The following is a 144,179-nucleotide window of genomic DNA, read 5'->3' as shown; positions in this document are numbered from 1 at the left end:
GGTGAAATTCACAGCCAGGGAAGGTAGGATAGAAAGGAAGTGAAGGAGTCTCACTTGCTGAACTTTAAAAAAAAAAATTTAACTCTTACTTTACACTGTTATGGACAAAGTACATTATAATCTCAAAAGTCATGGTTCCAACAGTACACTTGTTTAATGTTCTCAGATCTCCTGCCAGAAAACATGTTGCTGAATCAAAGAAAGGAGAAAATTAAATGTGTGGTAGGTAGCTTATGACGGAGTGTTTTCTTCTGAAAATTGGGACAGAGGATGAATCACAGATTGGGACTAAACAGAGATCCTGTGGGCCTTGAGGACATTTCTCTGGATAGCCCAGTGAGAACTGGGGAGGCCATTTCAACATTTTATGAATTCTTCATTAACATTTTTCTCATTAGAGAGGGACAGACTTAATCCTAGACTCACATAGTTGCATCACCAGAGATATTAATGTAATTTGAGGCATTGTATCATATTATAAAAATGCTGTGCTATAAAAGACTCTAATTTGCCAAGTTCTACTGGGCACAAGATGGTACACTTCCACAGAGAAATCTTCCCCTTGAACAGGAGAAAGGCTGTGATGTCATAGGAGAAATCGTGGATGTTCAGCATCTTGATGTGATACTGATGTTCTTTTGAGCCAGCAGAGGAAACAGCCCAGCAGACAGATACCCAGAGGGGAAGCATCAAGTTGTATGTGTCCTGGAATTAGCCCTCTGGTCCTGACGGAGAGACTCAGAAGGGGTGATTGGAAACTCCCAGCCTCTGACAAACCCTCTGATGACTTCACATGGATCTTATTTCCTCTGATCCCACCAGAAGCCCAAATAGGAAAACTTCCATCATTTCCATCAATTCGTCCTTCTCCCTCTTACTGTGCTCACATGAAGCGCCATCAGTCCCAACCCTGACTTTTCTGATCCCTGTGTTGGCTGCTGCCTGAGCTCCATCTTCTTTATTCCCTTGTCTGGATAAGCAGTGGACTCTGCCTTGGGTGTCTCCCTGCCCTCCCCATCCTTTCCCTTCTACTTCCTACATGCTGTTAGAGAGGTTTTCTTAAATGCAAATCCTATCATGTCCCTCTCTTGCTCAAAAATCACTGGTGGCACCTCACTGCCTGCCCCAGTAATTGGAAAAATTGGCCCTAGACTAAAGGTTGTTTTGGTTCCACTTAAAAAACTTGAAAGCAATTCTCAAAAGATCAAACTCCTTCCAAGTAACTTAACTGAGTCCCAGAATATAGCTCAAAAATATTTAAAGAAAAAACAAATCTGGGATTCAACAATGTAAAGTTCACATTATCTGGCATCCAATAAAAAATTTTCAGGCTTCCAAGAACCAGGACAATAAAATCCATAATGAGAAAAACCAATCAATAGAAACAGATACAGAAATGACACAGATGAACCTACACTTATATGGTCTATTAATCTACAACAAAGGTGGCAAGAATATACAACGGGGAAAAGACAGTCTCTTTAATAAATGATGTTGGGAAAACTGGACAGCTACATGACAAAGATTCAAACCAGAGCACCTTATCACACCATATACAAAAATAAACTCAAAATGGATTAAAGACTTAAATGCAAGACCTGAAAGAAACCATAAAACTCTTAGAAGAAAACATAGGCAGTATGCCCTTTGACATCGGTCTCGGCAAAATTTTTTTGGCTCTGTCTCCTCAGGCAAGGGGAACAAAAGCAAAAAAAAAACAAATGGAACTACATGAAACTAAAAAGCTTGTGCATAGCAAAGGAAACTATCAACAACAACAACAAAAAAGGCCGCCTACTGAATGGGAAAAGATACTTGCAAACAATCTATCCGTAAGGGGTTAAAATTCAAAATATACGAAGAACACCTACAACTCAATATCAAAAACACAAACAACCCAATTTTAAAAATGGGCAGAGGACCTGAATAGACATTTTTCCAAAAAAGACATACAGATGGCCAACAGACACATCAAAAGATGCTCAACATCACTAATCATCAGGGAAATGCAAATCAAAACCACAATGAGATATCACTGTACACCTGTCAGAATGGCAATTATCAAAACAACAACAAATAAATGTTGGTGAGAATGTGGAGAAAAGGGAACCCTCATGCACTGTCATTGAGATTGTAAATTGGCATAGCCACTATGGAAAACAGTATGGAGATTCCTCAAAAATTTAAAAATAGAACTACCATAGATTGCAGCAACTCTACTTCTGGGTATTTATCCAAAGAAAACAAAAATACTAATTTGAAAAGATATATGCACCCCTAAGTTCATTTCAGCTTTATTTACAATAGCCAAGATACAGAAACAACCTAAGTGTCTATCAACAGATGAATGGATAAAGAAGATGTCAGATACACACACACATGCATGCACACACACACATGTGAGCACACATAAACACACACATACACACTGGAATATTACTGAGCCACAAAAGAGAATGAAATCTTGCCATTTGTGACAACATGGATGGACCTAAAGGGTATTATGCTAAGTGAATTAAGTCAGATGGAGAAAGACAAATACTGTATGATTTTACTTATATATGGAATCTAAAAAACCAAAGCAAATGAACAAACATAACAAAACAGAAAGAGTCATAGATACAGAGAACAAACAGGTGGTTGCAAGAGGGGAGATGGATTGGGGGAGGAAAGGAATAGGTGAGGGAGGTTTAGAGGTACAAACTTCCAGGTACAAAATAAATAAGCCACAGGGATGAAATGTACAGCATGGGGAATATAGTCAATAATAATGCAATACCTTTGTATGGTGACAGATGGTAACTAGACTTACCATGATGAACATTTTGTAATGCATAGAAATATCAAATTATGTGTTGTGCACCTGCAACTAACATAGTGTTGTAGGTCAATTATACTTCAAAAACAAACAGACTCAGAGAAAAAGAGACCAGATTTTTGGTTACCAGAGTCCAAGAGTCAGGGGAGGGGGAATTGGATGAAGGTAGTCAAAAGGTACAAACTTCCAGTTATAAGATAAACAAGTGCTAGGGATATAATGTACAACATGATAAGTGTAATAAACACTGCTGTAGGCTATAAATGAAAGTTGATAGGAGAGTAAATCCTAAGACTTCTCATCGCAAGGAAAAAAATTTTTCTTTTTCTTTCATTTTGTATCTGTATGAGATGATGGATGTTCACTAAACTTATAGTGATAAACAATTCATGATGTAAGAAAGTTAAATCACTATGTTGTACACCTTAAACTTATACAGTGCTGTATACCAATTATATCTCAATAAAACTGAAAGAAAAAAAGAAATGACACAGATGGTAGAAATAATAGGAACATTTTTAAAGTTATTGTAAGTATCCTCCATATGTTCAAGAAGATAGATGAAAGCATAAGCATGTTAAGGAGAAACATGAAAGATTTTTTTAAGACCCAAGTCAAACTTCTAGAGACAAAACAAGATAAAACAAAACAAAATTACAATGTCTAAGACACAAGACATACTGAATAGGAATAACAATAAATTAGACACTGTGGCTAAAGAAAAAAATACAGTATCAGTGAGCCAAAGTAAAACTTTAAGCAGCCTAATATAGGAATAATTGTAGCCCCAAAAGGAAAGTAGAGAGTTAGAGGGAAGAAAGAGCTTAAAAACTTTTCCTAGTTTGATAAAAAGATCCAGGAAGCTCAATGGACACCAAGCACAAGAAACATGAAAAAAAAAAAAAAAAAGACACCAATGTATGTGATTATGTAATCAAATTGCTTAAAAATAGTGATAAAGAGAAAAATCTTAAAAGAAGCAGAGAACAGCCATGAAGAACAGAGAAGAATGACAGCAGACTTATTGTTGGAGACAATGCAATCCAGAGGACAGTTGAGCAACTTCTTTAAAGAACCAAAAGAAAGCACTGTGAACCTAGAATTCTTTACATAGTAAAAATATCTTGCAAAAATGAAGTAAAGATTTTTTAAAGACATACAAAAGCGGAAAGAATTGATCACCAATCTTCCCAAGAACATTAAAGAAGGCCCTTTGTGCCAAAGGAAAATAATCAAATAGAAATCTGGTTCCACACAAAGGAATGAAGAGATGGTAAGGGTAAAATACATGAATAAATACTTAAAAAAAACAGTTTAAACTCTAAATATCTTTTTTTTTTTTTTTTTTTGTGGACGCGGGGCCCACCCCCGCGGCGGCCTCTCCCGTTGCGGAGCACAGGCTCCGGACGCGCAGGCTCAGCGGCCATGGCTGACGGGCCCAGCCGCTCCGCGGCATGTGGGATCCTCCCAGACCGGGGCGCGAACCCGGTTCCCCTGCATCGGCAGGCGGACGCGCAACCACTGCGCCACCAGGGAAGCCCAAAACTCTAAATATCTTTAAAAGACACTTGATTGTTTAAAGTAAAAATAATAATGTATTATGGGGTTTATAGTATATGTACAAGTAAAATGTTTGACAAGAGTAGCACAAAAGGCTGGGGGGTGGGGCTAATGTAAATGAAAGTATACTATAATGTTCTTATGTTTTATGTGAATTGGCATAATATTATTTGAAGGTAGACTGTGATAAATTAAAGATATATATTATGAACCCTGAAGAAGCCATCAAAAACAAAATAAAGATATCAGTCATAAGCCAGTGTAAGAAATAAAACAGAAGTATAGAAAACAGTCTAACCTAAAAGAAGATGAAAATAGGATAAACAGGGGATAAGTGGCAAACAAAGGGAAAGATCTTAAATTTAAAACTAACCATAGCAATAATAACATTACATGTACATTGTATATACAGTCCCATTTCAAAAGCAGAGATTGTCAGACTGGATTTTGAAAAGACAAGCTGTAATTATATTCTGTCTATTGGAAACCAAATTGAAATATGAAGACACACATGGCTTAAAAGAAAAAGGATGGAAAAAAATATGTCATAGTCACACTACTGGGAGAAGCCTCTTCTACGACCATGGGAGTAGTAAGAAGGCAGGGGGTTGGGAAGGGATGAACAAAGAAAGACATCAGCAGTGTTCCTCCCACACTTTGCCTTGTTGGGAAGCTAGAATCTCCTCCCTCCATGAACTGCTGTAGAGTGAGGCATCTGCAGTCCCCAACACTCACTGTGACCCAGCCTGGTAAGGGCAGCCAATGGGGAAAGTGGAGAAGAGAAGGCATCTGGGTGAAAGACTGGTTTTGTCTTCATGTCAGGGCAGGACTGGCTTCTAGAAAAGTCCCCACAGGGAGTGACTGGAAGAGATGCCAGGTCAGGAACGCTCCCAAACCAGGGGGAGGCCTGAGAGCTTAGTATAGCTCAAGGCCCCCTTGAGGGACTATGGTGTTGGTATTATTTCCTATTAATCAAACCATTTTTTAAACCGTTGGGTGAAGAATGTTAGCAAGCTGAGAGTTCTGGGCCATCCAGAGGGTAGAGATTTTCCCAGGTCCTGAGTGTGAGCTCAGGCCTGGTAGAGAGCAATTCTGCCTACTTTGTTCAAACTGAATGAGCCCTTCCTCCACCAAAGCTTGGCCATGCAGGCAAAGCCAGAATCTAAGATTCTGGTACTTCCTGCCATGGCTATGGGTGATTACCTTTGTCGCAACAGGAAGCATTGCGATTGTGAGGGGAGCTTCCATGATGCCTGTTGGTGAGCACTGAGTAGAGTCAGACAGATGGGAAAGCAGGACAGCCAAACCCCTGAGGGATGAAGTCAAGGCCAATGGGGCAGGATTGGACCAAGGAAGCTCTATCAGGCCCAGGCTAACTGGCCGTCCTATCAGAGAATCCTTCTTTTTGCAGGGGGAGGGGGAGAACACAAGGGCTAAGATTACCCTGTTCTGGGGGGGCAAAGAGCTTTGGACTCAGAGTAGAACTTCTGAAATGTTTAGTCATTTTAGGCAATGTTTTACCAGAATTGGATTTCAAGGTCTCATACCAGAGATGCTCACCTATAACCCTCTACACTTGACAAGGCATGGAAATCTCCATGTAGGTGAATGGTTGTGGGGCCCAAGAGAGTAAGGGACACACTCTCAGATGTAACCAGATGGCAGGATATATAGGTCAAGGCTACGTGAGGCTCCACAGCCAGGGCCTCATTTCTTTCTCTCTCCCACTGTTTCTTCCAGAAATGAACAGTCACCCACAGGCCACCAGATGAGTAAGTACCCCAAAGTTGCCTGAGCAGCCCAGCTCTTCCCAGACTAGTGCCATGGCCACCAACCAGAATTTCTGTCTGAGCTGCTGTTTTCTCACTTCTACCCTCCACCGACCTAAGAGAGTTATCTTCCTGCACATCTCAGCTCCGTCTTATCACAGAACAAAACCCATGTTCTTCGGCCTGGAATTCTCCACCAATCTTTATTTTTTCCTTTCCTTTCCCCACTAGCCTGCCTGAGCCTGGGTACCTCAGAAAGCGGATCTCAAGGCACACGCTGATATGCTACTGCTTTATTAGGGATTGCAGTTCTTGTGAAGGAAGAGCAAGTGAAAAGTGGGGTGAGGAAGGAAGCCAGGACAGCCAACATGTGCTTGCTTCTGAGCTGGCCTCACTTAGACTGAATAGACCGATTGCTCGATATTGTGGGACCATCTTCCAAGAGTCTGTATGAAGCTCTGAGTCTCAGGACAGCCCATTCCGGGGAAGGAAGGGGGGAAATGTGTCCACTGTCTCCTGCATCCACTGGTCTAAGGTCTTACTCTTTGGGGTTGTGTGTTTGAGGCCCATTAGTGGCACCTCACACCTCAGAGGCAACACGGAAGCCCCATGATGGGAAAGAGGAGTATGAGGTGAGGGCCTTGCAAGACTGTGCCCACTGCAAGCTGGCCGAGCTGCTGCTGGGTTGGTCACCTCAGAAGCAGCTGGAACACAATCAATGGCCAAAGGCCCCAGAAATGGTGAGGCTCAGAAGGTCAAGGTGGTCCAAAGAGGCGCCTCACATACACTTTAGCCCTGCATCCACCACAGGTAGAGGGTTCTCAGAAGGCATGTGAGGAAGTGTAGGTTCTCAGGTAGGACAGTTGGGTCAAGTACTTAGCCTGGTACTTTGGAAATGCTCAATAAACATTAGCTCCTATTATTACTAATGTCATTCCCAATGTCAACCTTGCCCCACCTCTCTGACCTGGAAAAGGCGTTTCTTGACCACACCCAGCACTATTTTTAACACCTTACAGGTGGTCCTTTCCCAAAGGCATTGCCTGCCCGCACATCACCACTGTCATTCAAGCAGTGGAGCTGGTCAAAGGAAGAGAAAGAGGGCCTGAGGGCAGGCAGGGTGGGGCCGTGCTGGAAGGGGCCCTCAGCTGCCTTTCCCCAGATGGCTGCCCCAGCCCTGCCCGGCCCTGCTCTGCTTCTCTCTACTTGGTCAGCAGACGTGAACCAACACAGCGGGCCTCTCACCCAGCTGCCTGGGGCCAGGACTCACATACAGTACAGCAGCAGTTCTGAGGGTGCGGAGGCACTTGCTCAGGCTGAGTGCCTTGGAAAGGAGGGAGCAACTGCTGGAAAATACTAGAAACTCCCATTCTAGGGCAACTGGAGCCTGGTCATGAAGCATCTCTTCCTCATTTCCTCATCCTTGTGGCGGACCATCTCCTCACTTCATCCTGGACTTGGTCTCTACCTACAGCCTTAATCAGTCTGCTGGCTTTGAACAATTCAGTGTTCCAAGTCAGGGCCTAAAGCAGAGTCATGCTGCCCCAGGAAAACAGCTCACCAATAATGGGAGAAGGGGAGCGGGGCTGAGGCTGCATCTCCTCTTCCCAAGCCTCAGGGGCAGAGAGCCCTATGGCCTTCCCTACTCTAGAAGCCCACCTGGTAGCCTGCATCAAAGAACTGCTCCAGACCTGTCTGGAGAGGCCCAAAAGGAAAATCCCACAAGCTCTGGCCAGGGGAGCGCAGCACAAGAACTGCGCACAAGAACTTTAAGTCTGACCAGCACCAATGTTGTGCGGCATTTCACATGTGTGTTTATTAAAGTTACGATTAAGTAATGTGATCCCATTATATCATTGATTTGTTCATTCATCCAGCAAATGAATTATCGACACCAGAAGAAAGAGACATAATCATAAAGTCCAGCTACAGCAGGACGAAAGTCCATAAGCAAAAATACCACAAGAGAGAAAAGACCGTCGACTTAAAGAGAAGGAGGAAACTGTGGAGAAGGACTTTTTTCACTGGGTCATGAAGAATAAGTAGGAGCTTTCCAGGGAAAAAACTGAGGAGGCTGTGGACAGGATTGGTGCATACTATGCAGATGGAAAAATATACCAGACTAGGGGCCATGAAGGAACATGTGTTTCTTTGTTATCATTTTGTAAAATTTTATTAAAAACCTACTCGGTTCCAGGTAATTGGGTTAGGTGCCAGGAGTGAAGAAAATAACAAGGCAGGCAAGATCTTTTTCTCTTTCTAGTGGAAAAACAGAAATTAAACAAATGAAAATCACACAAATAACTATATTTACAATTGTGCCAAGTCTGTGAACGGGAAGGGAAAGGAGCTATGGGAACGTGAATGGGGTAAAAGAGAGAGGGGTCCCATGTGATCTGGGAATCAAGAAAGGTCTTTCTCGGAAAGAGACAGTTAAGCTGATTCCTGAAGGATGAGAGGGGATTAGTCAGGCAAGGCATTCGAGGAGGACGAAACAGCCTGGGTGACAGTTCTGAAGTAGAAAGAGCATGGGGTCCAGAATATCTGAAAGTATTCAGAATGGATAGGGCACCCAGGCTATCGGAGACAGGCCGAATGAGATGGTGCAGGACCAGAAGGCTTTGATCATTATCCTAAGAGCAAGGGGAGTGACGTGATAAGATTGGCATTATGGAAAAGACCCCTCCCTGGCTGCTGTGTGGAAAATGAAGTGGAGCCATAATGGTTGTGTGGGGACCAGTCAGATCAGTGATCTCAATCCTAGCTGTAAGTTAGATTTAACTGGACAGTTTTTAATAAGGATGATTAGAGCCCACTCCCAGATTTTTTTTACTTCTGGGATGAGGCTTGGGCAATAGTGATTTTTTTAAAGTTCTGCAGGTTACTTTAATGTATGTTTAGGGTTGAGAATACTTGAGCTATAAGGATATTGCTTTTAAAAGAGAAAAAGAAAGGAAAAGAAAAGGACATTGCTCTACTCTCGGTGATAGAAGATGGTGGTTGGCCTAATGGTGATGGAGATGCAGAGCAAACAATGGGTACTTTTAGGAGGCAGGATAGATAGTAGTAACCAAGAAGGACTGCCAGATTTTGGGTTTGGGCAATTCACTGAGAAATAAAACACTGGGGAGTACCAATTGCAAGGTTCATGACATGAATTCAAGTTTGGACATGTTGAGTGTAATGTACCTATGAGCCATCTACGTGGATGGCAAGCAGTTGAATACATAGATCTGGAGCTCAGAGAAGTCTGGGTTAGGAGTATGAATCTGAGTCATGGATGTAGAGACAGTAAATGAGATGTGTCTGGGATTTCCTGGCAAAAGGAAATAGTGTGGGATGGGAGGAAAGAAGAGGGCCCAGGACTGAGCTTGTGGTCCTCCAGCACCGGAGGATGAGGAGAAGAGAGAAATTAGCAACAGCACCTATAAATGAGAAGCTGGGGCAGCCTTGAAGCCTAAAGGAATCAATATTTCAATGTTCCTGAAGGTCAAAAGGACGGGGTCCTAAAAAATGTTTATTGGATTTAGCAACCTTTAGTTCCTTGATGACTTTAGAGAGAGGTGTTTTGGTGCGGTCGTTAGGGCAAAGGCCAGACTGGAGTGAATGGGAGAGAAGGAAAGATAGGGGACACACCAAGAGTTTGGTTGTAGAAAGAAGACAGAGAGGATGGTGATTGCTGGAGGGGGTTGTGGGATCAAGGAAATGTCTGTTAGGATGGGAGAGAACTGAGTGACTTGAAATGCTAGAAAGGAGAGGGAGGGGTTGCAGATACAGGAGAATGGTGGGACCCAGAGCCCTGGAAGAGGGATTGAGATCCGTTTTAGGGAGTCACAGGAGAGAAGGATGAGCGGTTGGGTGCTGAAGTGGATCACTCTATCTCTTTAGAGTGGGAAGGTAAGAGACTTCTCCTCTGATAGCTTTCATATTCTCGATGAAGTCATCTACTGGGAGTAAGGGGCAGGTGCATATTGGGAAGGAGCCTTTGAGGGTGCGTGAGAGTGTTGGAAATTTGAAGGGTTGGGATAATCAGCAGTATCTGTTGTGGAAAGATGAAGACTGAGGTGGCCAGAGAAACAGGAAAATGTGAGGCTGTATGCCAAGCCTGTAGAAAATGCTGATCAACAGTTCACAGTAGGGCTTCCCTGGTGGCGCAGTGGTTAAGAATCCACCTGCCGGGGCTTCCCTGGTGACGCAGTGGTTGAGAGTCCGCCTGCCGATGCAGGGGACACGGGTTCATGCCCCGGTCCGGGAGGATCCCACATGCCGCGGAGCGGCTGGGCCCGTGAGCCATGGCCGCTGAGCCTGTGTGTCCGGACCCTGTGCTCCACAACGGGGAAGGAGGCCACAACAGTGAGAGGCCCGCGTACCGAGAAAAAAAAAAAAAAAAAAGAATCCGCCTGCCAATGCAGGAGACACGGGTTCGAGCCCTGGTCCGGGAAGATCCCACATGCCACGGAGCAACTAAGCCCGTGCGCCACAACTACTGAGCCTGTGCTCTAGAGCCTGTGAGTCACAACTACTGAAGCCCAGGCACCTAGAGCCCGTGCTCCACAAGAAGAGAAGCCACTGCAATGAGAAGCCCACGCACCGCAACGAAGAGTAGCCCCAGCTCACCGCAACTAGAGAAAACCCCACGCGCAGCAACGAAGACCCAACACAGCCAAAAATAAATAAATAAATAAATAAAAACAAAAACAAAAACAGTAGTGTTAAATTCTAGAGTGACTTTCTGAGATGTAGTGAGACTTAGTGAGGCTGTATTACATTAATTATTTATTGCTGTATAACAAGTTATTCCCAAACTTGTTGAAACAACAAATATTTATTATCTCAGTCTGGGGTCAGGAATTCGAACAGAGCTTAGCTGAGTGCTTCTACTTCAAAATCTCTTACCAGACTGCAGTCGACATGATGGCCAGGGCTGGGGTCTCATCTGAGGGCTCAACTGGGAGAAGACTTGCTTCTAAGCTCATTCGTGTGGCTATTGGCAGGATTTGGATTCTCACAGGCTATTGGGCTGAGGGCCTCAGCTCCTCACTGGCTTTTGGCCTGTGGCCTCCTTCAGTTCCTTGCCATGAGGGCTTCTCCACAGACCAGCTCAAAGTCTGGAAGCTGGCCTCCCTCAGACCAAGTGAGAGTGAGGGAGGGTATGCAAGATGGAAGCCACAGTCTTTTTGTGACCTAGTCTCAGAACTCATACCCCATTGTTTTTGCCTTACTCATAGGGTAGAAGCAAATCACCAGGCCTAGCAACTCTCAAGAGGAGGGGATGATACCAGGTTGGGAGTACCTGGAGGTGGGGATGATTGGGACCATCTCAGAGGCTGTCTGCCCTATTACTTGGAGCATGCAGTATAGGAGAGAAGGCTAGGGAAGGGCTTTCACCAGGGCTAGGGATTCCAGACTAAGGAATTGGAGTTCATCCCGTAGACTATTTGGAGTCATGGGTGATTTTGAGGCAGGAGGAGGCTGGGTAGATCGGTTTTTCAAAGGCTTATTCTGGGGACAGGGTGGATGATGGCTCGGCTGGGGAGAGAGAAGAGATTTGGGTAGAAGAGCCAGGAGATTATGGCAATAGTCTCGAGAGAGGACGGTGGCTTAAATTGAAGAATGAGAATGGTTATAGGGAGAAAAACATGGGTTCAAGAGATAGCTGAGCAATTTTACAGAGTTCGCAGCCCTCCCTCCTGCTGGTGGCCCAAAGGGCTGTTCCTGACAATGAGTTGAGCTGGGGGTTTTGGTCTGAAATGCCGGGAAAAGGTGTCTTCTCTTTGTGACATGAGCGTGCCTAGGGGTGGATGAGCCTCCAAGAGGGTGGGTAGGGTGGTAGACAGGCCCAGTCATTCAGGGAGGGTGGGGACTTTCACAGAGCAAAAGGAGCTTTAGGAAAAAATGCAGATTGTTGAGAAGGCAACGGAGGGTGGCCTGATTCAGAGTAACCAAGTCAGTAGGAAAACTTCAAGGGTTAGAGAGGGAGGAAACAGGAAGGAGAGAGCGGCTGGGTGGAACCCAGGCTGAAGTGGAGGATCAGCCTCACAGCTGAGTGACAGGGCAGTGGGCCAGGGAAGCCGGCTAAGTCATGGCCATGGCTGGGGGGCAGGGCCACCACCACTCACATTGGACAAGTGGCAGAACCCTTCCACACAGGTTCTATTGTAATTTCACAGCAGTGAGGAGAGGCAGGCAGGCAGAGCACGGATTACAGCCTCCACGGTAGAGGTGAAGAAAGACACACAAGGAATTCAGCTGACTCGTCCAAGTTTATGGAGCTCGTCTGAGGCCCAGCTGGAGGGTGAACCCAGGGCAACTGGGTCCAGGCCGTGCTCTCCGCTTCACGACCGCCTAAAGTGAGCCAGCAGCCCACACGGTAGGTCCCACTCCTCCAGGGACACAGATGGCCAAAGGCAGAAAGACTTCTAGGTATGAAAAAGGAGCAGCTAGAAGGGGAAGAATCCCAGAAGGTAGGCTCTGGAGCTCACTTAGGAGGAAGGAAGTGGGGCAGGGGGGAGTCATCATGAAGATACAGGGATATCTGCTGGGTGGGAGCAGATAATCCAAGGGTGGGAGCCAGTGGGGCCCCTCTAGGGAGGGACGGGAATCAGGACCCTGAAGCTGTTAGGAATCCCAAAGGCGGCCTCTCTCCCAGCACCCGCCCCCCAGTCTCTCTGTGTCAGTATCTCTGCCTCAGGTCTTGCCCCTCTCCTGTCTCTGCACATCTGCTTCACCTTCTCTTCGCCAACTGTTTTCTCTGCTTCTGTAAGTGTTTGTGTGGCAGGTGGGGGGGGAGGGGTGCAAATGGGCCCACCATGTGGCTCTAGAGGCCCATCACAGCTGTACCTGAGAACAGACCAGACTGCTAACAGAATCTCCTGGAAGACAGGATCCAATAGGCCGAGGGACAGCAAACATAACTGCACCCTTGATGCTTAGAGAATGGGGACCCTGTGGGTTGACACCTGAGAACTGGAGTCCTCAGCAGGGATATTACAGACTGTTCGATGCTGAACAGAGGCGTCCACCCGCAGGGACACAGCAGTGACTCCCCTCTGCCAGGCACGCTCCAGCCTCAGGGCCTTTGCACCTGCCTGTTACTCTTTCCCAGAATGCACTTCCCAGATATCCATGTGGCTTTTTCCCTCCTGCTCGCAGGTCTTGGCTAAAATGTAACCTTCTCTGTGAGACCTTTCCCAACCACCCAGTCTAAAGCCTAAAACTGCACTCCCAGCCCCATTCGCGTTCCTTATCACTGGCTTCATTTTCCCCATTACATTTCACTGTCAGGCCCACCATATGCTTTGTTAGTTATTTATTTTTTACTGTCTATCTCCTCTCCTAGAATGTACGTTCCATGAAGGCAGGGATTTTTGACTGTTTTGTTCACTTTTGTATCCCCATTGCTTAAGCATACAGTAGGTGCTCAATGAAGATTTGCTGAATGAACTAATTCATAAGTAAAATATATCTTGTCTTCCCAAATGCTTCCTCCCTGCAGAAGTGAATGTGAAATGACTGTGTCTTACGAAGTGGGGGCCAGCGGGGTCCCTGAATGGATGAAAAAATAAGATTATGAACCCAGAACACAGTCCTTTAGAAAGGCAATTTTTCCTTCTCTGGCCCTTGTGGGTTGGCAGAGTTAGCTAATCGTCTGGGAATGAAGACAAAGAGAGACTTTCTAGGTAAAGTAAGAATAATTACAGATGTGACAAGCTCTCTGAAATGGAATAAGGGGTGAGGGCTTATTATTATTATTAGTGAGGGCTGCCATGCAGTGGGGTTCATTGTGGTCCCCCAGCGACCCCCCCATGGGCAAACACATAGCTTCTTATGACTGAAGTTGGCTTCCTTGGCCTGACTCCTCACTTTGGGAACATAAACTTAGCCCGAGATGTCGTTGCCCGGCAAACTAGGAGGAACCATCCAGCCTGGTCAAGACCCAGGCAGGCCCAGGCCCAGGTGAGGCAAACTGGGGTCTTAGGGCACAAAATTCAAGGAGGCGCCCACTCTGGGGCTCATGACGGAGCAGGGTTCTTCCTCATAGGAACCTGAAAATGAGAGGCTCCTTAAGTCCTTAATAGGATGCTCACTCTCAGGACAGGAACCATGACTTCCGGGGTCCTGGGCACTTGCACCTTTGTCATCCTTTCCCTCCACTAAGAAATATACAGGAAAAATTATATTTCAACTTGGTATAAAGACAAATTCAATCCAAGCTGGATTTTAATTTTTTCTTCTGACTTTAAAATAAATTAAAACATTTTCATGGCCTCTAAAAGGGTCCTAGGCAGTGTTCCTACCGTGTCTCATGTTTAAGATGGCCCTGGCAAGGTGGGGGACACACAAACCTGAGAGTCCTCCTAAATTTTGTACCCTAGATGCCTCACTTGTCTCGCCCTCGTCCCACCTCTGGGTGCAGGAATATTTACAGTCCCTAAGTTAGCAACCTCCATTGAGTGATTTCACTTCCTTCACTTCTCTGAGCTTCAGGATCCTCATGTTTAAAATGGTTATAATCAAGAATTGTATATCCAGTCTCAACAGGAGAATATAATAAAGTCACTATATGATCCAGCAATTCCACTCCTAGGTATATATCCCAAAGAATTGAAAGCAGAACTCAAACAGATGCCTATACACCCATGTTCACAGCATCATTATTCACACTAGCCAAAAGGTAGAGACAACCCAAATGTCCACTGACAGATGAAGAGACAAAACACAGTGTATACATACAATGGGATATTATTCAGCCATAAAAAGGAATGAAATTCTGATACAGGCTACAATATGGATGGATCTGAAAACATTATGCTCAGTGACCTAAACTGTATGCAAAAAGACAAATACTGTATGATTCAGTTTATATGAAGTACCTAGAATAGGCAAATTCAATAGCGACAGAAGTTCAGAGATTCGGTCAGGGATGATGAAAACCTTCTGGAAATAGATGGTGGTGATGGTTGCACAGTATTATGAATGTACTTAGTGCCACTGAATTGGACACTTAAAATGGTTTAAATGGTACATTTTACCACAATAAAAAAAAAAAAGAAGAATCTATACATAAGCACTCTGCATGGGGTAAAATGTCATACAACTATAAGAAATCATTATTTTCATTATTGATCTTTACTGTATTGCCGTGGTGGAGGAGCATTCCAAAGTTCACAGACAGATAGGCGGGCATAAAACTGCTTTGTAAACACAGCCTTTCTCCAGCCTGGACCTGTAGCTCCCTGCCCACGCAGCCCACAGATTTAATGACCAAGTGGAAGAATGAATGGCCAATGGCCAAGATTCTTGAAGCACCGGGTATGATCGAGCATACACTTTCATCCTGGAGACCTGTCATTCCGTGCCCTCCAACAGTGTTCCCTACCGGGGACGAGGGACATGGGCTTGGCCGAGAGAGCTAAGACAGTCCTGGTGTTGGTGGCTCGAGGAGGGACCTGTGAGGGGCCAGGTGACCCATCAGGCCCCGACAATGGGCACTTTGTGCTGAGGTCAGCCTGATTGATTTCCTGGTTTGGAAGGAATGTTCTGGTATCTGCATGAGCTGAAAGGGAGCTCTGGGATAGGGACCCACAGGCCTCAGCGGCAGAGCTACTTCTCTTTCCATGAACAGACACTACTTGCCAAGATGAAGTCTTATAAAACACACACAAGTAGTAAGGTGGGTTGTGGGATTCTCAGGACAGAGGACACTTCACAAACTAATTCCCCACAGAGAAGCCTGTCCAGAGCCATTTCAGTTCCAGAGACACCCCTCCTCTCAGGGGAGCCCGTGAACTCCCTGGAATTTGTCGGTGTTTGTGGAGAGAAAGTCTGTAGCTTCTATCAGATTCTCAAAGGAGTGCATGACCCCTACAAAATGCTTTTAAAACCACTGTTCCTGTGAATTTAAAATGTGATCTTAAAGATCAGTATTTAACTTATACCCAGTTTTCAGAAGGGGACGTCTGGGTTACTTCAAATGATGTGTGAGACCGCACACACCTGGCAGAAGGGGGCAATGCCTCAGTGGGGGTCACTGCTCAGTCCTCCCACCCTCTTCTCCCAAGTGAAGCCACTCGTTTTTAAACAAGCTTTACATCTGTGCACAAACGCTGGCACCAAGTGACACCAGGGCTCCTGTGGACAATGCCTCCTCCTCATTCCTCCCGGCTTTTGTACACGTGTGTAAATGACACACCCGTGTCACCAGTCAGCCCAGAGCCCGAGCCCCACTGATCTCTTTAATAACTCTTTGAGGTCTATTTTAAGCCCCCAAACAGAGTCTTAGGTGCTCCATGAGGACTCTTGGCCAGGCTGGTGCGTCAGGTAAATGCCAGCCCGCTGGCATTTAATGCACGTCCCTGCAAGGCGGGGGTGGGGGGCGGGGAAGCGGCGAGGAGAAGGGTCATAACGAATGGGTAATTTAAAGGCTCTGAAGAGTGACTCAGACATTCCAATGGGGCTTTTATTTTTCCTTTGGTTGATGTGTGAAATGTAATTGTAGTCATTTTTTCCAATGAGTTGATAACAGTGATTATCCATGGCAGCTTTTGAGCTGGGGCCATTGTGAACCGGTCCACATGCCAAAATTTTTCTCTCTCCCACCCCCAACACCTAAGATAACCACCCCCAAGCCTAAGGTCAGAGGTTCTTTGGTCTCAGGAATTTTAGCAAAGCTGCAGGTTGCGAATGGTCAGAGGCTGTCTGGGAAGGGTGACCCTAGTAGGGGGTTGGAAGCTTGTGAGCTCAGGCCTGATAGATGCAAAAATTCTCAACAAAATACTAGCAAATACAGGGAGATCACCTCTGTGCTTTGTGGCCACCTAGGGGGGTGGGATAGGGAGGGTGGGAGGGAGGGTGACGCAAGAGGGAAGAGATATGGGAACATATGTATATGTATAACTGATTCACTTTGTTGTAAAGGAGTAACTAACACACTATTGTAAAACAGTTATACTCCAATAAAGATGTTAAAAAAAAAAAAAAAAAGAAAGGGGCAGAAGACCTATAACATTTGGTGAGCCCCATCTGTGGGCCAGGAGCTGAGCTAACTAGCCCTTTCCACGTGGATCACTTCACGTAATCCTCACAACAGTAGAGAATTGCTTAAACCTAATGCATACTAAACGCCAGACGTTATACATACCCGATCTTTATGATCATTACTCCAATTAATTATTATTATCTCCCTTCAATTTATAGATGAGGACACTGAGGCACAGAGGATGAAGTCATGTGGCCAGTTAGGGAGCGGTGCGGCAATTGGGGTTTGAACCCAGGTCTGTCTAACTCTAAAATTCCATTCTCTCACCACTGCACAAGGTTGCCTCCCATCAGAGAGCTGGCCTTGCTGGCCCACGATGGCCCCTATGACATGCCCAGCTATGACAATGTAATAGAACCTCCCAGGTATTCCACAAAATGTAGCGGTTCATGGTTTTCTCCTCACCAACCACAGAGACACAGGCTTCCAAGGAGAACCTGCTTTATTCATTAACTGGTTGCTGGTTCACAGCCTGCTAGGGAGTCACCATGGACACAACCAGCTGGGGAGGTCTGCTGAGTATCACTGATGTGTGTTGTCATCCATCCTCCCCCAGGCAAGGGGACAGGAGGACAGCCCCTTAGACTGGCATCACGCTGCCAGGGCCACAGCCCTCATTTCTGTGGGGAAATTCTCTTTGGTGACAGGACTGTTGCAGGGATCCCCCAGGCCAGGATCCCATAACCCAGCCCTAGCTGGCAATGTTGGGTAAAGGATGGAAAAGCAAGCTGAGACTGGGGTGGTACTTTTGGCAGCTGTTTCAGGTCATTCTAGCTGGGCTGCTCTAGCTACCCTTCTTGGTGAGAAGCCCTGGGGTGTGGCAATGGGGACAGGCTGCGGTGGGGCAGAAACACTGGTGAGAGATGGAAGGGGTGTTTGGGAAGGAAGTTTCTGTGAAGGCTTGGCTGGCAGGGCAAGGAATCGGGGAACTGAAAGTGAACAAGAGATCTGAGGCAGAGATTAGAAAAATGGCAGGACCTTTTTCTAATTGTTTGCACTAAAGACTGGGTGAGGGTTGGATCCCAAGGTAAATTTTTATTTATGTATGAAAGTTTAATACTCACAATTTTAAAAAGGGGTGGGTAGGAAGGAGCAGGTTATTTATTCAAAAGAGCCTTGGTGCCTTAAGAGTTAAAACTACCTTTAATACTATGGGCTTCTGAGTTACTCATTATTAAAATGGGGGCTATCGTTCCTCAAAGTTAGTTTGTCGGGGGCATCGAGGAAGCGGGGGAGAGTTCAGGAGTCACTTTACTATTAATTCCACTGAAGTTAATCATCTTTTTACTTCTGGCTGCTTTTAAGATTTCCTTTTCATATTAGGTGTTCTAAATTTTAATTTGTTTTGTCTAGCTGTGTATTTCTCTTCATCTTTTTTAGGGGGATTCAGCAGCCTTCTAAAATTTATGGATTATTCTATTTAGTGATTTATGACAAATTCTCATCCATTCTCCTTTTTGTTTCTTTAAAATTTATTTTTTTCTTCCAGTTTTACTGAGATATAATTGACATACAGCCCTGTATAAGTTTTAGGTATGCAGCATAATGATTTGACTTATATACTCATGAAATGATTACCACAGTAAGTTTAGAAATGATTACCACAATGATTACCATCATCTCATATAAATACAAAATTAGAAATAGAAAACAATTTTTTTCCTGTGATGAGAACTCTTAGGATTTACTCTCTGAACTGTCCCATATAACCTACAGCAGTGGTAGTTGTATTTATCATGTTGTGCATTACATCATTAGTATTTATAACTTGAAGTTTATACATTTTGACTATCTTCATCCAATTCCCCGTCCTCTCACCCTCTGCTTCTGGTAACCACAAATCTGATCTCTTTTATTCTGAGTTTGTTTTTGAAGTATAACTGACCTACAACACTATGTGAATTCCTGGTACACAACAGTAATTTGATATTTCCATACACTTCAAAACGATCACTACAATAATGCTAGTTACCATCCGTCACCACACAAAGATATTACATTATTATTGACTATATTCCTCACACTATATACAATATTTCACACCCACAACTCACTTATTTTGTAACTGGATGTTTGTACCTCTTAATCTCCCTCGCCTATTTCTCTCCTCCCCCAGCCCCCATCTCCCTGGCAATCACCTGCTTGTCCTCCAGATCTATGACTCCATTTTTGTTTTTTTATGCTTGCCTTTTAGATTGCACACATAAGTGAACTCATAGTATTTGTCTTTCTCTGTTTGACAAATTTCACTTGGCATAATACCTTCTAGGTCTATTCATGTTGTTGCAAATGGCAAGATTTCATTCTTTTTTATGGCTGAGTAATATTCCATTGTATATATACAGCACATCTTCTTTATCCACTCATCTATTTATGGACACTTAGGTTGCTTACATATCGTGGCAATTGTAAATAATGCTGCAATGAACATAGGGGTGCATATATTTTTTCAAATTAGTGCTTTTTTTTCTTCAGCTAAATACATGTGGTCTATTTTTAATTTTTTGAGGAATCTCCATAGTGTTTTCCATAGTGGATGCACCAATTTACAATTCCACCAACAACGCATGAGGGTTCCCTTTTCTCCACACCCTCGTCAACACTTGTTCTTTGTTGTCTTTTGGATAATAGCCATTCTGACAGATGTGAGGCAATATCTAATTGTGGTTTTGATTTGCATTTCCCTGATGATTAGTGATGGTGAGCATCTTTTCATGTGCCTGTTGGCCATCTGCATGTCTTCTTTGGAGAAATGTCTATTCAGGTCCTCTGCTTATTTTTTAATCGGGTTTTTTTTTTTTTGAGGTTGATTTGTATGAGTCATTTGTGTACTTTGGATATTAATCCCTTATCAGACATATCATTTGCAAATATCTTCTCCCATTCAGTAGGCTGCCTTTTTTGTTTTGTTGATACTTTCCTTCACTGTGCAAAAGCTTTTTAGTTTGATGTGGTCCCATTAGTTTTTGTTTTTGTTTCCGTTCCCTGAAGAGACAGATGCAAAAAAATATTGCTAACACCAATGTCAAAGAGCATACTGCCTATGTTTTGTTCTAGGAGTTCTATGGTTTCAGGTCTTACATTTAAATATTTAATCCATCTTGAGTTTATTTTTGTTTATGATGTGAGAAAGTAGTCCAGTATGATTCTTTTGCATGTAGCCATTCAGTTTTCCCAACACTATTTATTAAAGAGGCTATCTTTTCCCCACTGTATATTCTTGCCTCCTTTGTCATAAATTAATTGCCCATATAAGTGTGGGTTTATTTCTGGGCTTTCTATTATGCTCCATTGATCTATGTGTCTCTTTTTGTGCCAGTACCATAATGTTTTCATAATGGTAGCTTTGTATTATAGTTTGAAATCAGGGCACATCATACCTCCAAATTTGTTCTTCTTTCTCAAGGTTGTGTCAGCTATTCAGGGTCTTTTGTGTTTCCATACAAATTTTAGAATTGTTTGTTTAGGATTTTTGTATCTATATTCATCAGTGACATTGGCCTGTAATTTCCTTTTTCTGTGATATCTTTGTCTGGTTTTTGGTATCAGGGTGATGTTGGCCTCATAGAATGGGTTCAGAAATGTACCTTCCTCTGCAATTTTTTGGAATAGGTTGAGAAGGATAGGTGGTAAATATTTAAATGTTTGGTAGAATTCACCTGTGAACCCATCTGGTCTTAGACTTTTGTTTGTTGGGAGATTTTTAAATTACTGGTTCAATTTCATTACTGGTAATTGATCTGTTCACATTTTCTTTTTCTTCCTGATTTGGTCTTGGGAGATTGTACATTTCTAGGGATTTGTCCATTTCTTCTAGGTTGTCCATTTCTTCTAAGTTGGCATATAATTGTTTGTAGTAATCTCTTACGATCCTCTGTGTAACTTCTTTTTCATTTTTGATTTTATTTATTTGGGCCCCTTTCTTTTTTTCTTGGTGCGTCTGGATAAACGTTTATCAATTTATCTTCTCAAAGGACCATATCTCTGTTTCATTGATCTTTTCTATTATTTTTTTAGTCTCTATTTCATTTATTTCTTCTCTTATCTTTATTATTTCTTTCCTTCTACCAACTTTGGGTTTTGTTTGTTCTTTTTCTAGCTCCTTTAAGTGTAAGCCTAGGTTGTTTGAGATTTTTCTTGTTTCCTGAGGCTTGTATCACTATAAACTCCTTTCTTAGAAGTGTTTTTGCTGTGTCTCATAGATTTTGGATAGTTGTGCTTTCATTTACATTTCTCTCTAGGTATTTTTTGATTTCCTCTTTGACTTTTTTCACTGACCCATTGGTTTTTAGTAGCACACTGTTTAGCCTCCATGTGTTTATATTTTTTTGCAGTATTTTTCTTGTAGTTGATCTCTAGTATCATAGCATTGTGGTCAGAAAAGACTCTTGATATGATTTCAATCTTCTTAAATTTATTAAGACTTGTTTTGTGGCCTACAATGTGATCTATCCTAGAGAATGTTCCATGTGCACTTGAAAGGAATGGTATTCTGCTGCTTTTGGATGGAATGTTCTATATATATAAATTAAATCCATCTGATCTAATGTGTCATTTAAGGCAGGGGTCCCCAACCCCCAGGCCTGTTAGGAATCGCACAGCACAAGGTGAGCGGCGGGCAAGCAAGTGAAGCTTCATCTGCCGCTCCCCATCACTCCTCATGGCTTGCATTACCGCCTGAACCATCCCCCCCACACCCCAGTCCGTGGAAAAATTGTCTTCCACAAAACCGGTCCCTGTGGTCAAAAAGGTTTGGGGCTGCTGATTTAAGGCCAGTGGTTCCTTATTGATTTTCTGTCTGGATGATCTATCCATTGATGTAAGTGGGTGTTGAAGTCCCCTACTATTGTTATGTTACTGTCAATTTTTCTTTTATATCTGTTATTATTTGCTTTATCTATTTAAGTGCTTCTATGTTGAATGCATATATATTAACAATAGTTATATCTTTTTGGATTGATGCCTTGATTGTTATGTAATGTCCTTCTTTGTCTCTTGTTCCAGTCTTTGTTTTAAAATCTATTTTTTTCTGATATAAGTATTGCTATCCCAGTTTTCTTTTCATTTGCATTTGCATGGAATACATTTTTTCATCCCCTCACTTTCAGTCTGTGTGTCTTTAGATTTGAAGTGAGTTTCTTATAGGCAGCATATATATGGGTCTTGTTTTTGTATCCATTCAGCCATTCTATGTCCTTTGGTTGGAGAATTTAGTCTATTTACATCTAAATTAATCATTCATAGGTATGTACTTATTGCCATTTTGTTCATTGTTTTGGTGTTGTTTGTAGTTCTTTTTCATTCCTTTCTTCTCTTGCTCTCTTCTCTTGTGATTTAATGACTACATTTAGTGTTATGTTCGGGTTCCTTTCTCTTTTTTATGTGTATATCTATTACAAATATTTGGTTTGTGGTTACCACAAGGTTTATATATAACCATATATATATATATGTATATGACTATTTTAAATTGCTGATCTCTTAAGTTCAAATGCATTTTAACAATCCTGCTTTTTCACTAAATCCCACCCCCACTGCCCATGTTTAATGTGAATCCCTTAACTACTTATTGTGGGTATAGATGATTTTACTACTTTTGTCTTTTAGCCTTTCTACTAGCTTTATAGGTGGTTGATCTACTATCTTTTTTATATATTTGCTTTTACCAGTGAGATGTATTTCCTTTCATAATTTTCATATAGGTAGTTGTGGCCTTTTCTTTTCTGCTCAGAGAAGTCCCTTTAACATTTCTTGTAAAACCAGTTTTGTGGTGCTGAACTCTTTTAGCTTTTCCTTGTCTATAAAACTCTTGGTCTCTCTTTCTAATCTGAATAATAGTCTTGTTGTGCAGAGTATTCTTGGCTATAGGGTTTTTTTTCTTTTAACGCTTTATTTTTTATAGGTTTTTAAAATTAATTAATTTGGCTGCACTGGGTCTTAGTTGTGGCATGCAGGATCTAGTTCCCTGACCAGGGATCGAACCTGGGACCCCTGCACTGGGAGCACAGAGACTTAACCACTGGATCACCAGGGAAGTCCCTATCACTTTAAATATATTGTGCCACCCTCTTCCGGCCTGCAGAGTTTCTGCTGAAAAGTCAGCTGACAGCATTATGGAGGTTCCTTTGTACATAAATTGTTGCTTTTCCCTTGCTGCTTTTAATATTCTCTTTAATTTTTGCCATTTTAGTTACAGTGTGTTTTGGTGTGGTCCTGTTTGGGTTGTTCTTGTTTGGGACTCTGTGCTTCCTGGACCTGGATGTCTGTTTCCTTTGCCAGGTTAGGGAAGTTTTCAGCTATTATTTCTTCAAATAAGTTCTCTGTCTCCTTTTCTCTCTCTTCTCTTTCTGAAACATCTACAATGTGAATGTTAGTATGCTTAACGTTGTCCCAGAGGTCTCTTAAACTATCCTCATTTTTTTTTTTTTTTTTTTTTTTTTGCCGAACGTGGGCCTTTCACTGTTGTGAGCCTCTCCCGTTGTGGACCACAGGCTCCGGACGCGCAGGCTCAGAGGCCATGGCTCACGGGCCCAGCCACTCCGTGGCATGTGGGATCTTCCTGGACCGGGGCACGAACCCGTGTCCCCTGCATCGGCAGGTGGACTCTCAACCACTGCGCCACCAGGGAAGCCCTATCCTCATTTTTAAAATTCTTTTTTCTGTTCAGCTTGGGTAATTTCCACTGCTCTGTCATCCAGTTTGCTGATTCATTCCTCTGTATCATCTAATTTACTGTTGATTCCTTCTAGTGTATTTATTTCAGTTATTGTATTCTTTACCTTTGGATCTTTATGTTTTCTAACTCTTTGTTAAACTTCTCACTGTGTTCATCCATTCTTCTGCTGAGCTTTTTGAGCATCTTTATGATCACTACCTTGAACTCTTTATTGGGTAGATTGCTTATCTCCACTTTGCTTAGTCCTTCTTCTGGGGTTTTATCTTGTTTTTTGAATGTATGTTGGAATATATTCCTTTGTCACCTCATTTTGCCTAATTTGCAGTTTTTATTTCTATGTATTAGGTAGGTCAGACATGTTCCCCAGTCTTGGAGAAGTGACCTTATGAAGGAGACATCCTCTGGGACCCAGCAACACACTCTCCTCTGGTCACCAGACCCATATGGTCTAGCAATGCCCTCTGTGTGGGCTGCATGGGCCCTTCTGTTGTGGTGGGCTGACTACCGTGGACGTGCTATTAGGTGTGACTGACCTCTGGTCTGGTTGGTTGCCAGGACCTGCCTGGTGTGGAAGTTGCCAGCCAATGATGGGTGGGGCCAGGTCCTGGCACAGCTGGCTGTACAGACTGTGGAGTTTCAGTCCTGGTGCCATCCCACTGGTGGGTGAATCCAGGTCCTGTGTTAACTGGCTGCAGGGCCCTGGCAGCCCTAGGGCTAGTGCTGGCCCACTGGTAGGTGAATCCAGGTCCTGGGTTAGCTGGCTGCAAGGTCCTGTCAGTCCTAGGGCTAGTGCCGGCCCACTGGTAGGTGGGGCTGTGTCCTTAGCCCTCTGGTGGGTGGGGCCAGACCCCAGGGTAGCTGGGGCCTCTGGTGGTCCTATGACAGCAGGTCTGCTTGTGGGCGGGGCTATGTTTCTGTCCATCTAGCTGCTTGGCCACGAGCTTCCCAGGACTGGTGCTGACCAGCTGGTGGGCAGGACCATGTCGCAGTGCTAATAAGCTATAGGGAGTATTCCACAATGGTGCCTCATGGTAGAATGAACTCCCCCAAATGGCTACTGCCAGCATCTATGTCCCAAGGGTGAGTTCCAGTTGCCTCCTGCCTCTCCAGGAGGCTCTCCAAAATCAGGAAGTGGGTTTGACCAAGGCTCCTTTCAAATTACTGCTTCTGCCCTGGGTCCCAGAGAATGTGAGATTTTGTGTGTGCCCTTGAGGAGTAGAGTCTCTATTTCCCACAGTCCTCTGGGTCTTTTGAAAGTAAGCTCCACTGGCTTTCAAAGCCAAATATTCTGAGGGCTAGTCTTCCTTGTGCAGGAGCCCTGGGCTGGAGAGCCTAATGTGGGGCTTGGACCCCTTGCTCCTTGGGGAGAACCTCTGCAATTGTAATTATCCTCCTGTTTGTGGATCACCTATCCAGAGGTGTGGGTCTTGACTATACCACACCTCCACCCTCCTACCCATCTCGTTGTGGTTTCCTCTTTATATCTTTAATTTTAGAAGATCTTTTCTGCTAGTGTTCAGGTCATTCTCATCAATAGTTGCTCTGTAAGCAGTTGTAATTTTGGTGTGTTCATGGGAGGAGGTGAGTTCAGGGTCTTCCTACTCTACCATCTTGGCCACTCCCTCCTTATCCATTTTCTTGTTGAATATTGTATCCCTTTTATTTTTCTTCTTATCACCTTCATAAGCCCCCATTGGATGTATATTAGATGTTTTATCTCTGTTCTCTGTTTCTACTCCATGTTTTTTTTTGTTTTGTTTTGCAGTACGTGGGCCTCTCACTGTTGTGGCCTCTCCCGTTGCGGAGCACAGGCTCCAGACGTGCAGGCTCAGCGGCCATGGCTCACGGGCCCAGCCGCTCCGCAGCATGCGGGATCTTCCCGGACCGGAGCACGAACCCGTGTCTCCTGCATTGGCAGGCAGACTCTCAACCACTGTGCCACCAGGGAAGCCCCTCTACTCCATGTTTTTAACCTCTTTATTTCTCTATCCTCAAAGTTGTTGAGGGACAAAGTTTGGCACATAGAAAGCACATGATAAATCACTGTACTCTTTCCTGGTAAAGGTGGGTAAATATATAATTACTGGGGGGCGTGGTTAGGTGAGCCTTATATTTAAAAGACAAACTGAAAAATGCATCACTGCAAAATATATTTGTATGAAGAAGAACTGGGATACAGAATGGTCCTCTAAATCTTTGCTACTCAGGCATGGTTCCTGGACTATGGCATCAGCCTCATGTGCAGAATCTCAGGCCTTACCCCAGACCTGCTGAATCAGAATCTGTATTTTAACAAAAGCCCCAGAAGATTCACATGCACTGTAAATTTTGAGAAGCGCCGTTGCTTTACAAATTTGCCTGAGAATATCGGAATCACCTGAGGTATTTTTAAAACTACTGGCTCCTGGGTCTTACCTCCAGAGACACTGATTTCATTGGTCTGGGCACTGAGTCTTTTTAAAGCTCCTCTGTAATTTTAATGTGCAGTAAGCATTGAGAACCACCACTCTGCAACCCTAGGCTTTCAGGTATTTGGGGGATCTGGGCAGGCGGTGAAGCAGAAGGAACAGGCTGCCTGCTCAGCTTTCCCAGGCAAAACCTCCTCGCCACAGCAGGAGTCGGCCCTGGCTTTTGCCCAAAGGAGGCTGCAGGGCTTAAAGGAAGGAGATTCTGTGTTCTAATGCCAACTCTGCCGCCCCAGTAGGCTGTGTCCCTGAGCCCAGTCACTGCTAGCCAAAAGAAGGACCAAGTAAGTGACTCGTCTCTCTGAGTCCTGGTGTCGTCACTTGAAATTGAGGCTCTTGATTCCCTCCAGCCATAAGGTGTAAAGTTTCCCCTACATTTTCTGTCCCTCCTGCTTTATGGTCCTGCTGAAGAGGGTTTCTCCCAGCTGGGCTGGCAACGCTGGGACTTGAAGCAGCTTCAGGTGGAGCAGGTGTGCTCCTGAGGGGTACAGAGCGCATGATTTCATTTACAGGAAGGTGGCGGGGGTCAGAACAGTGGTTACCCTTTGGAGGAGTAATTGGCAACAAATCGGCACTCGGAAGCCTTCTGGGGAGTGATGGTATTCTATATCTAGACCTGGGCGGTGGTTTTATGGGTGTATAAACCTTCACTGAGCTATTCACCTGGGAACTGAAGACTTTATGTAAATTATACCTCAATTAAAAACAAAGAGCAAGTAGTGCTCGGCAGGCCCCCAGGGGAATAAAACGTTCAAATCACTTTATAGCCAGGAGCTGGGAGACTTTGTCCGGTTTGGGAGCTAAAGCGGAAACTGGGTAGGTGGGGAGAGAATGAGAGTCAGAGAGAGACCCAGAGAGACAGGTACAGACAGAGATGGACAGAGAAGGTGCTTAAGGGAATAAGCTGACCCAAATTCCAGGTGGCTGAATTAGTCCTAGGTGAAAAGGGTGGGGTTTGGCTTCCAAGCAGGGTGAACAGCCATACTGGTTTGCCCAGGACTCCTGGTTTTAGCCCTGAAAGTTCTGCATTCTGGGAAACATCTCAGGCCAACGCAGTGAGGACAGTTCATCACCCTGTTCCCAGGCCTTGGGCTGAGGCTGGCAGGGAAATGGAGCAGGTCTAGGGAGAAGCCGCCCCACCCAGGGCCCCCAGGACGGTTAGGTAGATGGGCTCTCTCCTCTTCAGCCTCAGGTGGCTGTGACTCCCCAGAGCCTGAGATGCGGCAGCGCCACCTACTTCGTGGCCGTCCTAGATATGGCTTCTGTCCAGTCTCTGCCTTCATGGCACACGTCAGGCTAGTTTGCAATTGCTTATTTGCTTATGGGTATTTCTCTTGGCTTTGCGTCCCTGGGGGTTATGGATGAGGCTTCCTTGCCCTTGCATGCTGTACTCTAGCTCTGCTCGGGGGCCCCAGCACCAGGCCCTCAGGGGCTTCCTCGTCTTCTGGGGCCATAGATCCTTTTGGCAGCTTTTGGATCCTTTTGGAAAAAGTTTTAATCCTCTTCTTAGAGTAATGCTTTAAATGCATAAAATAAAATGCAAAGTGTTGCAAAGAAAATCAACTATGCTGAGCTACAGCTAAGCATTTGTGACAAAGTCATAAATGCCCTTTATTAATGCTTTAACAAAATGAAGCAGCAGGTGTGATATTCTGAGGTAGCCAGGACTACAAATGGTAATTCACGATACCTGCAACAAGTGTGCCGTGAAAATGAAAATACCTGTGATTTCCATGGGTGACAATCACAGGTGCTGCTGGCCTACAGTGGTTTGTTGCCTACATCCCTAATAGCAGGACATGCTAAATTTCACTTAGTAGTTAATGAAAATATAGATGTACTTTCTGTCCCAATCCAAATTCACATGAACCCCTGAATTCTACCCATGTGCCCAGGTTAAAAAAGTGCTGTGCAAGTGAATGAAAGATCAGAAGTGTGTACTGTAAACTGTAGGGTGCAGTGCCGTGTCATATTGCTGTCCTTGGGGGATGCGGGTGCTTCTGGGATGGGCAGGGGAGGATGAGAAGCAGGCTAAAGCCAGATTACTAGCCAGCAAACTGTGAGGCCAGAAGCAAACAGGGGCGCCTAGTCTCTGTGTTTCGGAGCTGGCTGCTGACGCTCAGCGGGCTTCGCTCTAGTAAAATAACCCTGGGCCTGGCCTCACCCCCTCCCCCCACTCCCCAGTGTGTGGGGAGACTGACCACTTGCAGAGCTCAAGCACTGAGGGGAACAGAGAGCCTCTCTCTTCAGCCTGGAGAGAGGACTCTGGGGGCACAGTGGGAGGTGCTTCGCGGTCAGGCCCCGCCCATAGCCAAGGGAGAGAGCTGCAGGGAAGGCCTCTGTCCTCACTCCACGCGTATCCCCCCAACCCCCATCGAGACAGGCTTCAGGTAAGCCCTCCTGGGCTGGGGCCCTCTTTTAAGATGAAAGTCCACCTGGGAGAGGTGGTGCATTCAGATCTCAAGATCTTGGCATGAATGATTTTGTACATCACCCTGTGTAAGAGTGCGGGGGAGCAGAGACCCTGGGGGCAAAGGGCCCCATTCCTGGCACCAGCACAAATGACCTCCAGCTGAAAAACTGCCCTCTAATTAGCAATCAGGAAATCAAGGCATAGCACGGCGCCAAGTAGCATGACCCCAGCTGTAGAGTGGTGTGAATCCAGCCCTCTAGACCGCATGCCCCTGCCCCGCACGGCAGAGCTGCAGAGCCCATGGGTTATTTTTATCTAACGGCGCTATTGTTGGTTGCCTGGTAGCTGCTGTGGTGGGTTCCAGCAGCACTGAACTTACAGCCAGGATTTCCTGTGCGGCTTCCTCCTCCTCCCTCATGCAAGGGTCCCTCCCTCTAGCACTCAGGAGGCAATCTGAGGGCTGCCTGGAGCTTAACCCTGGCCTTGGAGGAGGAGGCCAAGGGCATCGTGGCCTTCTTCTCTGGCTGGTCCCCTCAACACGGGCCACCCCGGCCCCGCCCTTGGGTTCCTCAGCCCCATTTCCTCTGCAGAGAAGGGTATAAAGGTACTTTTTCTAGTTGCCTCTCTCCCACCCTACAACGCTATAAGGTAAAAGCACTCACTGCTTTCTAGAAAGCCAGGTTCACTCAGTGACTCTCAAACTGTTTTGACAGCAGCACAATTTCTCATGACCCAGTACACACATCCATACATACGTAGGCATGAAACCAAGTTTTCAGGGAATAACACTTAATCTTCCCATGTCTGCTGCACTCTGATTTTTTTTTCCTGTTCTGTTCTAGTCTTTTCTATGTCATCTTTCTTTTTAAAAATTCTGGTTGCAAACCACAAATAAATCGATTTCACAACCCAATAATGATTCATGATTCAGTTGGAAAAATACTGTGCCAGATACATCTTTTGGAGCTATTTCTCTTTTCTGAATGAAGGGCACTTGAGTTTATAGAGGGCCTCTGAACTAGGTGCGGTCCTGGTTTTGGAGTTATATCCATTTTACAGAAAAGGAAGCTGAGACTCAGGCTGAGTAGCTTGTCCACGAAATCAGCCAGAGTGGGAGCATTTATGCCATGGAAATTGGCAAAAGCTTTAAATCAGGTTTTTTTGAGTTTTTTCCCTTGAGAGCCAGCTCTTACACATTTATCAGCACATCATTGATTCTAACCCTGCTTTCAGTATATTATAAAGCCCTCTGACCTCAGCTTCCTCATCTGTAAAATAACATGAAAAATGCCTACTTCATGGGAAAAACATATATTGAGTACATTCTGGTAAGTGTGAGGGACAACTGGAAGGAAACAAAAATGCAAATAATCCCATCACTTGCCACCGTAATGGGATTTGAAAGATGAGGTCCCCAAACTCCGTCTCGTATAATTTCCATCATTGCTAATTGTAGTTTGTACAGAAAAAAAAACTCTATATATAAAAACCCACACTTTGTAAAACTGTTGTGAGAGTTAGAAGAAATGATGGTAAACCTATAGCCCAGTGCTCTATAAATGGTAGCCGATATTAGAAAAGAGTGAATTCATATTTTTCTGATTGGAAATGGCAACAGAAGTAGTGCAAATTGAATTACATTGCAAAGCAGGACCTTCTATGCAGGTAAATGGGGAGAAGGGAGTGTTCTAATGAATATTCTGATACATAGGCTATAATGACAAACATATCACACATCAATCACTAATTTTCAAAATTCTAGAATAAGCTCTTTACAGCCTCGAATTTACCCAGTCCCAGTGCAGCGGTGCCCCCTCCATCTGACAGATACCTCTGGCTGGTGACACCCAGCGAAGACTCAGCCTTAGGAGAGCATGGGCTCTAATTCTGGACAGTGGCCTGGGCCTGCTTGAAACCCTCTCCTGTCCATTGCCACCCTACTCTCTGAGGCCACACAGGAAAAGTCTATATCATCATCACCATCATCATATGATAACAATGGCTGTATTAGTTTCCTGTTGTGGCTCTAACAAATTACCACAAATGTAGTGACTTAAAACAACACAAATTTATTATCTTACCGTTCTAGAAGTCAGAAGTCTGAAATGGGTGTCACTGGGCTACAGTCAATGTGTCGGCAGGGCTGTGTCCCTTCTGGAGGCTTCGGGGAGAACTGTTTCCTTGCCTTTTCCAACTTCTAGAGGTACCTGCATTCCTTGGCTGGTGGAGCCTTCCGCCATCTTCAAATCTCTCTGACTCTGGCATTCACTCCTCTGCCTCCCCCTTGTAAAGACTCCTGTGATTAGATTGGTCTCACCTGGATAATCCAGGCTCTCCCAAGCCAAGGGCAGCTGATTAGCAACCTTAACTCCACCTGCAACTTTAATTTTCACTTGCCATGTAACATAACAGAGTAATAGGCTCCTGAGATTAGGGTGTGAACAACTTTGGGAGTTGGGGGTATTATTCTGCCTACCGCAATGATTAACATTTTGAGCACTCACTATGTGCCTGCTACAGTTCTAAGCATGTTACTTGTAATACTGCATTTAAACCTCACCACAACTCTGTGAGGTAGGTACCCATTTTACAGAGGAGGAAAGTGAGGCCCAAAGAAGAAAAGTAACTCACCTAAGGTCACACAGCTAGTAAGAGGCAGGCCTGAGCTACAGATCCAGGGCCCTGAGCTCAGAGCCCATTCTCTTAGCCATAACCACACTTCAGTAATTGGAGGACAGAGGTACAAACTGAATTCTACCTAATTTAATCCTCCTTTGATGATCCAGAAGCCCCTTCAGGCAGTGACATTGCCTCAGGTCCATCAATACTGACTGCCATTTGCCACCCGGTCAGACAACTTTGGATGGGCTGACCAGTGGATTTCCAGGGGCTGGGATGCCTGATGAGCCTGCTTCCTTCCCCAGTGGGCTTCTCAGAGTGGGCAACAGTGATTCTAAACTCCGCTCTGTGATATCTGACCTCAGCTACTTCTCTTTTCCTCTACTCTAGCCCTGATGGCTTTGCAGACATTCCTCAAAAAAGTCAAGTTAATGTCTACCACAGGGCCTTTGCGTTTGCTGTCACCCACACCTGGAATCTCTACACAAAACTCAAGCATGATTTCAAACAGGTTACTGCCCAATGATCTCCTCTTTAAAAAGGAGCCAGACATCAGGCCTAGCTAGCTTGATGGGAGATGTCTCCCCCTTCCCTCTCCAATATTTCAGTGGACAGAAGGCATTAAAGTTCCCTTCTTCTCCCTGTTTCCCCCTCCTTCATGGTGAGAAATAAAAGGGGCAGACTAAGGGAGGTGCATTTGTGGGTAGGGAGCTGTCTTCACCTTGAAGCTCTCCTTGACTCTGGTGTACACACAGGACTCGGAGCAAAAAACAGGGGAGAGAAGGCAGGGGCTGGTTCCTTAGATCTTAAAGGGGAAGAGAGGTAAAACCCTGACTTGTGGAGTGCCTACTGAGTGTTCAATCTTCACATCCCTGTGCAAGAGGTACTAGAAAAGAAACCTGAAGATCCTGGACATTAAGAAACTAGCCCCAGATAACATATGGAGGGGCTGAGCAGGACTTGAATACAAGTCATGCTGAATAACACAGCAAAGGTCACCAGTTGCCACCAATGTTCCTCCTTTAGGGACAGAGGAGGTGACCTGGGGTGGAGTGGGGACAGCATTGAAGTGATTGACCAACGATGAACATGAATTTTTTTCCTAAATGAATAAATATTCTATTTAGAAAGTCACATGGAGACAATGGGAGACAGAAGACTCATGTTTCCATCCCCAGGGGATATTTGCATGTGGATGTACAATTGTTCTAACACCAATTGTTGAAAAGACTGTCCTTTCTCCACTGAGTTGCCTTGGCACCTTTGTCAAAAATCAATCATCCATTTATGTTTGGGTCCATTTCTGGACTCTGTTCCGTGGATCTATTTGTCTATTTGATGCCAATGCTAAATGTTTTGATTACTGTAACTTTGTAATAAAGTTTGAAATTGAGATTTGGGTTCTCTAACTTTGTTCTTTGTTAAAGTTGTTTGGGCTATTCTAGGTCCTTTGCATTTTCACGGGAATTTTAGAATCAGATTGCCAATTTCTGCAAAAAAAGCTTGCTGGGATTTTGATTGTGTTGAATCTATAGCTCAATGTGGAGAGAACTGACATCTTAACAACATGGTGTCTTCAGAGCCATGAACAAGGTATACCTCTCTGATTACGTAGGTCTTATTTCATATCTCTCAGTAGTGTTTTGTAGTTTTTATTGAATAGGTTTTGTACATCTTTTGTCAGATTTATCCCTAAATAGTTTATGTTTTGATGCTAATATAAGTGGAATTTTAAATTTCAATTTCCAATTATTCATTGCTAGTATATAGAAATATAGTCGGTTTTTGTATATTGATCTTAGATCCTGCAACCATGCTGAATTCACATGTCCGCTCTAGTAGATTTTTGGGGTAGGTTTCATAGGATTTTTCTACATAAATGATATCATCTGTGAATAAAGACAGTTTTCTGTGGGGCTATGTTCAAGGAGGCTGTGTTGTAATAAACTCTATCCTCAGGCTGTTTGGGGGACACAGAGGGCAATCCAAGATGAGGATGGTCAAGGCTTGAACATTATTATCTTCAGGGCAGCAGATCCACAGATCAAATGGTCTGACAGGCTAATGTTAAAATGGATTGATCTTCCACTAATATCAATTGAGCTCAGCACAGATCACTTGATTACTTATACTGTCCATGGTTAAGAGCCCAGATGTGGGCTGAGTGAAGGCAAAAATAACCAGCCTCAGGTTCAACAAATGTCCAAAAACCCTTTCCACAAAGCACCACCTTCTCTCACTCTGACCTCCATGAAGCCCCCTTCCTGGTCTCTTAGCCTTCCATCTTGCCAGCTCCAATCCCATCTCCATAAAGCCAGACTGTGTAAAAATGTAAATGATACTGCCCTAGGCCCTGCACTTAGAATAAAACCCAAACTCCTCACCCAGGCCTAAGCATCCCTCCTTGTACTGTTTCCTCCTCCCCATTCCCTCCAGTCAAGCTCATCCCAATCCTTTTCTGCCGGAAGCACTCTCTCCATGCACCTCACCCCCTTCCTCTCCTACCCCTTGTCACTTCTTCAGATGCCTCTCCTGACTCTTCCAACAGACACTTACTCTTAGAGCACCTGTTTTTCCTTTAATTTTACACTAAAGCAGTGCAAGAGCTGCGACCACTGCTATTTTGTTCACCCAAACTCTTAACTATGCCTGATAAGTCCTAGGCACTCAGTCAATGGTTTGAATGATTCCTGGATTTCTCTTGAGCTATATATACGCCCATTCATTCACTCCCAGTCTTTGTGAACAACTTTACAATATATTTTGGATGTTTCTCTTCCCTTATAAGGGCGGTTTAAAACCGTGGCTGTGAGACTTCCCTAGTGGCGCAGTGGTTAAAAATCCACCTGCCAGTGCAGGGGACACGGGTTCGAGCCCTGGTCCAGGAAGATTCCACACGCCGTGGAGCAACTAAGTCCGTGTGCCACAAACTACTGAGCCTGCGCTCTAGAGCCCACAAGCCACAACTACTGAGCCCACGTGCCACAACTACCGAAACCCACATGCCTAGAGCCCATGCTCCACAACAAGAGAAGCCACCGCAATGAGAAGCCTGCACGCTGCAACGAAGAGTAGTCCCCGCTCACCACAACTAGAGAAAGCCCACGCGCAGCTATGCAGACCCAATGCAGCTAAAAATAAATAAATAAAATTTAAAAACAACAACAACCATCATGGCTGTGTGTTAAAATCTAGGCGATTCTAAAAAATGCTAATGCCTGGACCTCACCTTAGACCAACTGAAATGCAAGTCTGTGGGGGTAGGATCCAGGTATTTGTAATTTTTTAAAGCTCTCTTGGTGACTCTGATGCACATCCAGAGTTAGAACCGCTAGCATAGAAGAAAAAAGCTGCTTTCATTCAACCAGCTGATAAAAACCATGGATGGGCTCACCCCAGAAGGGCCAGAAGGTGAGATATGTAAGGACCCTCACATGGGGCTCCACTGAACTCAGCCTCCTGCAAGAGTAGCTCCTGTGCTTTGTCTGTTCCAATGGAGCAGCAAGAAAGAAAGAAACCAGACCAGAGTGGAAAGCATTTTCAAACTTTATTTACAACTGTCACAGTGACAAAAAGTAGTTTGGAAAAAAAAATGCTAGTTTCTCCCTGAGCCTCAAAAAAGAACAGATAGAAGTTACAGGAGGTTCATCTTACAACAGGCATTTTTACTGAAATACTAGGGGGTTTTTTGTTTTGTTTCAATAGCATCAGTTAGAAATACACACAAGTTACTGAAAAAAAAAAAAGAGGAGGCCAGACAGGAGCTCAGCCACTTGTCCAAGAGCAGCTGGGTCGCCCCAAGAGGCTCGCCACTGAGGGTCCTGACTTAAGCTGTCAGCCCCTGGCCTGCTCAGACTCCACGTGACCATACAAAGGGGTCTAGCGACCGGCAAAAATAATAAACCACCCCCATAAACACACATATACACAAAGTAGATTTGTTATGCAGTTTACAAGCACGTTCCCATCAGACGGCAAGACCAGGACAGATGATACAGGGGAGCAGGTGAGAGGGGGACACAGAAACATGGGATTTTCAAAGGCAAGACCCCATCCACACAGGGAGGCACGGGATGAGAACTGCAGCTGCGGGGGTGTGAGGGTAACTGGGAAAGGCTCCCTGCAGCCAAAACAGAAGGAGAGGGAGAGTGAGAAGCCCCCTCGCAGGGCAGGCTGCAGGCCCCTCCCACTTGCTCGAGGAGCTGGAGGAAGTTATTGCCATCGGTGTGTGCAACACAAGCAGACAACACAGAGGTTGGGGGCAGAGGGGTGAGGGGGTGAGCAGTGGCTTCCCAGGACCAAGTCCTGCTGATGCGACAACAGCACACGCTGGGCCTCCTGCACCAGCGTTCTCCAGAGCCACACTAACCTTGAGGTATTAAGTACAACTCTACACTCATGTCCCAACTGGGATCAAGCTGGACTGACTGGAGCCCTGAGGGGACATGGTGGGTGCCTCCGTTGGCCGAGTTCAGCCCCAGGGAGGGTCTTGAGCTCACCTCTTGACTGCACCGTCCTGCTCTGAGATAGAGATGGTTGGAAGGGCTCGTCCTGCAATCTTTGCAGCTCCAGATGGTTCTTAACTATGACGAGAAGCTCTAAGTCCAAGCTAGCCTTCTCTTGCAACTTGCCCTTGCAGGGGTCAGGTGGGAGGTGAGGAGGGATGATGCGCCATCATCCTCGCCCCTGCATCCAGGAACACCGTGGAAGAAGCCCAAGATCTCATGACACCCTTTAGTTTCAAATTCAATCCCCAGGCTGCTGCATGAGAGCCTGTCACTGCCATCCAATAACTCCCAGGCTCTGCCAGCTCTCAGGACCTGCGTTAAAGCTCACTTCCCCCACAACAAAACAGAAAAAGCCTCCTCCGTTCGCCATTCAGCTCCCACCGGAAAAAGAGGCCAAGATCCCACGTGGGAATGGGTGCTGTGGCAGGCCAGGCTGGCTGGAATCTGCGGCAGGGCTGGCAGCCACCCGGCCTGACCGCTGTGCCAGGGCTGGGAGGGTGGAGACGAGGAGGAGGAAGGGCCAGCCTGGGGGAGCCCACCACTCTGTGCCTCTGCCCAAAGGGAAAGCAAGTCTGGGGGGAGCAGGTGGGGATGGACCTGGGTGTCCAAGCATCTCCATCGGCCCTCCAACAAGGGTGGGAAGGGCTCTCGCTACTTCCAGAAGGGCTGGGGGGCAAAAAGGATAAATCAGGGGAGCGCTCAACATTGCAGCCTCTTTAAAAACCTCCAGATTACAGGGCCACGCGCACCTGCTAGGGCCTGAGGGGAGGGTCCGGAGAAGGAAACGGGAGGCGTTCCTGGCATCGGCATCACCTCCAGCTGGCTTTGCAGGTAGCCAGCCTCCACTGCTCTCCTCTGCCTGCCTCCCCGTTATAGACCAACACACCTGAAACAAAAACAAAGGCTGGCAGCGGGCAAAACTAGAGAGAGATGAAGACTTTGTTGTCTGATGTCCCAGCAGCCAGAGCGAATGCTTGCTGGGTAGGTACTTCCTGGCTGCACTTCTCTGCTCAATGTTTTCTTTAAAATGTGTATTTTCTCTTTCATCTCCTGTTTGTTTTCTTGTCCCAGACGTTCCTTGCTAGCTTTGCACATCCCCCCACCCCACCCCACCCCCAGAGCCCACTGGAATCCCACGGCTGCCCCAGGCCTGCTTGAGTTCAGATAAAGATCTCCAAGACGCCCGCCTCCCCACACCCCCCAACCCCTGCTCTAAGCAGCTTCCTTTCTCAAAGGTCTGGCATGTTGTCGCAGAGGGCTCCGCTGCCCGACATCTCAAAAAAGGAAAAGAAAAGAAAAGAAAACCAACTCAGTGATTTGCAGGTGCAAAACGGAAGCCATCATCTGACTTTTTCAGAACTACTGTGGCTCATGCTCTCCTTCCATGGTAGCGGGAAAGAACACAGTTCAGGTACAGATGCTGTCTGGTGTGACCCTGTGGGAGCCGGCGTGGACTCTACTGTTCCTTGTCTTCGTTCGGTGTCTCTTCACAGTTACCCTGCGCATCCTCCTGGACCAAGAACTCCTCGGGGGGCCACCGGAGCTCCCCGCTCTCTACCTCCCCCTCTGTGGGCTCCACCACGATGGAGGGAAGACGGTCCTTCAGTTTGCAGCAGCGGTCGAAGTCTGACGGGTCAGGGAAGATCTGAAATAAAAGCAGAGAACCCCATCATGTACACGTGCAGGACCGAGCCCCGCTATACACCAGAGACCGTGCTACGCCCCTGGGATACTGGGGAGCAGCAGGTGGGATACTGCAGAGCAGCAGGCAGGAGCCAGGGAACAAACTCTGGGGCCACAAAGGAAACCCAGACTAATCCTGAAGCTGAAAGTTTTCATGGCAGTGCCACCAAATTTGTGTTTGTACTTTTTGGTTTTGTTTTCAGATAGAAGAACTCAAAATCATGTCCACAGTGAGTCACATCTCCATTTGCAGCAAGCATTTTACTCTAGAAGTACAATGCATACAACAGGTGCCATAACATTCAATTCCTCCCAGGATAATTATTGGCACCTACCAGGTACTTTACATATATAATTTGGACCCAACACAGTCAGGCAGAAACATAGGTGCTGCTCACGTCACCTGAAAGAATCCCAGGAGATTCCTGGAGAAGGAGGGTGCCCAAACCATTCAGCCTGCAAACGAGTAGTGGTAGAATGGGATCAAACCCAGGTCTGTTTGACTCCCAAGCTCCGTGGCCAATACCACGCGCCCCTCAAGGAGACGGGTTCTGATCTCGCTGTAGCTGTAAAGTCAGAGTCAAATCAGGGTTGAAGGCATGGCCCCAGACACAGGCACATGGGAACATAATCCCAGGCTCTTTATTCACCTATAACCAACACCTGGCTCCTTGACGGCTCTACACCAGAAACAGTCTACTTCTCTTTCCAGAGTCCTGTCAACGAGGTTCCTTTTTCTGATGCCTACTGTGTGTCCTGACCAGAGCTGGGAGAAACCCCAAACCAGGCTATAAAATCCAGGCTCTGCGGGTTCCCTTTGCACACACTGCCCTGTGGCTACAGCTGACCCAATTCTTTGCCCAGCAGCTTAAGTACTTAATCCGATGGGCTGCTGGTCTCTTGCCACACACAGCCCTCGGGGACACGCCAGAGAGCCGGAGAGAGGAGACTGTCTGGGAGGCTGGGGCTCACAGAATCACACGGCACCTGCAAGGCCATCTCTTCCAACCTCTCCATTTGATAGATAAGGAAACTGAAGCCCAGAGGGGTCAGGAGACTAGCTCAGGGTCACACAGCTTGTTGATGGCAAAAGAAAGGAAAGCAGACCCTGGAGGGGGTAGAGACACACATTTGAAGAGATCCCGGGGGGTTCCCTGTGCCTGGCTCTGTTCCTTGGAGGTAGTAGAAGTGCTCTCCTAGAAACTCAGGCCTTCCCAGCTTCTGGGGTGTTACGAGGGTACCCAATCTTACTGCACCTAGCCCCACGCAGTGCTGTCCCCATCAAGTCCCTGATCATGTCAGGGGCCACGTGGGGCTTCTGGGAATCAGGGGCCTCAACACAACCTCCCCAATCCCTGCAGACGAGTGATTATTAACCATTTATCCAATAAAGCCCTATTGCTGGGGGATTAAGTCTTAAGCCAGCTGCACAACCAGGCATCATTAAAGACTTAACGAGGCTTATAAACAGTATCGTAATGGCGGCCAGGAGGAAAACAAGGCAGGGAGGGGCTAGGCTAGTGGGGTGAAGGGAGGCACGGGGAAAGATGACGCCCCCCTGCGGGCTTTCTCTTCCCGATGCAGCCAGCCCTGCAGGTCTGCCCCTGGACTGGGCTCTGCGCACAGACCCACATGCCGAGCAGGGAGAAGGTCAAGTGGCTTACTTGGGCCCCTCCTCACTTCTCTCCTGGGGAGCCGGAGCCCCCTGCTGTGGGTGAGGACACAGGTGCCCTTCCGAGCACAAGCCTTGGGCGTGGGTGAGGGGAACCCCACGAGTGGAAAGTATGCTACAGTTTACAAAGCTTTTTCAGATGTCACCTCCGGTAGGCCTCCCCTTCCCCCACCTCCCCCGCTGCCCAGGAGCAGAGAGACCCTGGGGCTCTGAGGGTCACAAGGAAGAGCCAGGATTCAAACCTAGATCTCCTGTCTTCAGCACCTGTGCCTTTTGAACAATGAATGGACGCCACTGGGTCAACATGCCCACTTCACAGAAAACTGACCAGGGAGGGTGGGCAAGACCCTAGGCTTTAATGGCCCATTTGGCAGTTCAGGCCCTAGGATGACCATCTGGGCAGCTAGGTCCAGAAGATGAGCTGCCCAGTCCAAACAGTTGTTCTAAATCTTCAAGGACAGAGCTGCGAAATATCAAGAGGGCATGGACACCTGGCCCGAGACAGCCCTGGGCCCCTGCCTCTACCCTCTGACCTCAAGCCCAGGGCTGGGCCTATGCTGTGACTCCCTGGCTGAGAGAGGGGGCACCCGGCTCCTAACTATGATCGCCCACGCTGAGGAAGAGCCAGAGAGACAGGCAGCGGCAAGGCCAGCAGAGAGAGGAAGAGGACAACAGGGGTGGAGAGCATATGATTTTGTTCTATGCTGGGAATGTGTCTTTAACTAAAAGTAGGGGGAAAAGTGTTAGAATAAGGATGCTGCTGATGATGGAAGATATGCCAGGCACATTTGCTGAGCAGAATCTCAATCTTCACAATAATCCTCTTAAGTATGCAGTGGTGTGATCACTATTTATAGATGAGGAAACTGAAGCACAGAGAGGGCAAGTGACTTACTCAAGGCCACAGAGCCAGGAAGCGGCTGAACGGGGACCCAAACTCAGACACACAGGACTTCGAATGAGGCGCTCATTTGACAACACATAGTGTCAGGCCACATCAACCCTGACATCACTTGTACAACCCTAACCAAGACCCCTCAAACGCCCGGGCCTCAGTTTCTCTTTTTAAGAAGTGAAGTGGCCTTCTGGTCTCACTAGGTGGGTGCAAATCCTGGGCAAATACAGAGATGATAAAATGCTTTGAAGACATATGCTAAATTCAAATTGGAATGTCCTCTTTGGAGCAGTTTCAACAGAATTGTGAGAGCAGTCTCCAACAGCAGTTTCAAACTCCAAGCAAGAGGCAGCAATACTAACACAGTAATTAAAATAACTCCAGACAATGCCTTTCATACCGGGAGCCACACAATTAAGTCTTTTAAGTCCTTGGGGGAAGTCTGAGCATTGAACTTCTGATACTGCTTACTTGCCAGAGAACTTTGCTCCCTGAATTGCTCAAAGCAGGCGCCATGGAAAAAAAAACTTTTTTTTCTTTTACAAAGCCTGTTAATTACATTTAAAAAAATCACTATAATAATCTAACCCTCCCATCAGAGATTATATTGTATTATCAGATAATACCAATTTATGCCTCTGAAAATTGTAGCTCTCTCCAAAGACAAACAAAACGCACCCAGAACCAAACAGCTTCTCATTTCCTCACATCCAGACAGAAAGCCTTGCAAAGCAAAGCTGAGTATTTTGCCAGTACAATCTTATCTCTGACAGCTGCCTAAGAGGCTGACCCCAAGGAGGTCAAGATTTTTCCACTAAGTCATGCTTTTTAATCATCTAGGCAGCAGAAAAATGAGAGGTTGCAACGGCAGTTTGACGGGGTGGGGAAGGCAGTGGAAAAAAGGACTCAAGTCAGATTTGCCAAGCACATGACAGGTAGAGTTGGGGCAGCAGGCCAGCCCAGCATGCTGTTTGCCTGCAAGAACTGGCCAGGAATAAAGCACTGCCCCTGTTCCAAAAAGAAACTGCTTCTGGTTAAACCTCTTACCCCAAAGCGCCCCTTCTCCTTGGACTGGAGAAGGGAAAAAAATCCTTTTCGTTTCTCTCCGAAGCAAAAGCCTCCTCTCTAAGGTGTCCAGAAAGGAAGATGGGGAGGCTCTGAGAAGCATTTCCCACCCTCACCCTCCAGGGCAGGACAGATCACAGAGCATCCATCCTAGCTGTGATTCTCTCAGCCCTGCCTCTTCCTCTGTCCATCAACACTGGACTCCACATCCAGCTGTTACTCTCGGCTGCCAGGGCTGATGGCTTGGATGAAACTAATAGACACCAAGTTCCCTCCTTTGCAAATGACTTCTTGGAGATCACATGCACCAAGAACATCCCGGGTCCCTCATGTCCCACTGTGGGGAACAGCAGGCATTCAAACTTGGTTATGGTCAGTTTTATAGGGGACACTTCTTCAAAGGCATCCTTTGCCAGGTGGCCTCCAATCCCAACAGGATCTGACATTTTGGGAACTCAAATGAGTTCACTCAAAAGGTCAAAGGAGGGGCTTCCCTGGTGGCACAGTGGTTTTAAGAATCCGCCTGCCAATGCAGGGGACACAGGTTCGAGCCCTGGTCCGGGAAGATCCCACAAGCTGCGGAGCAACTAAGCCCGTGTGCCACAACTACTGAGCCTGTGCTCTAGAGCTCGCGAGCCACAACTACTGAAGTCCGTGCGCCTAGAGCCTGTGCTCCGCAACAAGAGAAGCCCCCGCAATGAGAAGCCCACGTACCGCAACAAAGAGTAGCCCCCGCTCACCGCAACTAAAGAAAGCCCACACGCAGCAAGGAAGACCCAACGCAGCCAAAACTAAATAAATAAAATAAAAAATTTTAAAAAAAGGTCAAAGGAGCTTTAGGACCTTCTAGGAAGAAACGGTCTGTGAGATGTAGTTTGGATGCCAATACACCGGAATTTCTGCCTGTAGATCAGAGCTGTCCAACAGAACTTTCCGCAATAATGGAAATATTTTCTATCTGCACTGTCCAATGGTAAACACCAGCCACATGTGTCTCTTAAGCACTTGAGGCTAAAATTTTTAATTCCCTTTCATTTTAATTAATATAAATTTATATGAAATATGTAAAGTTAATATAAATTGAAATAGCTACACAAATAAATAGATAAATATGAGGACAGTGAAAGCAGGACTGTCCAGGAAAGCTCAGGATGTTTGGCTAATAGACCGACATGGGAGGCCTCAGAGCAGAGAAGTCTGGGGTTGAAGGTGAGCTCCTGGAGATGAGGAATTAGTCAGCAGGCTTTTGTTGAAAGTATAAAAGTCGCCGGTCAGTCGGCTCCCATTTCACCCACTGAGGGGAACTGAAAGGTAATACCAGGGCTCCAAAGGCCCGAAATTTGGGGGCCTAGCTATCGACTGTCTGCCTCTAAGCCAGGTGACCTAAACCTGGCTGCCTCTGGGGTGGGAGAGGAGAGAGATGCCTGGCACCTAGGATGGAAAATGTGAGCGACTCTGGTTGGAGCAGCCCTCCCCTGTGTGCGTGCAGCCCTGAGCCATCACCCCTGACAAACAACCCGAGCTGGCCACAAAGAAGGTGGAGGGCTCGGCAAAGAGCTGAGATGCTAATAGGGAAAGCGGACACCAGCAGGTAGAGGAGATGAAAGGTGGTTAACTAGATACAAAGGGCTAATTACCAGTTCTGCAAGCTGAGACCCAGGGAGCTTGGCCATCCTGCTCCTCTTTGCTGGGGTGGAACAGAGGAAAGAGGCGTGCTGGGGTGTGGGGGGAGGGAGAGGGCAGGTGGGACAGAGGGCCTGCGATGAATCACCAGGTGGCTCTCCAAGGCCCCAAGAGGGATCTGCCTCAGCATCCAAAACCACACAGTGTGTCTCTCCCCTCTCTGGTTCCAGAGGAGGGGGTAGAAATCAACCTCAAACCTGTGATGGAAAATCACCACTCCCACAGGTAGACCAGGAGTCTGAAAGATCTGGCTTTTCCCTTGTGCCCATGCCTTATTATCTCTATGACTGGGGTCAAGTCGTTTTAACTTCTCTGAGCCTCAGCTGCCTCCTGAGTAAAATGAGGAAGGGATTTCCACTCTACAGTATTGTTGAAAAGATTACATGATGCTTCAGGTTGAGTGCCAGCACAGAACCCAACAGGCTCAAAGATGTGGAGGCCCATCACCCTCCTTTCCTCATTTATAAATTGGGATTACTACTAATTCCCATCTTATAGGGCTTTGGAGAGAATTAAATACAGGTATGTCTGAACATGTTCTATAAACTTTAAATTCCTAATGATGGTTCTTATTAGGTAAAGCTGGGGTCCCCAGGGAGCATTTTACAGTAAGGCACTGGAACGTCTGTAGCTGTGGCTTGGGACAGGAGGAAATCAGCAGCACTCCTGGGCTTGTGCTCGCAAAGTCTAGGCCAGGTTCTTTGGACAAATGGTTCATCACTTCTCCTACAGTACCTCTTTTCCCAGGGCATGGGTTAGGCCAGCTGGAATGGAAGCCACTGCCTTGTCCAGATCCTGGCCTTCCAGTGGAAGCCCCTGCAGCGTAAGTCTCCCCATTACGCATCCTCCCCTCCTTCCCCCAGCCTACTCTAGGGGCCTGCAGCCTGGGTTTCTTATTTTTCCTGGAGAATAACAATGGATTGGCCTTGTGTGTTTATTCATTCCTAGGAAGGGCTGGTTTATAACAATGGGCAGATCTCTACCAGCATCCTGCTCTGCCAAAGGCCGAGTGAATGAGAGGCAGCTAATTCAAAAGAAAAGTACACCCTGCTTTTTGTCCCCTAACAATACGTGAAGGCAAGAAATAGGTTCTTTGAAATCCTTGCCTCCTGCTAGTTTATCATCATCATCATTATTTGCATTTTACTGACTTTTCAAAGTGAAATGTGGCTGGCAAGAACAGAAAGAATTATAGCAAAGGGGCACAGTGGCTACTGCCTGGATTCAGGGGATGGGGAAGAACATTCTCCCATCTCCACTCAGATGCTAATGACCTCATTCTCCATCCTTGAGACTCACGTCCCTCAAATCTCCCCTGGACTGGGGTTATAGACTATCCACCTCACCCTCTCCTACACTCCTCTGGTGTCTCTAATCCTACAGGAGACTTGAGCAGAGATTTGGGGCTTTATAACAACTGTTGGATCTCCTTCCTTTGGATTAAAGATGCTTAAGCCTCCAGCCTTGAAACTTAAAAGAAAAGGAAATCCTCTGGATAAACACCATCTTTCATAAACATCTCTCCAACACACACCCATCCTGCAAGTCAGGAGTTCCAAATTCCAATTAATTAGCACTAATTGCTGCAGATAATTCGGGCCCAGTGAGCTGATGGGGCTTTTGCAATGTTACAGAACATCTCTCAAAGTTCTCCAGGGTGGAAAGAAAACACTGCAGCTATCTGGCATAGGATGATTTCAAATACCCCCATCCAAATATCCCCCCTGACTATCTCATTATTGCCCTTTGAAAAGAAGACATGCTTCCCAGCCATCTCTGGGCCTTGGATGAGAGAGAGGATGGCCTCTCTCTCTCTCTCTCTCTCTCTCTCTCCTGCTGGTGCCACCCAGGTGTCCCACAGCCACACACCCTCTCTCAGAAAGCCCAGACTGACAGGGCTGCCATTTCCAACCATTCCCTCATTCTTTGTTTTGGAGACAAAAATCTTGAATATTTAGCCTGGTCCCATAGCCTCCCATTCTTCTTCTTGTCTGGGGTTCCCCTACTACATGGCTTCCAAAACCATCGCTGGATGGAAACCACTCTCAAGTCTCTGAGGACTTGCTTACAGCCCAGCCCCAGGGCCCTGCTTGGCCTTCAGTCACCACGACCTCTGAAGCACACTACCAGGCCAGCCTGCTTCAAGACTTACACTCTCTCCTGATTCTCATGACCCTGCTCAGGTTCACCTGACCTGTCTAACCTCACCTTCCCTTGTGCCCTCCCCGGACTTGGTGTCACCCTAGGCTTTTCTCTGGACTCAGGCAGCTTCCTGACTTCCACTGTCCATCTTAGGCTGAGGATTCCCCAATCCACGGCTTCACCACCCTTTCCACCATCTGTGAAAGTCTCCACTTGGATGACATCCGTCACCTCCAACTCACCTTTTCCCAAAGTGAGGTCATCAGCTAGTTTATATCTTTCTTTGAGTTAAAAACTTTTCTCCCCCTCTCCAACAGGAAGCCTTGCTTGATAGTAGGTCCAGTAAAAGAGGCCTGGAGATTATAGTTGATCGCAACTGCAGTATTGATATGAAAACATTGAAGCAAACAGGGCTATGTTCCTAGAGTTCCGCTAATCTCATGGAGGCCATCTACACCATCTGTGCTAACAGGGAGGTGATGCCCAGCTGGCGTCTGATCAGACACATTCTGTTCAGTCTAGAGCAGTGGTTCTCAAAGCTTAATTCCTGAGCTCCTTTCAGGGACAGAGTGTCCATGGAGTTAAAATATTTTCTTAGTAATACTAAGATGTTATTTGCCGTTTTTCCTGTGTTGATACTTGCACTAATGGTATAGAAAGCAACGGTGGGTGAAATTGATGGCACCTGAGGAAGAATTAATGACGGCGGCAGCAGCAAACTGTGCTGGTAGTCACTGTATTCTTCACCTCCCACTCGCAATTAAAAAAAAAAACTTCATGTCCTTGATGAAGCAGTAAAGATTAATTTTTATTAAATATTGACTGTTAAGTACATGTTGTTTTAATATACTCTGTGATGAAATGCAAAGTCGGCATACAACACTTCTGGTGCACATCAGAGCACAGTGGTTGTCTCGCAGGAAAGCATTTATGGGATTGAGTTGCAAGCTTAACTAGCCGCTTTTTCCATGGGACACCATTTTTAGTTGAAAGAATGACTGACCAATAACCATGGTTATTCAGACTTGGGTATTTGGCAGACCTGAGCCTGATATTTCAAAGAAAATGAGCCTGATATTTCAAAGAAAATGACTGATGGTATTTGTTATCTATGATAAAAACTGAGGTCTCTAGCAAAAATTAGAATTTTGGAAAACTTGTATCAGCCACCATAACCTTGACAGTTTCCTATCACTTGAAAAATTTCTGATGAGACCAGTGGAGATATTAACTAATGTGATTTTTTTGATATTATGTAACAAAATGTGTTAACTTTGGAAGATCTGCCTAACTCAGCGAACCTATATTTTCCAAATGATCAGTACAGCATGTTATGAAACCAAGCATGGGTAAAAGATTTGTTCAAAGTGCAAGATAGGCTAATGAATTTTAATGTAAGAGTACAGAAAGTTCATTGATAAGGTTTCAGATTCCACATTACCACTAACCTTTAAGAAACTATCACTTACTGAGTTTTGCCAAAATATCAAAGAAAAATATATGAAAAGGCTACTAAAATATTTCTCCCTTTTCTAAGTACATATCTGCATAGGCCAGATTTTCTTCATGTACTTCAACCGACACCAATCACAACAGATTGGAAGCAGAAGCAGATGTGAGACTCTAGCTGTCTTCTATTTTTTTAAAAAAAAATTATTATTATTATTATTTTTTAACATATTTATTGGAGTATAATTGCTTTACAATGGTGTGTTAGTTTCTGCTTTACAACAAAGAGAATCAGTTATACACATACATATATTCCCATATCTCTTCCCTCTTGCGTCTCCCTCCCTCCCACCCTCCCTATCCCACCCCTCTAGGTGGTCACAAAGCACCGAGCTGATCTCCCTGTGCTATGCGGCTGCTTCCCACTAGCTATCTATTTTACATTTGGTAGTGTATATATGTCTATGCCACTCTCTCAGTTCGTCACAGCTTACCCTTCCCCCTCCCCATATCCTCAAGACCATGCTCTAGTTAGGTCTGTGTTTTATTCCCATCCTACCCCTAGTCTCTTCATGACATTTTTTTTTTTCTATTAAGCCAGATATCAAACAGATTTGCAAAAATGTGAAACCTTTCTTTGTGCTGAACTTTTTTTTTGTTTTGGAAAATATATTTATTTATTTATTTATTTATTTATTTTGTGGTATGCGGGCCTCCCTCTGCTGTGGTCTCTCCCGTTGCGGAGGACAGGCTCCGGACGCGCAGGCTCAGCGGCCATGGCTCACGGGCCCAGCCGCTCCGCGGCATGTGGGATCCTCCCAGACCGGGGCGCGAACCCGGTTCCCCTGCATCGGCAGGCGGACGCGCAACCGCTGCGCCACCAGGGAAGCCCCTGGAAAATATATTTATTTTTATTAAAAATCATTACTTATATTAACATGTAATGGTTTTATTGTCATTTTAAAGGAATTAATAAATAATAAAAAATTTTAACTGTTTTAATATCAAAAGATATAACCCACATAAACAAATATCTCTGGGGGTCCTAAATAATTTTTTAAAAAGTAAAAGGGACTGAGATTTAAAAAATTGAGAGCCAATGGCCTGGAGAAAAAATACCTTCACAAAGATGACTCCATAAGTCAAGGTTGAAGGATAATATGTTTTAAAACTGGAAAAGATTTGAGGGGAACATAAGAGGTGCCTTCAAATATTTAAAAGGCTGACATGAAGTCTAAGAGAGAGCAGATTTTTTTTTAACTCCAGGGGGCCTATCTAAGATCAGAATGGAGGATTTCACAGCATTATACAACTTCTAACAAAAATGACAGAATCAACTCTCTCCATTACAAATGGGGAAGGCAAGGCCCAAAGAGATGCTGGGACTTGCCTGAAATGACATAGACAGTAGCAAAGCCAGGATTAGAAACCAGTTATCCAGATTCATACTCCATAATCCCGATGCGCTGAAAGGTTCTGAGCTCCGTATCACTGGCAGTGTCCAAAGAACACGTAAGTGACTCAGTGCCGTGCTACTGTAGAGTGCATTCCCACATCTGATAGAGACTGGCCCAGTCTCAAAGGTACCCTCCCACTCTGAGATGCTACGGTATCTCAGTTTTGATCCCAAGGAAAATATCTATATCCACGATCTCCAAACTTGGAGATTGAAAGAATCTTGAAAGAATTTTGAAAGAACTGAAAGAATTTTGAAAAACTGTCTCCTTTCACACCTTTTAAAACCGACACCTAAAACTTCTGCTATATTATAAATATTACCATTTTAAAATAAACTTTTATGCCACTCTTTTAAATAAGTACTCAATGGCTTATAAACACCATAGCAATTTGATATCTACCATCACCTATTTTAAAAACTCGTATACAAGCTCGTAAGTCAAATCTTATTCCTTTCTCTGCTTGAAAACGTATTTCCATTCTACTGCTCCGTAGAATTTTATCTTAACGTATTTTCACGTTTGAAAGTTTTTAGTCATTAGCTTTTTTCATACTTCTCTGCAATAAAAAGATGTATTTGTAAATTGGCTTTTAATGTTTTTATGTCCCATGACCCTAAGGCTTGTTAGTTAAAAAAATAAAATTCTGGATTGGCTTATTGCAGCTATTAGTATATAAGTAATCAATAAACATACCACAAATAATTATTAAACACAAAGGTAATTTTTCACTGTTTTTTTTTTATAGATAGGTGGGATTTATGAAGCTTCTTAGTAACAACATTTTTAAATGGTCCATTTGTTCGATTCTCCTAAGGTTTCTATACCCTGGGAAGGCACGTTAAAAGATGCACGTAGGTGAGAAGCAGGTCCTCTTACAAAGGGGGTGGAGGGCAATCTTGATAGGAAAGGTAGGAAGAGAAAACTGGTGAAGCCTGTCTTCAGGAAATGCAATTTTAGAAAAGCAACAGAAGGAAGCCAAAGATGTGGAAACTGATTTCTCCAAAATGCTCTCTGCTGTCGTATCCCTTGAAAGTTTCTGTGAACCTCAGGGGCAGCTGTCCTCTGGTTTTAACACTTTGTTAAAACATGAGGGGGTGTATACATAGAACCTGATTAAGAAGTAATTTGGCATTAAAACCTCCAATATTAGGGTGCCAAGGAAAACAGCCAAGAATGTTTCTGATATGGCTTTAACTGCTATATCCAAGGGGGCAAATGACCAAAGAAATACATAAATCATAATTTAGTATTAGCTTATCTTTAAGAATGCTTCCATCCAAGAGGACAGATTCAACTCTCGAAGAAAAAAAATTCCTTCATGGTAACAACAGTGATGCCAGTCACAGGAAGTCAGGCACCACCATGGTTACGCTTTCCCGTCCACATACACACTATGCCTCAGTTATATTTTTTCTTTACTCACTTGTTTAAAACATTTAAAAAAAAAATAAAATTCTATCACTACATAAATGGAAAAGTAGTATTACTTGTCATAGGTAATAACCATAAAATACACTAATATTTTCAAAGTTTGTCTGTGTAACACCTAAATTAACTTTGTAAACCACCAGGCATATGTGGACTCTACTGGAACATTGGCCTAGGCTGTTTACCTGTTGCAAAGAACCTGGAGCCTTGCAGTGCTATTGGGTGGAAGGCCCTTGAACACTGGTCCAAGACTTCCATTATGTTCAGATCTACTTCTAGGAGCCCAGTTTATCCTTGATTCCAGGGAAGCAATATTTCTAAACCATGACCATTCCATAAGCCAGACCTGGAACCCCAAGAAAACCAAGATGGTTCAGGGGACTAAACGTGCGTCTGTTCAACCTTCGTGGGCATCCAAACCAAGGCAACTACCCTGGTCTTCCTCAAGGTCACACGGTGCTCCAATGTCATTAACAGAATAAAGGAGATAAGTAGGGGAATCGCCAACTCACATACATTTGTAATCCACAGAGCATGTCAACATACCCACTATGGGACAAGAATGTCGCTGGCTAATTTGCAATGCTGGCTAAATGGTGACTAAACATCATTAACTGTTATCATCTCTGCTCAAAATAAGCAATTAACAAACTAGGGGAAGATGTACAACATGTCCCAAACACTTTAAAGTAACCAAACACCTTTCTGACTCTCTCCACAAAGCTCCTCCATCATCCCATTGGTATAGATTTTACAACACTGAGATTCTATTTGCTAGAGCTTTCAATGCTGGGAGCTTATACTATGATAAACTCTTTTATTTGTCTTCTGTTATTAAGATAATATATAATCAAGAGGCTTAATGATGTTGAATCTCTTTGATTCAGTAATTCTACTTCCAGGAATTTATTCTGAGGAAACAAATCAGACCTGCGCAGAGATTTGTGTAAAATGATATTCAAAGCAGTGTTCTCTGTAAGAACAAAATATGCCACAACCTAAATATTCAGCAATAAGTGGTACATAACAAAATGAAATGCCATAATACAAAGAAAACCAAATGACAGGAACATAGTCGCAATATTATACGAAGTGAAAAAAGATTCACTCTGGCACATACAGTTTTACCTCAATTTTATTTTTTTAATAAAAATGCATATAAAATACTGGAAGTAAACATACCAAAATATTTCAGTGATAGGAATATGGGCATTTAAAATGTCCTTTGTACTTCTCTATATTTTCCTAAATTTCTAAAAGGAATTAATATCACCTTTATAACACACACACACACACACACACACACACGCACATACACACACACACTCTCTCTCTTAAACTTTTTGACTCAGAAATTCTATTCCTAAGACTCTAAGGAAATAGTATAAACTATGGACAAAGATTTATATATAAAATTATATATAAATTATCACATTATTTATAAGAGAAAAATATATACAATTTAAAAATAATTCAACAATTGGAGAATGGTGAAAAAATCATGTTGTAACTGTAACTTTATAACATTGTGCAGTTATTAAAATGCTGGCTCTGAAGCATTTTTAAGATAAATTGTGGGCTTCCATGGTGGTGCAGTGGTTAAGAATCTGTCTGCCAATGCAAGGGACATGGGTTCGAGCCCTGGTGCAGGAAGATCCCACGTGCCGCGGAGCAACTAAGCCCGTGCACCACGACTACTGAGACTGCGCTCTACAGCCCACGAGCCAGAACTACTGAGCCCGTGAGCCACAACTACTGAAGCCCGCGTGCCTAGAGGCCATGCTCCGCAACAAGAGAAGCCACTGCAATGAGAAGCCCGCGCACCACAACGAAGAGTAGCCCCCGCTCGCCGCACCTAGAGAAAAGCCCGTGCACAGCAACAAAGACCCAACTCAGCCAAAAATAAAAATAAATAGAATAAATTAATTTATTTAAAAAAAGATAAGTTGTGATGATGTGATGTTGATGACTTACATACCATTAAGTAAAAAAGCAGAACACAACCCTGTGTGATCTTGGCCATATAAAAATATAAGTTCCGTGGAAAAGATGCTAAAATGTTAACAGTTGCGATTTATGCATGGTGAGATTATGGTGACTGGAAAAAAAAGTTTAAAGAAGAAAATAAAAATTCCATAATGGGCCTATGTTACTTTAAAAATTTGAAAAGTAAGCATAAGAATAATAAAATACATACTTTGCCAGTGAAAATATGAATTACTCAAAAAAGGGGAAGGAAAAGAAAATTTTCCTGTAATTACAGCACTCTGATCTAAAACAACTGCTATTAACATTCTGCTGTCTGCCCTTTTGGTCGCGTGTGTGCGTGCGCACGTGTGTGTGAGTTCATGTAAGTGCATGCGAGTGTGTGTGTGTTTGTGTGTGTGTGTGTGTGTGTGAGCCTCTGTAGGCATCTCAGGCTCTGTCCCATGGGGATCAGCGGCTGAGCCTGGGGCTGCCCACACACCTCGGACTAATGCTCACCTGAGGATAAATTAGAACTGACACATAGGGCTGTGTCTGGAGAAAATGTTTAGGAATTTGGGAAAACCAAGGATGCTCTCACATCCAGAGTGGACATGTGTTTCAAGCTCTACAAAGTACAGACAGGAGATGAATTCAAGGTATACTAATTAATTCTGCCTGGGAACCACCTTCAGGTTCAAGTTAGGAGAAAGTCAGACCTAGAGACCAACCCCCCTGGACTGAGGTTTGTGACTTCCCTCTTTGCTCAGGGCAGTTCTCCTTTGGATGAGAGATCTGGAACCTTCCTTCCCATTGGCTCCAGGACAATTACTGGCCGAGTTGCAAGTAGTCGATGTCGCTTCAGCTAAATGCTTGGGTGCCTCTTCTATACAGTTTACCTAAAAGGGGCTTCTGACAGTGTAAGGCAATTAATTCTAGCAGTGAGGGGACTGAGGGAGCTCCCAAACTTCCCCTGAGGTCAAAACAGGCTGGAGAAACTTTTGGCAAATATTAATTTTTTTCTAAGATAGGTCTGTGCAACGAGGGGCCCTCCCCCAGTCAAGGATTGGGGAGCAGACACAGGAGTTGATTGACTGATCAAGAATCCTCCTGAGCTGGGCTCCGGGACAAGGGAAGGACAGGTGGTGAGGCAAGAGACAGCCAAGGGGGGCGCAGGGTCTATGAGACTGCAAAGGAATGAAGCCCCGGCAACTCTGGGCCCCGTGTGAATGAGAGCCTGTCTTCATCCTCCGAGGATTATTTCAGGACTCGGGCCTGAGAGATCATTTCAGGACATTCACTAGACACCCAGGAATAGCTCTTGGCTCCAGTCACAAGATTCACCACCCAAACTCATCCATTTCCCTAATGGTACAATCCTCCTCTCTATCCGACCTGGGAGACTGGGTCACCACAGAGAAAATGCTGATTCTATAAAAACCCATGCCGTGGGATAGCCAAGGTGCAGGGATAATTCTCAGTTCAGGAAAGGGAGAGAGGAAGGGTCCAATCAATCATACAGCATCCATTAGGCAACTATTTGCAGGACACTGTGCCTGGCATTGTGGGAACAAAGAGCCGTCTAAGACACAGACCCTGGGTCTGGAGAGGGATGAACACACCACCGCTTGAGAGGCCTCAGGCCTAACACAGGCCCTTTGAGAGAAGGCCAGGTTGCATGGCTCCAGTGTGTGTCACGTTGGCTAGGGAAGTGAAGCAAGCTTGTTCTCTCCCTGGCAGTGCTACAGACTCACTGTTGTGACTACAGTGTGTGTGTTGGGGAGGAACCCCATGCGAATAATTCCAGCCCTCTGCAGGCCCTCACCCAGGGGCATTCCAAAACACTGAACACCATGTTTGTGTCAAGGCCTTGGGCACTGAAGGAAGGTGCTGGATCCCTCATACAAGGTAGACGTGACCTGAAACTGACGTGACCTGGGCACTGACTCAAAAAGCGGCAGCACGTTCAGACACAGGCCCAACGCCACCCAAAGAAATGAGCTCCGGGCTCCTGTGTTTCTGAACCTTGTGGCCCTAACTGCATGTTTGCCTCATGTTCTTATGAATTGTACCAAGCAGGGAGCAGGGTGGACGGGGTAGGGATAGGAAAAAGGAAACTCCCTGGGATTCCAGGAGCATGTCGTGTCCATGGGGGGACATCTCCTGCCAAGTGCTTTGGAATTTTAGCTTTATGTCTCTTCAGGGACAACTGAGGCTTTTTAAGTCTGATGTGAAAGATGTTTTCCTGGTGACCATGGGACTTCTGTGCGCCAGCCCAGCTGGGCCTCCAAAATGCTTGAGAACATGTCGGGTATCACAGCTGGGAGTAACCAACGAGACAAGGGCACCAGGAGGAGGAGACAAAGGGAGGTGATGACTTATGCCTGGAGTGGCCTTGTAAGCGGGGGCTTGAGGGAGGCAGAACAGAGACATGTGCAGGAACCCCAGCCCATCATTGATTTCAACACCTGCATTTACACGGGTGGGAGCAAGGAGAGCCAGCCTTGGGGGTCTCATAAAGAAAGGCTCAGCAGAGAGGTGAGTGAAGAGAAAGTGTTTCCAAACTGCTACCTGACTTTAGAGGTTCAACTGAGACTGTTCTTTGAGAGAGAAGTTGCTGCTTCTGATAAAGAGCGAGGAGGGAGAGATAAAGGAGTCGTCTATTGTTGGGTCTTGGAGATGGAAGAAGCAGAGAGTTCCTATCTGGGGAGGAGCTATTCTCAGCCAGCACAGTGCATTAGACCTGTCCTAATGCAGAGCTAAAAGCGAGGCTCAGACTGCAAGAAGCAAACAGCAGGGCTGTGGCAGAAGAAGGTCACCCACCACTGTCCCTCCTCCCTATCCTATAAAACGCCAGGATATCCCTCCCTCCTGTCGGGAAATGCAGGGGAAGCTCTTAGGGAAGGTCCACAACACGGGGCACTGTGGTACATGTAGAATAGGCACCTCTGGCTTACAGCGCATCCTCTCTGGCTCCCCTCATCTGACTGGTGGGTGGACGTCAAATGGTAGGAGTATGAGACCAAGAACAGCAAGAGGAATACAAAAGGTGACCAGGGAGGGACATGTATGCTGATCAGAGAGGAATTTAAAGGGCCTTGGGAAGGATAAAAGTTATCAGATCTTGGTCCAGTTGCTTTAGATGGGAGTCTTTTTTTTTTCCTTTTTTTTTTTTTTTTTTTTTTTTTTTTTTTTTTTTGCGGTACGCGGGCCTCTCCCTGTTGTGGCGTCTCCCGTTGTGGCAAGCGGGGGCCACTCTTCATCGCCGTGCGCGGGCCTCTCACTATCGCGGCCTCTCTTGTTGTGTAGCACAGGCTCCAGACACGCAAGCTCAGCGGCCATGGCTCACGGGCCCAGCCGCTCCGCGGCATGTGGGATCTTCCCGGACCGGGGCAGGAACCCGTGTCCCCTGCATCGGCAGGCGGACTCTCAACCACTGTGCCACCAGGGAAGCCCTAGATGGGACAGTCTTAAGTGAAAACTGGGGAGCCATATCTCTGTCTAGAACTTAGCAAGGGGGATAGAACTGCAAAAGCCTCAGCAAACTGTGCTGGGGGAAGCTAGACAGCAAGGCCAGAATGCACAGCCCTTGGGTGGTGGCAGCATCAGTGTGCACAGGCAAATGCCCAGGTCCCTTCTACAGGCCAACTCAGGCCCAGCACGGAAGGAGACCCAGTCAGAGAGGCACTCCGAAATGCCACATTCTTAGAGTCCCTGGAGCTGGGATGGGGGAGCCTGCAAGGCAGCCACTGACCTGCTCCCCTGAATTAGGGAAAGGAAGAAGGCATTAGGCGCAGATGTTCCAGTCCCAGGGGCCAGAGAACAGGAGGCTGACAGATGCAGTGTGGGGAGGGAGCTGCAGCCAGCAGGGGCAGAAACGTCCTCAAGGAGACCCTCCCACTCAGCCCCGTGGGCTGGCCGCCACTCCCATCCAGCCCAACATGTCCTCCACTTTCTAGTAACCATTTACTCACCCATGCCGCGGGGTGTCATAATTCATGCCAAGTGAGAGAGCAGACGTGCATTGCACATACTGAATTGACTCTCCAAGTAAATGTTAAAGACAAAACAAGGCACCGGCTCTGTGGATTTTTATACATGCTAACTCCCTAAGCACAAGAGACGGGCTTACCCGAATCTTTCAGGGGATAAAAAGACATCTATCTGACTCTGAGGAGGCCCTTAAAAAATTCTAAGGCAGAAGTGAAGGTGGGCAGCTTCAGAACCAAGAGACTCAATTTAACTGAAAGCACCACCATCCATTTAGCACCTGCTCTGTGAAGGCCCAGAGCCAGCAGGCACCTTGGGTTGGGGAGGGCTGCAGGAGGGGTGATGGCTGATGGTCACAAAGAGGGAATAAGTCATCCCCTGCCCTCGGACACATGGGCAGGGAGGAGGTCAGGCAGGACCACGGCAGCATCATTTAAGCACAAATGCCACAGGTGCTGGAGAAGAAGGAGGTCACATCTGGGGCAGAGAAATCAGAAAAGCTTCCTTCTGGGTAGGTCTGGAAGGTGGGGGAACAACTGACAAATTCCAGTGTGCCTATTTAGTTTATGACCTTGTTTCAAGGTCAAACCACAAGTCTGAGATTCTACTTCAACTGCCAAGTTGGGATTGATGTCTCCTTCCCACTTTTAGTTCCTTGGAAAAGCAGGTCTCAGTAAAAGCCATGTACTATTATTACCCTCAGGAGGAATGCCAAGAACAGAGTTCAAAGATCTCCTGCCCCCAGAGCCAAGCCTAGCCTGAGCATGTACAATGGACAGGACAGGCTCCAGCCAAGTGCAGCCCCAGCCAATCCCCAGAGCTCTGGTGGGAATGTGTTTAATTGGATGGCACTGGCTTTGAGTGGGCCCAGAAAATACCGGTCTCATGACAACTGGCAGACCAGTTCGCTGCACAGCCCTGCGCCTGGCTGAAACAGGGGCAAGCCAAGGGGTATCTGAGGGTGCAACAAAATTAGAGATGGAAGTGTCCTCTCAAAGCCTCTTTCAAGGCCCAGCCCCAGTCTGACCTCCTTCTCCCAAGCCTTTAGATTGCCACACATCCCTGGATCGACCGTAGCTTTCGTATTGCTCCACCAGATGGCCTGTGTTCCAGTTATGAACATGCTAGTTTCCCATGTGAGCCCTGGACCCTTCCTACAATGCCCAGCATAGCATGTTACATACAGCAAGTGTCCAATAAATACTGCTTGCTTGACGATAACCACCTCTCCCCTTTCTCTTCACCAGGCAACCAGAAGACCTTTCTGAAATCTTGTGACAGAGTGCTTTGAAGTTCTAGGTAAGATATTTTGGAACTGTGCAGTAGTCCCCACTCAGGTAACAGGGCAGATTTCCTGAGAGGCTGTGAAAACTGGGCCCTAAGTCTAGCACCACAAAGGAAGATTTGGGGGCCCTTTTCTTAGGCAGCATAGAGTTATCTTAGGAACCCAGAGGCGATTTTATTTTCCTCCTGCCATGGCAACCCCAATTCAGCTGTCCTCACCCAGCACTGCAGCCCCTTCTTGGGTCATGACCTGCTCTTACCCTCAGATCCAGCGGAATGACCTGAAGGTCAAGAAAACTGCCCTGTAGGACCTGGCCCTTTATCCTGGAACACGTTCAAAAGGAGAATATCAAAAAGCACACACAGACATACTGATGACTGTGTTTGGAAAGGTTTTGTGATGGAAATCTAAAACCCAGAACTGAAAAAACAAAACAAAACAAAAAACACCTCACCTGTAACCACAAAGAGATTCAGTCTGATTCAGTGGCTTGGAAACTGGTATCCAAAAACACCCCAGCTGGTAGGTCAGGAAACTTCTACCCTCCCACAGGCTGTGGGGCTTTCAATTGTCTCTCTCAGACCCACTCTGAGAGTGGAAGGTACAAAACCAACCAGAAAAGGGTATTTCCCTCCTCCCTCCGAATCCCCTCAGGCTACCTGAACACTTATTTCCAGCCAGCAAAAGGGGCTTGGCCATTTTGACCCACAACAAAGGGGCCTTCTCTAACCTCCCAAGTGTGTCTGAGGTGACTCTTGCTGTCACCTGCCAAATTACCTTACCCAACCTTAGCTTTCATCTCAGCTCTCTTTGATCACCCTCTCTCCATCACACCCACCCAGCTTTCTATTTTCTCTTCCTTCACAGAACAAATGCCCCTGGAATGGTTCTAAGGCAGAACAAGTCTAGATTCTAGCCAAGAGCCAACCCCAAGGCACAGACACATGATACATCAGAAGAGCAAGGTTTTGGAGTTCGAGACTCAAGTCATACACTCAGTCTGAGCCTGTTTCCTCATCTGTGAAACAGAACAAAAATTCCCATCTCAGTGCCCACAGTCAAGAGTGAATGAGTAACATTTGTAAAGTGCATGGCCCATAGCCACATTCAGTTAATATCTGCTGAATGAGCCCATCACACTTCATTCATCTTTCCTCGGCCAGCCATCCTACACAATTTCCCTAGCTCTGGGATCTCCCCTTAAGAACAGACTCTTTCCTCCCCTGAAGGTAATAACGTAGGCACTCTTCTTGGAAACCTGAAAACAGTTCACTGCCTCGGCGCTCTCTGGAGGTCTCTGCAGCGGGCTGTGGGCAGTGGAAAGCAAATGGCTGGCCAGAAAGGGCACTGGGCTGAGAATCTGAAGGTGTTACTTAGACCACTTTTTTGGTCCTTATATATTCTGGATCCACCACACAGCATAATCTCTGCTGGATCCTGGCAATAACATCCTGAGAGATCTACCTTTCTGGGAAAGGTCTCTTCAACTCTTAAGTAGTTTGAACATTAACCCTGTTGGAATCAGTTGGTCAACCATCAACCAGAGGAAGAAAGCAGCATTTGACACAGCAATGCCTCCACCAGACTACCCTTCCCCATAAGCTGCCCCTCACAGCAATGTTGCTACTGCCCAAGGCTTGGGTGGGGAGGGAAGTTCTGATCTGAACTGACTGCACATTATCACTTCCCCCTTTGCCACCCTGAAGGGGAGAGTCCACAGCAGCCAGGATGACTAATAATTAATAACATCAGCTCATGCTTCCTGAACGCTTACTGCCTCCCAGGTACTGTGAATGCCTTATCCATGTCATCTCATCATGTTGAATCTTCACCACAATTCTGTGAAGTAAGGACTACTGTTGCCCCATTTAACAGATGAAGAAACCGAGGCTTACTGGCATTAGGGGACTTTCTCAAGGGCGCATAGCTCTTACAAATAGCACTGGGATACAGAACCAAGTCTGCCTCCAGCCCCAGCAAAAGACACTAGGCTCTAAGGAACCAGAAGGAAGCCAGTACTGAACTTACCTGATAGGAAAGGCCATCCTTTCGGGGGTTGAGGCCAATTTCCTCCATGGATGGGGTGTTCATCATCACCTCAGTCATCTCGGCCGATCTCAGATAGTCAGGGCTGCCAAGAAACCCAGAGCAAAAGTCAACAAACACACGCACTTTCACATGCCTACTCTCCGTGCCTTCTGCTGTTAAATTAGAGGACTGCCTGGAAGCAGGATGAGAGGTGTTCAAAACAGAACTCGCGAAAAAAACGAGCTCATGCCCCGAGGAACCACCTTACAAGCCTAGAGCATCAGGGTTTTCAACCTCCACCAACAAAGCCCATTGTCTGAAACCTGCTCTGGCAAACCTCCTCTTCCCTCCTCTCCTGTACTAGTCCCTACTGGCACAGAGCGACTCTGGATTTTCTTTTAAGTGACAGAACTAGAAACAAAAAAACAGTAAGTAGCTGAGGCCGTCTATCTATATTAAAACCAATTCAACCCGTCTCTAGGGGAACTGAATATTATTATTACATAATGATAACAGGTCAACCTCAGAGAAACCAAGTTCAATAATGCTGCCTTCCTAAATTTCTCTCTGGTGTTCCTTTTTGCAAAATGTCCCACTTAAAGCCCCAAGGGGTCAGCTTTCTGAAAGCTTCACATCTGCCATCCAACCTCCTTCTCTAGCCCCAGCCACAGCAGCTGCAAGCTCACAGCTTGAAAATCATCCCCTGGATTAAAAGCCTTAAGGATGCCCGGACTCTGACTGCAAAGGAAATTTCCAGAGGGGCCAAGCTGGCCCACCAATGGCTGACATGTGAAAGTGCTTTGTACTCTGTAAGCAGGATACAAATGTTCCATTATCCTCACACAAGCCATGGGCACGTACAGGGTCCCGAATGTGTAATGCCAAACAGCACATACCAAAGTCAGTGTACTCCCTACACAGTAGCCAATATTTTCACCATCATGCCTTTACACATGGTTAAAAAAAAAAAATGTAGGTTAGGCCTTATAAAGACTGTATCTAAGGAAACAGGGGTACCAAACTCTTCTTCATTTTACAGCTACTACATAGAGTAGAAATGGCACAGGATTTGGAAACAGAAGCAATAGGTTCTGGTCCAAGCTATGCCACTCAAGTGCTGTGTGATCTTGAACAGGTCATATAACCTCTCTGAGCTGCAGATGTGCCGTTAGTTTGTTACCATGATGCTAATAATGCATATCTCAACAGTTATGGTAAAGGACTAATCTCTGGGGGGGGGGGAAGCATTGCAAACTATGAAATGCTAATCAACTGTAAAATAATACCAAACCTTAATCTCTCAGGGGACAATAACCCTGATGAATCTTAAAACCATCTTGGCAAGTTTTGAGTGGCCAGGGGCACACAGCCTCCAGTTGCCTTCCAAGTCTCACCCATGTGGTACCTGGAGGTGGGAGGGAAGGAGCGCTCAGAGGAGAGAGGTACGCAAGCCTCCGGGGTGAGGAAATTTTTACTTTGTTTTCAGAGTTCAGTCTCCTTTCTAAACAGAGACAGGCTGGGTTGGGGGAGGGGAGACTAAACGAAGATGCTAGGCTTCCGGGCAAGTTTAAGGTCAGGAGCCAGGACTCCAAAGTCAGTTTCCCCCTGGGTTATGGAGAGGCTACTGCCCACCCCCAAAGTAATGGGCCAGAAGAGCGCCCACCGGGCTCTCGCCAGGCTCTTAGCCTGGTGTCCGGGCGTTCGCTCCTCGCTCCCGACTGTGGCGCGGGGCCGAGAAGTTGAAGCAAGAAGCATGAACTTTCCGGTTTTTGAGCTGAGCAGGACTGCGCGGAGCTGGAGCCTGCGGGGCCGGGCTCTCCGCGCCCGCACCTGGGAGCGAGTTCCCGGCCGCCAGCGCTCGCCCCCCGACAGCTCTTCCTCTTCCCCAGCGCAGGAAGGAAGCAGCAGCCGGTGCGCAAGTCCCAGCGGCCGCGGGCCTCGCTCTTCAACGAGGCGGGCGCCCGGAGCGCATCCCTCCCAGCCCCGATCCCCGGTCGGGTGCAAACCTCCGTCTCCCCACACCCGGCCCGGGCTCCTTCCCGGCGGGCCCGGTGAGGGCGGCTCCTCCCCAACCCGGGCCCCCATAAAGGCGCGTCGGGTTTAGGGGCTATGAAGAGAAAAGGGATCGAGAGGGTGCAGCGAGGGACTGTGCTGCTGCCTGTGGCTTCAGTCGGGTTGCGTGTGGGGAGAGCGTTTTCCCTCACCCCTCGGAGCTCTGCAAACGCCGCCGCTGCACCAGCTCAGTCCCGCTGCCGCCGGCCTCGACGCCAAGACTTGCATGCAAACAAAAAGGAAAAGGGGAGGGGCCCGGGGAGAGCAGGAGACCCCTACGCCAGGCAGGGCGCGCGCCTCCTGCAGCCCTCCGCAAAGGGGCTTTTATTAGCCGGGTTCAGCCGTGACCCCTGGTTCTCCCCCGACCCCACTACGGCCGTACACACACCCTCCCAGCCGTCACTTAAGTGAGGGCTTCGAGTTCACTTCCTTTGTCTGGATGCTCTCAGAGCCACCTCCCCACCCCCACCTTTGCAACCTTGACGTTGACTCCTGCTCGGGCTTGGGCGGCGGGTTAGTGCCCGGCGCCCGAGCCACCCGCTGCCCTCGCACAGAGCAGGCACGAGCAGGCGCCCGGGCCCCGCAGCCACGGCCGCGAGACGGATGCCCGCCGAGGGCGCAGGATACTCACCAGTGAATCGGGAAATATACAGACATGAAGTCCTAGGGGAGCCTGACCCACGCCCTTGTGATTTAAACACGGTCACTGCGTCTCAGGTAAGGATGTCACGGGCGCAGACAGGCGCAGCAGGCTGCCGAGTGTGGGCACTGGGCGTTCGCCAGTCCGCCTCCCGGAGATAGCCCCACTGCCAGCAGCGTCGGCAAAGCAGACGGAGCTCTCGGCTCTCCACCGAGCTCGCGGCCCCACAAAGAGCCCAGGAAGCCGTATTTATAGGGGCGGGGGCGGGGCTCGGCTCCGGAGGCCCCGCCCCCCTCGCCCACTCCTGGAATAACGTCACCAAAATCATGAATGGCTTCGGCGCTCGCAGCTCCCGCTGGCGGCGGCTCGGGGGCGCGCTCGGCTCTGCTCCCCGAGGGCAGTGGTTTGCTGCAGCTTCTAGCCCGGCCCCCACCCCACGACTCACACACGCAAACACGCGCGTGGCCACGCGCGCGCACACACACGCACGCAAGGGGACCGGAGTTCAATGTCAACGCTACTTCAGACCTACAATCCCGCGGGCGTTGGCACCCCGCGCCCCTCTCCCTGCACGCACCTCCGGGGCCGGGGTGGGTGGGGACTTGGGGGCAGAGGACCGTGGTGTGAGGAGGGCGCCGGGGCCCGCTCCGGACGTGACCGCTCGGCGCGGGGGGCGGGCGCCATCCCTCAACCAGCGCCCTCTTTTGTACCCACTCGCCGTTCCCGGCCCACGCCTCGGGACCCCTCTTCAGCGTACATGCCCCAAACTAGGCCTTTCCCTGGCATCCTCGCCCGTGGCACCTGGATTGTTGCGCCCGAGACGCGTCTCTTCTATCCCTGGGAAGATGCGTGCAAATGACAGCACAGCTAAAAATGAGGCAGTGGTAAGGTAGGAAGGGACGCGGAGCTGCGGGACCGAATGCCCGCGGGGGTCACGTTAGCTTGGTCTGCAGCCCTGAGAGCCGTGGAGGATTTGATTTGTGTGCGAAAGGATGTGGTGTCGTCGTAGGGTTTTTCCATTGGACACATACACACCCGGCCCGTGGCGGGGGAACGGGGGTGCTGGGGCACGCCGCACAAGCACACCCCACCAGCCTTGGCTCCCAGATCTCCTCCACGAAGAAGAAACAAAGAGCTTCAGCCGAACCCCTCCCACACTGCCCGGGAATTGCAACGCCGGGAGTCCCTCCGTGTGGTCAGGCTGCCCAGCCCCCAGAGCAGGGATGGGAGTCTGCCCCTCTGTGGCTGGAGTGCGTTGCTTCACACCTCTGCCTCAGAGTCTCCTGTAAAATGCCTTTATAACCCTGACTTAAATGTGTACTGGGGACAGAGGAAGTCTATGTGTGTGTGGAGGGGGGAGGAGGGGGGACAGGGGGAGGACGGTATCCAAAACTAGGCAAAATGAAGTGTGCATTGAAGTCAGCTCTTTGAACGATAGTGAATGTATTGAATCCATATATATGCGCTTAAAAGTAGAAACATCAGGTTTATCTCAGGTAAAGGAGGATAGGATTAATGGTGAGGGTTTAACAGTGGCAGGGCCATGAGGAGGCCCTCATAATTTGATCAGCCCTCTCAAGCCAACCCAAATAAAAATAATCGATAAGAATTGATAAGAATAATTAAATTAAAACTAGCTTTGCTATTTTTAGTCATTCATATATACAACCTGAATAAAAACAGTGAACTTCCGATGAAAATGCAGCTTCAAGATCAGCCCCCTAGGGACCTCCCCGGTGGCGCAGAGGTTAAGAATCCGCCTGCCAATGCAGGGGACACGGGTTCGAGCCCTGGTCCGGGAAGATCCCACATGCCACGGAGCAACTAAGCCTGTGCGCCACAACTACTGAGCTTGAGCTCTAGAGCCTGTGCTCCGCAACAAGAGAAGCCACCGCAATGAGAAGCCGGCACACCGCAACGAAGAGTAGCCCCCGCTCGCCACAACTAGAAAAAGCCTGAGTGCAGCAACGAAGACCCAACGCAGCCAAAACAGAAAAATAAAATAAAATAAAAAAGATCAGCCCCCTAGTTGCTCCCTCCAACCAGAGAAATTCAGGAGCTTCTCGTCACCCCCATCTCCACTCCCTCCCCACAAGATAAATCAGAAATTGATTTGTGCTTCTAAGTACCACCTCCATTCTGCTCCTCTGGAGGTACTGTCCTGCTGGAGGGTGATGATGCTTCTGTGGACAGGTGCCATGGTGGGGTGGGGATTTCAGGTGAGAGGTTACTGCCGCCAGGGGGCGCTGTTTGTGCCTTGGGTATAAGGTGGGGAAGCGTCTCAAAGGGTGAGTGTGACATGTCATCTACTCCACCAAAGGAGAAGCCAGTGCTTGAAGAACTGGTTTCCAGGCTGGACTTTCTGGGGCACTTAGAGGAGAGTGCCTGAGCTAGAGCCTGGGTGAGCAGAACTGATACCTTCTACCATCTCTCCCCAGTAGCAACCTGTGGCAAGGCCTGGCATGAAAGACTGTCTCGCTGCTTTTACACCAACAGCCGTGCATTATACCTTTGTGATTATTGCTTTGTGAAACTTTCAAAACTCAGAAAGCTACCCCCACCACACACACACACACACACACACACATACACACACACACACACACACACACACACACACCCCTTAGTGTCAAAATGGCCTCATTTTGGAGAAGAGGATGGGAAGTAAGGCCTCCATCAGGAGATATCTGGTCTATTGGGCCTCTGGAAAAATTTCCTACATTGGAGAACATTGAGGTAACTATCTTATGCTCCTCTTGGGGAAACTTTGTATTAATGCCAATTTTAGCTAAATTTCACCTCCGTCAGTAGGATGCAGTTGAAAATAAGCCTTGGGTTGGGACCCCAAATCTATAGTTTCTGTTTCCCTTCTGGGTCCCCATGACACATTCATTCATTTGAAAATATGGGAAACATAGGGCTAAACTTTTATACAACTATAACAAATATACCATTTCTCAATCAGAATACTCTCTATAGTGCCTTGCAGGTTTTCAAAGCATTTCCATGATCTCAACTTTCAAAAGAATGTAGAAAGATAACCATAGCACAACTTTACAAATATGCCAACAGAAGCTGAAATAAATGAAGGGGGTTTCCAAGGATCACACAGCCACTCTACTACATTGCTGTGGGGCACTGTGTTTCCTTCATCTCTCTAAGGGCACAGGTTATTTTAACCTGCAGACTGACCATTTCTTCCCAATACCCCATGAGATAGGTTTCTATCCCTGCTTCCTTTGAATAAATGAAGAAACAGAAACACAAATGAATGAAGTTGCATTGAGCTGCAGAAACTTAGAGCTGAAAGAGACTTTCCAAATCCCCGAGTCCTAGAGCCTGTGCTCCGCAACAAGAGAAGCCACCGCAATGAGAAGCCGGCACACCGCAACGAAGAGTAGCCCCCGCTCGCCACAACTAGAAAAAGCCTGAGTGCAGCAACGAAGACCCAACGCAGCCAAAACAGAAAAATAAAATAAAATAAAAAAGATCAGCCCCCTAGTTGCTCCCTCCAACCAGAGAAATTCAGGAGCTTCTCGTCACCCCCATCTCCACTCCCTCCCCACAAGATAAATCAGAAATTGATTTGTGCTTCTAAGTACCACCTCCATTCTGCTCCTCTGGAGGTACTGTCCTGCTGGAGGGTGATGATGCTTCTGTGGACAGGTGCCATGGTGGGGTGGGGATTTCAGGTGAGAGGTTACTGCCGCCAGGGGGCGCTGTTTGTGCCTTGGGTATAAGGTGGGGAAGCGTCTCAAAGGGTGAGTGTGACATGTCATCTACTCCACCAAAGGAGAAGCCAGTGCTTGAAGAACTGGTTTCCAGGCTGGACTTTCTGGGGCACTTAGAGGAGAGTGCCTGAGCTAGAGCCTGGGTGAGCAGAACTGATACCTTCTACCATCTCTCCCCAGTAGCAACCTGTGGCAAGGCCTGGCATGAAAGACTGTCTCGCTGCTTTTACACCAACAGCCGTGCATTATACCTTTGTGATTATTGCTTTGTGAAACTTTCAAAACTCAGAAAGCTACCCCCACCACACACACACACACACACACACACATACACACACACACACACACACACACACACACACCCCTTAGTGTCAAAATGGCCTCATTTTGGAGAAGAGGATGGGAAGTAAGGCCTCCATCAGGAGATATCTGGTCTATTGGGCCTCTGGAAAAATTTCCTACATTGGAGAACATTGAGGTAACTATCTTATGCTCCTCTTGGGGAAACTTTGTATTAATGCCAATTTTAGCTAAATTTCACCTCCGTCAGTAGGATGCAGTTGAAAATAAGCCTTGGGTTGGGACCCCAAATCTATAGTTTCTGTTTCCCTTCTGGGTCCCCATGACACATTCATTCATTTGAAAATATGGGAAACATAGGGCTAAACTTTTATACAACTATAACAAATATACCATTTCTCAATCAGAATACTCTCTATAGTGCCTTGCAGGTTTTCAAAGCATTTCCATGATCTCAACTTTCAAAAGAATGTAGAAAGATAACCATAGCACAACTTTACAAATATGCCAACAGAAGCTGAAATAAATGAAGGGGGTTTCCAAGGATCACACAGCCACTCTACTACATTGCTGTGGGGCACTGTGTTTCCTTCATCTCTCTAAGGGCACAGGTTATTTTAACCTGCAGACTGACCATTTCTTCCCAATACCCCATGAGATAGGTTTCTATCCCTGCTTCCTTTGAATAAATGAAGAAACAGAAACACAAATGAATGAAGTTGCATTGAGCTGCAGAAACTTAGAGCTGAAAGAGACTTTCCAAATCCCCGAGTCCAGTCTCCTCATTTTACAGGTGAGAAGACATCGAAGATTAAGTGGCATGTCCAAGGTCGCCAGGCTATTAAGTGGTATTGATGGAACCTGAATGCAGGCCTTCAAACTGCTGGTCAAATGTTCTTTCCACGACAACCCCACACCTTGCATTGCACTTGCCAGGAAGTCAGCAACAGAAGTCAAACACACGACCTGGTCTCTTGAAAACCCCTCAGTCCACCACCACCATTTATTGAGCATTTACTATGTGCAGACCAGGGAACTAAATACCCTTCTGTAGTCCCTTCTCCTACCTTTGTCCCCAGGAACTAGAAAGTTGAATTGCAATTCCGCTTGGATAAAAATCCAAGTGTAATGAGAACTTTACAACTTGAAAAATCCAAGTTGTAATGCTTTCCAACATTACATAAATCCAGTTTCCCAGCTCCTTCTCACTCTCACCTAAAATAAGAGTTAAAAAAAAGAATAAAGGGGGCTTCCCTGGTGGCACAGTGGTTGAGAGTCTGCCTGCCGATGCAGGGGACACGGGTTTGTGCCCCGGTCTAGGAAGATCCCACATGCCGCAGAGCGGCTAGGCCCGTGAGCCATGGCCGCTGAGCCTGCGCGTCCAGAGCCTGTGCTCTGCAACGGGAGAGGCCACAACAGTGAGAGGCCCGCATACTGAAAAAAAAAAAAAAAAAACGAATAAAGGTATTGAGCTTTATATCTTATTAGAGTTATCTCAGACACCACTGTGCCATGTATGCAGGACACGTCTCTAATTACTCATCGAGTAAAAAAGTCTCCATCCACATTCATTTAGCAACATATTCCCACACTTTATGTCCCTTCTGCCTTTGCAAAAAGGCAGTATTACTCGCAATTTGCCTAGTAGTGGTGAAGCTGCTTCTTGGGTTAGCTAGAAGGGACTTCACAAAGTAAGTTTGTTGAGATACATTCACATCTGTTAGAACACTTATGCCTCACAAACAACTTTAAGACAGAGGCACTATTGCCCCATTTTAGAGCTGAAAAAAGAGGTTCTGAGAGGTTTAAGTAACATGACTCTCAAATGGCTCAACTAAAATTTGACTCTGGGGCTTGTTGGTTCTAAAGCCTATATTTTCCCCACAATGTGACATTTATCCTCACCTCTGTGGCTTTGTTTGTTTTAACAGCTAATCTATAAACTGAATACACAGGTGTTGATTCCAATGGCAAAGATCAGGACTACTTTGTGACCATCCAGTGGGGTAGTAGGGCTGGAAGAATAAACAAATTTCCCACCCTGGGAATCTAGGAATTTCTCAAACTATCAGTCAAAGGCTTGGGGTTAAAAAAAAAAAAAAAAATTGAGTGGGAGAAAGGGAGTTTCTAGCCAATTTTTCAGTGAAACTCATTTGAGTATATAAGAAATCTGAAAGGCAAGAATGTGTGTGGGTTGATGTGAGGATGAAATGAGATAATGTTATGAAAACACTTGGTAAGTTGGAAAGCACTGAGCAGATGTACAGCTTGTTTTTAAGATGTGGAGGGGGAGGAAAGAAGGGGTTCAGCAGACATGATTGCATCTGCTTCAGTTTTTCACTTATTTCAACCACAGACTGCCCCATTTTCCCCTGGAGCCCCTTGACTGACGTTTCCAGCTTTTGCGGGGCAGACATCAGAGGCAAGCAGTGAAGCTCTTCCTGGTGGGCACTGCTGTGGTCCCAGAGTCCTAGCAGCTCCCCTCACACCCCATGGAGTTTTCGGTCGCTCCCAGCAAGCGTTCAGCTGGGTTCTGGGCACACGATGAATGAGCGGGCCTAAGAGTGTGGGCACACTCTCCCACCTCAGCCATTAAGGAATTAGCAGTCCACCACACAGAGCAACCGAAACCCACCAGACAGAATCCTCTAGCCTTCCACTGACTTTGCTCTAAGTCCTCAGCAAGTTGTGTAAACTCTCTGTCTCAGACTCCTAAAGCAATAAGGCAGGCAATAGCGTCTCTTTTTAGCTCTCAGGGCGCTAATAAGGCTGAGAGAAGTTGCTTTAATAAATGCTCAAGAGCGAAGTGCTTTGCATCCTATCATCAGAGCCCTGCAGCCCAGTATGAAGCCCGTGGATGCTCTTGCCCTGTGCATCTCAGGAGGAGCCTCCACCGTTCTGCCCAGAACGCTCTCACCCCCCAAAAGAAGCCTGGGATCTGGCAGCCCATGAACTCTTGCCTTCCCAAATATCAAAGAGATTCTTCCCTGGCTTATTCTTTATTTCTATCAAGGGGGCTTTGAACCAAAGGGATTTTTTCAGAGAAAGAAAACTCTATGGAATCTTTAGGGTCCAGGCTCTTAAAAGAAAACACTAAAACTGGAACTAGTTCAAGGCTCTCATGTCCAATTAAGGAAATACTCACATTCCTGTCCTGGCTCTGGCCCTAGCGTGCTTTCTCTCTTTCCACATCTACACAGGAATGTACTTTAACAGCCAGAAAAGAGGTTACTATCACCAGGACACAGATCATATAGCAGAGGGCTCCTCGGGGTGGACTCCAGCAGGCTGATACTTTCCTCGAATTAGACAAAGAGCACAGACCACAGAACAATCCAAATTCCCTTCATACCACCCTACCCCCTGCCATTTCACCCACACTTCTGGACCAGAGAAACTCCATGGTTCCTGTGGGGTTAGGAAAAAAGAGAAAAACACTTACAATAGTTTCTTGTGAAGAAAAGCACTTTCAGTTTTCTTTTCAAATATACAGGATGTCAGCTAGCTTCCTCCAGGGCCAGCTGTGTCCCTCTTGATTTCACACCCACTGTTCCTCCTTGGAGGAACAAGCAGTGAATTATGCACGGGGAGCAGCTCCTTCTGAAGGCCTCTGCCAACTCTGTAACCCAAGCTAACACCAGCTCACTGGAGTCCCCAGTGTACTTCACACCCACATGGTGCCCAGCCTTGGGATCAGATAGCTGGGTCCATATTACACCTTCCTGACCTTTCAACAACAATTCTACCAACAGGTAGAATTAAGGAGGTATTAAGCACCTACTACATGCCAGATGGTGGAGTTCCAAGGAATTACTTTAGGAGGTCTTTCGTTCTTTCCCACCTCCATCACCCCCAAAACCATCTCAAATAGACACACACACGTGATAACAGGGGGTCTGACGGGCCAACACAGCTCTAAGACAAGTCACTAAATAGTTTTAGTGATCCCCTAAATAATTATAAAGCTGAATAAAAACAGCACATGTGCTATGTAAGTACAGTTTGCATATAAAAACCCTAGCCTCAAAAAAAATAAATAAATAAAAAATAAAAACCCTAGCCTCTGTGATTTGATTGAAATAAAACTAAATGTGTTGTCCTCCTCTAAACAAACAAACAAACAAACAAACAAAAAAACAGGAAAAAAACCCCTAGCCTCTACCCTTCCTACCAGATTTTCTATCCCTGAGTTCCCTTTATAAAGAAATCAGGGGCTGCCTCTGGTGCTTGGCATGGTGTCCGTCACTGGGGAGATTGGGAGATGCCAGCCCCTCTAGGACCATCTGATAGCTGCTGTGATAGAGATGTGAGCATGGTGGGTGTCGTGATTACTCTTGTCTTGGGGAGAAGGGTGCTGACTACCAGAATATAAATTCTATAAGGGTAAGGATTGAGTCTGTTTTGTTTACTGCTGTACCTTTACCACCTGGAAGAGTGCCTGGCACATAGTAGGCACTCAAGAAATAGTTGTTGAATAAATGAATGGTATCAGGAGAAGCTAAAGGGAAAGGATGCTACTGAGATGGCCTCAAAGGATGGGTAAAAGCCAGAGAAAGGCGATGCTAGCAGCAAGAACAGCATAAGCAAAGACCCAGGGGTGAGAAAGTGCCAGGGTGTGCTGGGAACCAGGGGTGAGCAAAAGAATCTAGATCTTGGGAGGGGACGCTGGAGGCCCCTAGGACTCCAAGTCTGCATGTGAAATGGAATACTTACTTGGTAGGAAAGGGCCTTGTGCTCGGTAGCATGGACTGTGCACCAAATTTCTGGCAGGAAAAATGTCTAGAACTTCTGTTAGCCAAACCAGTCCAGTTTTCCTCACCTCTACGTTATTTGAGTTAATATCAGCATTTCTCCTCCAGTTGGGTGGGGCCTTAGCAGAAGCGTTAAGTAGGTCAGATTGAATTTATGTGAATCGTGTCTTCTGAGACTTCCCCTTTCCATCTCCTCTTGTTTCACACCTTTTTTTTTGACCTGCCTCAGGCACCCACTGATCTCAAGAAACCCATGCTCCCTCCTTCATACTGGCCTCCCAAACTCCAAAGCCATCTTTTTCTTTTCCAAAGAAAAGTCCACTCTTCAGCGCCCTAATCTCAGGCAGCTGCCAAGCAAGTGAACTTGATCTGCCAAACAAATTCACACTATTGTGAGAATGACGTGCTCACAATACCTCCAGGGTCTCTGTCTAATAGTGCCATTTCAGGCAGGCTGAGTGGGTGAGAGGAAAGATCTCTGTGGTCCCGGAGCCTAGAGGATGGTTGATGGTCGGAGGCTGAGGGGAAACCGTGCCCTGAGAGGACAGAGAAGGAAGTGAACCCCTCAGAAGGGCTGGGTGGGTGCAACCATGGGCACAATAGAAAATGACTTCCCTAGTCGGTCACAGCCCTTCTGGAGGGATCTGATGGGAATGTTTGACCCCAGCTCGAATCTGACGACAGCATTGGAGCAGATTAACGCCAGTGATCAATGGGGAGGGGTATAAAAAGTCTGGGCAGATCATTTTCTTCCTTCCTTTGTACTGAGACGGGACGGAGTTTTAGACCAAAGGGTACTTCTCCAAGTGGACCCCAGGCACCCAGCACCCCTGCCCAGGCCAGGCCAAGCCAAGCAGTCCATGTGTGCACCAGGAGAGGTGGCCTTGACGTCACTGCTGAAGTCCTACACCAGTGTAAGCAAAGCTGATGACAGGTCGTGATGGCGAGGAAGGCCAAATGCCCTTTTACATGCTTGATGAGGCCCTGGGGCATCAGAGGCTTCCACGAAGGGTTTCTAAGCCTTGCAAGTGGATGGCGTGGCACATGGGCTCGGGCAGAGCCAGGGACAGTACTGCTCACCAGCTACTGAGGACAGTGGGGCAGCTGGCCCCCACGTCCTCCACCCCCCACCCTGACATCAAAGCCTGAATTGCAGGACTCTTGCCTTGCATCCCCACCTGCCCTCTGAGAGAGCACCTGGCTGTCTCATTCCTCATCACCCTGGCATCCTCTTAAGAAAGGAAAACCAGGGGCTCCCCTGGTGGCACAGTGGTTAAGAATCCACCTGCCAATGCAGGAGACACGGGTTCGAGCCCTGGTCCGGGAACATCTCACATGCTGCGGAGCAACTAAGCCCGTGCGCCACAACTACTGAGCCTGTGCTCTAGAGCCCGCAAGCCACAACTACTGAGCCCGCGTGCCACAGCTACTGAAGCCCGCGCGCCTAGACCCTGTGCTCCACGACAAAAGAAGCCACCACAATGAGAAGCCCGCGCACCACAACAAAGTGTAGACTCTACTCGCCACAACTAGAGAAAGCCTGCACACAGCAACGAAGACCCAATGCAGCCAAAAATAAATAAATTAAATAAATAAATTTAAAAAAAAAAAAAGAAAGGAAAACCAGAAATAGGGAAGGAGACCCTCCTGAGGCTGTTTTCTAACTTCACTCTTTAATGTCCTGATGTTACTATTGAAAAAAGGCTACAGCATTCCAGTCTTTCAGGAGGCTGGGGGCGGGCGGCCCCCCGCCCCTAGCCACAGGCTCTTTTTTAATTTAGGGGTAGTTGGAGAACCCACCAGTGAAAGCCCTGACCCACTTCACTTCCTGTTCCTCACTGGAGGGGGTCTCCTCCACACATGTTCCCCAGGGTTATTCTCCTGTTATTGCCTCCACCTCCAGGACCCTAATGTTCCCCAGTGCTTACTAATTTCCTCATTTAAAAAGAAGAATATATAAAGACTAATGAATTACACACCATATATGATGTTGTCTGACATTCTTAATAAGAGAATGAACAGGTCTCTTTACTTGTCTGGCCTCAGTTTGCTCCTCTGTAAAATGGACCTGATATTCCCTGCCCTCAGCTCGTCACACATAAGGGTGCAGTAGCGGCAGACACTCGGCTTCCTTGGCAGAAAGGTACGGTGTTAAATTATCCTCTACTGGATCTGCTTGAAGATGAACAGTAAAAAGAAGGGATAGTGAAACCCGCATCAATTATTTCATTTTGTTGCTTGTTAACAGGAAAACATAGCAAAGGTAGCAACCCTTTTTTGTTCTCTGAGAAAGAGAGGCCAAGCCAGTTCTCTTAGAAGAGGATGATGCCAAATATCATGGTTGATAACTCATCTCTCCCTCTTCCCAGCACATTTCTCAGAGTATGTGCACTAGTCTTGCACTTGCCAATGCCTTGGCTAGAAGCGCACGGTGTGTGAACTGCTGCATTTCCATCAAAGCCCGGGGAGGTTCCACCAGCCTTAATTGGCAGGCAGACAGTGTCCCGCCTTCACAGCCTGCCCTTCTGCACATGGGGACACGGGCAGACGAAAGCTATTTGTTCAACAAGGAACATTAAGAAATACGCTGGTATTGAATGCCAGCAAGTCACCCAGCTCTTTTTGTGTTCTTGGGACCTCCACATGTCCACACAGGCACATACACTTACATGCCAGGGGCACCTCGGCAGTTGAACAAGTGCTCTGTTTTCTGGGTCTAAGGTAGGGAAATAACGCTGACCTCAATCCAAATAGAAACCGAAACTTATCCAATTCATGTTGTTTTACCACTTTGTGTATGAGTGTTTGTCACAAGCAGCAACAAATACCTCCCAGTGACTACAGGGGAAACAGGTGTGAAGGACTGGTGTGATTCCAGGATCTCTGACATTCACTTCCTTCCACAGAGCGATGACGGGGCGCAGTGGGGGCCATCACCGTGACGGGAGCCCGCACAGGGATAACCATCTGATGGTAAGTAAGGAGGGGAGAGCTGGAGCAAGGGAGGTCAGAAGGGGACCTGCTGTGATGGCCCAAGAGAGAGGTTGTGTCCATGGGAGGTGCAGATGACAGGTGAGAGGCCATGCAGAGATGGAGGCTTTAGAACTCCATAATTGTTTGGACGTGAGAGCAGAAGGGACAGGGAATTGGAAAAGTCTTGGAGTTCTTGAGCTTGGGTGACTGGAAAACTGCCACCATCTGCTGGAAAAGCAAAGCCCAGAAGGGACTGATCCGGGGAGAAGAGGATCATGTCAGTTTTAGATGGGTGGGGCGTCCATGTGATGACTGCCTGTTGAGTTGCGGCTGTGGCTATCAGTGTTGTCACACCATCCACACTAGTTGTTTCTCTCACTCTGGGGTCCCTGGTGGCTAAGGCTTCTGTTCTGAAGGTCAGGTCTGGCAAGTCTCTGTGCCGTGGGTGCTTTGAAGCTGTTGCAGACTGGGTTCTTCAGAGGCAGCTGAGGAGACAGGGTTCGGGGCCAACACTGATGAAAGGAAGGGGAAGAAGCAGGCTTGGGCTGAGAAGGAAGTCTAATGCAGGCTCAACAAATCTCAGACAAGCCTATGGGGAGCTTTGGGGGAAATATTACCTGTCAGAGTGTCCCGCATTGGGACAAAATGCCTGGGCCTTTGTTCTCCTGCATCTGCCGTGTGGGCTGTCCTGGGGAGGGCCTGATCTTGGGAGAGGAGGCCCTCTTCAGCCGAGGCTGACCTTGAAGGAGCTGGGAGCTGGACGCAGTCTGCTGACCCCACTCCCAGCAGCTGGGCAGCAGGCGCTTCCCTGAAGGGGATCCAGGTGGCACATTTCCATTTCTATCACAGACCCCAAAGCTTGCAACTCTGCTTTCTCGCCTCTCTTCCATTTGCCGTGCATCGCAGAGGACCACAGCTTGGGGAATCCTCTTGGAAGGGACAGATTAGATGCCAGCCCATCTTCTCCCTTTTGCAGGCAACAGAACTAAGGCCCAGAGAGAGGAGTTGACTTTCCTCAGTTCTGACAGTCAGTAAGCGTGAACTCAGGACCAGCACTGGTCCTCTGGCTCCTCAGCATGTGCTTTCCCAGGAAAAGAGACTGCTCTGTGCCCAGCAAGTCATGGCGGGCAGACCGTTGCTCCCAGCTCGGGGATGGGCTACAGGTTGTGCCCCGTCTTCACCTTCACTGTCTGCAGATTTGCTGGGAGTGCTCAGGACGCACACCCCAAAATTAAGTGAGGTGGGCACAAGACCTGGAGAGCAGATTGAATTCAGATTCCCAGAGAGGCAGGCGCGGGGAGTGCTTAGAAATCAGACTGTCAGATCCCCAGAGCAGTTCCTTGCCTCTGATTTTTATCCTGGGACTAAGCCAGCTCCGCAGGGGTCATTCTGGAATCTTTCACAATTGCTCTCGATGGACTAGGCATTGGCATGGCCGTCAGCCTGCACTGGGTGCATTAGAGGAACCATCCCCATGAAACAACCCGTGGGATTTCCTATAGAGCTGATGTTGAGGACACTCTTGATGACATTCCACTGTGTCTTCTGGTTCTCCCTCATGAAGCCCCACGGGGAGCCTCAGCACCAGGAATAGCTGTGCTTCTCTGAAGCAGCTGCTTCATTTTTATAGCATAGGTGTAGTGAGTGCTGTCCGTGCTTTTCTTTTTTGCTTTGTAGGTTAGGAAGTCAGAGTTCGATTTAAGATAACTTAGTCCAAGTGTGTGGGACCTTAAAATATTTGATAAGGTATTGACCACACCAGGCTTAATCCTCTTCTTTTATTTTCCCTTCCTCCCATATTCCCTCTCATTTTTTTAAAAAATTTTGCTCTCTTTTATGTGGTTTCCGTAAACTCCCTCAAATACTTTTTAGGATGATGTAATATGTAAATAACAAAATTAAATGTGACGTTTTGGAGGCCTTCAATTTGTCTTGGGACTTGCTACTCTGAGTATTTTCTTCTGTGTAACAGGATGGAGTTGTAATGGCTTCCAGGAGGACCTGAACCTGGCCTTCCCCACCCTGCAGTACAAATCATGGTCGCATCTTGGAACCACTATGAATGAGGTTCAAATGCTAATGGGGTCCTAGAGCAGTCCGACTTCCTAAGTGGTCACCAGAATTCAGGTCTTCCAAAGGTCTGGGGGAGAGTATCATATTTTTCCCACTTTGCCCTGTGTGTGGCCAGGACCAGCTAGTTGGATTGCCTTGCTTGTTGAGATGCAGACGTGATGCAAATTCATACCTGGAAGCTGTCTGGGTTTTGCAAGGGCACATCACAGTTCTTGGAGGTATTTAAATATCTCCAGGTGGGTCAGTCAATTACAACTGCCTTCACGCTGGTGTTTCCACAAGCTGGGGCATTTTTTTATCCCTCCTGCAGTCCTAAATGGCCCTTGAGAGGCATTCTTTCCAAGCTGACACATCAAAGCGTCTCCTCCTGGTATTTAGAATCTTAAACCGCATTTCCTAGGGGTGAACACATCAGCACAAGAGGGATCTGAAAACCAGACCTGTCCACCTTATTGAGTGACTATCTCTACTGTGGCCAGGGCTTACTGGGCCAAACATTCACTCCAGGATTTCTGAAGTCCTGTGCTTGGCCCTGATGATTCTGTACGAAAGGAATTATTCATTCTCGGATGTCAGGTGGGCCGATCACCACAAGCAGACAACGCCCGGCCCTACACAGGGTGTGTATTATCCTTTGTCTTTGGGTTATTTCAGATCGTGGGGAAGGGGAGGGAAGATAGCAATGAAAGCTCTTGGACATGACACTTACAGAGCAGAAATGAACCTCTCTTAGCCTCAAGCTCCTTGTCTGCCAAGGAAGGGGCAGGGATAATAATGCCCACCTTGCAGAGCTGGTATGAAGAGTAAAAGAGCTCAATGACAGAAAACACCTGGTACAGCACCTGTCACAGAGTCAGACGGAGCTCCTTAAATGGTAACTATTTCGACTGTGTAAAATACACATGGTCATCTCGACATTAAGGCTTTGCCAGCTCACAGTGTGCTCCATAGACCAGCACAGTCAGCATCACCCGGCAGCGTGTTAGAAATGCAATTTCTCAGCCCTGCCCCAACCTGCTGAATCAGAAGCTGCATTTTAACGAGATCCCCAGGTGACCATATGCACATTACAGTTTGAGAAACATTGAATTAAGGGACGTCTGTTTTACCTTTGAATCTGGTGGATTTGATGGCATTTCTCTTGGCAGCCACAGTCAGTAAATGAGTCTGGCGGTCAAATCTAGGCAATATTTACCTAACACAGCCTGCTTGGGGCCAGGCTGGCTCTGCGGTAGCTCTGGCCAGCCTGTGGCTTGCCCTGCTCACCTGCCTGCCGCGGTCACCTGCTAAGTGGCCAAGGCTCCGGGGAGATGGAGGGCCCTTGTTTACAGGGCAAGCACAGATAAGGTTTCTCACAGCCCCACCTGAGCTCCTGAGCCAAGGTAAACTTGCTCTCCAGAATCGCTCCCTGACTGGAAAATGTGTCAGTCTATTTATTTCTCACTCCCACTGGAAAAAAGGTGGGGTGGGGGGAGTGGTTGGTCATGATGTCATTCTTTCCACGGAACTTCTCAAAGGCATCAAATTTCACGGTGACTTCCAGGCACCGCTTGTGTTCCGCTGCAGAGTACAGAACAGAACTGGCCAGAAGCACAAGTTTCTCTTCCTTCTCCCAGCTCTCTGCCCCCTTCCTCCTTCTCTTTCTGGGGTTTTCACTCCCTGAGGGTTTTGCAGGCAGACCTGCAAAAGGAACCTGGGAGCCACGAGATGTGGAAAATTTTCTTAGCATTTCTCTCAGAGGTGACCTGCGTCTGGGGAAACAGTTGCTGGTTGGTGGGGATGGAGGGCAGGTGTTGGCTCTAAGTGGGTAGGGAAGGAACTCCCTGGGAGCAAGGTTAACACTTTCCAACACATCAGAGAATTAGGAACAAAGGGTGAAATAATTTTTCTAAAACCATACAAAGAGTCAGCAACAATTGGGACCATTGCATTCATCACAATTCTTGTTTACGTTTCTCTGGTGAAGAGCTGAGACTTTCTAATTGGAAAGTCTGGCTCCCACAATCTGACGAGAGATGCTATAGGCTACCAGAGAGCACTGGAGGAAATCTGGACTCATGCTAGGAGTGTGAGCCCATCATTCATTCCCTTTGTCAAGACATCAAGATCTCCTGTCATTCAACATTGCTTCCATCCCAAGTCTGAGGTACTTACTAAGAAAACGAGAATTAATAGAATAAGAGAAGGGTCTTACGCAGACCAATAAAGATAATGTGCCGTGAACTGAGAAATATGATTAATCCAGTCCAATTTAAAAACTTTAAAAAATGTATTTGTAATATTTCAACATGTAGATAAAATCAGAGACTAACACAGTGAACACCTATGGACACACTTCACAGCTGTATCAGTCAGGACAGAGTTGGTTGTGCTGTGGTAACAAACATCCCCAAATTTCAGTGGCCGAGAGCAATAAAGGTTCATTTCTCATTCACCCACCTGTACTCCACAGGTTATCTGGAAATATCATGTCGGCTTAGGGCCTGGGGAGGAGAGAAACTTTGCCTCTGGGCTGCCATGTTGGCCAACACTTTTGTCCACTGAGACCAGAAATGTAAGTCACTTCCACTTCAGTTCATTGGCCAAAGTCTCCAGGCTACCCCTAACTTCAAAGTGAATGGAAAATTCAATCTTACCATGGGTCTGGAAGGCAGAGAGCCAGAAATATTTGGTGGACAGCATTAATGATGGCCACATCAGCTTTAGAAAATATTAGCATATTGTCTTATTTGCTTCAGGTCTTTTTACTTCAAAGAAAGTAAATATTAGAGACACAGCTGAGTTTCCCTCAGTCTTCTTCTCCACTCCATTCTCCTCCCTCATTTCCCAGAGTGAAGCACTGTTTTGAATTCATCATCCTCGGGCATGTTTTTATATTTTTTATTATATTTATTGCATTTTTATGTATCCATAAGCATTATAAAGTATTATTATGCTGTGCCAGCTTTTAAACTATATATGTATATGTGTGTGTATACATAATCATAATCTTCTACAATGTGCATTTCTCCCCTAGCATTACAATTATGAGATTTTCATCTATGCTGACACACAGTGTACTGTATTCCATTGTATAACTATAATACAATTTAGTCATCCAGTCTCATGGACTTTTAGGTTGTTTCCATGTGGCAGCAAACATCTTAATACATGTCTCCTTGTGCATACATACAAGACTGTACGCTTAGGAGTGGGATTTCTGGACACGACCACCTACAACTTTACTAGTAATAGCCAAATTGCTCTCCAGAGTACTTGTATCAATTTACAATCCCACTAGCAGTGAATGAGGCTCCATGACATAACAGATCTTTGCCAGTACTTGGCACTGGCTAACATAAATTTTTGCTGATCTGGAGGGTGTGTATGGTATTACATTACTGTTTTAATTGGTATTTCTTTGATTAATAGTGAAAGCAAGCATCTCTATTTTTATTGACCTTCCGGGGTTCCTCTTCTGCAAATCGATAGTTTATATTCTTTGCCCATTTCCCCCCATGTATTATCTTTTTCTAATTAATTTTAGAGATTTCTTTACATGTTATAGTCACTGAAAATATCTTCTCCCAGGCTATGGCTTGTTTTTCACTTTGTTATAGTGGCCTTTTGTTGTGTAGAAGTTAATTTTAATGTAGTCACAATTATCCATTTTTTCTGGTTTCTATTTGTGTGTGTGTATTTCTTAGAGAAATCTTTCTTTATCTTAAAGTCATGAAGAATTTTTCTATAGTTTCATCTTGCATCTTAAACTTTTGCTTTTTGTTTTTATTGAAGAATTCTTTAATCTACCTGGGGTTGATTTAGGGTAGAAATCTAATTTTGTATTTTCCATATGAAAACAGTTGCTCCTTAGACTCATTTACTAAATAGATCCACACTGATTTGTGACATCTCTGCCTTATATTCTTTCCAAGTACAGGTGGGCCAGTGGCTGGGCTCCCTATTCTGCTCCATTGGTCTATCCTTTTGCCCAAATGATACTGTCTTCATTACTAAATATTTTGATGATAAGTCTTGATATCTGGTAGGGCAAGCTCTCCTACCTTGTACTTTTTCAAAATTGCTTCTCAGTTATTCTTGGCCCTTTCCTCTTCCAAATCACTTTTGGGATCAGATTGTCTAGTTCCAAACAAAACAAAACACCCTGTTGTACTTCGATTAAAATTCCATAGATGAATTTGACATCTTTATGATTCTGAATGTTCCTATTTATTCATTTCATTTTGTATGACATGTGATTATGATTTCCAAACCCTCCATAAGACCGCTCATTTCCTCCTCTGCTCCCCTCTCCAACCCTTCTCACTTTTATTCAATCATTGCTTACTTCCTATTTCTTATTGCAGCTTCAGTATTTTTACTTGTATTTCTTTTTAAAAAATTTTTATTTATTTATTTTAATTTTTGGCTGCTTTGGGTCTTCGTTGCTGCATGCAGGATTTCTCTAGTTGCAGTGAGCAGGGGCTACTCTTGGTTGCGGTGTGTGGGCTACTCTTGGTTGCGGTGCATGGGCTTCTCATTGCGGTGGCTTCTCTTGTGGAGCACGGGCTCTAGGCACACAGGCTCAGCAGTTGTGGCTCTCAGGCTCTAGAGCACAGGCTCAGTAGTTGTGGCACACAGGCTTAGTTGCTCCGTGGCATGTGGGACATTCCCGGACCAGGGCTCAAACCCGTTTCCCCTGCACTGGCAGGCGGATTCTTAACCACTGCGCCACCAGGGAAGCCCTTTACTTGTATTTCTTATCTCCTTCAAAGATCTCCTAATTCTTCCAACTTTTCCCAGTGTGCAAAAGGTAAAACCCAGACACATATCATAACAACAAGGGGCAAAGAAAAGGGTTCCAATAGTCTCCTATGAGGAGATATGACAGCATAATTACATATAGGGGGGTGCACAATAATCTTCTCTGATCTTCAGGAGGTAGTATGGGAAAGATGCCTTTCTGCTGAGCTTGAATCCCAGCTCTATCATTTACCAACTCCAATTTTGGGCAAATTACTTAACCTTACTATGCCTCAGTTTTCCCTTCTGTAATGTAGGGATGAAAATATTAATTATCTCACAGCATTAGTACGAGAAATAAATAAGTTAATGTATGTAAAGTGCCTGGTATATTGTGTGTTATCTATTATTGTCATTACTAAGGTAGGATTACCATGGCACACCAGGAATGTGGCTAGTTTGAATGTTCAAACTAGATAATGTCAGAGTAACTCAGTAATCTTAACACCAGACAAAGAACTTACTGGTTAGTGTTGTATCTTCTCATTAGGTAGAAGGGCACCATCCACATTATTGCAGGTTTAATCATTAGTGGTCCTCAGCAGTGCTAGTTTAGTGTTAACCATGTTGCAAATTTCACAGAATCATTGAGTTCAGGGTTGGATGGTGCCCAAGAAAATCAAATCTAATTTTTTACCTCATGCTTGAAACCTCTTAAAATAAAGCTATAGAAAAGGAAGACTTTTATGAAGGAAGATCAGAAAAGCAGGAATATTGAAAGGGTATCAGATCTACTTAAAAAATAAAACTGAGGAGATGGTATAAAATAGTATGAATCAATAAAGTTTCAAAGATTGCTGGGAGTGGCCATTAAGAGAAGCTGAAAGTAAGGGGGGTGGTTCTAGAGAGCTGATATCCTGGGTCCAAAAGAGATAATTTCATTCAGAAAAATGTCTGTGCCTTGGAAACCAAGGGCATATTCTCAAGAGTCCACATTACTGCCTAAATGGGTTATTTGAAGGTCTTGGAACAAGACCTCCCCTCTTCCTGCCACCAGGCTGCCAAGAGACCTGGTACTTCTACTTTTGTGTTAAGACTTTGGGTGCCCTACTGAAAAAAAATATATATAATTTACGAGGAGTAAGCCCATATCATCCAAGGAACCCTTAGATTGAATTCCTCAGCTTAGGCCTAGCTAAGAGCAGGTCATAACGTATACGCATAGCAAAAGAAGTTCTGCTGGGCAGAGGGGAAGGGAAATGCTCTGGGCGTGGGACCCTCTTACAAGCAGGGAAAGTCAGAATGGAGCCTCAATGAAACCAGAGCAGGGGATGGTGGGGGGATGGAGTGAGGTAATACAGTATTGGGTTGTGAGTGAGGGTGTGGGAGGGGAGGGTGAAGAGTGGATGGAATCACCCACCTGGAGTTGGCTTTAGCTCCCAGAGGTTTCTTTCAAATGATTTGAAGAGCCACAGACCTGTGGGGAGTCTTGACCCTCTCCAAGGAAGCAGGGTTAGATCAAGGACCACATGTCACCATGTGGGATCTCCCTTCTGAACGTAGACTCCGGGGTCAGAGAGTTTTACATGCACTGTGGTTTGTCCCTGATGAGAGCAGCACCCTGTTTACAAGCACTTAAATATTTTTTTGCTGCCCCTTACACCCCTGGAAGCTGGAAAGGACAGTAACATTATCCCCAAGATATGGAAGAGAACACTGAGGGTCAAAGAGGAGGGCAACTTGCCATTGGTCCCACAGCTGGACAGGAAGGAGTCAGACCGGCCTCACATTGGGAGCCCCATAGCTGCCAGAAGGGAGCTTTGAGCCAAATGGAGAGCTGGTCGAAGCTATGGCAGGCACTTACCCCAGGTCATTATCTTAGAGCATGACTGAGCTGGGCTGGCTGCCTTAGGTGTTTCCTCCCACAGGGAGGGGTCTGCTAAAGGAGCTGCCACCCTGTAGAGGTCATACACCTGGGTGTGGGCACACAGTACTGTCATGAAGCTTGGTTGCTGCCCCGGCTGCAACAGCACCTCCTGCTCTAGCCCTGTGGTCACCGCCACTCCTCCATTCTCTTAATTCATTCATTCAACACACAGTGAGCACTGACACACTAAGAATAATACAGAGGCAAAATAGGCCCCTATCATGGCCTTTTAGTGTGGGGGAAGGAGGCAGTGCCTAAGCAGACGAGGGCAACAAAATCTTGACTCTATTTTCAAGAGCGGGAGGATAGTGAAGTGGTTAGTATCACAGACTTTGGAGCCAGACTGGGAAAATGAATTAAGGCAGGAGGGTATATTTGAAGGTATCGTAATTGAGAATGTTGTAGAAATAAAGAAAATATAAAACTTCTGTTGAAAGGATTCAGCGTTAAACAAGATAGATAAAAAAGGAACTCACACCTAGAAATATTGTAGTAAAAGTTAAGAACATTAACAACAAGGAAAATTCTCAAAATATTTATAAAGAAAAAGCAGATCAATGAAAAAGGAAAAAGAATCAGAATGATACGAAACCTCAATAACAAAAATGCATACAAGAACACAATGAAGTAATATTTTAAATGTTGGTGGAAAAGGACTTCAAACCTAGAATTTTATATCCAGCCCAAATATCATTTAAATGCAAGTAAAATAAAAGTAGTATCAAGTATATAAGGCTTCAGAGGGCTTACTCCAAACCCCTTTTGAAACCTCCTTAGAGCTAATTTTTCAATGCAGGAAGCTAGAAAAAGCTCCAGAATAAACCTAGAAGGAGGAAGAGGAGAAGGATGAGGAAGGAGGAGGAGAAGGAGGAGGAGAAGGAGGAGGGGAGGAAAGGAAAACATAACATAATGTTAGAAATCAGAGAGACAGAGTGCAGAAACAACAAGACATTAAGCTGGTTTCTTGAAAAGGTTGTAAAATATACAAATAGTACATGACAAAGTTAGAAGAAGAAAAAAAGAGATGTAAACATGCAATTAATACTGAAAGAAGCACCAGCACAAAAAGTTTTAGACTAACAATATTATGAAAAATTGAAATTTGGAGACATTAAAATTGATACAATTCTGGAAAAACATGAAATTCCAAAGTTGCAACAGTAATAAACAGCAAACTGAATTGTCAAGTATTCAATAAAGAATTACAATGTAATCAAAGACCTCCCCTCTTCCTGAAAAGCCCTAGGCTCAGATGGTTTTACAGATTAAGTTCCACCTAATGGTAAGGATGAGATAATACCCTGACATATACAAACTGTTCCAGAAAATAGAAATCAGTTTTGCCTTTGTTATAAGACTAGTCTAACCTTCATTACAAAGTCAGATAAGGATGGTAAAAAAAAAGAAACAAAAAACTCTAAGGCTATTTCATGTTTGAATATTGATACGAAATTCTACATAAAATATTAGCTAACTGTATCCAACAGGGTATTTAAAAAGTTATGACCAAGTAAGGTTTATTTTTAGAATACAGGAAAGTTTAATGTGAGAAAAAACTATTAATGTAATTTTTACCATTAATGAACAGAAGAAGAAAAATTTCATGATTATCTCAAGAAATGTTTTAAAAAACATTTAACTTTTATTTTGAAAACCATTTGTATCAAATAAACACTTTTGAATTTTTTTTAAAGTCTCCAAAAAAACTAGAATAAATGTTGATCTTCTCAACTTGATGAAGGCTATATATTAAGTGTCTACAACATATATATTACATGGAGAAAGTTTAGATTCATCCCCACAATCAAGGGTGCCTGTTATCACGGCTATGGCTCAGCATAGTACTAGAGACTTAGCTAAAGCAATAAAAATCAGAAAAATAAATAAGAGCTATAGGAAGGAAAGAGAGAGAACTCTGACCAACCACACTGACAACTCAACATAATAAAAAAATTATTAGCACTAATAAGAAAGCTCAGCGTTTGCTCAATGAAGATATCACAAATATCTTTCTTCTATTGATACATCACCTATAAAAAGTATATTAAAATAGAAAATATATGAAAAACATACAGTTTTTTTCAAAATAGCAAAAACAAAACAAGCCATGAAGTATTTGAGTATCATTCTTACAGAGAAGCATAATACCTTTAAATAGAAAAAAATTAAACAAAAAAAAATCAAACCTACAGAATGAGAGAAAATATTTGCAAATCATATATCTGATAAGGGGTTACAATCCAAAAAATATAAAGAGCTCATACAACTCAATAGCAAAAAAACAAACGCTCTGATTTTTTTTTTTAAAAGAGACATCTTTCTACAGAAGACATACAAATGGCCAACAGGTGAAAAGGCACTCAGCATCACTAATCATCAGGGAAATTCAAATCAAAAGCACAATATGATATATTACCTCACACCTCTTAGAATGACTGTCCTCCAAAAGGCAAGGGATAACAAATGCTGGCAAGGATGTAAAGAAAAGGGAACCCTTCTGCACTGTGGGTGGGAATGTTAATTGGTGCAGCCACTATGGAAAACAGTATGGAAGTTCCTCAAAAAAATTAAAAATAGAACTACCATATGGTCCAGCAGCCCCACTTCTAGGTATATATCCAAAGGAAATGGAAGCAGGATTTCTAAAAGAAATCTGGACTCCCATGTTCTTTGCAGCATTTTATTCAGGATAGCCATGATTGAAAACAACCTAAGTGTCTGCCAGTGGATGAATGGGTAAAGAAGATGTGAGATACAGATATAGATATAGATATAATCTCACATCTTCTCTATCCATTCATATGTTTTATATATATACATGAATGTTATTCAGCCATGAGAAAGAGGGACATGCTGTCATTTGTGACAACATGGATGGACCTTGAGGGCATTATGCTAAGTGAAACAAGTCAGACAGAGAAAGACAAATAACTGTATGATACCACTTATACGTGAAATCTAAAAAGCTGAACTCATGGAAATAGACTATAATGGTGATTGCCAGGGGCTGGAGGTGGGGGAAATGGGGAAATGTTTGTCAAAGGGTACAGAATTCCAGTTATAAGATGAAATAGTTCTGGGAATCTAATATACAGTATGGTGATTACAGTTAATAATACTGTATTTATACTTGAAAGTTGCCGAGAGTAGAACTTAAATGTTCTCACCACAAAAAAAGAGATGGTAATTATGTGATGTGATGCAGGTGTTAGCTAGCACTATGGTGGTAATCATTTCACAATATACAAGTATATCAAATCAACATCATTGTACACCTTAAACTCACACAATTATATGTCAATTATATCTCAGTAAATCTGGGGGGGAGGGCAGAAACTTCAGTGTGCATAGAAATCACACGGGGAATCTTGTTAAAATGCAGATCTAATTCAGTAGAAGTTGGTGTACCTGAAATTCTGCATCTCTAACAAGCTCCCAGCTTCCAGATGGCAATGCTGCTGGTCTAGGGACTACATTTTGAGTAGTAAGGCAATAGATCTGTGCTTTCCAATAGGTAGCCATATGAAGCTATTTAAATTTTAATTTAAATTAATTAAAATTAAATTTTAGCTCCTCAGTCACACAAGCCACACTGCAGCTGCTCATATAGCCACATGTCGCTAGCGGCTACCATACTGGACAGTACAAAAGTATAGAACATTTCCATTATCGTGGAAAGTTCTACTGGACACCACTGCTCCAGCATCCAACTATTAAAGAGTACGTAGAACTTGTAAAAGAATCAAGATCAAAGCAAGAGTTCAGTGATTTACTGTCAGCCTTATAAGGAGCTCACTCGGACTTTAGGTGATGGTGAGGACTGACTAATGTGTTGATTGTGGATATCACTGTCACCAACCTGGATGAAGGACTCAGAAGCATGTACAGTAAATAAACAAATAATACAAAATGAGCAGGGAAACACCTCCAAGATGATAAAAAGTCGAGAATAATATAAAACAAATCAAAAGCCAATAAGGATAAAACAAATTAAGTAGGCACAAGTAGCAGGTAATATACTTAGGGATGCAGGAGTAGGGGATGAGTAAAGCATATAAATATAAATGGGAAATGACTAGAAGTGTAGAAAAAAAGGAATCAAAATTAGGGTCCATGAGTTGTGAACAACAATAACAAAAAAATGCTTGTTAATAGCATCATAAACACATTATTGGTCAGAAATGCATCTGGCTCAAGCCTACAAATGAATGAATGAATCAATGAAAGAATCAATCAATCAATCAGTGAAAGACCCAACCAACCAAACTGGAGGGGGTGCCCATTTAAGGGGTAAGAAGAGGTGTTGAGTGGGAACACAAATTGGGGATGATAGGAAAAGGAAATAAAACTAAATCAAATGAAACAAGAGAAGGTCTTCGCTTAGCTTGACGATGATAATGTACATAAGTTGAGAATGATGACCTTATATGTCTATACCGGGAGTTTAAAAAGAGAGAAAGCAGATGGAGAGAGATAGATCTCTCTTGATAGAAACATTAGTAAAAGGTGGTGTCTTTAAGGCCATAAGACCAGGTTCTGAATTGGTTGGGGTTTTGTCGTTGTTGTTCTTGTTGCTGTTTTTTAACTACTGCTTGATTTTGGACAAATTGTTAAGCTGGCTGAGAGTCTCTTTATCTTAAAAAATTGGAGTTAAAACCGTATCTGTCCTACCTCCCTCTCAGGACTGTTGGCCTGGTGAACAAAGTCACAAATGAGATGGGAAGTTGCGCTCCTGGGAAGGACGGTAAAGTGTTGTTACTGTGACGAGTGCCGGGTTGGGGGTGAGCAGCAGCGGGGTCCTTGGTCTCTCGCACTTAGCGTCACCAGCAGCATTTCAGTTCTGAGCTGCCTGGCTGGGAAGGGACTCTGCCCACCACCCCTGGGGCTGAGGCAGCTGGGCCACATCACTGAAACTCAGGCCTCTCAGGTGCCGCCCGGGAGGTTCGGGGCTCTCCTCTGAGGACACAGGACCCCGGAGGACAGGCAGCCCATGTGAAGCATGTCATCTGGAGTGGAGTGTCCTGAGGTCAGAGTGACCCTGACCAGAGAATGGGGGCAGTGGCATCCCCTCCTCTGCCTACCACCTCCACACCCCCAGCTCCACGGCCCCTCCTCAGGCCTCCCAGCACAGGTGTCAACCTGGCCTCCTTGTCAACAGCTCACGTGCTAGTGAGAGACACTAGAGCAGCCTTCATTCAAACCCACCTCCACTAACCTGCCAGCACATTTTATAGTTTGCAAAGTACTTTAGCTGATCATCCTAGGAGGCAGTTGTTATTACCTTCTTTTCATGGATGCAGATGCAGGCACAAACAGGGAGAGTGACAGAGGACAGACACTGGGGGATTGAGGACCCAAATCTTGGATTGTTTGTATTCGAATCCGTGCATGTTTCAGTGTCTTGTGCTACTGTAGGCCTCTTGGGACCCAGAAGAGGAGAATGCTTTCCTTTCCATGCCCCTGGCTCCCAGATGCATGCCACCTGAAACCACAGCGGTCCACACCGGCGCTTTCCTACTCTTTCTTTGGGTTCCCTCTCAGTGAAAAATTCTTACTACACTTACTCCCAGACCTCCGTGGGCTTTAAAGGATGTAAGCACCTATATAGAATGGCAGGCTTCTGCCCTCTGCTGGCAACTCACGAGATTGCCCTGAGCTAACCCATCCATTCAATTCCACCAAATCCATTTCTTCTTCTTTGAGATCACTTTCTTTCTTGAATAAATACTCTGGGATTTTTCCAGCTCTTACTGTGTCTGAACAGAATACAAATCATAATATCATACTATGAGCATCAGACTAAAAGTTAGGAAACCTGGGCTCAAACTGCTTGTTTTTTGTGGGATATTGGGCAAATCTTTCAGCTTCTTTGAGCCTCAGTTTCCTTATTTGTAAAACGGGTATAATATCTACCCCTTGGAATGACCGTGAGGACTGAGTGATAGGAAATACTTGAGGGTCACAGAGTGGGGTCTGAGGAGAGTCCCAGTTAATATTTGTTCATACTCATGGCTTTGCAGGATTATCAGGGCTCCTCCACTTGGAGGAGACCTCCTAAATTCAGTTCAAATATTTCAAAGAATCACAGAGCTGGAAGGCAGCTAAAGGCAGGTCACAAAGTGGTTTTTAGACACTCCCTGTAAGGCACATTAAAAGTAGCCAACACCCTATCCATTGTTCAAACAGTCCTGCCCCGAAACCTCACCCCATATCCTCACACAATGCGGAAGCTGAGCGTCTTAAGAAGCAGCCCATTTCCCCTTTGGCCAACTTGGCCTGGGAGCAAGTTCTCTCTCCCTTGTGGGAGAGGATCCCACTTGACCCAGAAGTGAGGCCCAGAGGTAAGGTCAAGGGGGATGCTTGGGGCATATGCTACTTTCTGCCAAAATCCATTTGCTCTGCTCTTCGGTGGATTAATGTAAGCTGGGGGCTGCCTGGTTCTGCCTTTATTAAAACATCTCATTCTTGAATTCTCCCACGTTGGAGTGACATTTGAACAGAGTCCCTACCTTACAACGCAAGTGTTTTTGAGTGGGTCTTTTGGCCATTCGTAGCTCCATGTGGAAGCCAGCCCCGCTCACTGATGCCTGCAGCACAGGGGTCAGAACTACCATTGGTGAGAGGTTATCTGGGGACAGGTAAGCCTGGACGGGGTGAGGGACTTAGAGCAGTGAGGGGACCAGGGAAGGCCATCTGGGGAGAAGAGCACCCAAACCGGGAGGCTGGGGACCTGTTCGGAAAAGGAGGTGGAGAAGGCAACTGGAATTTCTTGACAGTTTTGGCAGAGGAGCTGCTGAGAATCATCTCATACTCTGCCACCTGTGGGCAGGTTTTGCATTCCTGCATTAAGAAATCACCCGGTCTGGGGACTTCCCAGGTGGCGCAGTGGTTAAGAATCCACCTGCCAATGCAGGGGACATGGGTTCGAGCCCTGGTCCGGGAAGATCCCACATGCCTCGGAGCAACCAAGCCCTTGCGCCACAACTACTGAGCCTGCGCTCTAGAGCCCGCGAGCCACAACTACTGAGCCTGCATAACACAACTACTGAAGCCAGTGTGCCTAGAGCCCGTGCTCCTCAACAAGAGAAGCCACCGCAATGAGAAGCCCGCGCACCACAACAAAAAGCAGCCCCCACTCACCGCAAGTAGAGAACGCCCACACGCAGCAACGAACACCCAATGCAGCCAAAAAATTTAAAAAAATAAAATAAAATAAAAAGAGAAATCACCCAGTCTGGACGGCTACACACCTCAGACTCCCAGAGCCCTCCCATTCTCCCCAGAACTCAACTCTGATTGCCAAGCGTCTGCCCTGCAGCTCATGGTTCTCCTACTTAATCCATCTTCTATTCCCTTTGGAAGGAAGGGAGAGGGATAGTAATGATGTGGAGGAGATACATGCAGGTTTGCCCATTCCTTCCTTGCCTTTTATTTGTACATTACAGACACCGTTTCCCTGATTCACTATTTGTGGGGTCTCCAGAAAAAATTAATTCTGTATGCTTTATCTCCCCTGCTAGACTGTGGGAGCCTTGAATGTAGGAACCAGGACTTCATGTATCTGAAGCCTCACATAGCGCCTGGCACGCGACAGGTGTACAAAAATGTGTGTTGAATTTAAATGAACAGCAAGTCATCTGAACAGTTTAAAGTTGGAAGCTTGACATCATTTAGTCTAGTAGCTCTCAAACCTGGATGTGCATTAGAATCACCCTGGGAGCTTTAAAAAAATATTAGGGCCCTAGTCCCTCCTTAGACCAGTTAAATCAGAATCTCTGAGGGCAAGATTTTCATAGTTAAGTGAACGGAAAAGAGCTCATCACCTGAAGGCATGCTGCAGTGAATCCTTTTATGAAACTAAGGTCACTTTCTAATGCACACTAATTATCCATTGCATTATGTTTCAGTCATATAATACATTTTCTTAAAGTTGAGCCTATGTGCTCTAAATACATAGAACATGAATTTTTAAATAAGTAACTAGCAAATATAGAAGGAGAAAGGTGATTTTCACTGGGTATTCAGAGACTTGCCCATTTGTGGAGTGGCAAAAGGTTCAGCATAATATCATAATGGTTGAGCTGAATTTCATTTGAAAAAATGACAAATAACCCAAAGGATGGAAAGGAGTGAGAGACAGAAGACCCCCACCCCCAATAAGAGTCTTTGTGTGACCTATTGGGACAGATTCTGGTCCAAAGCCACCTTCTTTGGGGACTTCCCTGGCAGTCCAGTGGTTAGGACTCCGCACTTCCACTGCAGGGGGCGCAGGTTCGATCCCTGGTCGGAGAACTAAGATTCCATATGCCTCACGGTGTGGCCAAAAAAACCAGAAAAAACAAAGACACCTTCTCGGGAAATGTGTATATATCTGAATATCCTCTGTTTAAACAGAACAGAAGTGATAAGAATCTAGTGTGGGTTTTAATTATATTAAAGTGTCTGCTGAGAGAAGCTTGGCCAGCACTACCTACACAGCCCCAGCTGCATGGAGATGGCAGGGAGGTTTTTATAGATCACAGCACTCCAGGACTGGAGCAGGGTAGAGACAGGCAGAACCTCAACGTCTTTCTCTGAGTGTGGTCTGGAACCAGCAGTGTGGACCTCCCTCATCCAGGAGCTCGTTAGACCTACTGAATCTGAATCTGCACCATAACAAGATCCCTGGATGGTGTACAAATACACGGAAGGTTAAAAACATTGCCTTTAAAGGTGCCCCACTCAGCCCCCTTCTGATGACTGCCGCTGGCTTTACGTGGAGAGGGCTAGATCTTTTCTTTCTCACCCCAGTAGCTAGTGTGTAATAACTCTTACAATATTTTAACAGCCTTTCTGAGCCCTCATGACTTTTTCTCTTTATAGGGAAAAGAAAAAAAAATTAAAAAGAAATGAAATAGCTGTCATTACTGATCTGAGGCCCAGAGGGAGAGAGGAAGAGATCAGAAGTCAACATCTGTGATTCTGCAAATAGAAAATGAAATGTTTCCCAGGCGGGCTGGGAAGCAGCCGTCGAGTGCTTGGCTGGTCCATCGTGGTCCCATCAGAGGTGGCTGAGTTCAGCCCAGAGCCTTTAAAGGGCTGAGGTGGGAGCGTTTAGCTAAACTCCCAGGAAAACTTGAGGTGGGTCTGCAAAGGCCTAGGCACCAACAGCGCAGGCCACTAACAGTCCTCTGCTCATTGGAGACCCTCACAAGGAGCAGGATAAAATATCACTTAGACGTAGGACACTTCGTACAGGTAATGGTCCAGTTACCTCCTCCCCACCCGCACCCCCAGCTCTGAGCCTTGTCCTTCCTCTATCTGGGGACCAGGTCTATCTGGGGAGGATGAAAGTGATGTAGAGTCCAGAGCCTTCTTTCTGCTCTGAGAGAAAAGCCAGAGTGTTGCAAAGTAATCAAGCTGCCAGCATGCTGGGCTGGGGTCGAACATGATGGGGGCCGGTGGGGTGGTCAGGGAGTGAGGGGATTCGTGCCAGAGACTTAAGTCTCCCAGAAATCCCTGTGATCCATCCATACCTGGATGGGCTTCCCCATCAGGGCTCCCAGAAGAGGTGGGACAGAAGCAAAAGTAGTGAATGTTACAACTGGCTTCAGTAAGCTCCTCCTATGGGCCAAGCATGATACCAGGTCCTTTTCAAGCATCATCCCTGTTACTCTGAACAGGAGCCCCACAAAGCAAGCAGTCCCCCATTTTACAGAAGAGGAAAGCTGAAGCTCAGAAGGCATGAGTACCATCCCTATGTTCAAAGAATTAATACACAGCAGAGCTTGGATGAGTACCCAAGCTCAGTGGTCTTCTCCCTACTGTACCTGCATCTGTACCCAGGGATTGAAAAGCACCCAGTTCTGGCCCTAGCCCTTAATTCATTGGCCCCGTAACCTTAAGCAAGGCCTTTTGTTTCTCTTGGCCTTGGCGTGCTCATTTGTAACAATGGGGATTAATAGGCCTCCCTTGTGTTTTAAAGTGCCTGGCACTCAGCAAATCCCCAGTGGGTACTAGTTTTCTTCCTTCTTCCTTTTAAAATGAAGGGATGGCCTTGGCACTAAGATGTAAGTCGTGGAGGTTTAAGACTGTGTGGCTGACCACCCGCAGGGAGGGCTACTATCTCAGATGGAAGGGCTCCTCCGGCGGGGTTCCTGCGTGAACCAGCATCATTGCTCTCCTTCATTGCCACACCTGGCTCAATGCTCTGATCACTCTTGTCCTCTGTGTAGCCTTGGGACCTCCAACCAGACAGGTTCACCTTGACCCAGATGCAGTTTTCTTTTCCCTACTCTGAATTCTGGCCAAGAGCAAACCTCAGATACACTGGCCTCAGGACCATCGATTCTTGGGCCTCCTGCCGGCACTCCCAGCCTGAAGGGCTCCAGTGAGGGAGGGTCCTGGGGGGCCAGGGCTAGAATGGTTCCTCTGCTCTGCATCCCCTCCCCACCCTGTGTCCCCTCTCCACCCTGCATCTCCTCTCCACGGTGGGGAGAACACATGTCAGTCTAGAGATTCAGTACCGAGGGGCCCCGAGCCAGAGTCCCCTGGCAACCTAAACAGGGTGCTCATCACTGCCTGGGCTCATGCCTTAATCATTCAAGAATCAGAGCTGGGTATCACTGAACCACTCTTCATTCCTGACCGAGTACTAGACAAACAGTCAAAATTGGATGCATTCCTGGCTTGAGGGTTGAGAGTAGGAAGAAACACCTTCTTTGGATATTTTTTCTATAAGTTTCGGTTATGGTTTCTTTGGGGGGTAAAGCATTAAATGTTGGTGCTCTTTAACCAGTAATTCCATCTTCCTGAGGACATATTCTGGGATAGGAACTAAGATGTATATAGATGCTCATGACATTGCCACTAAAGATATGGAAAATAGCATAAATGTTCAACAATAGGGAAATTGTTGAACAACTATGCTACAGCTTTATGATGGACAATGATGTCCATTAAAAGTGATGTTTTCAGGGGACTTCCCTGGCGGTCCAGTGGTTAGGACGTCTCCTTCCACTGCAGGGAGTGCAGGTTCGATCCCTGGTCGGGGAGGTAAAATCCCACATGCCTCGCGGCCAAAAAACCAAAACACAAAGCAAAAGCAGTATTGTGACAAATTCAATAAAAGTTTTAAAATGGTCCACATCCAAAAAAAAAAAAATCTTTAAAAGAATAAATAAATAAATAAAAGTGATGTTTTCCAAGAACTTTAATCACTGGGCATATACAAGAATCATGTTAAGAGAAAAAAGTGGGATTCAGAACTGTATACACAAATTAATTATAATTGTGAAACTATATGTAATACAGATGTGCGTGTGTGTATATAATATATAATAGAAAAATACGTAAAAGACAAAACCCTAAACGTTAACAGTAGCTGTGGATTATTTAATTATGGGTTTATTTATTTATTTCCTTGTTTAATCCTTTCTATATTTTCAGGTTTTCTGGTCAAATTTTAAAAATATATTTTAGGGGAGGGAAATCTGTTTGTATAAAGGGCACTCCTTAAACCCCATCCAACCAGTAGACGCCATGCAGGCTGATGTCGGGCTCCTGGCTTACCTCGTTGGTGTGTGGCAGCTGTGAGTCCACTGTCCCTCTTGCTCCAGCCCAGTCTTCTCCATCTGCTTCTCCAAATCCTGGGCCAGCTGTGTGTGTGGCTCTGTGGGTCACCAACTAATCCTGCAAGTCACCTGCGTCACTGAAAGGAAGCAAGACAAATGCAAATTGCAGTTTCTCCCTGAGGGGCCCAGTTCATTTTTGTGGGTTCCAGTTTGTCCTTTTCTCCCCTACTTCACATCTATCTTTCCTTCCCAACTGCTGGCCCGGGGGGCTTCAGGCCCAATACTGGACGCAGAAACAACGACTTTATGTAGACTGCTTAACCAGATCCGCAACTGTGTGATGCCTAATTCTCCCCCAGATGTCTTTACTTGGTATCACTCATCGTGGCTCTGCCTCTCTGATCAAACTCTAGTGGATGAAGTGAGGGGTGCAGGGACACAAAGATAAACCCCAGAGCCGGGCTTTGATCTCAAGACTCTCCAAAGCCTACCTTCTTCCACGACAGTACGTACCCCCTCTTTTAATGAACATTCAGGGTAATCTGTTCTACGGGACAATTGGCCCAGTTTCTGCAGCAAGTCAATCATATGGAGGAAAAAATACGGGTGAAAAATAAGGGAGGGTGGGGACTGCATGATTGCCTGTAAGAGAATTAAGAGATGGAATATCCAAATGTGATGTGCTGATCCTGTTTAGATCCCTTTTAGAATAAACCATCTCTAAAGAGATATTTTGAGAAAATTGGGGAAACCTGATTAGAAACTAGATATTGGCTAATCAAGAAATTACAGCTCATTTTGCTAGGTGTGACAAAGACATTCGGGTTCTGTAGGAAAACTCAGCGTTTTTGAGATGTATCCTGAAATGATAAGCTGAGGTGGGATCGGGCAGCAGCAGCACAGTCCCCAGGCAGTGGGGCCCACAAAGTTAGCAGCAAGTGTCCAGCAGGGACAGCGTCCTGAGCAGGCCGTTCCTGGGGCAGGCTGTTACCTGCGCCTCACCTACCTGGACCATATTCTCCAGCCTCCCCATCAGTTCTCTGAGTTGCCTTCTTTCCTGCTGTAATAGTTTCCTATCGCTGCTGTAACAAATTGCCGCAAACTTAGTGACTTAAAGCAACACAAACTTATCTTATAATTCTGGAGGTCAGAAGTCTGAAACAGGTCTATTGCAGATAAAATCAAGGGGTTGGCAGGGCTGGAAGCTCTAAGGGAGAATCCATTTCCTTGCCTTTTCTAGCTTCTGGACAATGCCTTTTCCTGCATTCCTTGATTCATGTTCCTTCCATCCGTCTTCAAAGCCAGCAGTGGAGCATCTTCAAATCTCTCCCTGACCTTCCCTTCCAATGTCACATCTCTTTCTCTGACTCTGACCTTCCTGCTTGACTCCTATAAGGACTCTTGTAATTACATCAGGCTCACCCAAATGATCCAGGATACTCTCCCTTCCCAAGATCCCTGATTTATTCACATCTGCAAAGTCACTTTTTTGCAATGTAAGGCGACATATTCCCAGGTTCCAGGGATTAGGACATGGACATCTTCCGAGTACCATTATTCAGCGGACCATACCCTCCAGTAAATTCTTACTCTGTTTCAGAAAACCAAGAACGGTTTACAACTGAAACCTCTGACTAGCACAGCCACAAAACTTGGAAGTGTTAGAGCTAGGTAGAGCTGGAATCTGCTTTCTTTGAAGAAAACAGGACCTACAGAGAGATTCAGCTCAACAGTAAAGAGAGTCTTTCCCATCCAGTACCTCACAGACCTGTTTGGCTCCCAAAATCTTAAGTCTCTCCAGCTAGAAAGGGAACTTTGCCTGCCCAGTGTGTAAACACAGAGCAGTCTTGCAATCAGTGTCTCTGGAAAAGAAGCACCCTCAGATTCAATAATTCTCCTTCCAGGAAACTATCCCGAGGAAATAGAGAATAGGGACGCACTGTTACACGCTGCTGGTGATGTCACCAGGGCCCGGGGCACTGGAGGCTGCAGAAGGCAGGATTTCTCTACCATGTCCAGACAGGCAGTTACAAATGCAGATTCCAGGGCCCACCCCAGACCTACTGAGTCAGACTCTCTCATGTGTGAGGTTGGGAATCTGAATTTTAAATACTCTGTCCAAGTGTTTCCTCTGTACTCTAAAGTTTGAGAAGTCCCAGGGAGTAGAGTTGGTCTTCCTTTCCCCACCCTATGTGTTCAAATCTGTACTATATCTCTGACATCGATGCCCTTTGGAGGAGGTGCTTTTCTCTTGCTTTTTTCCCATCACCTGTGCTCCTCCCCCTGGAATGGGCTGACATCTGAAGGCTGGACTCCCAGGCCAGCTGCCTGCCTTCAAGCTATCGTCCCCTTTAGTCTCTGGCCAAGTGGCTGCCAGTTGGCTGCCAGGGGCAAAGGGCAGCTGACTCTCAGGCTGGGGCGAATGGTCAAGGGTGCACCCTGCTTGAGTAGACAGTTACCAGCCCATCAGGGAAGCTCACACAGGGCACCCACATTGGGGCAGCAGTGGCCTCTGCTGGACACACAGCCAGGAAAGGCCACCTCTAGGTTGACCCAGGCTTTGCACTAGGATGGCCTCAGCCCACTGGGAGCAGCTGGATGGACATGAGATGGATCTGAAAGCCTGAAGCCACACCAGGTCACATGCCTGAAGAGATCCCTTTGCAGGAGAGTCTGAAAGGCCTGCTGTGCCTTTGTTCCAAGGAACTGAGTGTTTTACAGACTCTCACAATCCAGTTCAATGCACACGTCAGGTGTTTGCGATGTGCTGGGCACAGGGGTGGGAACTGAGGCACAGACAAGGGGAAGGGTAGGTCTTGTCCTGCACGCTGCTCACACTCTTGCTGGGGGTCGAGACCCACACGTGTGGAATCACGGACTGGAAGGCAGAGCTGGAAGGGGCCTCCAAGAGCTCGCCAACCCTACCTCCCCCATTATAAAGAGGAAACTGAGGCCCAAATAGGTCAAGAGTACAAGGACTAGAGCCAGAGTTGGTGGCAGAGGCTGCACTGGGTGCCGCAGACACAGGAAGGAATGTGACACCAGTGAGGGCTGGGAATGGCAGGGCGGGGCGGGGGGGGTGGCGTGCGGCCCGCCGAGATGGCATCTAAATTGAGTTCTGAATGGACGGGAGGAAACAGGTGAAGGACAGTGGGGAGGGGGAATCCAGGAGGCAGGAAAAGAATGAAACAAGACCTGGGACCTTGGTGCCCACTGAAGGACTGGAAGAGAGACCCCCGCGGAAGGGTCGGCTGCATAATTTGGGGATCCCATGCAAAATAAAAGTGCAGGGTCCCTGCTGGGTTGGGAAAGTCATTCTCCCCTCCCACAGCTGAAGGGCTACCACCTCAAGCCACAGAGGCCAGGTGACCTCAAGGGATTGCAATCCTCACACCCAGACGCACTTGTACCTCCATCAGGGGTCGGCAGGAGGTTCTAGCCAGGCCACCTATGCCAGCCCTGAAGGAGGATGGCTGTTGGCGACCCCACCCTGAGATGTGGCGGGGTGGGAGCGGGGCATGGGCCTGACCATGACCTTCCTCATACCTGTAATCAGGTCCATGGGTCTGTCCCTCCAGTGAGACCTGGTCACCCCTGGGCAGAGAACGGCAGTGGTTACAGGAGAGGGGTGGGGAGGGGCAGGCAGGCAGGGCCTGGAGCCCCAGGGGGCAGGGAAGAGGGTCCCCGGGAGGTGGCAAGGGGAGGGACCATGAATGAGACCAGGCTCCACTGTCCCATCAGACTTCACTCAAAAACACAAATTCAAAGACAGAATTATTAAGAATTTCAAGACAGCAACCGCAGAGCATTAAACCAAGAGTGGAGGGACCCTTTAGGAGTGCGGGGCCTCGTGTGACTGTACTGGCCACATGTCTATAAAGCTGGCCCTGCCCAGGGGACCTCGCCTGCAGCCCTCGCCTCCATCCTAGGGAGCTCCGTCCGCAGCACAACTAGTCACTAACAGCAGTCAACACCCAGTGAAGAGAAAACAGAAGAAATGAAACCAGAAGCCAGTGCAGAAGCTCAGAGGAGGCAAAGTTGAGAGAATGCTGTACAGACAGAGAGAGAGGAAGGGAGAGAGAGAAAGACTGTTTGTGACAGCCACCAGGGAAAAAAAAGTGTATTTTAAAATTTTTTACTGAGTATCTTCCACTTGGGCTAAATGATGTCCTATTATTATTATTATTTTTAACAAAAAGCCCTATTTCGGGCTTCCCTGGTGGCGCAGTGGTTGCGAGTCCTCCTGCCGATGCAGGGGACATGGGTTCGTGCCCCGGTCCGGGAAGATCCCACATGCCGCAGAGCTGCTAGGCCCATGAGCCATGGCCGCTGAGCCTGCGCGTCTGGAGCCTGTGCTCTGCAACGGGAGAGGCCACAACAGTGAGAGGCCCGCGTACCGCAAAAAAAAAAAAAGCCCTATTTTGATTTTCCATCCCAGCAGACTGTCATTTGACATTCAAAACTACATCAGTACCATAAAAACAAACCTGTGGATGCTTGTTAGTAAACAGTTTGGGGGAGCTGTAAAAATCTTTTCAGTTGGTGAACACTTTTTGTAATTTTAGTCTAAATAAGGCTCTCCACAAGAATATAATATTTGTGATGTTCTCCAAGTTTTAAATGTCAAGTTAAAAAATAGAAGTACTTTTTGTTTTAAGCTGCCTATATTTACAAAGCACTGTTTTCATTGCATTGTTTACAAATGCCTTGTTATTTGATTCTTACATCAGCCCTGTGAGCTAAGGGTCAGTGCCTGCTGTACAGACACTTATCTTAGAAAGTGCACCCCAGGCCTGGCTTTAGGTCCAAGCTCTGAGACCTAACCTCTCTGCCCTCGGTGTCCTCATCTGTGAAATGGGAACAGCTTAATCTCTCATATGCTATCATCAGCTGTCATGCTAAATGAGTGTGTGTTGGAGCCCTGGTGTAATGGCTGGTACAGGGCAGACGTTCAAGTGGTAGTTTTTCATTAAGTCCCTTAAATTCTCCCCTAAATCCTATGCAGGGGGTATGATCATCTCTGTTTGTCAGTGCAAGGAGAAGAAGGGACCTGGTGAGCAGAACTTCAGGAACTGCCCCCGGGCCGCCTGACTCAAAAGCCTGGATTGTCTCCACTACCCCACACCCTCAGTAACCCCCGCAGGTGCTAATGTCCCCACTTCAAACGTGGGAACTGAGCTTCAGAGAGTGTAAGTGATAGGCTCAGAGGCCCACAGCTTATAAAAGGAGAGGGGTCACCTTTAGACTCTAAATCAGAGACAAAGAAATGCATGTGAAGCAGAAATAGAGAACAGACTCGTGATTGCCAAGGAGGAGGGGGGTGAGGGAGGGATGGATTGGGAGTTTGGGATTAGCAAATGCAAACTATTATATACAGAATGGATAAAAAAACAAGGTCCTACTGTATAGCACAGGGAACTATATTCAGTATCCTGTGATAAACCATAATGGGAAAGAATATGAAAAAGAATAAAAGAATGCATACAATGGACTTGAGGACATGGAGAGGGGGAAGGGTAAGCTGTGACGAAGTGAGAGAGTGGCAGGGACATATATGCACTACCAAATGTAAATTAGATAGCTAGTGGGAAGCTGCCGCATAGCACAGGGAGATCACCTCTGTGCTTTGTGACCATGAGAGGGGTGGGATAGGGAGGGTGGGAGGGAGGGAGACGCCAGAGGGAAGAGATATGGGAACATATGTATATGTATAACTGATTCACTTTGTTGTAAAGGAGAAACTAACACACTATTGTAAAACAGTTATACTCCAATAAAGATGTTAAAAAAAAAAAAAGAATGCATACATATATATATCAATACATAAATGTATATGCGTAACTGAATCACTTTGCTGTACAGTAGAAATTAACATAGAATTGTAAATCAACTATACTTCAATAAAATAAATTTTAAAGAAAGAAAATAGCAAGACAAAAAAAAAAAGAAAGAAAGAAATGCATGTGAAGTGCTTAGCACAGCTCCAAAATGATAAGGAGGAGGAGGGAAAGGAGGGGGGAGGCAACCCCCTCTCTGCCACAGCTGCCTCCCTCCCCCTGGTTTCACTACCTTCAAGACACAGGCTATTGTTGGGGGGATGGAAGGCACTGTGACATTTCCCCTCCCTCAACTCTGGGTCATACTTTGTCATCCAGTCCCACAGCCACAGCCCTGGAATTACTGACCCCTTAGCCCTCAGCATGATGTCCTGCCACCATCCAGGCACTTTCATTTCAGGGTGACATTGACACACAGATCTGCTAAAAATAAGATCACGCTTCTATTTCAGTGGGAGCATTGCAGTGGTGTATGAGCCTGCTAAGGAGCGCCCCCTCCTGGCCCCTGGTCAAACAAGGAGGGAAAGCTCTTTCGTGTTTTCAAGCTAACAAGTGCTGAAGGCAGCCAGCATGTTTCTTTTCCTACACCTGGCCTCACTGTAATCCCATCCACTGGCCACTGCTAACAGGAAACGGTGGTGACCAGAGGCAGGAGATCTGTGAGAGGCATTTTTCAATCTATCAAGAGGTGAGCGCTGGCGTCTCTCTTTTTTTTTTTTCTTAAACAGACAATACGTTTTAGAGCAGTTTTAGGTTCACTATATGTTTTAGAGCAATTTTAGCAAAATTGAGTGGAAAGTACAGTGAGTTCCTGTATACCCTATGGCTCCCCACATACACAAAATTCCCCCATATCAACGTACCCCACCAGTGTGATATATTTGTTACAATCAACGAAGCTGCACTGACACCTCATGTTCACCCAGAGTCCATAGTTTACATTAGGGTTCACTCTTGGTGTTGTACACTCTGTGGTTTTTTGTTTCTTTGTCTTTTGGGGGGTCTTTTTGGCTGCGCCACGCAGCATGCAGGATCTTAGTTCCCCGACCAGGGATCGAACCCGCACCCCCTGCAGCAGAAGCACAGAGTCTTAATCACTGGACCACCAGGGAAGTCCCAGTGTTGTACACTCCGTGGGTTTGGAAAAACTGTATAGACATGCAACCATCATTATGATATCACACAGAGTGTTTTCACTGCCCTAAAATCCTCTGTGCTCTGACTATTCATCCTCCCCTCTAACCCCTGGCAACCACTGATCTTTTCACTGTCTCCATCATTTTGCCTTTTCCAGAATGTCATACAGTATGTAGGCTTTCCAGAGTGACTTCTTTCACTCAGAAATAGGTATTTAAAATTCCTTTATGTCTTTTCCCTCTACTTATAAGGATACCAGTCACTTTGGACTTAGGGACCACCCTAATCCTGTATGACCTCATCAGATGTAACGTGATTACATCTGAAGGCCCTATTTCTAAATAAGGTCATGTTCGCAGGTTTCAGAGGTTAAGACTTGAACATATCTTTTGGGGGGACAGAATTCAACCTATAGCACAATGTTTTCCCCATTATATCAGCTGCCTCATCTGAAACATGACTAAAATGTCAAATGCTTCACTCAGGCATTATTTGTTCTCAGTTCTGCTTGAAGACTTCACACTATGGCAGGAAGAAATAAGAGTGGTCCTCGAGCTGTGGGTTGGCATCCCAGCTCTGCTGTACACTACAAGTGACTATTCTCATCTACTTGCCTCGGTTTCCACATATGTAATTATAAGTCAGACTAGATAGGTAGCAAGGTCCCATTAGATCTTGATTTGACTATAATGACAAAAATCTTATATAGCACCTATGTCCAAATTATACCTATTTTAACCCAATGCAATAAATATTTACTCAGCGCCTCTATGTATCCATCTCTAATTATATTGCATTTTCCTCAACTAGATATGTTCCCTAGGGCAGTGATCATGCCTAGCGCCTAGTGTGGGCTCAGGAAATGCTTGTTAAATAAACAGGAACACAGGAGACAGAGATTAGAGTGTCAAATTACGTGACACCAAGTGCTGCAAGTGCTTATGCCTTGTTTCCCCAAAGGGAATGTAAGCTTCTAATGGACAGAGACTTCCTCTGTTATTTACAATGCCCGGGGCAGGGCTAGAGGCAGTAGAGATGCACCACATAGTTTAACACCCTCCCCCTTATTCATTTTTACATAAACACATAAATGTGATCACATCATACTTGTTGGCTCTTTTTTGTTATGGTTCCCTTTTGTTTGGTTCCAACTTTCCTCTCTCCCTCACCCTCTTCAGCACCTACCACAAACCCAGATCCTGCCAGGGGTAACTGATATTAACAATCTTGTATGTTTCTTTCCATATTTTTCTCCATATATGTAGACTCATATAGAGGCACATATTCATGTACATAAGTACTCATGTCATAAATGGGGAGGTTGTTTGTCATGGTTTTATATGATAGGATCATATTTTAGATGCTTTAAAAGCTAAAATATTTTGCTTTTCTCATTTAATAATAATACCTGGTGGAACTCTATCCAAGTCCATTGGTATAACTCTAATTTGAAATTTTAAGTGAATGCACATTATTTCATGGTACAGGTGTACTGTAATTTATTCAGCCATTCCTTGGCAGATGGGCCATATTTGATTTGTTGATCACTTGTTCTTGAGGAAGAGAGTTGCCGAGAATTCTCTGATCTTACTGACAAATTATGTTGTCCTCATTTCCCACCCTCCTCTCCCTGCCCCAGAGGTGTCCACACGGGCCTGCCAGTACTTGGAGTTCTGACTTCTCCCATCGAATCGGAATCCACACGGTTCTCAATATTTCATGTTAATGGGATCCAACGCTTTTAAAAATGGAATCCAGACTTCCTGGGCTGTTTCCAAAGGAGATGACTTTACTTAATGCCATCCACCCCACTAATCCTGTCTGAAATCTAATCAACACATCAGACAAGGGAAGAAAATGCTGTTTCTTAAGTGAAACAAATTTTCCACAATGAGATGTGTCTCCTCTTGATCAGGAGCCCTGAAATGAGGGAGGGGCAATTTCCAGGAGCCCTAAATGGGCTGAGAGGCAGGTGAAGGAGGTGGTCCTTGCAGGGAGGTGCAGCAGAGCCTGACCCGGGAGCTGGCCCTCCGAGCTGAAGCCACTCTGCCTGTGGGGGGTCCTTCCCAGCATCTCCAGTCTTCAATTGCATCAAAAGAGCAACAACTGGGGCTTCCCTGGTGGCGCAGTGGTTGAGAATCCGCCTGCCAATGCAGGGGGCACGGGTTCGAGCCCTGGTCCGGGAAGATCCCACATGCCACGGAGCAACAAAGACTGTGCTCCACAACTGCTGAGCCTGTGCTCTAGAGCCCGCGAGCCACAACTACTGAAGCCCCCACACCTAGAGCCTGTGCTCTGCAACAAGAAAAGCCACCGCAGTGAGAAGCCCGCACACCGCAACGAAGAGTAGCCCCCGCTCTCTGCAACTAGAGAAAGCCCGCGCGCAGCAACGAAGACCCAACGCAGCCAAAAATAAATAAATAACTAAATAAAAGAGAGCAACAACTAAGTTGATTGTTGAAAAGTTTTTTAAAGTTGTAAAACATAGCCATGTACATAAGAGTATATGAAACAAAAATGTTATGAAGACTTTCATGAATAAATGACCATCTGTGCGACCACCTCCAGGTCAAGAAACAATATTACCTGCACTTCAGAATATTACCCCCTCCTGTCCTTTCTGGTAATAATTCTTCACTCCTCCCTAAAGGCAGCAGTGTCCCAACTCTCGTGAGAATCACCTCCTTGCATTTGTTAAAAAAAAAGTGACATTTTGCTCAATATTTTTTTCCCTTTTCTTATTGAGTTATAACATACATACAGTAAAATGCAAAAATCTTAGTGAATTTTTGCTTATGAATATACCTGTGTAATCACTACTCAACTTAATATAAACATATCATCCAATTAGTTGAAGGCCTCAAGTGCAAAGACTGAGGTTTCCAGAAGAAATTATCCCCAAAACTGCAACATAGAAACCCTGCCTGAGTTTCCAGCCTGCTGCCCTGCTGAATTCAGATTCAAGATTGCAGCATGAACTCTTACCTGGTCTGACAGCCTGCTGGCCTGCCCTATGGACTTTGGACTTGCCAGCCCCACAATCATGTGAGCCAAAAATTCTCTCTCTCTGGCTCTCTCTCTATATATACATATACGTGTGTGTGTGTGTGTGTGTGTGTGTGTGTGTGTGTGTGTGTGTGTGTGTGTGTGTGTGTGTGTGTGTGTGTGTGTATCTCCTAACTAAAACATTCACTTCATCTTTCAAGCTTTAATTTTCTCATCTATAAAACAGGAAATAATGATATACGTGTGTGTGTGTGTGTGTGTGTGTGTGTGTGTGTGTGTGTGTGTGTGTGTGTGTGTGTGTGTGTGTGTGTGTGTATCTCCTAACTAAAACATTCACTTCATCTTTCAAGCTTTAATTTTCTCATCTATAAAACAGGAAATAATGGAATCGATCTTGTGAAGTTGTTATGAGGATCAGATATAACACATATAAAATTTCTAACACAGATATTTAATGGGTATTTAATAAATGGCTATTTATAAAAACAAAAACAAACACCTAATTTGTGTCAAGTAGATCCAGAAAGTGATACCTGCCCACGTTAAAGAAAAAGTTAGTAGAACCAAAGAGTACAAAATAAGTAATAGTCTCTCTCTCAGCCCAAAGAAAACTACTGTTAATGGTGGCTTGTAGTTCTTCCAGAAGTTTTCTATGCAAAAACATACACAAACAGAATCAAGCTATATCTATAGTTCTGAGCCTTAGTTTTAGTTCAAAATATGTAACAAACACCTACAAAACTGTCTCCACACGGTCTAGATTCTGAGCAATGTCCTGATCAAAGAAATAGCCACGACAACCAAAAGGTAATTAAAAACGAACTCAAGTTCATATTCATATTTTTTGAACCACATGAAGGATTTGTCTTAGAAAACCCTGTTTTTTTTTTCTCTCTCCTATTCTCTTGGCTCACACCCCTGAACTATCCTGCATTTCATTCTTCAAAATTCCATGAAAAACTTCTCCCTCAGGGTTGAGTCCTGGTTCCTCTTCCCTTTCTCCTGGTCCTTCCCTCCTCTCACATAGGAAAAGCTCACAGAAACTTCCCTGGCAAGACGAGACCCCTCAGCTTCAGAAAGAGGAAGAAACTGAGTCTTCTTTAGAGGTGGGAGGGGAAAGGCTGGTGACAGGACAACAACCAACATGACAGTGATGTGCCAGGTGCCAGGCACTGTAGGTTACCTGTATTTAATTCTCACGCAAACCCTACGAGATGGGTGCTGCTCTCATTCACATTTTACAGCTGAGGAAACCAAAGCTCATACAAGCTAAGTAGCTAGGTTAAGGCAGTTGTAATTTAAATAGCTAGCGTGTTGCAGAGGCCAGGGTCAAACCCACGACATTAGAGAGATTCCTACTCACATGCTAATAGGTTTTGTCCAGTTCCTCTTCCCTTCTGTTGATTTCTTTTGTGGACCTTCCCAAGGGGATGTCCAATGTCTAATAATGCCTCCTATTAACGCCCCCTGTTTACAGGCTAGAACCTCCCTTTCTTACATCATAATCTTCTTAGGACCATATTCAATTCCTCTCTGGGGATTCTTTGGGTACTGCTGGCTGGAGCTGAATGAGTCCATTTTACCTCCTTCTCACATACTAGGCTGGGGTTTGAATGGCACCACAGCAGCAAAAATCTTTTTTTTTTTTTAACATCTTTATTGGAGTATAATTGCTTTACAATGGTGTGTTAGTTTCTGCTTTATAACGGAGTGAATCAGCTATACATATACAAATATCCCCATATCCCCTCCCTCTTGCGTCTCCTTTTTTTAGATTCCGTATATATGTGTTAGCATACGGTATTTGTTTTTCTCTTTCTGACTTACTTCACTCTGTTTGACAGACTCTAGGTCCATCCACCTCACTACAAATAACTCAATTTCATTTCTTTTTATGGCTGAGTAATATTCCATTGTATATATGTGCCACATCTTCTTTATCCATTCATCTGTCGATGGACACTTAGGTTGCTTCCATGTCCTGCCTATTGTAAATAGAGCTACAGTGAATATTGTGGTACATGTCTCCTTTTGAATTATGGTTTTCTCAGGGTATATGCCCAGTAGTGGGATTGGACAGCAAAAGTCTTAATGATACCTTTCAATTCCTAGTTCCCTCAAGCTTCAACACCTTAGTTATGGTAAGGAAAAGAAACTGTGGGGAGCAAGCAGCCTTTCAATCCCTATTTGTCATAATCTATGTAACTATGAGGCCTATGTGGGTTTTTAAATAGGTCCACAAATTCTTTGAAACTCCTCTCTCCAAAAGATGGAATCTAAACCTCCCCTTAAGTACAGGTTAGACTTAGTGACTCAATTCTAACAACAACTACAGAATCTAACAACAACAAAAACAACAACAACAAATGTGACAGAAGTGATACTATGTGATTTCCAAGGTTAGGGCATAAAGAGGATACAGCATCTGCCTGGCTCTCTTGGAACCCTTGTTCTTGGACCCAGACACCATATTCTGAGGAAGCCCAAAGTATGTGAAGAGGCTACATGTTGGTTTTCTGGCCAGCAGCCCAGCTAGGCCTTCAGCCTGTGGTCAGCCTCAACAGTCAACTGTGTGAGTGCATGAGCCTTCCCATCATTCCAGCCCCAGCCTTCGCTCCTTCCAGCTAAAGCCCCAGAGTTGGTGGAGCAGAGGCAAGCCTTCCTCACAGTGCTTGGCCTGAATTTCTGAGCCCTGGTACCCACAAGAGATAATAAGTCATTACTGTCTTAAGCTACTAAGTATTGGGCCACATTGTTACACAGTGATAGACAACTAATGCAAAGCCATTTCCAATCTCATGGTGAAATATCTGAAGGTGAATGATGGGAGTACATCGTTCTCACTCCTTATCTTGCCATGTGGAAAGCAAATTAGAGACTTATACTCATTACTTGAGAGTCCTGGGCAGGGGAACCTGCTTGTCCACACCCCCTGAGACCTGGAACATCAGGGATCTGTCCTCAAAGGGTGGAGCCACACCAGCCTGGACATCAGACCTGAGTGCCATTTTTCAGTCCTGTGTCTTGCTGGCTGCTAGAGTGTCTTCTCTTTCTTCCTCAGCTCATGGGCACTCACATTCAATGGTACCTCAGAGTAACAGTGAGGGCCAATACCCTGTGGTTTACTCGTTTTGGGCTGCATATCACTGTCCCAGGAACTCAGGGAGGGCATGCATGAACCCTCGTGCCTTGCTCTTCGGGTCCCAGTCAGAAAGCACACTGCAATCATTTTGGGAGATGTCAGTGCTCCCCAAGTCCCAGCTGTAAGGTTATGAATTTGATGTACCCATCCCAGTTGCTATCTACCCTGCCATATGCTTATTTCAGAGAAGTGAGGGTAACCCATCTGCCCAGAAATGCCCTCCTGCCAACACCGCTCTGGGTGGGGCTTTGGAAACGCTCACATGGGTGGGTGGCGGCATCTCCCTGCTCTGGTGTCTGTTTATCCTCGTCCTCTTGCTGTAGCATGTTCCAACCCCTTCTTAAACATTTCCTCTTCTCCCCAGCATAGGGCTCCCTGTGCATCTTCCCAGTGGAAAGCAGTTCAACCTTGTGCTTCCCAGATATTTGGTCCCCAAGGCAGTGGCTGGTGGGCAAGCAGGTTGCTGGCCCTGAACTAGCCTGACCAGCCAATTCCGATTCCGCAAGGGAGTCTCAGAGACTTCCTCCATTTAGTGACTCACACAATCGTTCTCCACTTGGAACAGCCAGTTCTGAAACATGCCGTCTCCCAGAAATTGTAATTCCAGTCTCATCCTCATCTTTACAACGTCCCTTTTGCTTTCCAGTGGTGTTCCAGGAAACTTGTTCATGCCGGGTTCTTCTCTCTCTCCCCCTTTCAGGAGGCCAGGATACAAATGCAATTTCGGCTCACATCCAGGGATCTGATTTTAATTTAAGATGCAGCTGGCCTGCTCCTTAATTCCAAAATTCTTAACAGCAATCTCCACCCACAAGTTGTAACACTCACAAAGCCACCCACATGGTACAGTTTTAGAGCTGTGTAACCATTAATGAAATACAGTGTATTGTTCTACTTCATTTAATTTAATGGCTGCATCATGTACCATGGATGTACCATAATTTGTTTAACTAATCCCCTATTGAAGAACATTAAGGTAATTATTATTGTTATTAGATGAGCAGCTGAACCTTGGAAACACACTCTTAAATGCTTTCCCTCTGAGGAAAATGAAGAAACTGACTGTTTCTTATCAAGCTAACCAAGCCCTTGGAGATTATTATACCCCAGCCTGAGATTCACTGGCAGCCTTAGAGGCTGTTACCGATAGGAGTGGGCCACGAAGGGTGTTGGGGCCAGAAAAGGTTGACAACCAGCACAGCCTTTGAAGACTAACTTTTTAGTTCAAGGACAAACCTCTGAAAGATCCACTGATGAAAAAGTAAGCAAACTTCCCTGTATTTTCCTCTGATTATAATCCTCGGGACCTTCCTTTACCCAGCCACAGAATATGTCTTCTTGAATATGCTTATGGGTGATGTCTCTTCCTCTTAGATGTTCAGAAAGGCCTGCTTGCTGTATAGGAGAGAAGCCAAGAGACTCAGGGTGTCTGCACAGCCACAGCCCCCCTCAGATGACAGGAGGCTCCTCACCAGCAATGTGCCCTGTTTTGTGTCTTGTGAAAGTGCTTCGTAGCCAATGGCAGCCACATTTAGGCAGATGAGAGAGGGCCTGTGAGAGCTCTCCATCCATGAGAAACACTACACTGGACTGTGGCAAAGAGACCTAATCAGAGCCCAGGCTTGATGGGGAGACCACAGGTAGATGGTGTAGAAGCAGGACGGCTGTCAGAAAGGACCGATGCACCAGACACTCCTCTAAACGCTTTACATGTTCTGACTCTTTGAATGTCATACTAGCCCTATGAGGTAGGCGCTATGATCGCCATTCTGCAGATGAAGATGAAACTGTGCAACTCAGATTGGGACTTGAACCCAAGCGCCGGGACTCGAACCCAACCAAAACCCAGATTGGGACTTGAACCTATGGTCTTTTAATTTAGATCAGACACCTGGTCTCAGGACTTAATGAAGCTCGGGCTCTTGATTGCTCATCACAGAAAGAATTCAGTGAGAGACAAAGTGATAGGTAAGAAGTGGATTTATTTAGAGAGAAACACCCTCCACAGACAGACTGTGAGCCATCTCAGAAGGTGAGAGTGGTACCAGGGTATGGGGTTGTCAGTTTTTATAGGGGTGGGTAATTTCATAGGCTAATGAGTGGGAGGAGTATTCCAGCTATTTTGGGGAAGGGGTGGGGATTTCCAGAAATTGGGCCACCGCCTAATTTTTTTTTTTTTTTTTTTTTTTTTTTGCGGTAAGCAGGCCTCTCACTGTTATGGCCTCTCCCGTTGCGGAGCACAGGCTCTGGACGCGCAGGCTCAGCGGCCATGGCTCACAGGCCTAGCCGCTCCGCGGCATGTGGGATCTTCCCGGACCGGGGCACGAACCCGTGTCCCCTGCATCGGCAGGCGGACTCTCAACCACTGCACCACCAGGGAAGCCCAACCGCTAATTTTTGACCTTTATGGTCAGCCTTGGAACTGTCATGGCACCTGTGGGTGTGTCATTTAGCTTGCTGATGTGTTACAGTGAGTGTATACTCAGGGTCAAGGTCTAGTAGAAGTCAACTGTCTGCCATCTTGGACCTATTTGGTTCTAATCAGTTTATGTCATGTCCTTGGGCTATGTCATTCTTTTAAAGGTTGTGCCCTGCCCCCTTCCCTCCAGTTACAAAGAGAATGAAGCTCAGAAATGTTACACAACCAGCTCAACGGAAGTCCCCAGTGCCACTGAGATCTGGGCCCCGCAGTCTGACTCATGCTTCTACCATGACACTCACTGTTTTTCATTGTAGTTGAAGCAGAAGAGGCCACAGTGAGGGGCCATCAAGAGTAGATAAAACACAAAGAGAGGTTTTAAAAAAAATATTATTATTTTATAAATTTATTTATTTTTGGCTGCATTGGGTCTTTGTTGCTGCCCATGCGTGGGCTTTCTCTACTTGGGGCAAGTGGGGGCTACTCTTCCTTGCAGCGCATGGGATTCTCATTGCAGTGGCTTCTCTTGTTGTGGAGCACGGGCTCTAGAGCACAGGCTCAGTAGTTGTGGCACACTGGCTTAGCTGCTCCGTGGCATGTGGGATCTTCGCAGACCAGGGCTCGAACCCATGTCCCCTGCATTGGCAGGCGGATTCTTAACCACTGCGCCACCAGGGAAGTCCAAGAGAGAGTTTCTTGACTGTCAGGGGGACTAGAGTCGGGAACTAAGGGGAAAACAAGGTGATCAGGTCACCAGGACAGCCATTGGTCCTGAAGGACAAGGAACCCTTGTTCCTGAGCTCCAAGGGTGGGTGGGGCACAGCTTTGCAGTTTCTCAACCTCCTTCTCAGATCACAGTAGGCCTCAAGAAACTGGAGCCAGTCTTTGTTCCCTAGGGCTTGAAAGAGCCTAACAAACTTGCTTTATTATGTTAATTGTGCAGATAACCATTATAAGCTAAATGGTCAGAGAGAAGAAAAAAAAAAGATTAAGGTAAATAAACCAGGAGCTCCAGTGCCCAGCTGAGCAGCAGATCAAAAGACAAAGGAATTGCCGGTCCTGGGACCTTAAAATCAGACAAAGCTCCCTCTGTAATTACAGGAGCCTGTGCATCAACACTACTGACAATTTACTCTCCACTGTTTCACAGGTTCAATAGTTTTTCATGTCCTTTATTTACTTCATTGTCACCCACCCTATGAGGCATGCCAGATAGGTACTACTACAGATGAAGAAGCTGAGGCCCAGCGATGGTGGGAATTGCCCAGGGTCATGCAATTTGATTGCTGCAGAGCCAAAACTGGAACCCATGGTTTCCCAGTGGGCGTGGAACCAGGTCACAGCAGTTCTTGAGAAGTGAGTGCCCTGCATCTCTTCCCAACTCCACGTTCAGCAGCAAAGCTTTGGTAGCTTGATGGAGTATTTACACCATGGAAACAGGAAGCACTACAAATCCGGGCTCCCTGACTCTCCCTGCCACATACCAGCACACCACTGAGTTATCCCACTAATGCTTCAAATTATTGCTGTAGAAATTGTTATGGCCCTTAAGATTTCAGTTGATGCATAATAACTGAGGTAGGAAAGGGCTGTATTCCCAAACCCTTCAATCCCCCCTTTGTGGCAGCAGAAATCATAAGAATTAGCATTTATTTTAGGGCTTGCTGAGTGTTTTGTGCTCTGTGCCTTATGCGTTATCTAATTTATTCCTCATTACAACCCTTTTTTTTTTTTTTGCGGTACGCGGGCCTCTCACTGTTGTGGCCTCTCCCGTTGCGGAGCACAGGCTCCGGACGCGCAGGCTCAGCGGCCATGACTCAAGGGCCCAGCCGCTCCGCGGCACGTGGGATCTTCCCGGACCGGGGCGCGAACCCGCGTCCCCTGCATCGGCAGGCGGACTCTCAACCGCTGCGCCACCAGGGAAGCCTACAACCCTTTTCTATAGATGAAGACATTTGAGAATTTAAATAAATTGTTCAAGGTCACACAGCTAGAAAGTGGTGAAACTGGGATTCAAATCTAGGTTTGTCTGAACTTCTTAATCATGGTGCCACTGTCTTAGTTCCTATTATTTCATACGTAGAACAGACTTTTCTTCTCAGTTCTACAGCACCCCTCCTTCTCCCATGCTGTAAACATATAATTGAATTATAACTAAAATCAATCAAGACAACTAATTTCTAACACATAATGAATATTTTAAGGACCATCTCAAACCTCAATAAAACTCCATAACCTATTAGACCATTCTAGCAATTTATAACAATGGCCTATAGAGAATGTCAGAATTGATATTCTGCTCTCATATTATTTCAAGCAACAGAGATATTTTACATGATAATTGGCTCTTAGAAGCCACAATCCAATTTAATTTATTTATGAATACCGTGTATTTATATTTCATGGTTATTGTTTTAATTATTAAATCACTACATCTTGGAAAGAAATGTAATTTTGTTATAGAGCAAGTGTTCTTCATGTTGACATCTGTAATGCCATTTTAAAAGTGTATGAGGATAAAAAGATTGCCTAGGTTTCAAAAACAGAATTTGGCAGATTCTGCTGGAAAACATTTTGTCGGAAAATAAATACTATACATTTAGAACTATTTAGAGTTCTAAAGTAATTATCTTGATGAGTAAGGGGAAAAACCCACCTGCTAATGCACTTTAACCTGTAGTGTCCAGAATTAATATCCTAATTTAGAGAGATGGGCTGACTTGAATTAGACAACCAAGTCAGGAGGGTAGCACCACTGAATCAACAGAGCATGGATTTGGGGTTGGCAGCAGGGACCTGGCTTCAAATCCCAGATCTGCCATTTTCCATCTGTATGAACTTGGGTGACGTTCTGAACCCACTCTGAACATTGGTTTCCCTAGGATCAACAATACCTACCAAACAACAGTTACGGTGAGGATAGAACTGGTTATATAATTTGCAGGGTACAGTGCAAAACGAAAATTCCTTGCTCAGAAAACATTAAGAATCTCAAGATGACAACAACAGCAGAGCAGTAAACCAAGTGCAGGGGCCCTCCTAAGAGTGGGCCCCTGTGAACTACGTGGGTCATGTACCCATGCAGCTGGCCGAGGGTAGGCTTATATTAGATGCCGCATGTAAACTGCATCCCACTTGGGAGGTGCCTGAAGAATGTCAGCTATTTATTTGTGTTTTGGCTCAGTTCGTCACTTTATTTTTATACAGCATGGACGAGAAATCTAATAGTCACTCTTTTTTTTTTTTTTTGAAGATAGGTGCCAGTCAAGCTTCACAGAATAGGCTGATAGATATCTAGCCCTGAAAGGGCTCAAAGCATAGCAGTTCAGGGTGGAGGGGGCACAGAACTCAGGAGAGCTGTGCTGACCCCCAGGCTGATTCCCACCCCAGCCCACTCCACCACCCCGCCCCACCTTTCTGTCAATTTTTGGAAGAGGAATAGAGATGGCAGAATTCTGTTTCCTAGCAGAGGTCTTGAAACCATAAAGGCAATCTCATGGGCTTTGCACTACAATGAATTAAACTCCTAACTCTAATTTCACCAAATAGGGTTACTGGGAGACCAGGAAGTAAAGCTTGATAACTGAGTTCCACTGTCCAGAAGGAGTCAGGAGAGAACAGAAAATCAATTTCCTGACTGAGCAGAAGCTCGTGTAGCTATTAAGATACGTTGGGACTAGTTTGTTTCTTTGTAAGGAGGCAGACATTTCTGACAGACTGTTCACATAGAGGGGGCCCATACGGTTTTCTAAACATTTTTCTTTGGGGGTCCTCTTCATCGCGGGCTGATGGAGCCTCCGCTGATTGCCTTTGCTCTTACCTACAGCAGGTAAGAGCACCCTGACAAGACTAGGGATTGGAAAGGTGAGTATCCCTGGGGTGGAGGCATTCATCAACCTCACGTGGATAATCTCGGGAGCTCCTTTTTGGGTCATATTCCTAAACACATGTGTCCAGCTTCTCCTCAAAGCCTACCACTCTGATTCTCAGAGCTCCCCACTTTCTTCCCTAGGGCAGAAGGAAGCACCCCAACGTCTCCATGATTTCAGAACACTCTCCATTTTGCATGCTGCTGTGCATTTCTACCTAAATAACAACCTAGAATTGTATTGAGCTTCAGTTTCTATACGCCTCATCCAGCTGGTTGACGCAGGTCTCTACTTCATTCTGTGTGCCTTGAAAGTAGAGATGAAGACAAGGGTTGTTTTATAAAGTACTTTACATTTGGTACCTGGGGAAGGTATCTGTTGCTCACTTACTTTAGGATCTTCCATAGCACTTAGCACAATGCCTTACATGTAGCAGGTGCTCAGTCATTATTTGTTGAATGAATATATTCCTATGGCACCATTTGTTTTTATCTATTTAGTTTTATCATGCCACCACGACCATAACACCCTTGAAGCATTCATTTATAAAAATATTCCCATTGGGGCTTCCCTGGTGGCACAGTGGTTAAGAACCTTCCTGCCAATGCAGGGGACATGGGTTCGAGCCCTGGTCCGGGAAGATCCCACATTCTGCGGAGGAACTAAGCCCGTACACCACAGCTACTGAGTCTGTGCTCTAAACCCCACGAGCCACAACTACTGAAGCCCGTGAGCCATAACTACTGAAGCCTGTGCACCTAGAGCCCGTGCTCTGCAACAAGAGAAGCCACCGCAATGAGAAGCCCACGCACAACAACGAAGAGTAGCCCCCGCTCACCGTAACTAGAGAAAGCCCGCGCGCAGCAACGAAGACCCAATGCAGCCAAAAATAAACTAATTTTAAAAAATATATATTCACATGAAAAGATGCTCAACATCGCTAATTATTAGAGAAATGCAAATCAAAACTACAATGAGGGGGCTTCCCTGGTGGCGCAGTGGTTGAGAGTGTGCCTGCTGATGCAGGGAATGAGGGACTTCCCTGGTGGTGCAGTGGTTAAGAATCCGCCTGCCAATGCAGGGTACACGGGTTTGAGCCCTGATCCAGGAAGATCCCACATGCCGCGGAGCAACTAAGCCTGTGTGCCACAACTACTGAGCCTGTGCTCTAGAGCCCACAAGCTACAACTACTGAGCCCAAGTACCACAACTACTGAAGCCCGCATGCCTAGAACCCGTGCTCCGCAACAAGAGAAGCCACTGCAATGAGAAACCCTCGCACTGTAATGAAGAGTAGCCTTCACTCGCTGCAACTAGAGAAAGCCTGTGCACAGCAATGAAGACCCAACACTGCCAAAAATAAATAAATAAATAAATATTTATTTATTAAAAAAAAAAACTACAATGAGTTATCACCTCACACCAGTCAGAATGGCCATCATCAAAAAGTCTATAAACAATAAACACTGGAGAGTGTGTGGAGAAAAGGGAACCCTTCTACACTGTTGGTGGGAATGTAAACTGGTACAGCCACTATGGAGAACAGTATGGAGGTTCCTTAAAAAAGTGAAAATAGAACTACCATATGATCCAGCAATCCCACTCCTGGGCATATATCCGGAGAAAACCATAATTCGAAAAGAGACATGCACCCCTATGCTCATTACAGCACTATTTACAATGGCCAAGACATGGAAGCAACATAAATGTCCACTGACAGAAGATGTGGTACATATATACAATGGAATATCACTCAGCCATAAAAAAGGAATGAAATAATGCCATTTGTAGCAACATGGATGGGCCTAGAGATTATCATACTAAGTGAAGTGAGAGAAAGACAAATATCATATTGATATCGCTTATATATGGAATCTAAAAAATGTTACAAAGGAACTTATTTACAAAACAGAAACAGACTCACAGACTTAGAAAACAAACTTATGGTTACCAAAGGGGAAAGGTGCAGGGGAGGGATAAATTAGGAGGTTGGGATTAACATATACACACTACTATATATAAAATAAATAACTAATAAGGACCTACTGTATAGCACAGGGAATTCTTCTCAATACTCTGTAATAACCTATAGAGGAAAAGAATCTGAAAAAGAATAGATATACAATATGTATATGTGTAACTGAATCACTTTGCTGTACACTTGAAACTAACACATTGTAAATCAACTATACTTAAATATAAAATAAATTTTTTAAAAAATTTATTGAGTGCCTGCTGTGTGACAGGAAAATTCTGAAAACGAAAGGAACGAACATGATTAACTCTATCAAATATTACAACATATGCTCTTGTACAATAACAACGTGGCATATCTGGAGAGGGAAAGCAACTCACTGGGCAGAGAGCGGGTTCAGTCATCTAATCACAGATCTTCGCAGGGACTGGACTTTCTCTCACTGCTGGGACTGAGATCTGGCGAGGGTGAGGGTCCCAGTGCAACATTCAGGATGGAGAAGATCAGCTTTGGGATACTTTGTGACAATAACTACGGAACCACACTTCTTGTCAACTGGGGGCTTCCCCAAACATGTTGGAAGCTGGTGTCTTCTTAGTCCATTTGGGCTCCTATAACAAGAATACCACAGAGTGGGTAGCTTAAACAATAAAATTTTATTTCTCACACTTCTGGAAGCTGGAAAGTCCAAGATCAAGGAGACGGCAGGTCTGGTGTCTGGCAAGAGCCTGCTTCTGGCTCATAGATGGCTGCCTTCTTGCTGTGTCCTCACGAGGTGGAAGGGGCAACAGAGCTCTCTGGGATCTCTTTTGTAAGGCACTAATCCCATTCAGGTAGACTCCACCCTAATGACATATGCTCATCCCAAAGGCCTCACCTCCTAATACCATCATATTGGGGACTAGATTTCATATATGAATTTTGGAGGGGTACAAATATGCAACCTATAGCACCTGTCAAGTGCAAGTTTGTTCTTAAAAGCACCAGGGCTTGGTGTGATAAACACAGCCTTCAGATCAAGCAGGATGATCTCTTCCATTACTTGCTAGCTGAGCTTCCTAGGGCAAGGTGTTTCACCTTTCTGAGCTGTAGCTATTTCACCTGCAGAATGAAGGCACCTAAACTTAGTAGACACCTAATAAGGAATAGCTATCACAGTGTCTTAACAATGGGGCTGATACAAGGATAGGCTCAAAATGTGTATCTGGTTAAAGGTTAAAGTACTATCTCTACCTTTTCTAATCAGAGCTGCATAAGGCTAACCGATAGCATCATTTTGGAGCCTAAGAAACGAGTGCCTCTTATACAACTGAATTGTCAAGGGACGAGCTGAGGCAATAATCAATCCCTCTATGGCAGTGCTTCTCAACACAATCAAACCCAATGACTCTCTTTTATAACCATTTTAATGCTTTGTATTAGTCAAGGTTCTCCAGAGAAACAGAACCAATAGGATATATGTAGATATACAAGAGATTTGTTATGGGAATTGGATCATGTGATTATGGAGGCTGAGCTATGCCATTTGCAAGCTGGAGAGCCAGGGCAGCTGGTGGTATCATTCAGTCCAAGTCTAAAGGCCTGAGAACCAGGAGCTCTGATGTCTGAGGACAGAAGATGGATGTCCCAGCTCAAGGAGAGAGAGGGAATTGCCCTTCCTTCGCCTTTTTTGTTCTATTCAGGCCCGCAAGGGATTGGATGATGCCCGCCCACACTGGTGAGGGTGGATCTTCTTTACTCAGTCTACTACTGATCTACTGATTCAAATGCTAATCCCTTCCAGAAACACCCTCACAGACACAACCAGAAACCAGCTATCTAGGCATCCCTTAGCCCTGTCAAGTTGACACATAAAATTAACCATCATGTGCCCCTTTACAGTGTTGAAGCTCATAATTATTAACACCTATCTATGTGCATAATTTCAAAGAATTAAAAATAACACCCTGCAATAAGAAGGAGAAATAAAAGCAACGTATAATATTACTTCACCCTCTCACCCCCAGCCCCTACCTTGACTCCATCACCAACAAGGAATGAGGCAAAGCATCCAGGATATGTTCTAGCCCTTTCTACCCTCCCCCACAAAGCTCTGCCTCTCCAGGGTCAGGAAGATGTAGCAGAAGAACCAGGAAGGCCTTTGATACCCCGAGTCTCAGCCTCAGAGGAGATGAGGGCCATCAGGACTCTCTGTTCTTTCTGAAGGATGAGGAGAGCAAGGAGGGGTGCTTAGCTGTCCAACCCATCTCTCACCTCCCAGCAGGAACTAGGGAGCTGCACTCTGACCCCAGCTGTCTCCAGCTTGCGGGCCCTCTCTCAGGCTGGCTGGCTGGCTGGTCCCTGGTTTCCAGCTCTTCTATGGCTGGGGCAGACCCAGCTGACAGGCCCGTACTCCTTGAGGCTGGGCCTGGGTCTGCAAATATGTGATGAGGGGTCCCAACACCTCGGGCACAAGGACAGTGTCACCTGCCCTCTTGCAGCAGGACTTTCTCATAGGCTGACCATGAGGTGTGCTCACTGGCGAGGGGGGAGGGCTGCGGCGCGCCAGCACAGCAGAGGAGCAAGGCCTGTCACTCGGGCTAGGCTCTCTTTGGCCCTTTCTTCTCAGGGGCGAATGAGTCACTTGGACAAGACATACAAACCCTTCCCCGGTGGTGCCTCGTGGCCACAGCACCCGTGACCAGGGTCTTTGCTCAAGTCCAAGAACGGGAGCTTTTCTGGCCACAGGGGAGTTGTATTCAAGCCTGCCCAGAATTTGCTTTAAAGCTGTGAAGCGGGAGAAGCAGGGTTCTGAGCCGTTCTCTGGGCTTGCTAGCTACACGGGCAAGGGATCTACTCTGAGCCTATTCTTGGGCCTGGTTGTTCCCCAGTGACTGCCATCAGCTCTGTCCACAGGGAGCAGGGGCCTGAGGTGGCTGGCCTGTTTCCTGGGAGGTCTGGCATTTCCTCTGGCCAGACCCAGGTGCGCCCACTGCTCGAGGGAAAAAAAAAAATGCCAGATAAGAAAATGGTCCAATGGCGCTCCCTGCTGGTCACATGCTAGACTGCGTGGCTTTGCAGACGGACATGCCAACCTGTTGTTTCTCACTTGGGAGAGAAGACTTTCTTTTAAAAGCACTGTATTAGGTATCTATTGCTGCAGAATAAATGAGTGGCTTAAAAAAACAATACCGTTTGTATGGGTCAAGAATTTGGTGTGGCTGGGCAGTTCTGGCTCCAGGTCTCCCATCACATGGCCATGAGATGTCGGCCAGGCCTGCAGCCATCTCAGGGACTCACTTCAGAGGTGGTGCATTAAAACGGCTGGCAAGTTTGTGCTGGATGTTCACAGGGGGCCTCAGTGCCTGTCCATGGGGGCCTCTCCACAGCTGCTTGCCTGATCTCATGGCATTGGAGACTGACACCCCCTGGAGCAAGTGATTCAAGGTGAAGTGGAAGCTCAGACGGTTTTTATGACTTGGCCCTGGAAGTCACACACTGTCACTTGCACGATATTCACACAAACTAGCTGTGATTCAGTCTGGGAGTAAACTACACGAGGATATAAATTCCAGAAGGTGAGGATCCCTGGTGCGATCTTGGAGGCTGGCTACAGAAAGCAGCTACCATGTACTAGGTAGTGTGCGAATAATATATAACATCAAACAGAGCATACAATTTGCAATTGCTGCATGCTTACTATGTGTCCAGGTGCTAAGTACTTTCCCTGAGTTATCTCGTTTATCTTCACAACCCTACCAGTTTGGTCCTGTTATCACCCATGGAAGAGGTTAGGAAATTGGGACTTCGGGAGGTTAGATAGTGAGGTCACATGGCTGATAAGTGGTTGAGTCAACATTCAAGACTGTGTTCTGTGTTCACTATGCTGAATGCCTTTCTAGGCATTTAGAGCTAACAACCAAGGAGGTGGGCACAGATGAGGAAACTGAAGCTCAGAGAGGACAAATAACATAGTCAAGTTTACAGAACCAGTAAATGACAGAGCCAGGATTTGATCAGAGGTGACTCCAGAGCCCATGCTCTGTCCACCCCACTGCATTGCTCCAGAACAGAGGAGAAAGATACAGAAAGAATACGAAGAACTCTGAGGTAGCCAGCCCATCCAGTGCCTTTGTATCTATCAGAAGACACACCCTCTGGGAGGCTGTAGTTCTGCAGGTGCTGGGCTTAGCAAGCTCAGTCCTTACTTTCCTTCCGGGCTAGGTGCTCCTGCCCAGGGCAAAATCTGAGTGTGGTATCCCTGGGGCAGGAAGCTAACAGGTAGACAAATGGGAGAGAAGTGGTCATAAGCTTAAGAAGGTGGTGGCAGGGGAAAAGGAAAGGGGGTGGGAGGAATAATAAACAAAAAAGGAGAAGGGAGAGAGAAAATTTTACGAGGAGGGGAAGAACAGGGAAAAAAGATAAAAAACAGACCAGATGCATGGGGTCTGATTAGTCCTCCCAGGTGAATGCTTGGGACCTTCTCTATGTGTGGTTGGGAAAGGAGAAGACCAAGTGTGTGAAGTCCTTCGACTCCAGTTCACACATTTCTCCCCACCTCCATCACTAGTCTGGGGAATGGGGAGAAGTAAAGACACTGGCCAGAGGACAACCTGGTTTCAGGTAAAATGGAGTGCAGCAGGGTGGGCAGCCTCCTGGGGGACCCAGGGAAACCCAATGCAGAGGATAACCACTAGAGCATCAGAGAGCTGATGGATGGATCATTAACTAGAAGATAAAACTGGAGAGTATAATTGATGGCTTCATCATTGCTTTTCTTTGCAGTTTGATCCCCAGAGCTAATTGTTTAACTGGTAGGTTCAGCTTTGATTATTAGTGGCCGCTGATGATCTAATGTCTGCTCGCTTTTGCGTTTGAGTTTGTCAAGTTTTACTTTCACAGCAGGTTATGGAGTCAGAAGCCACCTGGAGGGGCTGATAATTTGAAGTATAAAGAGTTATGAGACTCAGAGGCAGAAAAACCTGGATTTGAGTCCTAGTTTCACAGCAGCTGGAGATGACAAGCTGCCACCCCCGCCCCAGTAGCCACAAGTGCTCCCACAATCAAGCTTCACTTGGGCTGCATCTCTGGAAAGTTCAGCAGCCTCCCAGAGGCCAGTCTTTAGAAGGAGGGTGAAGCAGAAAACTCACTTTTTTTCTGCCTCCAGCCTCTCCCCGCTCCAATAAGATCTCACAGTTGCCAAGTGGCCTAAAAAACATATTTGTTTGTTTCACCCTTCCACTTATAATCTTGCAATGATTTCCATCTACCTATGGCATAAAATTCAAATTCCTGAACTTTTGCTTATGCTGTTACTTTTTATTGAAAATCTTCTACCTCTCTCTGCCTGGTACTCTCTTATTCAAACTTCAACTTGATTATCCACCCATTCATCCAACCATCCATCCATCCATCCTGAATCCTGAAACTACTTCAGTGCTTCCTAAGCTTGTCTGCGCACTGGAATCACCTGGGGAGAGTTGAAAAAAATGCTGATATCCTATCTCATCTTCAGAGACTGTGATTTAATTGGTCTGGAGTGTGGCCTGGGCTTCAGAATTTTAAAAAGATCCTCAGGTGATTCTAATGTGCAGCTAAGTTTTGGGACCACTGCCCCACCACTCTGTACCATATACTGTAATAGCCCCTGAGGACTTAGAGATAAAAGTTGGTTTAGACTAGAAATTTAGTGTAGGAGAAATAGATTGGTAAATATATAATTACCCAAAAATGTACACAAGTATTATGAAAGAGGTAAGCCAGGTATTCTCGAGAAGGTACAGGAGGAGCACATAACCCACAGTGGTGGGACTGAGGGATGGTGGTCAGGGCTGCCGAGTCTTCCAGGACAAGGAGGGGTGTTCCAGGACAAGAAGGGGCTGGGCATCCCAGTCAGATGGAAACCTGAACACAGCACAGCAAGCTGGAGAAAGCATGTCACTTTTGGGGGTGGACAAGAACTTAAGGTGACTGAAGCTTTGGGGGAAGTGAGCTTGTAGAGGCTGATGGGGCCTTACAGGGAGCAGGAACTGGGAAGCTAATGAAGGAAGTGTCAGGGATGTGACCTAGTCAGACTCAGTGGCTGTGAATGCAGGGCAGGTAGGGCACTTGGTGAACTAGGAGAGAAGATGGTAGGAACCAGTAGGAGGGCCTTCTCTTCTCCAGGGAAGTCTCCCTCACATCTTCTCCACCTGCACACTCCAGCCCACGACAGAGCCCTGACCTTCCTTATGCCTCTGGCCCGTAGCTCTGTGCCTGGCAGAGAATAACTGCCCACACCTCATGTCACATGGTGAGGTAGAGAAAGCATAGGCTTCGGTGTCAGACCAACTTGATTCAAGACCCAGCTTCAACAGTATGATATTGGGTGAGTCAGCCATGTTCTCTGATCTTGGTTTTCTCCACTATAAAATGGAGAAAACGCCGAGCTCATGAGATGACACTGAGGATCAGAAGAAATTCATCAGTGTTTTTCAAAGTATGGTCCTTGGACCATCAGCCTCAGCATTGCCTAGGAACTTGTTAGAAATGCAAATTCCTGGGCCCCATCCCAGACCTGCTGACTCAGACACCCTGTGCAAGATGCCAGCACCCTGTGTTTTCACACACCCTGCAGTTAGTTCTAATACATGCTGAAGTTTGAGAAACACTGATGTAACTGCCTCATCCCTGTGCTTGCTTTTCTGGAAACCTACATTACTCCTAAAAAGCAGAACAATCAAACCGGCCACAAAGCTCCGGCCTCTGCTCTGGCCCCCTCTTTCCTTCTCATTGGTCATTGCAGATGTGAGGTTCAGGAGGTCAGGCTTTGAAGTCAGTATGTCTGAGAGGGAGTTCCATGCCAGCTGTGTGCGTGTGTGTGTGTGTATGCCCGTGCAGATTTTTGACCTCTAGTAAAGCTGTGTGACCTTGACCTCTAAGCATGTGTTTCCTCATCTGGAAACAGAATTGATAATACCTATGGGCCAGTCACAGGTCTAAGTACTTTCCACATATTGACTCATTTTATCCTCACCACAGCCCTACGGAGTTAGTACAATTATTATCCCCATTTTAGAGACAAGGAAGCCAAGGCACAGAAAGGTTAAGAAACTTGCTCGAGGGCACACAGTTCTTAAGTGTTAGAGCTGAGATTCAGGCACAGGCCCTCTGGCCACAGAGTCCATGCTCTTAGGCAGTCTGCCTCCCAAGTCTCTGAAATATGAATAACGCGTCCAATCTCTAGCATACTCTGTGGTGCTCTCTGTTGTGTTGAAACGCCTCACCTAAAACAGTCTTCTCTCTACTTACAGAGAACGTGCCTTAGTCACTTCACCTCTCCTGGATTTAGTTTCCAAATGTTTAAAAGGAGAGGTTGGACTAGGTGAGGGATGTAAGCAGGAGCCCCCCTAAGGTGTAAAGAATAAGCTGTGTTTGGCCAGCTATTTGACTTAAACCAAGCGTCTGTCTTTAACTGGTATATGCTCCCCCTCTTCACTCTATAACCACCCCTTTCAGTAGTCTTACACCAGGCCCACTTTCCTTATTTTAATGAACTGTCTGGCATCCAAAGGCATCTTGAGTTTGAGATCACTATCAGACAATGCCTAAATCTATGAGTTTACAATTCTTTCACCTTCGCCTTTCTTCTCCCCCAATCCAACTTAAAGAACACTTTACCTGGGCCGTTTCTTGTGCAAAGGCTCTGAGCCTTGGCCCCTGCCTTTTACTGTTACGGAAGTCCTCTACTTGGCATGTCTGTTGGAGGTGAGCTGGTGTTCCTTCTTTTCTCCATGTGCCCTGAAAATGCTGATTTACATTTGCTTCTGGAAGGGAGACAGAGGAAGCTCATTTTAGAATAAAAGATTAATCCAATTTCAGGTCCATTGCACATGGAAAGATGATTTCTGTTATTTCCATTTAAACTGGTAGGTTTCCTCTTTTCAAACTTACAACTTAATTTCTGGAAGAACGAAGGCCTTTTACTCTGCTTTATGAGCTTGTGCACCCCTATGTTGAATGTCTTCATTTCCTGTAGCAGGAATACAGTCAGTATTGATACAGTGGCTTTGAGGATTTTTACTGGGCTTTGCAAACAACCTTTGTAAGGCTGCTGGGAAGAAGGTGCCAGGTGTTGCTGACTAATGACTAGCATATTGCCTGACACACGTAACAGGCACTCAAATATTGTTGAATATGGATAAATGAATGAGCAAATACTTTCTAGAAACTGGAGCCTAAGCTAATTAAATAACTCATTGAACCTCACTCAATTTATAGAAATATGTTTTATTTTTAGAATACTGTATGGCTTATAGTTTTCACACATGTTCTCTAGAAATTAGTTTCCATATTTTTTTAAAGTTGAGGAAATGAAGCTTCAAGAGGTTAACTAACTTCAAAGTCACACTGTGATGTTCCTGTGACCTCAGGCTGTCATTGTCAAAAGACAATATCAAAAAACAGTTGTTGAAAAAAAATTTTGAAGTTGTGCAAGCTAAAGCTTTAGATACTAAAACAAACACAGAGGAAAAAAAAATCACTTACCACAAAAATCTGGAAATAGTACTATTACTTGTAGAGTAATTCATAGTTTCTAGGGCATTCTCTCACGTACGATTTCATCTGACCCCCCGCAATTCTACTCCAGTGGGGTGAAATCTCCTCTCGCTTCAGGTTAGCTGACTATTAACAACAGTAACAGACTGCCCCAGATATTAACTCTTTTCCAAGGCAGGCCAGACTGGCACTTAAGAACTGAATATCCTGCATACTCCTGCCACCTACTGGTGCTTTTCTGGTAGCATGGGTTTCAGTTAATTTTATATTAACAAACATTTTTTCTTCAGTGGGACCACTCGACTCTTTTACTTATTACAGAAGTCCTTAAAAAGACCCCGCCCCCCCATCTTTGATACTCAATTTCTAAGCAGGCTACTCTGAAACAGGACCTAAGACTTTCTTAGGAAAGGGGTGGAAATACTTCTGACTCCTTTTGGCATACTGGCAGGTTTCAGAAATGTCTCTGAGCACCTTCCAGTTGGCTTAGAGGCTGGGGGAAGGGAGGTGGCTTAGCTAGGGACAGAGAATACTCACGGATTTCACGCTTTCGTAGTATTGCCTCCACTTTGCCCAGTGTTTTCTGGGATGGCTACAGGTAGAGAGCGGGTCAGCTGAGAAGGTAGTGTGCCAGATGCTGACAGCTTACTCCATGGCACCCCAACAGTTAGTGGAAGAGGAATGAAATTCTGGGGGACAACTGAAGCCAACGTCCTGACTCAGGGGCACACCAGTGAAGTTTCTCAAACTGCACCAATCCGTGAAAACCTCTGGTCAATACCTTTTTTCAAAGCTGGGCTTTGCTCTGGATACAAGTTTTTAAAATTATTACACAAAATCTGTCTATGTACTTTACTAGAAATTCAGGGCTGAGGGATGACTTGTTCATCTTTAGGGCAAATTACCAGAGTAGGATTAAAATGAGATGATCTGGTATATAAATGGTTTCTCATAATTTTAGGGTTCTTTAAAAACTAAACTAACACTATTATAGCAATAGTGTGAAATAGGCTGAGGCAAACACTGGAGAAAGAAAATTGGATCTGAAAAGTAGCTAGTGGAATTTTAGTGGAAATTCTTGCAAGATTCTTTTCAAAAAGTAAATTTGTCTGACTGGGGAGAAAAAATGTATGCTTTTAATTTTTCTTTTTTTCTTTCTTTATCACTGAGGTTGTATTTAATGAACTTTTAACCTTCCCTTCCTTCTGCTCCATGGTAGGACAAAAATAGGAGCTCTGACGATTTTTGAAAGCAAAGTAAAATGTCTATTGTAGCAGATTATGAAAGCTTTCTTATGGTCAAAGGTCAAGACAGTAACATTTGATAAACAGCAGATTTCATGCCCTAATTCCCTTAAAGATTTAGCAGTACATATCAAGACCAGGAAGGATTTATAAAACTTTGAAAGCATTCTGGTCATTCTTTAATTTAGAGCAAAATTAAGTTGTGAAGGGTTGTTCAGGATTATTGAAAAAAAAACAGTAGCTACTCCAAACATTTGCAAGATACTTAACAGGTTTTTAGGCCATATATTTCACTATATTCTAACCAGAATAATTTAAGATAGGGCTTGTTTTCATAATTCATACTTGAGAAAACTAAGGTTCAGAGGTTAAGTCACATACTTCCCAAAGTCACACAGCCAATAAATCACAGCATTGAAGACACGTCTTTATAAAGTCTAGTAATCTTTCTAGAAACTCTTCCCGAGACTTTTCCTCTCTTTAAATGTCAGTTTATCTGACTATTGTACTTAACTGTTTTAAAGAGCCACTGTTTTTAAAAAGCAGGTGGAAATTAATCTGCTTTTTCTTAGTCATACTTCTAAGCCTGTGGGTCTCCTGTGATAAACACCTGCTTTTACCAGGTGGTAACACACCACAACTATACATTATTTTGTTTGAACAACCCTTTGAATAGTGATTCTCACGTCTTAGCAGATAGGTTATCTTTGCAGTTTTGTAAAAAATCTGATTTCTTGGCTCCACCTCAGGGACCAATCCAGTATAGTGGGAGGGAATGGAGACATAATTCATCGTTAACAAGCCTCCCTTCAAAATGGTCAAATTGCAGATGATTTAAAAAAACATAAATATGGGGCTTCCCTGGTGGCGCAGAGATTAAGAATCCGCCTGCCAATGCAGGGTACACGGGTTTGAGCCCTGGTTCGGGAAGATCCCACATGCCACGGAGCAACTAAGCCCGTGCGCCACAACTACTGAGCCTGCGCTCTAGAGCCCGCGAGGCAAAACTATTGAACTCGTGTGCCACAGCTACTGAAGCCCGCATGCCTAGAGCCCGTACTCCACAACAGAAGCCACCGCAATGAGAAGCCCATGCACCACAATGAAGAGCAGCTCCCGCTCGTCGCGACTAGAGAAAGCCCACGCACAGCAACGAAGACCCAACGCAGCCAAAAATAAATAAATAAATAAATAAATAAGTAAAGCAATGCCCAGGATCACAAAACCCTTAATGGTGCTTTGAAATGTATACTTTTTGCCTTAATGTAGAAAAGTTTCAATTTGGGAAGTACGAATATTTTAAAATAAAGAAGCCATACAATTCATATCCAATTTAGGATGAGTATCCATGATCATTTCTCCTCTTAGTTCTGCTTCATTTCTATAACAGATATCTTCTTATCATTGCAGTGTGCTACCTTAACAGGAGTTTTTCAGTTTAATCTTGCTCTATTCCCAATTCACACCTTTTCTAGATTAAGAGCTTTGGTTTTATACAGCTCCTGGTGGGAAACCAGTGTTAAAAAGAGACATGCAATTAATTAGTGGATCTGTTTGAACTGTGAGGTATTTTTAACTGCTGTAAAAATGAAACCCATAAACCTGTCTGAGTATTTTACAGTTGGTAGTTTCTAAATCCTGCCTGATCAAAAATTACCTGTGGACTGATTTAGGCCTGGGCTAGGGCCCAGACTCTACATTTTAACACCCCATATATGACTTTTATGAATAGGTATTGAAAATTGAAAATAGAAAACAGTTATGGTATTGCTATTTTTCTCCTCCAATCCCAAAGTAGCCACTCACAATTGTAACTTAAATCATTACATAATTACTAACAAATATTTAACTCAGGAGTTAAGTTAAAATAAAGTTTCACTTTAGGACAGTCTCTGTACACATTTCAGTAAGCCACTCATTATACAGTATATTCACCTGTATTTGGTTAACTTTTCCTTCCCACAGCAAAATCCTTCCCACTAGTGGTTTCCCATCTCAAGTGCACAGTGTGTTTGCTTTTCTGTAAACAATCCAATCTGACTGGATCCTCCATATTGCTATTTTTGTTTTTTGCAAATGGAAGTTTTTAAAAGGAAGGGTGTAGAGGAACTTGCTGCTATGGTACCTGGTGCAGCCACCTAAAGGTTAACCTAGTGCTATGACATTTTATTTGTTCATATATACTGAATCATAGGTGTCAGTGTCTGAGGCAAAAGTCATCTCAGAGAAGTTAATATTTGCAAATTCAACATCTCCAAGTGGAAATTAGGTAGAGTTACTTAAACCAGAATGTCACCTTATCACTGCCAACTGAAAAAGCTATAGCTACTCAAAGGTAAGATGTATGTGTTCATAGATAAAAACTAAGATGATAACTAGACAAGGATCAGTGGAAAATAAGTAGCAGTTTTGCACCAATGCAAGACAAAATATACTTTATTGTGACAGCAAATGCACATAGTGCTATAGGTAAGGCATGCTACTAGGAATCTGCATATAATCAAAGGCTGGTATGGAAATGAATGGGAATTGGTGTTGTGTCTTAATGCTTGAAGATTTAGTCCATGGTGAAGGAAAGAGAAGAATTTGTGTCCACATATCTCAAATGCAATATTATACACCTACCAAATCAGAGGCCTATGCCTCTAACCAAGAGCCCAAAGGCAAATAAGAGAAACTTAATCCTAACTGTACTCAGAAATCACTTCTAATACCAATAACAAAGATTTTGCTAATTAATTTGAGGCAAATTTCATCTCTAGACAAAGACCTAGAAATTTAGCAAACATTCATTCATTCATTTAAGTATTTAGCCAATTTTAACGCCATTTATTCCACCAGAAACAAATACTAGAATATCTAGAAATAGTTTGGATAAAGAAACATTTACATTTTAATACTTTATAATGTTGTAAATTTTGGGCTAAAATAACCCCCTGAGTCAAATTTGATCCCTTTCTCTTTGAAGGGGCCAAGTAGAGTTTCAATTTCAACAGCTAAACTTCTGAGGGAAGATCTGAGAAAATAATGCTAGAAGATCTAGTCCTTTGATGTAACTATCAGGCTCCACAGACTTGTCAAAATCAATGCAAAACTGAGGAGGATAGGCTGAAACACTTTGCAAAGCAGTAGTTTTAGACAGGCTGCTTCGCTTCCCTCCTTTTAAAACAGATGCAGATGAAATGCTTTCTGCATGAATGCACACTGACATTCTGTTCAACTGTTTTCTAAATGCAATACTGTGGATTTAAACAGTATGCTTTAATTTAAACAAAGTAGAATCTTATACACAATTTAGCTTAAGAGATGAAAAGAAACACTACTATGAAAATTATTTATCAAATACTCTGCTCTTTTAAAAGGTGATTTTAAAAGCAACACAGGACCAAAAACATCCAACTATTACTTTATTTATATTACTATGCTTAAGTTACATGGAAAAGACAACCAAGCAGTTCTGCCCCATATCAGGAAAAGTTTCCAATCAACACCAATTATGCGGTGACAAGTAACTAGGAATGGTGACATCTTTGGGTCAAGACTGACAAGGAAGAATGGGCTCTGATGCTACGGTTCATCTCCAACAAGAATATGGCACAATGGCCAGCACAAGCCATACTAACACTGAACCTTTAGCACTGGTCACAAATTCGGATCTCTTCTCTGAAGCTAGCAAATCAAGTGAAATAACTGGGTTTAAAAAAAAAGTTTTAAAATGAAGCCCAAATAAATTTAAGAACCATGCTCATGACACATTTTCCTCTCAAAATTTACATAAAACACTTTTTCACTCTAATAGCCCAGATATTTTTCCTCACATAGCCCACCATGTAGCTGCAGATAAGACTATTCTGCCTCAAAATGTAAACATAGGGGAAAAAAAAATTAACGGCATCCACATAATATTCTCTCTACACACTGCTGTTGGATGGAAAATAGAAAATTAAAAAAAAAAAAAAAAAAAAAAGAAAGAAGGAAAGAAAGGTTCCATCATAGATTCTCACAACCTCTTGTTCCACAGTTCATGAATCCGACTCTGATGCTAAGGTGACAGTGTATGTAAGTAGATTTTTGTTTTCAGTGAAGAAGACCTGGGAAAAAGATGGATTTATCTCTTTTTCTTCAAGAGTTATCAGATGGTACATGCTCCTCAAAGCCCTCACTTTCTCGAACTAGCGCACGTTCTAGGATCACACGGCCTTCCTTATAACGCTGGCTGTCTTCAGTGGCAAACTCATAGATCCATCCCAGTTTGCTATTGCAGTTTTTGCAGCTCACATCTCGAACCATGTGGCGGCCAGTGAGCATGACCCGGTCTTGAACTTCACTGTACTGCAGGTTAACTACCTAAGAAACATGTGAAAACAAAATTGCAAAGCCATGTAAGTTATCTGCCAAAAATGGTTCACAATATTTTTGTTGGTGCAAGAACAGCAACTTCAGAAAAGCGAATAGCAGTTGTTACCTTAGTCAAACCTACAATATACTTCCCAAGAGCTATTTTTACAAACTGCTGGGACAGGTAAGCATCTGTACTCAACTGGACATCTAATGTAATCATGCATTACTGTATTAGTCTAAGTCACACTATTATACACGTTAGTTACACTTCTGTGTTATAGTGAAGAGTCCTTAACTTGGAGTCATAAAACGTAGGTCTGGGTCCAACTGTTATAATTCACCACTCAATGATGAGTACAACTAAGGCTATCAATGCAAAAGAACCTAGTACGCAACAGGTACTCCATAAAAAGAAATTTGGCAGATTTGTTTCTGAAATTACATTTTATCTACAAAGAGACTGGGGTAGATTGCAATACATAGTTTTCAAGTGGGTTCAAAGAATCTGTGAAGAATTTCCAATGATTCTTAACACCCAATAATCTTCTACGCTTTACTTTTCTGTAAAGAGCCAGATAGTAAATATTTTTGGCTTTGAGGGCTATATGGTCTTTGTTATAGCTATTTAGCTCTGCTGTTGTAGCACAAAAGCAACCATAGACAATACATAGAAGAATAAACATGGCTGTGCTTCATTAAACTTTACTTACAAAAACAGGCAGCTGGCCTGCCATGGCGTGCCAACCCCTGGCTCTATACCGAAATAAAGACCAAGGGGTATATATGCTATCAATTCTTTGAGAGAAAAAACTTGTTTCTAAGTGGAACGGAGGAGTGTCCACTGGAGAGGTTTAAGTTGAACTTCTAAGAACAGGACCTTGGACTAGTTCTGTTCCTTAGCGTAAAGTATTTGGAAATTCAAGTTTGCTGGTACACATTAGATTCCAGGAGGCAGAATCACATCAACCAATTTCAAAGCCAGCCAGAAATTAGAGAAGGAGGCAGACTATACATTAATGTGTAAGTCAGGAAGCGCTCTTCCTGTTAGCAAACCTCTTAGCCAAATCATAATCAGAAGGATGACTGGTAGGCATAAATTAAAGCAAGGGAAGTTGGTTAGATGATCCTTATTCACTTGCACTGTCAAACTATGACAGCTTAATGCAGCTACCTCCCTATAAGGATAAATCAGTGATATGGGGGTGTCTTGGCCCCTTCAATAGTCTTGTGAAGTCACTACCAAATTCTTACACTGAATGTCTTCTGAAGCAACAGCGACCACCCTTCTTATTATAATACAATCTTTAAACTGTCAACAATCAGTTCTATAGAGCACAGCTCTCATTCTGACTCTTCCTGGCATCTCCATGCTCTGAGGGGTATTCTGGTACTGCTATCAAATATATCCACTGAACCCACTTAGGAAATGAAACTGGTTTTCCCCACCAACCTTGTTAAAAAGAAATGCTCTGCCAGTGGCGCCTGTGAATCGAGTGGAGATGAGTTCTGAGCGGTTGGTCAGGATCGTATCGCAGTTTGCACAGGAAAACAGACGGGTACCACCGATATGATCAAGGAAAATCCTGCCCATTTTTATAGCTGAAGTTCTAAAAACCTAGGAGCAAATGGAAAAGGACAAGAAACACATTATGATTTTTTTAAAAAAATTTGTTAGTACCTACTTGGTGGTGTCATAGAGAACCATTTATATACACAGATGTGATGTCTTTATAGTACTTAATACGTGAAATAGCTGTCTCTGAACAAAAGGATCCAAAGTTCACACACTGAGGAAACAAACAGGCATACCCAAACTAAGAACATTTTAGAAGCAATAAGTCAAGGAAGTAAACATGCTTAGGAAGCCCAAAGAATGGTATCACTTCTCTTTTAATCGGTATGAAAAAAACAGGAAGACAGTGGAATATCAAACTGAATGATGAGAAGCACAAGCAGAGAGGTGAGAAAAGAGGTTTAGCACAGGGTTAAGTATACATTCTGAGTATGTGTAATTTGAGAAAAGACTTGTGGGACGAGAGTGGGATGATCAGAGTAGAAAAAGGGGCGATCAGAAAACAAGAAGAGGGTAGTCTGGTTCGAGAGCATGGGGGGCCTGGCTCTCTGTTCATCAGGTGCGTCAACAACCACGAAGGGGTGATGGCACTAACAGTAGTTAAGTTTGAGTCTGTGGAGCACTGTACTAGGATGCTTTACTTATTTCAAAATCATCACGACAACTCTGTGAAGTCATCGCCCCCATTTCAAAGATTACCCAAGGTTACTAACTGGTCAAAGGTTACACAGTTTTCAAGTCCAGAAAATCGTGACCGGAATACGGCTCACCCAAGTCAAAGCCAAAATTTTTCCATTACTCTAACACAAGAAGAGGACATACAAGATGGTCTAGGCTGGCGTAAGGCTAGGAAAACAAGAACAGAGAAGAAGGGAAAGATGAGCCGTCGTTATATAGCTTACTATTTTTAAGAAATCCTTCCAATTCAACAAATCACAGTTCTGAAACATTGCAAAAAAATCTGTGAATCCAACTTCTGAAACAAGGATAATCACACTCCAATATTTTAAAACTTAGGAGAGTTAATATATGCAACTCCTTAAATTCACCGCAATTAATCCCCTAAAACAATATTTTTAAGATCTAGACATAGTCAAGAATACACTATAGCTTTTCACTTTAAAAAGCATTTACTGGGCTTCCCTGGTGGCGCAGTGGTTGCGCGTCCGCCTGCCGATGCAGGGGAACCGGGTTCGCACCCCGGTTTGGGAGGATCCCACATGCCGCGGAGCGGCTGGGCCCGTGAGCCACGGCCGCTGAGCCTGCGCGTCCGGAGCCTGTGCTCCGCAACGGGAGAGGCCACAACAGAGGGAGGCCCGCATACCACCAAAAAAATAAAAATAAAAATAAAAATAAATAAAAAGCATTTACTCCTGCGTGTAGTGATCAGCTCCTATGTTTTAAATATTTAACATTATATGTCTTTAAAATGGCACGCAGAGCTAACACAGCTACCACTATGGAAAAGAAAAATCTAGAAGCCATGTGTAATCCACTGTCATCTTAAACTTGGGGAAATTCCATTACAAATTAAAAAGAAAATTCCATTCCTTCTAACATCTGTCAACTTCCTCAGCCATTAGGCAGTTCTAATGTCATTATCACAAAGATAATTATGACTCCCATTACACATTATGATATGGAAGTTTAATAAAGAATGAAAAACAGGGCTTCCCTGGTGGCGAAGTGGTTGAGAGTCCGCCTGCCGAGGCAGGGGACACGGGTCTGTGCCCCGGTCCGGGAAGATCCCACATGCCACGGAGCGGTTGGGCCCATGAGCCGTGGCCGCTGAGCCTGCGCGTCCGGAGCCTGTGCTCCACAACAGGAGAGGCCACAACAGTGAGTGGCACGCATACCACAAAAAAAAAAAAAAAGAATGAAGAATAGTATAATTACAATTTACAGCTTGTAAAAGGAAAGCCAGTGCACTAACAAAAGTGTCAATGAGTAAACCCTGTGTAAAAACACAAGACTTAAGAAATGACATTTAGCTTTCTGATTATATTTCTGCAAAATGACAACAGAAGGTAAGACTTGCTGCCTATTGTTTCAGTCTCTAGGATAGCATTACTTTTCCCAGATGCCTAAGAACACATTATTTGTTATGCAAACGTCAAAGGTTGCAAATCTGAGGCCTGCTGGCTGAATTCATTTGGTGGCAGAGGGATACAGCAGTGAACAAAACAACACTTCCCTCACAAAACGTAAGTGGACATGTTTAATCTGGCCCACAGTTTTTTACTTTTAATAAAAAACTGTTGAGAATCATTTAAAATTTGAGAGATTTCATTAAGAGTCTGTATTGGGCCTTTTTAAAAAAAAAAAAAAAAATCAATGGGGAGAGCTGGCAACACAGGGCATATATTCTCATAGGGCAACGACTGGCTAGAGCTGAGTGGTGGCTGCGACTCCCCCAGCTGGGCCATTTCATTTGCTTTGTGTCCATTCTGTGCCACAAAATTACTTCACCTGTTAAGACATTTGAGTTTATGACTCTTGATATAAATTAAGCATTCAACGACCCTGTGAGTAGTTGATTTTGGTCATGTTTCTTAATACCGGTCATTTACAGAAAGGAATCAACAGCAGGGTTTTAGTCTCACCTCTGAAGACACAGTCCTCAGAATCTATATTTCTCTGAAAACTAGTATTTGTGCAGTAATTTAGCCTCCAGCTTGGGCTTCTGGGAACTGTTACTTTTAAGCCAATTTTCCTTCAAACTTTTAAATACAATATTCATCTTGCAAGTTATTTCAACCATAATGCAAGAATAACTAGATATTTTTGAATTGACTGTGACAGATACAATACTATTGAGGAAAATGTTCAGAACTTCAAAATGAACTCTCCCTATACCTTCTACCTACATCTCGATCTTTGGTTCAGTATTACAACATAGCTGTGGCCATATGCTTGCTACTGGATACAGGCAAACTATTTCTAAATGGGTAAATAGATTTAACATGCCTTCTCTTCCCTGCTTCAAATTCAGACTATTTTTAACTTTTACCCAGCTATTTTTTACTGGATTCAGTTACATGATTCATTACCAAGACTAAAAATATCTGTACAGAATCACTATTCCCAGTTGCAGTTGCCATTTGGAGAGCTCTATATATGTATATAAAACTGTAAAATGTAGTTCTTATTTGCCAAAAGAGATAAGCTAGAATGCCATGGAATCTAGTAGAAGCAAGCAAAACACCACTTGCTGTTGAAGGTCTCTGGGACGTAGAAAAACCTCCGCAGGCCATTGGGTCCCAGGTGTTAGGCTTTAGCTTTGCTGGGCTAGGAGTGCAACCTAGTGCTCACTTCCCCTGTGCACACTCAGGAGGACTGACGTTAAGCAGACTGCCACTTCATTACAGAAGATGGACATATATACACTACCAAACGTAGGGTGGATAGCTAGTGGGAAGCAGCCGCATGGCACAGGGAGATCAGCTAGGTGTTTTGTGACCACCTAGAGGGGTGGGATAGGGAGGGTGGGAGGGTGGGAGGGAGGGAGACGCAAGAGGGAGGGGATATGGGAACATATGTATATGTATAACTGATTCACTTTGTTGTAAAGCAGAAACTAACACACCATTGTAAAGCAATTATACTCCAATAAAGATGTTAAAAAAAAAAAAACCTGGGAAAAAAAAAAAAGCTAAAACATAACACCTGAATCAGGTTTCTCTGGACCTGGACAATATATTGAACTCTGCCTTAGACTTAATAATTTAGTGTCTACACTGTATGGGACACTGCATTTGGTACTTTACATATCACATTTAATGTTGACAATTTCTAAAGTAGATATGTATTATCCTAATTTTGTAGAGGAAGAAATAGACTGTGACTTTATGAAATCAGCCAAACTGGGATCTGAACTAAATTCTGCTCCAGTTCTTTTTACCCTATTTACTCTCTAGTGACCAGAAGAGACACCCAGATTTCAGTCTTTCTCCCTCAGATTTATCATGCACCCCTCCTGTCTCCATGCTGAACCTCCTATATTCCCTAACTTTGTTGATGGCAACTCCCATCACTCTCCTAAACTAGAAACCCTGGCAACTTCTTTAAGACACTGCAAAATTGACAATACCTCCAAAATCACTTTTCGAGGTTTTTCCTCCCCCTCCCTCATCAATGTCTTAGTTCAAATTCTCATCACTTCTAGATAAACCTCTTGTGGTCAGGGAGTGTGCATTAGTAAATGCAACATACATTCACAGGTGCCACTACATTTATGCTAAATTAGATAGTGCTACAAAACGTACTTCAGCCTTACTTACTTACAAAAGACATGGACTTCAGCCACCCCTTTCTAAGAGCTTATACAGACCACTCCTCTACAAACTTTGAAACTTTTTATCTGACAGGATAGAACATAGCTGATTCTTTAAAAACAATTTTCTTAAAGGAATAATTTACATAACATAAAATTTGGCCATTTTAAGTGTACAAATTAATGACTTTTAGTAAATTTACAAAGTTGTGCTACCATCACCACAAACCAGCTTTAGAATATTTCCATCCTCCCCCAAATCCCCACAAACCATTCTTCACTCAATCTCCAGCCACAGGCAACCAATGATCTACCTTCTGACTGTTTTTACATCTAAATTATTTCCCAGGTATGCGAATCACCTTGCTTGGATTTAGAAGAGTACCAAATATCTTCAGTCACATATATCTAAAATATCTTAAGAATGAATTGCTTTCACAGATAACTAATGTTTTCTGAATTGATTCTGGGGGCACTTACTGTGTCCCTAAGTAATAAAATGTGTGTTATGGTATCAGTGTTGAAGTTCAAGTTTATAACCAAAATTAGCACCAAACTCATCATTAATTAAAGCTTTAAGATGCTCTCTTCCTTTTTAGCATTTCAAGCAAAAAAGAATCTAAAAATCTTAATTTTTGTAAGTGCCATTACCCAAATAATAAATAAGGTCTCTTGGGTACTAGATTTTCTTTGCTCTAGGTTATTAAAATCCTTAAAAGGTGGAAGTAAGAAAATTATCAAATTTGAGTGTTTAACTGGAAGCCTAAAATCAGTTCATTTGAAATTACTGGAAACAGTGAGGTGTCAGGTTGAAAATATAAGTGAAATTCACACATGATATGTTGATATTTTAGTAACTGATTTCAATTTCCTCCCTCTTCAATAAATAGCGTTTAGCTATCTAGAATTTTCAATTTCAATTTTAATAGGAGACACCAGTGAAGCAATACATTAAGACCTTTACCTTTTTACAGATTTTTTTTTAATTTATAGGATTTATAGAATCTAAGAGAAAAAATGGTTTTTCTCTTTCAGAAATGCATGAAAGAGAGTCTCCAGGAATGTATTATTTTAAAAATTAAGACATTATGGACTGTATAATTTCCTAGTTTGAGTCCAGGTCAGTAAAACAATTTTCTAAAAAAGGTTTTTTGGTATTTATTTGTTTAGAGCAGTTTTAGGTTCACAGCAAAATAAAGCAGAGATTTTCCACATGCTCCCTGCCCCCACAAATGCATACCCTCCCTCATTATCAACATCCTTCACCAGAGTCGTACATTTGTTACAACTGATGAACCTATAATTACACATCATAACCACCCGAAGTCCACAGTTCATTAGGGCTCACTCTCAATGTTGTACATCTTATGGGTTTAAACAAATGTATAATGACATGTATCCATCATTATGTTATCACTGCTTTAAAAATTCACTGGGCTCTATTCATCCCCCTCCCCCACCAACCCCTGATCTTCTTACTCTCTCCACAGTTCTTCCTTTTCCAGAATGTCATGCAGTTGGAATCATACAGTATATAACCTTTTCAGATTGGCTTCTTTTTCTTACTAATATGTATTTAAGGTTCCTCCAAGTCTTTCCATGGCTTGATGACTCATTTCTTTTCAGTGTTGAATACTATTCAACTGTCTGGATGTACCAGTGTATTTATCCATTCACCTACTGAAGGGACACTGTGGTTGCTTCAAAGTTTTGACAATTATGACTAAAGATGCTATAAATATCCCCATGCAGGTTTTTGTGTGGACATAAGTTTTCCATTGGGTAAATGCCGAAGAGTGTCACTGCTGGATTATATGGTATGTTTAGTTTTTTAAGAAACCACCACACTGTCTTCCAAAGTGGCTGTACCATTTTGCATTCCCACTAGCAATGAATGAGCTCTACAACCTCACCAGCATTTGGTGGTGTCAGTATTCTGGATTTTGGCCATTCTAATAGGTGTGTAGTGGCATCCCCCGTTTTAATTTGCATTTCCCTGATGACATATGATGTGGAGAATCTTTTCATGTGCTATTTGCCATCTGTGTATCTTCTTTGGTGAAGCATCTGTTAAGGTCCTTGGCCCAGTTTTTAATTGGGTTGTTTTGTTATTGTTGAGTTTTAAGAGTCCTTTGTATATTTTGGGTAACAGTCCTTTATCAGATATGTCTTTTGCAAATATATTTCTTTCAGTCTGTGGCTTGTCTTTTCATTCTCTTAACATTGTCTTTCACAGAGCAGACTTTTTCATATTAATGAAGTCCAGCTTATCAATTATCTATTTTCATGGGTCATGCCTTTGGTGTTGTATTTAAAAAGTCATTGCCATACTCAAGGTCATCTAGGTTTTCTCCTATGTTATCTTCTAAGAGTTCTATAGTTTTGCATTTTACATTTAGGTCTGTGATCCACTTTTGAGTTAATTTTTGTGAGTGGGGGGTGTAAGGTCTGTGTCTAGATTCATTTTTTTGCATGTGAATGTCCAGTTGTTCCAGCACATTTAAGATTATCTCTGCTCCATTGTACTGCCTTTGGTCCTCTGTTAAAGATCAGTTGACCACATTTATGTGGACCTATTTCTGGGCTCTCTGTTCTATTCCACTGATCTATTTGTCTATTCTTTCACGAATACCATACTGTCTTGATTACTGTAGATATATACTAAGTCTTGAAGTTGGGTAGTGTCAGTCTTCTGACTTTATTCTCCTCCTTCAATACTGTGTTGGCTATTCTGGGTCTTTTGCCTCTTTATAGAAACTTTAGAAACAATTTGTTGATATTCACACAAAGTAACTTGTTCGAATTTTGAGTGAGACTGCATTGAATCTACAGAACAAGTTGAGAAGAACTGACATCTTGACAACATTGAGTCTTCCTATCCATGAACATCGAATCTCTCTCCATTCATTTAGTTCTGGTTGATTTCATTCATCAGAGTTTTGTATTTTTCCTCATATAGATCGTATACACATTGTTAGATTTGTACCTAAGTATTTCTTTGGAGGCGGGGGTGGGGGGGGGAGGGGGGGCGTGCTAATGTAAATGGTACTGTGTTAATTTCAAATTCCACTTGTTCACCACTGGTACTGATTTATACACACCACACACACATACACACTAACAAATATTCTGTTCATTAGTCTGGCTCATTGCTGAATATATTCTTTAAAAGCAGTGGTCAGCAAACGAAAACCTACGGACAAAATTCAGCTCACCACCTATTTTCGTATGACCCACAAGCTAAGAATGCTTTTTACACTTTAAAATGGTTGGGAAAAAACACTGAAAGAATATTTTGTGACATGAAAATTACATGAAATTCAAATTTCAGTGACCATAAATAAAGTTTTATTGGGACACAGCCACACCCATTTGTTTATACTTAACTGCTCTCTCACTACAACGGCAGAATTTGAGTATTTGCTACTTAAACCTTATGGGCTGCAAAGTTCACAATATTCACTATCTGGCCCTTGACAGAAAGTGTGCTGATCCTTGATGAAAAAACTGGAGAGCAGAAGAGCTTTTCATTTAGAAAGCAGTCTTTCTCAGAAAAAAAGGAAACTTGATTGGCATTCAGGTTTTTTTTGTTTTTGTTTTTTCCCCGGTACGCAGGCCTCTCACTGTTGTAGCCTCTCCTGTTGTGGAGCACAGGCTCCGGACGCGCAGGCTCAGCGGCCATGGCTCACGGGCCCAGCCGCTCCGCGGCATGTGGGATCCTCCCAGACCGGGGAACGAACCCGCGACCCCTGCATCGGCAGGCGAACTCTCAACCACTGCGCCACCAGGGAAGCCCGGCATTCAGGTTTAAAGATCAACAGGAGTATCCAACAAAATCAATTTAATCCCACTCCCCTTTTCTTCATGGATTTTCTAACTAAAGTCCTTAACTTTCTGTAGTAAATTCAGCATGTTGAAGATCAACAATACAAAGATTATAAAAATAGATAGTATACCCAGCTGCTGCCTCCTTCTCTCTCCACCCCTAGGATTTAAACAATGTAGCCCAAATACTTGAACTCGGGGTTCAAATCTCAGCTCTGCCGCTTAAAAGCTGCATAAACTTTGGGTAAGGTATCCTCACCTCAGTTTCTTCATCTATAAAACGGTGACAGCAGTACCCATCTCTGAGTTGTGAAAATTAAATGGCGATAATATATTTTGAGAACAGTGCCTGGCACACAATAAATGCTAAATAAAGATAAATCTAGTAAAATTAGATTATCTTCAACATTCTCCACCTGAACTTCCCCCTCCAATTACAGATGAAGAAAGCAAGGCTCAGAAAGGATATGAAACAAACAATAATTAACTGGCTTCATTTCCTGTTAATCACTGCAAAGCTAAGTGACCAGGTGATAGAAATTACATGCAGGAGGACAGTTAGAAACCTTTTGAAGCATCTCAAATTCTCAGTATCATAATTCTAGGTCTTAAAATAGGCACTTGCCCTCCCTGTAACTAATAATCCAGTTCGGACTCAACCCTGGCAAGTAGAATTCACAGAAGGAGGAATCACACTTCCCAGCCCTAAAAATACCAGGGAGGCATCTCTAAGAACCCTCTGGTGGGAAAACACCCAGTCCACAGATAGACTTTTCCTTTGTAAAAGAATTATTTCCTCAGCGCACTTCCACAGACCACAAAATACACACTCCATCCAACTCTTATCTATCATTGGACAGGTAAGAGGGGCTTTTCCACTGCACTAGGAGGTGGTGGGCAAATGCAAGACACAAAAACTCTCTCCTGCAGGGAACTGAGTGTGCAGGAGCCTAGTGCAGAAAGGGTTAAAGGAATCTGCCCTTCCAGGAAAGGCTGTGTTTTGCAATGGTTCGGCTAAAATGGAAACATGCGGGAGCAAGCTTGTATATCTGGTTTTCAGTCCCTTCCCTCTCCAAAAAGGGAAGGAACAAAACTCAAAGGACGTTTAACAGTGCTGGATTGATTACTATAATTAACATCTAACGCTACTGTAATCTCATCAACTATTTCATACCAATTTGTGATGAAGTTCTTTTGAAAACCTACAAGAAAAAATAATAAATTGAGTTTGATCCATAAAACCAATTTTCCTTTTTTTTTTTTTTTTTTTTTTTTTTTACAAAATGTTCACCAAGCCAAGGTCTTGGTGATACAAGAAAGCTATGCTTTCCTCTTGTTCTCTTGCAATACCTGACCAGTTTACTTTGCTGTTTCAAATGATGTTCTGGTTGTGGAATCAGGTCTTCATTTGACAATAAGTTTTATATTTTTGTTCTTGCCCTGCAAATAATGCCTTTGTTGTTGCTAAACGTTTTCCAAGTTCACTATGTTTCTATAATTCTTATTGTTCAGTCATCTCTAGAAAATAAGACTAGTCATGTAACTCAGTGAGTCAGCTAAACAATCTGAGTTGGTAATCTCCCCAAAACAGCTTTTGGCAAGACAAATTCAAGATCTCTCATTTGCTGTGATGCAATACCATGAGTCAAAAAAGCTTCTAATTGGATGGACTGGAGTACAATTTAACTGTCTGGTTTCCTGATTCAGGTGTCAAGTAGCAAGTTTCATGTCACAGCTAAGGTTCAGTTCCTACACCACCAAGACATTACTACACAGGATTACCAGATAAACTGATATTGGTTTATATAGCCATTTAGGCACTATGAAACCTAAAGTGATAATCTGGGCAGGATTATACTTAGTAGTACTATCTTCACATCTCGATATTTAGGACTAGCTTCATGTCTCATGGACTGTTTTTTTGGAGGGTAGTAGCTAATTTAATCTCATTTTTAGACTTAATTTTGGCCTTATTTCCCTTCCTTTTTTATTTTCTAAACCTTTTTTTCTTTCCTACCATTAAACAGAGCAAAAGAAAAGGCAACTAAGTCTAGGGAAAGGTCCTCAATGATCTAGCCAGATTATTTTTAGAAGCAGCAACATGTATTTTACATGTCGTTAAAATCCAATTTAGTGTCCCTGTATAGAGTTAAATAACTTAAGCACATTTCATCAACACCCTCTCCTATAGATAAGATGGCTGCCAGAAATAAACTTTAAAAAGGAAAAAAAAAAAAAAAAAAAAAAAGCCAAACAGTAAGCCTGTATTGGGCACTGAGCTGGGTGAGAATGTGATAAAAGCAGACATTGGTCCTTTCCAAGGAGCATGACATTTTACCTGGTATTCCAGTACAAAGCCAGAAAGATAACGGCATATGTGGAAAATACTTTGTGTGCCAAATTCCACAAGCTCTACCTTTTCACTATCTATAAAGGCTCTGGGACTCTTTTCTTCCTCCTAGGCCTCTGTTGGCCCAAGAGCATCCCAAAGCCTCTTCATTTTCTAGGTCTAATTAATATCAATCCACTCTAGGATGCTTCACTCTTACTTCTCACTGCCCCATTTTTGAACTCCTACAACATCATTTCATAACTTACTAATATTTAACTGCGTACTATTACCCAATTTCATTTGCCTATGCCTTTTTACTAAAAACTGTGCGTTTCCAGATAAAAGATCGTAAATTCTTTGCAATTTCCTTCTTACCTAACATAGCGGGAGTATGCAATAAACTTTTAGGGAAAGATTCCACCAAGACACTTCACATCTGGCACAAATATGTACCCTGGACACACTTCATGCATTTTGGTTCGTCTTTTGTTGGAACACAGCTGCAACACTGCATACGCGACTGTGCAAGGTTAGCTAATACCCTATTACCCCCAGTTACTTCAGCAGCAAGTTTAATTTCCCCAAAACACAAGGTTAGCCTGAGGTTACTTCAGGTTTTCCATCTGTCAAGGAGATCTGAAATAAAAATCCTCAGATTACCAACAGGGCTCTGTAAACAGAAAAAATTTAAAAATAAATGAGCTGTACACCTTCCCAGACTCTCCGCGCAAGGGGAGATTAATCGGTGTCGGGATTAAACAGATCTTTGTAGTATTCCAATTTTCCGACTCCCGCTGTCCGGAATACTCACTGTCCTACCTACGAGTGCAGAATAAAGGGGTGGCCAGGGCGCGATTACGCCCCACCGACGAGGAAAGCAAGGATGCTGTTCGCCGTGGAGCAGCAGGCGGCCGCGCGGCCCCAAGCGCCGGTGAGCACCGCCGCAGCCGCCCACGCCCCGCAGCCCCGGCTGGCCCCAGCTGATTGCGGGCACGTGACGCCGCGGGCCAATCGGGAGGGGCCAGGGCCCGAGCGCGGCGCGGCCGGGCCTCCTCCGGCACAACAAACACGGGCCGGAAACAGCTGAGCGGGCGGCCCAGCGGCCCCGGCCGTCGGACGGCCGCCCAGCAGTTGCGCCACGCCCTCCGTCAAGCGGGCGGGTACCCCTCCCTCGGCCCGGGGGTCTCCTGGGGTGCAGGAGGGCAGGGTGGCGGGCATCCAGCCTTTGGGGGGCAGCAAACAAAAGCCAACGCCGACCCCCGCCCATGGCCAGTGCCAGCCGAGAGGGGATGTGGCCCCTCTGAAGGACAGGCCACGCCACGCCGTGGCGTTATTAACGCCGCACATCTCGGAGTCGAGTTCGGACTTCACCTCGGGGCCGTGGGCGCAGGCGCCGGCGAAGACCGCGGCGGCGCGGAGTCCGGGGCGCGCCCCCGACACTGCGGCGGGGACGCGGCCCGTGGGGGCGGGGCAGCCTAGGCGACGGGGTCGCCGGCCAAACTGCCCGCGGAGGGGCGCCGGAAGCCCCGGCCGCGACTTGCAAGGCCTTCGAGGCTGCGCCGGGGCGGGAGGGCGCGGGCGCCGAGACGGAGGTCGCGGCTGTTGCGGTTGCGCCGGTTGCCCCGGTTGCGCGGCGGGGGCGGGCCGACGGCGGCCGCCGCGCCTGGGCCTCACAAAGAGGAAACAGGCCAGCTCGTCAGCCCGCAGCCCCGGCACCGGAGCCCGCCCAGAGGGGCGGGGGTCGGCCGCTCTGGGACCCCCGAGGGAGCGCGGGGAGGAAAAGGCACTTCCTGCCTGGGCCCCCCGCCCCGGGCCGATCCCGAGTGTTTCGAAGCCGCTGACCCGGAGGGGCGCCTCAGCCGCCCTCGGGCCCCGAATCCAGCCCCCGACCGCCGCACTCACCCCGAGCGGCTGTAAGATCCGCAGCCGCTAGCGGCTCTTCGGTCCTCAGCAGAGATGAAGCCCCCTCAGCCAACGGAGTCTCCAGGTTTAGTCAGGCCCTGGCCTTGGCCCCGCCTCTCCCTGATTGGGCCTCGGCGTCAATCACCCGGCGTAGCCCCGCCCCTCGAACAATCGGCTCTCCCGGTTGGCCCAGAACGCCCATCATTTCTAGACCCCGCCCTTTCCCCAGCACCCTGCCCTTTCCGCTTGGCCCCGCCCCTGCTCTGGCTCACCCTCCCCCACTCCCGCTCCCCTTTGCGTCGCGGCCCACCCCTCCCAGGAGCCGCAGACCCAGGGCAAACTCCCTGCAGCTCGCCCCGCCCCTGACCCAACGCCCGGGACTCGGACAGCCAATCAAAGAGGCTAACTCTGCCCCCTCTCCAGACGCAGCCAATGTGGAGAGACCTGAGATCCACCCCTTTCCCAGCTGAGAGCACACAACACAGCGTCCACGTGAGTCAGCTTCTTAAAGGAGACTGCCCGGCCTTTCTAATTGCTGCAGCTGAGAGACATTGCGCGTCATCAGCGTCACCAGGTGGTGCCTAGGGCCTAGTTTCCTGAGGCCCAATGATGAAAACAGGCAGTTTTTCGAGGCAAAGCAGGTGCCTGGATAGTTTAAATGCACCGTGTAATTAATTTCTTTGAGATTGTTTACTCTTGCCCCTCCTTACAGTAGGCCACCTTTTATTTATAAACCCCAAACCCTTTGAGTCTGGGCATATAGGAACTCCTGAAGAAAGGATTTTTCAGGTGTGGCCGAACTTTATTTACAACTGCCTGAGTTCCTTCTTGGTAGTGGAAGTGTTTATCAAAAAGATGAGAAAATTCAGAGTCTTCTACATGAAGATTTTTTTGCCTCAGAGAGTCTGAGATTTGTTTGTTGAAAAGGGTAGCTATTCCCTTAATCCTCATCAACGCTTAAAATGGAAGATTTTGCGTCTCATTAAATTAGAATTTCCCAGGTAATTACATTAATGGTCTTTAGATTCATGGATAAAGTAGAAATGTTTGACAATAAAGTAGAAATGTTTGACGATGTCTCTTCTCAGGTAAAAAATAAAGACTAACATTTGAGACTAACCTGCAAGGTGCTTAAAGCTGTCTTTAGTGGGATAGAGGTGTCGGAGCAAATCGCAGCATTTGACTCCTCACCAACACCAAACTCACCAGTATTTTCATTCAGGGCAGATAAAAACCTGGATTATCTTTTGAAGTGAGTTTTCCATGAGATGAGGAAATTTTAAACTTTTTAAAAGTTTTTTTTCTCATTATTCATTTGTTTTTACTTAGTTTTAATTACAAAATCAACACATGTTCATTGTAGGAAGGTCATACAGTCTCATTTCATAACAGAGACTGTCCTCTGCTTACAGCTTCATGTGTTTTTTTCCTATTCTTCCTGAAAGGAATGTGCAT

General features: G+C 45.2%; 2 protein-coding genes across 4 annotated transcripts; both read right to left on the bottom strand.

Annotated features, from left to right (window-relative positions):
- Positions 1-34,886: 34,886 nt before the first annotated feature.
- On the bottom strand, positions 34,887-122,707 carry LBH (LBH regulator of WNT signaling pathway). 2 transcript variants are annotated; one of them, XM_055089095.1, is made up of 6 exons: positions 122,629-122,707; positions 122,356-122,501; positions 115,098-115,328; positions 93,331-93,469; positions 58,612-58,714; positions 34,887-37,511 (listed from the first exon to the last, which is right to left on the bottom strand). In XM_055089095.1, exons 4-6 carry the CDS (start codon positions 93,390-93,392, stop codon positions 37,323-37,325), a joined length of 354 nt encoding a protein of 117 aa, XP_054945070.1. In that variant the 5' UTR covers positions 93,393-93,469; positions 115,098-115,328; positions 122,356-122,501; positions 122,629-122,707; the 3' UTR covers positions 34,887-37,322. The 2 variants fall into 2 exon arrangements, with proteins under 2 accessions (XP_054945070.1, XP_007115480.1); XM_007115418.4 differs by lacking the exons at positions 93,331-93,469; positions 115,098-115,328; positions 122,356-122,501; positions 122,629-122,707 and adding an exon at positions 61,295-61,531.
- Positions 122,708-127,872: 5,165 nt separating this feature from the next.
- YPEL5 (yippee like 5) lies at positions 127,873-142,857 on the bottom strand. Of its 2 annotated transcripts, none has more exons than XM_007115419.4 (3): positions 142,725-142,857; positions 130,270-130,434; positions 127,873-128,825 (listed from the first exon to the last, which is right to left on the bottom strand). In XM_007115419.4, exons 2-3 carry the CDS (start codon positions 130,408-130,410, stop codon positions 128,601-128,603), a joined length of 366 nt encoding a protein of 121 aa, XP_007115481.1. In that variant the 5' UTR covers positions 130,411-130,434; positions 142,725-142,857; the 3' UTR covers positions 127,873-128,600. The 2 variants fall into 2 exon arrangements, with proteins under 2 accessions (XP_007115481.1, XP_028352830.1); XM_028497029.1 differs by lacking the exon at positions 142,725-142,857 and adding an exon at positions 141,642-141,730.
- Positions 142,858-144,179: the final 1,322 nt, after the last annotated feature.

This window comes from Physeter macrocephalus, chromosome 12 (genome assembly GCF_002837175.3).
Source record: "Physeter macrocephalus isolate SW-GA chromosome 12, ASM283717v5, whole genome shotgun sequence".
Classification (NCBI taxonomy): Eukaryota; Metazoa; Chordata; class Mammalia; order Artiodactyla; family Physeteridae; genus Physeter; species Physeter macrocephalus.
This window is presented reverse-complemented; position numbering and strand designations above follow the sequence as displayed.

Excerpts from the sequence above, each read along its gene's own strand:
- YPEL5 (XM_007115419.4), bottom strand. The coding sequence starts at position 130,410 with ATGGGCAGGATTTTCCTTGATCATATCGGTGGTACCCGTCTGTTTTCC. Across the intron at positions 128,826-130,269 it reads GAGCATTTCTTTTTAACAAG|GTAGTTAACCTGCAGTACAG; the intron begins GTTGGTGGGGAA and ends CATGTTTCTTAG.
- LBH (XM_055089095.1), bottom strand. The coding sequence starts at position 93,392 with ATGGAGAAGACTGGGCTGGAGCAAGAGGGACAGTGGACTCACAGCTGC. Across the intron at positions 58,715-93,330 it reads AGCTGCCACACACCAACGAG|CCCTGACTATCTGAGATCGG; the intron begins GTAAGCCAGGAG and ends GTTTCTTGGCAG. Across the intron at positions 37,512-58,611 it reads AGGATGGCCTTTCCTATCAG|ATCTTCCCTGACCCGTCAGA; the intron begins GTAAGTTCAGTA and ends CTTTTATTTCAG.